Source organism: Solea solea, chromosome 16 (genome assembly GCF_958295425.1).
Source record: "Solea solea chromosome 16, fSolSol10.1, whole genome shotgun sequence".
NCBI lineage: Eukaryota > Metazoa > Chordata > Actinopteri > Pleuronectiformes > Soleidae > Solea > Solea solea.
In genome coordinates, this window is record NC_081149.1 from 8,627,662 (window position 1) to 8,766,516 (window position 138,855).

The 138,855-nt window shown below is 40.7% G+C and overlaps 5 protein-coding genes and 2 non-coding genes across 10 annotated transcripts; 4 read left to right on the plus strand and 3 right to left on the minus strand.

The window, feature by feature from the left end:
* Positions 1-47,391: 47,391 nt before the first annotated feature.
* On the minus strand, positions 47,392-49,710 carry mrm2 (mitochondrial rRNA methyltransferase 2). Its single transcript, XM_058654259.1, is given in 2 exon segments — positions 47,392-48,553; positions 49,343-49,710. Coding segments are annotated over 2 exon segments (726 nt in total). The 5' UTR covers positions 49,632-49,710; the 3' UTR covers positions 47,392-48,116.
* Positions 49,711-50,112: 402 nt separating this feature from the next.
* On the plus strand, positions 50,113-54,368 carry nudt1 (nudix (nucleoside diphosphate linked moiety X)-type motif 1). 2 transcript variants are annotated; one of them, XM_058654261.1, is made up of 4 exons: positions 50,113-50,229; positions 50,357-50,513; positions 52,002-52,147; positions 54,045-54,368. In XM_058654261.1, exons 2-4 carry the CDS (start codon positions 50,362-50,364, stop codon positions 54,215-54,217), a joined length of 471 nt encoding a protein of 156 aa, XP_058510244.1. In that variant the 5' UTR covers positions 50,113-50,229; positions 50,357-50,361; the 3' UTR covers positions 54,218-54,368. The 2 variants fall into 2 exon arrangements, with proteins under 2 accessions (XP_058510244.1, XP_058510243.1); XM_058654260.1 differs by lacking the exon at positions 50,113-50,229 and having other exon boundaries at positions 50,244-50,513.
* Positions 54,369-54,393: 25 nt separating this feature from the next.
* On the minus strand, positions 54,394-68,711 carry snx8a (sorting nexin 8a). Of its 2 annotated transcripts, XM_058654257.1 has the most exons (14): positions 68,628-68,711; positions 68,459-68,528; positions 65,701-65,828; positions 65,075-65,204; positions 62,889-63,079; positions 61,594-61,714; positions 60,432-60,568; positions 60,261-60,341; positions 60,021-60,181; positions 59,090-59,219; positions 58,912-58,980; positions 57,501-57,650; positions 56,205-56,354; positions 54,394-55,544 (listed from the first exon to the last, which is right to left on the minus strand). In XM_058654257.1, exons 2-14 carry the CDS (start codon positions 68,496-68,498, stop codon positions 55,467-55,469), a joined length of 1,566 nt encoding a protein of 521 aa, XP_058510240.1. In that variant the 5' UTR covers positions 68,499-68,528; positions 68,628-68,711; the 3' UTR covers positions 54,394-55,466. The 2 variants fall into 2 exon arrangements, with proteins under 2 accessions (XP_058510240.1, XP_058510239.1); XM_058654256.1 differs by lacking the exon at positions 68,628-68,711 and having other exon boundaries at positions 68,459-68,594.
* An 842-nt stretch (positions 68,712-69,553) lies between these two features.
* On the plus strand, positions 69,554-93,457 carry ttyh3a (tweety family member 3a). 2 transcript variants are annotated; one of them, XM_058653705.1, is made up of 16 exons: positions 69,554-69,882; positions 70,941-71,138; positions 74,101-74,270; positions 76,009-76,120; positions 76,269-76,489; positions 77,226-77,321; positions 78,237-78,309; positions 79,055-79,130; positions 81,946-82,001; positions 82,651-82,743; positions 83,908-84,000; positions 85,141-85,277; positions 87,028-87,201; positions 87,635-87,710; positions 89,266-89,367; positions 90,763-90,849. In XM_058653705.1, exons 2-15 carry the CDS (start codon positions 71,013-71,015, stop codon positions 89,344-89,346), a joined length of 1,584 nt encoding a protein of 527 aa, XP_058509688.1. In that variant the 5' UTR covers positions 69,554-69,882; positions 70,941-71,012; the 3' UTR covers positions 89,347-89,367; positions 90,763-90,849. The 2 variants fall into 2 exon arrangements, with proteins under 2 accessions (XP_058509688.1, XP_058509687.1); XM_058653704.1 differs by lacking the exon at positions 89,266-89,367 and having other exon boundaries at positions 69,555-69,882; positions 90,763-93,457.
* Positions 93,458-103,047: 9,590 nt separating this feature from the next.
* lfng (LFNG O-fucosylpeptide 3-beta-N-acetylglucosaminyltransferase) lies at positions 103,048-111,034 on the minus strand. Its single transcript, XM_058654306.1, has 8 exons — positions 110,482-111,034; positions 106,466-106,514; positions 106,187-106,289; positions 105,938-106,091; positions 105,736-105,821; positions 105,090-105,255; positions 104,908-104,993; positions 103,048-104,741 (listed from the first exon to the last, which is right to left on the minus strand). The coding sequence occupies exons 1-8, from the start codon at positions 110,896-110,898 to the stop codon at positions 104,675-104,677; spliced, it is 1,128 nt and encodes a 375-aa protein (XP_058510289.1). The 5' UTR covers positions 110,899-111,034; the 3' UTR covers positions 103,048-104,674.
* Positions 111,035-118,981: 7,947 nt separating this feature from the next.
* trnac-gca (transfer RNA cysteine (anticodon GCA)) lies at positions 118,982-119,053 on the plus strand. The gene has a single exon. It is a non-coding gene; the product is annotated as a tRNA-Cys (tRNA).
* A 2,020-nt stretch (positions 119,054-121,073) lies between these two features.
* trnac-gca (transfer RNA cysteine (anticodon GCA)) lies at positions 121,074-121,145 on the plus strand. Its single transcript has one exon. It is a non-coding gene; the product is annotated as a tRNA-Cys (tRNA).
* Positions 121,146-138,855: the final 17,710 nt, after the last annotated feature.

The window sequence follows — 138,855 nt, forward strand, 5'->3', positions numbered from 1 at the left end:
CGTAATAACCACGTGTTGGTTTTGATGTGCAACTTCTCAGCTTTCACAAACCGCTGGAATTTTTCAGATAGTGTTGTTGCATAATTGCAGTAATGCAAAGTGCACTAACTGCGATACGCTTGGTGTTTAGGGTTAATCAAAGTCCGACTGTCGGTGTCGTGAGGGCGGAATCAACTTGTCTTGTACAGGTTATGGTTCTAAACAAAAGTACACAACACCCGTTTCCCTGTCACTTAGCTCTCATTGGTTATGGTGGGGTTCTGCTCACACCCCCACAATTGCTGCTCCGTTGTACATATCCCACGTTTAATACTTCGGGAATCGGGAAGACTCTGATGTATCCGATGACGTTAAAATCAAGTCTGTTAATCCCTCACACTACAGGATAATTTGGCTAGATAATCTGCTCAAATCAGCCTAAAATCAGAAGGCACCCACGATTGTCGGAAGGGCCAGATCGGGACCGAAATCTGGCCAATTACCCTCTATCGTGGGGGCAAACTTTCCTCTTAGTTGTTTTATCCCAATTCTTTTTTGTGTTGTGTTGTTGAGTTTTTCAAAGCGCCTGCTACACACATGCAGCTCAGAGACTCCGAGATTTCCTTGTCGAACTGTACATACACATACCTGACTTCAGCCTCCGGTGCTTCGTGTCATGAACAATGAAAGATGTTTGGGGAAAAAAAACCCTGACAGCTACAACAAAGCAATAAATGCCAACCACAAACAATAGTTTTTATTGAAATGTTGTCAAATCGCACAGCGGGAGATGTTGATCTGGAACGTCGTTCTAAGCCATCGCTCTTTTCTCTTTTCTTTTTCTTTTTTTTTCATCGTCATATTGGTCGCATAATGAGATTACAATCCAGCGAGAAGAATCTGCTTTCATACAGTGAAATATGATACGGTGGTAAAAGCAATTAGCCTCGTGTCATGTTACTCACCGAGTTTTATTGTTGCCTCTCAGCATTCATCGCCAATATTGATATCTCCATCCACCTTTATCCTAATTATGCTCAGAATAAGAGCTTGCTGACATGTGAAAAGCGTGGCCTTATGGGAGCACAACACTTAACATGGTCATCAGGAGCTTCCATTATAATCTACTGAGGCATGTAATTTATAACCCAAGATTTGTATTGCTGTTGGAGAAGATAGTTCATTAATAAAACAGCATGGGCCTTTTCTTCTTTTACACCACTGGCAGCAATTTGCTCTTGTATTTGTTCATTGCATCGGCAACAAATTTCAAAGAGGAGAGCCTGAAAAGGATACTAATTCTGTCAAGGTGCCTTTGTGTACCACGCACACACACTGACACACACACTGATAGAGATAGAGAGAGATTTTGAGCTGTTCCATGGCCGGAAGGAGCACAACTGGGACACAGGAGTATAGAAACATTAATAATATGAACTAAACCACCACTGTAAACACCGCTGTTCTGACTGTTTCATCGCCACATTACTGATTGCATCAGTAAACCACGGGTTTACCATGTAAAGGAGTCATTTCCTTTGTTAGATTGGGGGGGGGGGGGGGGGGGGGGGGGGGAGCTCTCTGACTCATGAAGTATAGCAATCTCTTAATATTGTTCCGCCACACTCGAGCCCTGCCAGCAGTATAGCGAGTGAAATGAAAAGGAGTCTCAGCCCTGGACTTTACCAGCTGCCTGTGCTTCCTGGCACAGAGAGAGAGAGACGTGTGCTTTATTGCAGCTTATGAGGAAGACTGCAGACGCCAGGGCAATAACATGTGTCCTGCATGTGTCTCCTGTGGACACGTGTGATATTTAAATACACACTGACCTCATTGTCATATCCAGTCATGGCTCTGAGGTCCAGTTTTGATTTTATTGCATGTTTTCAATTTGATCTTTTCAACCCTGTTTCATTTTGACGCTGTTTCAGGTCACTTTACGAGTCTCCGGTCTCTTTCTTCTCTGCCTGCACCTGTGTGATTACCTGCTCCGCCCTAATGTGCATCACCTGTGTCTCGTTGTCTTCCCCGCCCCAGAGTGTGCATATATACTCACCTCTATGTCTTTGTTCTCGGCCAGATCATCCGGCATCAGTGTGGCATTCCAGTGTATTTAGTGGTGTTCTCCCAGTGTTGGTTTTGACCTTTATCTTCCCTTTACCTTAAGTATCTTTGCCTGATTCTTCTTTATACCTTAAAAAAAATAAATACTTTTGACTCGTCGTGCATTTTGGAGTGCTCAACTTTGAGCCAAACAAGAAGTGAGGAAGCACAAAAGCAAACGGAGACCGTTCCAAAATGTATTGCTTCTGCAACTGAATCCATGCCTGTGTCGCCATGGATACAGGTGTCAAGCTTTGAGCGCTGGAGTAAACCCAAGCAACAGCAGGCTACTGACACAACAGGAGTTACCGTATCTTGTGTCACAGATCTAGGTTGAGTCAGATTCTGAATCAACATCAAGCCGAATCATCCGTGTCTGTAAACCACCTCGAATCAGCACTATGGGCATCAACATGTATGTGTCCCCTTTTTATGAATTGTGCTTATCTAAATATAGCTCCATCAGAAAAAGCAGCGATTTGCATAACTGTTTCCCTTCGCTTAAGTAGCTTATTTTAATCAGATGCACCTGCAGCTGACACAAAGGGTACGGCCTCCATGACGCACAGTTAGTCTGCTCATCATGCTTTGAAGATTCATATCAAAGTGTTAATTGCCAGATTTCAGCGCTGATGAATGTTGGTAATTGCTTTTCAACATTTCCATGCCCACGTCTGTCAAAGCATTTGTGATTTGGAGTTAAAAAAAAAAGGTGTTTTCAAGTGAAAGTGTTTCTTTATGTTTGAAGCAGATTAGCTTCAATGCTTGAACTGAAACAACAAGACGGTGGTTGGAAGAAAATGGAACATCCATCACTCCAGTGTTTGTGGCAAAGATATTAGGCTCTCAAATATTTTTAAAGTTAACTGCTCTGTGACCTCCAAGTTATGTCCAAATTAATGACACCGCCGCCCTGTAATCTGCATGTGCAAACCCGGTCCACAGTGGAGCAGTAAAGCGGCGAGTGTTTGCTTCCGTGACACTAAACACCGGGGAGCAAAATGTGATCAATTAGCTTTACAAGCCACTGATAAACTGCCTGCAGTTACCGTGACCACATAAACATTGCCCATAAATGTTTTGAACACGGATTTGAATACAGTTAGTTTAACAATTGGAAACTGTTGTTGCTGCTGATTTTCTTATATAATGCTTTATGTTTTCTGCATCTGCAGTGGAAACTGAAGCAAAACTTATCGAAATCTAATGTTGTGTTGCAAGTTTATTTCTCTCGAGAACTCTTACAGTCCAAAAACATTTAGGTGATACTTGAGTTCATTATAGATTATATCAGGATTATGGTGTTGGGGGTTGGTTGACACATTTTCGTTTCCACCACAGAGTATCTGTAACTTAATAACGCTACTAAGAACTAAAGGGTTCCTGGTGACCATTGGGCCAGTTTTTCCATCAGTTTACACAAATTAGTTAGTTAGCAGTTAGCAAACGGTGGAGTCAACGGAGATTCCTAAATGACCCTTAGCGCTCTCGTGGCACGGATCTGTACCACAGGCGCACCCTTGGTAAATTGCTGTGGGAATAATACACAACTCCTTATATGAACATCCTGGGGGGATGTTTATAGGTCACATCTTCAGTCTTTTTGTGTTATTCTTTATCACATATTTTAAAAAAGGAGTGATGATACTTGTACAGAAAATAGACTTCTTCTCTTTTCCTAAAAACAAGCCAAGTGAACTTTGAAATGAGACTGATTTATGATTTAAAGGTGACATAGACCGGAAGCTCCAGTTAACGCTGCGTTTGTGTGTGTATCTGCGTCATTACCTCGTTTATGAAACCCTAAAGTTTCAGAACAAACAGTTCAGCCACTGCTGAGAAAATAGTGTTGTATTGTTTTCCTGGGCTCTGCGAAGCGGATCGACACTTCCTTAATTTGATGTCGTCATCAGAAATCCTCACCACCGTAGCGCCTCCCGGTGCGGGCACTAGTCCGGGCACATCCGGTTGCGTACATTCAACCGCAGAAGAAGAAGAAGAACTAGTCTCGTTGTAGCTGCTGAGACGCAGAGCATCCACCGTGCCAGAGGGGGAGCTGTGTATCTGAGAGCTGGCCTATCTATTACGTCAATTCCAGGTACCTGGCCAATCACAGGACAGTAGGAAAGCTCTCGTTGGCTGGCCAATTCACAGCAACTGTTTGGTCTGAAACAGCGCGGCTGACGAGAGCGTCAGTGAGGAGATATTTTGATCGGCTCGTTTGCAGCGATTAGGAGGTTTTTAATCATGAAAACAAGTTAATATATGTAAGTAGACCTCCATAACTAACATATATGTGTGATACAAGCATTCTATGTCGCCTTTAAAAAAAAAATGTTGCTTAGTTGTGTTTATATAGTTGGTGAAAATGGAAAAAAGAAATTGCCTACTGGTTGTGCTTATAAAACGCTATATATTGCACATTCTTATAGTCTCTGTATATACGTTGTTAATATAGTAATGTGGGATAACTAATGAAACTCACTCACTCGTGGTCTACTGCCTGATCCTCCACATGAGGGTCATGGAGCCATTCCCAGCTGATGTAAGGCAAAAGTTGGGGGGGAACACCCTGGACACAGGGGCACCAGTCCATCACAGGGCAATGATCACTCCTATGATCAATTTAGTGTCGTACCCAGAGAGAACCTACGTACACTAGGGGAGATCACGCAAACTCCACACAGAAGGGTCGTCACAGCTCCTAACAACACACAACAAAAACTTCATTGTAAGAATTAATGAAAAATCAAAGCAAACCTTTCCACATAAGTCATGCTTGCTTTGATAACACATGATCACCTATTCATAAAAGACAAAGCATGTTCCGCCTCGATCGGCGCGTTCCCGCGAGGCTTCCATTCAATGGCGACTACATTTTTAGTTGAATTCCCCTGAGCAACACTTGATTGAAAATGGCATGTCAGGCTTCAGATATGGAGCTGACTGATAAGCAGTTTGCAGAACTAATAAGAGCAGAACAGCTTTGTTCATGGCTGTCTTGGGAGGAGAAACATTCAGCTCTTATTTCATCAGAACTCTGATTGCAGGGATTAATTAACTCTGCAGCCCTGGCATGTGTCTCAGAAGAGTGCTTTGATTTTAATGTGGGAATTCTTGATGCAGATTTACTGTATCCTAATTGGTTTTGGCAAGATTTTGGCACGCTCAGATTATTTTTTTTTTTCTTTTTACTGACATTAAGAAGCACGTTTTTTGAAAGGCTAAAAGTGCTGATACTGCACTCGGCTACAACAATGCACAGCATGGGCTATGAACCTGCCACTCACTGTGTGCATTTAACTAATCAGAAAATGTTCAACTTTGTGTCTGGACAAAAGTCAGCGGCCTCTTTGGCTGGAAAGACAGCATTTGAATAGATTTTCTGTATCCTTTTCAAGCTGAATGGTGTTTTAGGTATATTACCCATCAGCCTGTATCAGCTTACATGAGCCATATCTTCATTTTATAGGACAAACTCTGCATAGCTTATGAAGGCAGGTGCCCGTCGCTGGATGCGTAGACTTAATAGGCTGAACCACAATGAGACAGTCTGGTCTATAGGGGATTTTCCTAACTGGTTAACACAGTCGCTAGGCAACCGAACAGCAACTAGATGTGGTACAGACTTAGACGTTATATTAAAAATTGACATTGTTCTCCATTCTGTTGATTAAAGCTATGCATGAAGTAACAATATAGTGAGTTGCCACCACGGGGCAACTCCACTGGTTACAAAAAGTTGTAGCTGAATGAATCAAAGATACTAATGACGTGTTTCCATCATGGTTCTCTTTGGTGCAGTACGGAACAGCAAAGCCCAGAGTCAGGCTTACGTGAGGCTTGACTGAGAACAGTATCTTGGAAGGAGGATTGTAGCAGTGTGTTCGAAGGCCGCGATACGTAGCCTGATAGTGTACCGGTGTACCAACAACGACATCAACCGCAACACAACACACAGCGGAGCAGCTTGTCTAGTTGTTTTTCTGTCTTGTTTTTCTGTTGTTTGTGGCCGTTTGTCTCAATAGACAACCAGTCGTGAGGGAATGACGCTTTTCTGTCGCCCTTTCAGCTGACTGTCATCGGTCTAGCTCCATTACCATTACTCTGGTATCCCAAGGAAAGGGTGCCAAAAAATGGAATGGTTGGGCCTGTTATTTTGGTACTATTCCTAATGAAAATGCAAAAAAATACATACCGAACCCCGGCACTCCGTGGGAACAGTGGATAGAGGTCGGATAGTTTCAAAGTGGTACGACTCAAAAACAAGCAGCTGCAGGTAAAAACCTTTTAGCTGCTGTCTCATTTAAGTGGCGTTAGTTGTGACTTAAAATGCGTCAACGATAGTAACGGCAGGCGACACAAAAACAAATGTTACAAACCTTGTTTTCTTTTTAAAGGTTACACACTACAGCTTTTAAAGGATGCACAGTGTCGTTAGTAATGAGTGCCATGAGAAGGTATAAATGTAGTGGCTGTGTGGGACACTTGAATTAAACGCTGAGCCTCCTGGAGGCTTTTGGGTCCATGTCAGTGCAACACTTAGCCTCCTCAGGCCGTTGGCCTACTTTTGCAGCACTTAAAACAGTCACATCAGGTCTCATGTACTATTTTTACCTGACAGTGGAGCAGTTCAATCAACCAGAGTAACATTAGTGAAATGCAAGGCATAGCAGAGATGTTCAGCCTCAACTGTCCAGGGCAGTGGCCCAAAATCCAAAGCCACGGGGGAGGCAGATGGTAGACGCCAACTCGCAACCAGGTTGTAACCTACCTAGCAGACTCATCCGTCCCTGAAGACCGATGAGTCTGCCAGGTAACTTATTGCCCTTTATTAATGCATATCTCCTGATAAGTGAGTGTCTGATAATAAAAAAATAATAATGTCAACTGCTCAAAGTTTGTCCCACGCACAGACAAATATATACTTTATTTTCAAATGTGAGGATATCACACTCTGTCAGAAAAAAACGCCGGGTCTACAGTATGTGTTTGTTTTTAATTAAAACCAGCTAATGTAGCTGCAGTGTGAACCGCCTGATCTCTGGGTGACTTTCGGGAGTTTTGAAAATTCATCTCCTACTTTTAGAAACCTTTTATTTATTTATTTTCTTGGCAGTATTTGAAGTCTGACAAGCCTTCAAACTAAATTGAGGATAAATGGATGAATTACTCTTACCTGGCTTTTCTTTTCACTCTTCACTCTTCACTCCCCCATCTTCTTATACTCTTATCTACCTGTAGCGAAACACCCACACCATTTATTTATTTAACAGTGCTATTTCTGGTTTGAACACCCACTAACTAAAGACAGTTTCTGTCTTTGCAGAGGAGAGGAGGACACTGTCATTGTCTTCCTATTATTTTATTTTTTTTATATATCTTAACCTGTGTGAGAGTATTCTGTCGGAGCATGAACCAGATGGTACCATGTCCAAACTGGCCAAAGACGAGACATAAAATAGGTCATGTAGTTTCAGGCAAGCACAGAAGTTTGGCTACCCAGTGGAAGGACATATCCTACAGAACATGTCTGTGCTTTAGCCGGGGAGCAGACAGGGATGAGTGGCCCTCCCTCGGGGCTGCCACTCTCTGCTGTCTGCTGAGAGGATGAGGCACCATCGCGAAGCCTCTCTGCTCTGCTCTGCTCCGCTCTGCTCAGTTCTCCCCCGGGACGAGTGCCTGTGAACATTCAGTCACAAACAACCACATCAGGCATGGTCTGCTCTGCTACTGATACCCCGGCGCAGGCTTTAATGACTCCATATCTTTAACTTTTATCAAGCATAAATTAATTACATTTTGCTTCCTGTTTTCAGATATCTCCCTCGGGCTATTTCCACGATAACATGGAAATAAATCCTTTGGACCAATTATATGGTCGATTCCTTATTAGGCTTTCCTGCAAGGATCGTTTGATTATGACCTCTTTTTAAATGCCACATTATATACTACAATACAATCATTTGTGTTCCTTCAAATGTGGTCAAAGACTCAGACTTGTTGATATATATAATTGAGAAGAAGTCAGCTGGATGCAGGTGAGTGACAGAAAATTGGCTGTATCATTGTTGTCAGTGAAGCCAGTATTTCAATTTAACCTTTCCTCAATAAAATAAATTTCTTGCATACAGCTCCTTTTTAAATCATTCTCCATTGGAGTAACATCCCATCATGAAGTCACAAGATTAACATTTTAATATATTTCTCTTCCCATGTGTTACCTGAAAACAACAACCCCCAAATGATGATCTCAAATGTCTTGTTTTGTCTGAAACCCCCCAAAATAATTCAGTTTTAATGGTTTCTTTCTTTTATGGAGCAAAGAAACCAGAAAATATTCACATTTAAGAAGCAGAAAAATCAGAGAGCTTGTTTTAATGATTACCAAAACACCCAAACCAATTAATTGATCATATAAAAATAAAATCACTTAACTATCATTGCAGCCCTACCATTAAGCCTAAAGGCAGACATCTGGTTCTGGATCACCAATTTGTGTTTTAGTTCTCAGTGAGCATCTTTCTCAAAAGCAAAATTTATATTTTTCACTAAAATATCACTAACTGAACCCGTAATGACAAACCAAATTGAATCCTTGTGAATTAGAATTTTATCGTTTTTGGGAGATTGGTGATGATGCAGCACTGTGGGTGCATAATTATATATATATACTGTATATTCAAGAGGTTTTTAATGCCGTCTAATGGCTTTTTTTCCTGAATTAAACATTAACACTTCAAGACACCCCCCGTCATCTCATACAGAACAAATTTGCGGAGACCCCGGTTAATAGTCCTTTTTATTTGAGAGCAAAGACATTCACATTCTAAAGCACAACTGCTTTACAAGAATAGATCTGAAAAATAAAGCTAGACAGTCCCTAAAGCCCAATCCTGTCTTCAACCAGGGCCCAATTAGAGGAGTTACAGTGACAAGTCAAGCATAGCTGGCATCCTGAAGCCAAAGAGATCTGGGCTCTTGTTTATCTCTCATTTCAATTGTAGAATCCACATTAGAATTCTCCTTCAGTGTCTGATTAATAAGTGCCAAAACAGTGTAAGCTGCATGGCCAATACATGTTCAATTAGGATTACCCAGAGACACAATTCACAGCGAGTGTGGAGTTCAAGTCTTCACGAGGCTTGTCACACGGCACAAACTTCCACCCGGCTGTAAAGGGTTCAGTTTTGCAATTAACTATGGCAGCAGCGAGGAGAACAATGCACCTCCCTAACCCCCCCCAGCCCAAAGCTTTTCCATTATTTTAACAAGCGCAGCAACATATTGTATGTTAATAGATTTCCTCCCCGTCCTCTGGAGCTCACCCGGCCTGTTGTCAGTCTTGTTGATTAACAGGAGCACAATTAGAATTTCCAGGCACTGTTAAGCATTAGCATTCCAGAGTTATACGGCTTAATGCACCTACATGGACTTCCAGGTGTCACTAGCTTCCCTGACCTGTCAATTTTCATCCTGAGGGAGTGTTTCTCCATTTGACCGTTGGTAAACATCAATCGAAGACCTTTTTGTTTTACTAATTTGAGACATGATTACGTCTCAAATGAGCTCCTCGCCTCGCCAACTGCTTAACAAATACCAATAAGTCATACTGCGAGTGTTTTATAATGAAAAAAGTAATGTTTTTATGACTGATCTTATCATTATATAACGCTTATTAAAAAGCCACGATATGGCTAAGACGTTTAAACATACATAAGGTAAACTCCGAGTAAAACATAATTAAATAAAGGTGCAGAGTGCCAAACACAGACAGAATGGGAAAATATGTGACCATAACACTGGTCGAGTCAGTAATCCATATTCATGGCATGTTAAATAAAAAGGCCCAAGGAGCGCTGGTCAATTTTTTATGCGTTTAAAATCAGCTCAGGACCAATTAAGTGGTCGATCTTCACTTTCTTTACTTTAGTCCAGACTGGGGAAAAAAAGTCAACAGTGTCTGTATGAATATCTGTGCAATTATGATACTGATACATCTCTCCAGGTTAAGTGAGTCTCTGGGTTTGTTTGTTTTTCTCTCACACTGAAAGCAGGCTTCATCTATGAAGTATCTGACTTAGATGAACACATGAACACCGCCAATATTCAACTGTTAAAGATGTGCATTCCACTGGATTGAGAAGCAAACAGGAACTTCCTCATGAGATGGTTGATTTTTGGTTCACATGCATTTTACCTATAGGACAGTTCTACAGCATGTTTACAATAGAAGCCTGGAGGCCAGTCCTGGATAAGGCTTGTTGAAGAAACACAGATAGTTTCTGTATTGGACTAATGGCGGGTTTCCACCAGCTTGATTCAACGTGCCTCGGCACGGACTGCTGTCACAGAAAGTGACGTCCGACACAAGAATCAAGCCGAACAATCCCAAACTGTAGATCAGTTAAAAACATTTAACAATCCTAAAAATTTGGGTTAATCTGCAACAATTACTAGGGAAATGTCTAAAATCTCAATATTTAACAGAGGAGTCTAGTGTATTTAGTGACAGCACTGCTGATCGCGACCGGCATCACAAACCCTGCCGCTGTATTTCAGTCCAGTGACTGTGTCAGATGGAGTCTGTGCTCCGGTCATGGAGGAAATAAAATAAATAAGCTAAATAAGCTACTTCAGTTAAATGATCTAAATATGTTCTAATATTAGATGAAGTGAAAGTGTTTAAGGGTTCACACATCTGTGTCTTCTGACTGGAAATGAAATCAAATGATTCATTGATTCAATTAAAAAGCAAGGGAGGTGTTACTTACAGGCCAATATACTGTCGGGGGGGGGGGGGGGGGCATACAGAGGAAGGTTCTTGCTGCATTACTTTACACACACACTTGCTTCAGTTTTGTCAGAGAGATGAGGGGCTATCAAGAGAGAGAGAAGAATGATTTCCAAACCACTCATTTTACCCCGAGGACAAAAGAGGAGCTCCGTAACATTCCTCCCATTAAACTATAGTGCTGTTGTAAATTCTGTAGGTGCCGCCTAAATGTGCGCTTGTTCAGATAAAAGCCTGTCGTAAGTGTGATGAAGACATCAGCTGTTGGTTGATCGCAGAGGTAATTCAGTGGCTCCATGCTTCTATCCCCCACTCCTACGCAGACATCCCACACAGTTATCAGGCAATATGAATAATCTATTCAGAGTATTTCACCAGTGTGATAATATGTTAATGATAGACTTGTGATTTGTGACACAAAAAAAACTGCTTGTTACCAGTTTCGGTCGCCTCAAATTTCCCTCCACTCAGTTTAAACTGATTATGTTCTCTTGATTTTGTCATTCAAAGTTGATATTGTCAATGTCCCTCAAACACAAGCTTTAAGATACAACAGCAAACAGACCCAACTGTCGACTGCATCAGATGTTGTTTGTTTCATACGCCCGTGGAGCGGCAGAGGGAACAAACATGGCCGCAGGTTACGCGTTTCTTTTTGAAGGTTGTCTACAGGGATGTGTTTTCATGTTATTCAGGGGGGAGAATCATTTTGCACATCACTGACTTTGTCCAGAATCCAGTTAGACAAATATCACAGTTCCTTTTTTATTATCATTATTATTATTATTATTATTATCATCATTATTATTATTATTATTATTATTATTATCATTATTATTATTATTATGTTATGATTGTGCGCATTGAAAGCACACTATTTTATATCGTTTTTGCTCTGGTGTGCAAGCGCTTGTGCAAGAGCGTGACTCCCAAGAGGAACTTTGGTGTATAAGTATTGTCTAACCTAATACAGGGTTCCCACAGGTCCTTGCAAGTTTGTGAATTTGTACATTTTCCAGAAAGTTGAAACATTTTAATTGCCCTATATCAGGGGTGTGAAACATATGACCCAACATATGGTCATGAATTTCTGAAAAAGTCAAACACTATATATTTCAGCTCCACATACCTGTGACTTAAAGTTTTGTGTCGATACTTTACATATACATTAAATGTAAAACAAAGGGAAACATTTGTTTATAGGTTGTTATTATGCAATCATTTTATTGGTCCGGCCCACTTTGAGTTCAAATTGCGCTCAATGTGGTCCTTGAACTCTAATGAGTTTGACACCCCTGACCTAAATAGACATGATTCATTGAAAGAGCTTGAATTTTGTGCAAGAAAGAAGTTGATATTTAGGTAAATTTTTTTCCTTGTCTGTTCCAACGCCACCTACTGTGTCATCATGCCCTGCATTGCTTGATGTACGTAGACGAGGCCCACGCAGAACAAACGCTGAGTCTTAATACCTAGCGTTGTCCTGGACACTGTCCGCTGTCTCTCTCAGAACAGTGAGCATTAAGCAACAGAGAGCAAATGCTGGGGAAATGCAAACTCCAAGATCTGTGTCTCACCAAAGAAAATGACAAAGACTGACTTTGACCAAGATCCCAAGGACAATCACTTGTCCAGATGCAGAACGTGCTGCAAAATCAATAAAAAGCCCAGCGAAGTACGTTGCCCATCACATCTTCAGCTGTGTCAGCACATTCGTGTTCCTCACTGAGATTGGATTTCAGAGCTGGCATAAGGCGTATATCATAGTCACAATATCATAATAGTCATCCAAAAGTGAGATAAGAACCCACAACGATATCAAAAATAAAGCATCAAATGTATCCGTGCAGGGATAAAAACACGAACAAAGTGATTCGGCTGAAACATCTCCAGCCACATTAAAGTGACTCCAAGTTATTCAAAGTTAATTTGAAATATTCTCCATTCTTTTTTTTAAGTTGTTCCAAGCTGATGGAGCAGCAAGAGCTGAACGCCTTTTTCCCCCCAGTTCTTTACAGACCTTTGGGACATTTAATAAGAATAAGTCCTGTGAGCAGCGATCATTATTTCCACCACTTTTGGAAATAATGTAAGACTTTAAGTACGAAGGTAATGAGCCGAGGATTGAATTTACAGATTAAAAAAAATAAAAAATATGCCAGTGATTTGATCTGCAGACAGATGAGGCCGTCATCTAACGTTGGCATACAATACTGATAAGTGTTGAGCTGTGTCCAGCTGATGTGGACACTGACTGCACACCGGCAACAGAATTTCAATTTTCAGTGCTTCTTATCCAGTACTCCTTGTTGTAATCTGTTTGGTGTTTTGTTTTTTTTTTCGGATTTCTTTGCTTCTCTGGACTCATCCTTCCAGTTTTAAGCCTTCGCCTTCCTCGCCAACCCGTCTGCCTTTTTGTTATTCTTCTGTCATCAGATAAATCACTGAACTATTTACTTGTTTTTCTCCTTTTTTCGCCGTGTTCCTGGCATCAGTTGTGACAGTAAATGATGGGCCAACACTCACTACAGTACACGTAACTCCATGAAAACCAAAGAGAGCTGCAGATGTTATGTTAAAGTTCAGTGTGGCAAGTCCCCTCTTTTCCGCTGCCACGTCCTTTTCCCTGTCATTTGATCAAATTAGTATTATTATTATTATTAGTATTATTATTTTAAATTCTCAATATCACTTCAGTACGCAGTCTTTTTCAAACAATAAAGCTCTGACAAACTACTGTACAGTACAAATTTGACCAGGAACACCTGGGGAGCTTTACGGGCTAAATGAAAATGTTACTTTAATGAAGATATACGAGCAGAATTATGCAGCTTGTGAGCGTAGCTTGGGTTATTTCCTATTGCTACACATTTTCAGGTGTGTATATTATATATATATATATATATATATATATATATATATATATATAAATTGTTGTTGTTTAAATAAACACATTTCCAATTTAAATACAGGACATCAGCAGATGCCGATGTTTCTGAAACATCTGACATGTAGGCAGAAATTCACTAGCCTCTAAAATACATTTCACCGAAATATTCACACCAACTGACCCGAAAATAATCTGTTTGACAAAGACAAAAATCCTCTTACTTTGAAGCTTTAGGAAAACATTTCCATCCTTCATTGAAACTGTGGATCTCTAATTGCGTTTGTTCTACTTGCAGCGTTTCCTCCCTTTGCTAATTTTACAGCTTCAGATTGCAACCTTGTTAAGTTTTCTCTCTTTTTTTAAACCCAGCTAAGCACCACTTAATCATCAAGCTTAAAGCGTCTTTAATGATGGGAGTTTTGTAAGCATGAGGAAAAAGAGACCAAACTACTTAAGTAGAAAATGTAGCTTTGAAAAGTTTCTATCCCCTGTATCTGTCTCAAGTTTTCTTAAGTTGATGATGTGTCTGAAGTACTGAGGCTTTCCCCTTTGTGTCTGTAATCTTGGTGTTTTCCTTTTTCTACAGGAGGAATTACTCTTCATCACACCTAACACTAAAGGGAGATGGAGTGCATTTTTGCAGTCTGACAAATTGCTTCTCCGTTTCATGTCTAAGAATCTAGAAATAACAAGAAGATTATGCAAATGTTATACCATCTATACCTGCTTTAAAAAAAAAAAGTGGAAACAAGTTCATGTTGATGTTTGGGTCAAATTTAAAAGTTTTATGACTTTCTCTTTATGTTAAGTTTGAACCAAAACGTCTCGAAATCCAAGCGGCATCTACATTCATGCACATATCTCCAGACTAATTGCCCGTGAGCAAGTTCCTCGAGGACATTCTCACCTCCTTGTATTAACGCCAATTCAATCAATACTTTCCATTTAGAAAATGAATGGCTACAGGTAATTGAAGCTCCAGGGGCCACACAGTATGACTCTATCTCTTACCTCCAATGATTTAACAGCTCACTGATACCTGTGAGCTGGAAACATTAGAGGCTACAAAATAAAACACTTGCAATTATGTTTCGAGGGAAGAGGAAAAAATAACGAGGCTCTGCTTTGTGTGTTTGTCGCTGTAACGCTGCTCAAAGTGGATGTTAATATTCAGCCCGGTCGCCGCCGCGCTTTTCTGCAAACCCACAGATACGTGATGCAAACGTCTGCATCAACCTGATAGTGTCTTAATGGTTTGTGTTGTCTTTGGCTGCAATTAGTGAAATGAGGGTGATAATAACCATTTCCTGGTTATGAATGTGTAGGTTTAGGCACAAGAGCACCTGGTTAGGGAAAAGAAAAATGCCGTGTTTCTTCCTTCATACCGCCAACATCTTAAAAAATCTATCTACCGCACACAATCGATATGTTTTAATCGAGCTAAGGCCATAGTCTGACTAAGACAGGCAATCGGACAACTTGCAGAGTATAAATGAGGAGGAGAAAATCGATTTTAATTCGCCGTGTACGTCTGACTCCGCCTCTGTAGGTGGCGCCGCTTCTCTCTATAAGCTTGCGCGTATTCAATCAGTTTCCTGTTGACCTTTTACATCACATTACAGTGTAATGTGACGGCTCTTATGGTTGTTGACGCCGCCGCCAACAGTACTGCATTTTATACGCCGTCTTCTTCTACTTTCAGGTAGAACACCAATCCAACTTGAGTCTGACTAAGTGTATACATGCAGGAGTAATCAGACTATGAAGCATTATCCAAGTATGTTAGTCCGACTAAGACTTACTGGAATGTAACCTCAAAATGTTCGCCTGGACTTTTTTGCTTATTTTAACCATAAAAGGGCCAGAAAATGTCCCGTCACTAAGTGCTTTTGCCCATTTTTCCCGAATAACTTTCAATATCTGGCAGTTATTTACAATTAACTGCATGTTAAAATAGTGTGTTAGCAATTTAAAATGAAGAAAAACAAAACTTTTTATTTAAATTTGAAAGTTGAACAGTATAAAACACATTTAAGACAACATATTTAAGTATATCTGTACCGTGATGATGTAAGATGTTGTTGTTTTGTGTTAACACACCACATTGTATGAACAGAAAACAGCAGTTTGTTCAAAATTCTCTGTTTATGAAGCATCCGTGTCATTCTGCGCAAACATGTCAAGTAGGCTGAGAGAATTTTCTTTGATGTGCACACCGTTCTTCGACAAACACAAGACAGAGATTTCCAACGTCAGACTCTCGGATCATGTGGAATTTCACTAACAAGATGACACATGTGCTTTGTTTCTGCTTCATTTAAACGGGAATAGCACGGGCGTTCAGGATGAGTAACTGCAGGTGTAGCTGTACTAGCAGCTGGAGTGTTGATGTCAAAATCACGATACAGACGTTTGATCTATTTCTTAGGGGGGGGGGAGACGTCACACGTTGCACCTGCATGCCTTCTGTCCAATTGCTCCTCGCTTCTCAGCCACATTGTGCCTCTAAATGAAGCAATTAGCCATTCAAGTCATTTACAATCCAGGTCTCTTTAAAAGGCAAGTCTTTTCTCATCCGATCACTTTTGTGTTTTTGAAACAGATTCTAAGGGGAGAGATCCTGTTGAATGTCCATGATTTGTTTTCAGTGCCAATTAAGGGCTTTTGTCACCCTCACTGTTTTAAGTGGTTAAAGCACATACACCACAAGAGCATTAATCAGAGATTATTGTATAAATTATGGACATAGTCTCTGTGTTCATGATGTGAAGGCAATGTGGAAGTGCCTGAAAGCTGTACGTCAGTCTATGATACAATGGTCCTGTTTCTCACTTGATTTTTGATGAACAGTAAGAAGAGTTCATGATCTCAGTCAGTGAATTATGGCCCCATTAAAAGATATGTTACATTTCTGCATTAAACTGTCTAAATGGTGAGGCTCATGTCATGTATTGTGATGAGTAGAGTACATACATTAGACAAAATATTTTAAACACTCCTTAAATCAGGTGTCAAACTCATTTTAGGGTTAGGGTTAGGCCACATCCTGGGCAGGACCAGTCAAATAATAACATAATAACCTAATCACAACAAGCGCTCAAAAATGTTTCCTTTTATTTTTACATTAAATTAAGTATCTTTTCACAGAACACATTATTAATAGCCTGAAATTTCGTGAGAAAAATAAATGCTATTTCAAGTTTTTACAGGTATCTGTAACATTAAAAAAATTTAATATTTCACATTATGATTAGATTCTACTGATCCTGCGAGCCTGGGCCGGTCCTTGCCCGCGGGTCGTACATTTGACACCCCTGCCCTAAATCCATAAAAATGTGTTTTCAACATAACAGACACGACATGTGTTACATTCTCTGCTATATGAACCGGTTTCTCACCAGGTATCACCTCCAGATGTTCTTGCACTCTTCAGTTAGACCATCCATTGCTTCCTCTCTAGCTCCACCCTCTCATCCAAATATGGCCTCTCCTGTTTTCGAAAAACCAAGATGGTGCTGTTCAAACTGCAAAACTCAAGGCCTCAAACTGGAGGTTAATAAACCAGATGGTGACATCACGGTGGTTTCCTTACTTAGCATCAATGCCCTGAGAGCAGTGAGTCCATCCAGCCACAATATGTGTTGCATGTTATTTGCCTGTACTTACTTTCCTCACATTGCCTGTCTCTCTCCACTTAAAGGTGTAGAAAGAAAGCCCCCAAAAATAAAGATATTGTCAAAAGTAAGGACATGAGTTACTGCTCAGATTATGTTCCAAATCTCAGAGGGATTGAAAAAAACAAACTCAGACACTTTGAAAGCCGAGGCAACCAGAAGTTTTACCAGTTTTTCAGAAGTAACAATGCTCAAACTGAATAGTTTAAAACACACAAATCCCATCAAGACCTGCTGAGATCACTGCATAGCACCGCAGTCGAATGCCCACAAGATGTTTATCCAGTTGGAGAATGTGATGCTTAACTCGACTCAACTTTGTAGTGAGAAAAGAAAAAATAATAATAATAATAATCCTCTCAAAACAATGTCAAATTAATATTAAACGCTAAATGTCACACAACAGGTGGTGCCTTTTTCATCCACCTCCACCTGTGTTTGTCATTGATCCAGAGGGGAACAATGATGTTGCATGTTGATGACATTTTACTAACAGTTTAAAAAGAAAGGCAACACTATAAACTCACATCAACATAAGATGCAACATCATTCCATCTACATCACTGCATGGAATATTAACAGAGATCTGTATCATGTTTTTAAAGGAGCTTTGTTTTAGGGTTTTGACCAGATACTGAATCCAGATTAAACATGTGTTGTCCTTCACAGGTAGTTTAAGTAGATGTGATTGGATGTGTGGATAACCTTTCGGCGCCCATGTTAACAAATAGGAGTGTTCACACTGCGACCGCTGGTGTGGAGCTCAGGTGTCTGGCCTATTTTTCCCCACACGACGTGTGCAGGTTCAGAAATAGACATGAATAACACATTTTTCATATTCCAGCAGCTGTGCAGGCTCTCTTTCACATGTGTGAAACTAGACGCAGCGCAGCCGCGACACGTGACACAGGAACCATAAGACAAATCTACGAGGAAAAAACAAAAACATTAATCTCTACATTATGAATAAACTCGCTGTACCGTTGCTGTCAGTGAAGCCAGTATTTTTGATTTAACATGTTTCCTTCATCGGCACAGCAACTCCCCGCGACCCTCATGTGGAGGATATTGCGGTAAAAAATGGATGGATGGATGGATGTTTCCTTAATCTCTATTGATTTTTGTCTCAGAGCTGCTTTTAATGCTCCTACAGAACAACTTGAGTTGCATATCGTGTCGTTCGTGAGGTCTACAGAGAGATTGTTTTTTTTTCCTGCAGTGTAGCACACTGTGAAAATGATTATCCTCTCAAGAACGACATGCTACACATATAGACTACATCAAGACAACAACAAAAAATCTATAATATTGTCCTGTGACCTTGTTTCACTGTTTGAAATCTGCACTCTCATTGAAAAACAAAAACAACATAATTTGTACAACCGTGGTATTGCTGTGTTTTGTGTGTCTTCCCTCTGTCATTGCCTTGAGGGGTCAGCCTACTATTTCGTCTCCGCTCCGTCCCACAAACACAGCGGAGAGACAGGTTGACAACACATTACATTAAGTGCGACAAGAAAAGTGTTCCATTAAACTGTCTTAAATTTAATCAAAATGTCCAAATTTAATCAGTGCAGAAGGAGAAGAAAAAGATTCAGAAACGGTGAGAGGCCAACCGCAAAGATCTTAAATGAAAAACATTTTCTGAAAGTAGACCAAACAAAACATGAAAATAACATTTGAATTCTTGGAGATTCTGGCACGTTTTATCAGCCCTGACATAGTTAACCGAGCCTTACTACCATTCAGCTTTAAGGAGACTACCTTGACAACAATCTTGAATAGAAAAGCCAGAACAAACTTCAGGCAGCCGCTTATGTCGTGGGATTTTATTTTATGTGTTCATGCACTGTGTGTATCGCACTTGATCAGTCAGGAAACAGCGAGCATCCATCATTTTCAGTCTGTCACAAAACTTTCAAAAGACTCCAAGAACTGCGGGTGCTGAAATCACTGCAAAATACATTTTCTACTGCAGGTATGGCTATTTACACATGAATCAAGGCAGCTGTGCAATAACGCACCAATGCACAGGCTATCTGAGGTTAAATCAACAATTATGGGCCAGAGAAAATTGGGGTTTTTTTCCCAAGTTACGGCTCTATTTTCTAATGCGACACAAGTAGCAGGTTATGCCAAACGTATTATTGTGTAGGTTTCAGTAAACATCAGTTTGGGTTTCCTCATCTTTGCTCATATCATAGTTATGACAACTGCTCGAGGGCTTTGTGCTTGAACATAAGCTGCCACTCTTCATGACCGGGTAGAGACCTGGTATTAACATCCATTCTAAATGCTCCCACACTGTCTTGAATGCATTCTTACATCCGATCACAAAAATCACTTTCAGAGATGGTTTGAAGCTGACGTATCTGCATGGACCTAATCCATCCTCAGAGACCACCTCCACAGAAGACATCCTGATCGGCACCTTGTGACCTTGATTTATTTGTAGCCAGGGCCACAATACTTACACTGATTGCCAAACTTTTAGTTTTTCTAATGGTTGTCATCTTATTTCATGTTATAGCAACTTCTCAAACACACTGACAGCAATCAGAATTCAGTCATGACCTCATCCACCACATCCGCATTTGGGATATGGCAGAGACGCCATATCTGTGGCTCGAGGAATGACGCGCAGGACACATTTTAATATCAGGTATGAGGAGTCGTACTTAGGGCTGTCTCTGCTCACTGTGGGATCACTGAAGATGGATGTTAATACAGCTAATATGGCAGTATCTCCCAGTCACCTCAGGTCAGTGCTTAAATAATGAGGGAGTAGGTTTTTTCACATCCCTCTCAGATCCAGATCTTATTAACCATATTTCAGAATTCAACATGCATGCCCACCCCGACCCCCAACAGTGGAGCTTTTATGAATAAGAAAGAAAACTTGCTAATAAGTCACGATAAATTTCTATTATTTTTATTTCTTTTTTCAAAGTGTGAAAATGGTTGCTGTGCGGTGCGTCTAGATTGTTTCAAGCCACAAGAAGGATTCGGCAAAAACACTAATAATATTATGAGGGGATATTTATCTTCCCAAGACATGTGTCGTTCCACTATATGGACGTGAATTTTAAGCACAAAGTAGAGGGAACTGCTGCAGGACACACTGTTTTACTTTGCTCATTAATTAATTGGGCCGCAATTATGAAAACCAGTCAGTTCTCTCGTGTGCAGCGGTGCTGAATAATATATGTATTGATCTTGGATCAATCAGTGCTTGTCTCTTCACTCCAGGTTTTTTTAAAATGCCAAAAAAAATCAAGAAGTCTCCTAAGTTCAGTCACCCAAAGGCCTGCTATGATATATGGCTTGGAGACGGTGGCACTGCCTAAAAGACAGGAGGTGGAGCTGGAGGCAGCAGAGCTGAAGATGTTGAGAGCTTCCATAGGAGGGACCAAGATTATAAATGAGTGACAGCTAAGGTTGAAGGAAATAAAGTAAAGTACGAGAGGCAGTTTGGTCACGTGCAGAGGATGGATAGTTAAAGTATTGGACAAAGGATGTCGGATGATGGAGCTGCCGGGCAGGAGGAAAAGAGGGAGGCCACAGATTAAGGTTCATGGATGTTGTGAAGGACAGTTGGTGTGACAGAGGACGACACAAGGGAGAGGACAAGATGGAGGCAGATGATCCGCTGTGGCGACCCCTAAAGGGAGAAGCCGACAGAAGAAGAAGAGGAGTTGCTGGCAAGAAAACTAGAAAGTGCACAGGAAGTAATTCTATAATTATGTCTCATGTCTCTCCAATTTCTAACAAGGCTCTGTTTTCAGTGGCATTTTGTTTCTTCCTTTTTCAACTCAAAACCTGAACCAACTTCAGTTCAATTTATTGGAGGGGTGGAGCATGACCCATTTAATTTTGTAGCAGATCAGGCAAAATCTGGGATAGGTGCAGTTAATGATCTGGATTTTGTGAATGAAGTATGTTAGGGCATATCTTAACTGTTGGGGGTGTCCTGTGGAGAAAATAACATGCTGTGTTTCCATCACGGTACGGTTTGGAAGAGTAAAACCCTGGGTAAGGCTTGAGTAAGACTGATCGTCATTGAAAGCGACAACAAAGGAGGAATTTCCAGTAGCTCTTTTTTCCTCCTCGGTTTGTGGCCGTTTGTCTCAACAAGACATCGAGCTTTGCGCGATGGTAGACTACGGTCGTTTGGGTGCGACAGAAAAGTGTCACTTTCTCGCGATCAGTGTAAATATCCCATGGAAGTCGAGGCTCTCAAATGTCGTACTGTACAATGAATCTTCCTCACAATCTCAGTACCGTACCATTTTACTCTGGTAACCCAAAGGAAGGGTGCCAAAGAATGGAACGGCTGGGCTGTTTATTTTGGTGTTATTCCTAATGGAAACATTAAGCTCTCTGCAGTGGCCACAGGATTTGTTTCCAGCTCGTAACTTACCTTTTTTCCCGAGAATATCTGTCCACTACACTCTTAACCTCTAATTATATATTGAGGACTACATGTTGACAGAATTAGGGTTTCATTTCATAAAGGGTCTCTTTAGTTATAGCACAAATTACCAAGCAACAAAATGTTTCACAACAGAGGCACAAATAAGGCCAGGCATTTTGTTATTGTTAAAATAAATCTCTAACACTATTGGATTTCCTGTGAAACATGAAAGTCATTATGTGACTACCAACCAAAGGAACAAGGGCATCCTTGCAATAACAGGAATTTAAAAAAGAAACAACACAACTTTAAAATGCCGAATACTTTTCACGCTAATGAGTGTACGTGACAGTTAGTCAAATCTATTTTAAACCTGCTCCACTCATAAACCTAATATAAGATCGATTAATGAAAGTGTTGCCCTGCAGATGAGTTTTTATCAAACCTCATTGCATCATAGGGAAAGGGCTAAAGTTGTTACGTGAGGGAACCTGGAACTCCTAAGTAAACACTTCCAAATTCAGAGGTGCAGCTGATTTTAGATGGATGTTTGTAAAGCACAACATTCAGTTTGGGGGTTCAGTTTAATAGCAGAAGAAATCTCCATGCAAGAAATGTTGTTGTGATCAATCCCAGTAAAATATGTGTTTTCTGCACCAAAAGGTAAGAAGAAAAATATTCACTTAACATTGATGGAATAAATTACCATGAGTTTGAGACTGAGGAAAAACAGTAAAGGTTATGCTTAGAAAAGGAGAAGGAGTCACCAATTCATTGAACTTCTTTTAAATAAAGCTGTTTTGATACATTGGGTTTTTTTATTTTTTTTTTTAAATGACCTTTAAATTGAACATTGAGATTCTAAGGAAATGTGGACAAAATGTCAAATATAGTCAACACATGTATGCACGGGTTTAATTCCACCACACGCCACTGCATTACAGTCAGTAAAGGTCACTCCGCAGACGTAAGTGTAAAAGTGAAGATGTGTGTGTGTGTATATACTGTATATATAGAGCTCCAGACACGACGTGACTCAGTTTGTTTACACCACAAATGTTGGCAGGGAAGGATTCTGCAAGAGAAATGACTGGTGCCAGAGTCAGTTTCAAGTCGCCGTAGTCCACCGTGCACTTTAAATCCACAGAGATTAAGCAATATATCGCAGAACTTGACAAGACTGAACATAACTGACCCTTATAATCTGCCCGGGTGTGCTTTTCACCAGTGTAGAAACACCCAGTGTAGATGCTATTCCAGATATATGCAGACATCCGTCAACTTTCTGATAAACTTTCCATGATCCGACTACAGCCAGTAAGTGTTAGCTTCTGTAGGAGAAGCAGAATCTGTTCTCATCACTCCTCCTAATCCACCACCACCAGCTCCCTTTTGGGAATAGGGTCAAATGCTCTTCCCTTGGCTTGTTTTCTGACTGTTTTGTGTCCTAAGTCACAACAACTATCCAACAACTTTGCTGCAATTTAGTTGCAGTGAAAAGAACATGAACTGACCTGAGTTACAGTCGCTGTGTGATGTCTGAGGCTATACAACAGGAAAGGGAGGGTCTAAACTTTGAAGAGTGACCGCCGGTCAGTTACTTTGGAAAATAGAGCCTTTTAAAAAAGACTGAAGCAGCAGAATTGATGGATACAGGCTGAGACTAATTATGTGCAAGCCCATCGTACACTGCTGCAAACCACTTCGGCCACGTTCCTGAACTTATTTACGAGTCTGCAGATGTGCATAGTGTTTTAACAGCTTGTGGTCATTGTAGCTGAAATAAGAGTGATGACTGTGGGGGGATATTAATAACCCTCAGTCAGTCTTTAGTGTTAGTAGATATTATTTATTATAAACATTGAGCCATTGCTATAATTGAATGTCCAGTTGTTGTTATCGTGCAGAGTTTCAAGGTTGGCTCCAAGAGAAATCTATTGTGTTCATTACTTGGCAGTAGGCTGGTGCAACTCAAAACATAGATAAAGATGGAGCCAGGAGCAGATTCTTCCATAGAGAGAAAGGGTTTGTGTCTTCTTGATTGTAATAAAATAAAGTTAAAGGTCATTGGACTGATGATTACATGCGTCATCTTCAGGACTGATCTTCAGAATTGGAGGTAGCATCAGGCTGTGTCCATGCCTGTTTTGACGTTGCTTCTGTTCTCCTTGTCCAAGTATATTCAAATAACATTAAGCTGTTAGTTTTGTTCACTGACATGTTTCTACCACTTCCAGTGGTCTTCCTCAGAAGGGTCACGTGACGTGTCTTGCTTTTATACAGGTTTGTAGAAGACAATATGAAACTTCTTTCACTCAAATTCACTGTTCTCCAAAACCTTACTCGCAGAAACTCCCCAACAATGGTAACCAGTTCCTGGTTGTAGTATCAGTATCAGACTAAATACAAACAGAGGTTTGGTCTCAGCCTCGTCTTGAACTATTGTCTGTTACTGTATGTTAGAACCTTTAGAGTTTTTATACACTATCTTAGAAGTATTTGGCCACACCTGTTCAGGCTTTGGACTCTAGGCCCCCTTATCTCCACTGAAGGACAATCTATGAGGCTATGCTTCCAAATTTGTGGCAACAGTTTGAGGAAGACCCTTTTTTAATCCAACATAATTGTGCCCCAGTGCAAGGACTATAAAGACATGGTTTGATGAGTTTGGTGTGGAAGAACTTGACTCACCCGCACAGAGTCCTGACCTCAACTCCATCAAGCACCTTTGGGATGAACTGGAACCGAGATTGCGAGCCAGGCCTTCTCGTCCGACATCAATGCTCTACAGCAGGGGTCACCAACCTTTTTGAGACCGAGAGCTACCTGAAGGTTAGAGAATAATATGGAGGGCTACCATATTAACATTTTATGCAGTTTACCATTTAAATGATAAATATTATGCATTCAATTGCATACACATTAATTCCAGTGCTTACTCCTCATGATTATCACAGTTTTTATAAACAATATCAAGGACATTTTACTCAGTGATCATATGGATACATACAAGTGAGGTGAAGTGAAATGAGGCCGCGGGCACCTCGTTGGCTGCTCGCGGGCTACCAGGTGCCCGTGGGCACCACGTTGGTGACCACTGCTCTACAGAATGAAAAGACACAAATTCCCATAGAAACACTTCAAAATCTTGAGGAAAGTCTTCCAAGAAGTGTGGAAGTTGTTATAGCTGCAAAAGAGGGACCAACTCCATAATAAAGTTCTGTATATGTATTTGAATACACCTTTACAGTACGGTCAGGCGTCTCAATACTTACTAAACAGAATGTACATAACCAAAATCTCCACCAAAAAATCAACATTTTCCTGGCTGGTGAAGACCATGAAAATTAAACATTGTCCCTTTCTTCTCGTCGCTGTTGCTGCCCTCAATCTCTAAAACACAATTTTAAATCTATTTAAACATTTATCTCATGATTCTGTTAATGTCTTTTTCTATATCGTCTTTTATTAAATTTTTATCTGTTCATTTTTCAATACTTCAATACTTTTTTTTTCTCCCTTGGCTCAACTCAACTGTTGATTCCCGTGTGCTGTATGACAAAATGTAAATGGAACAGCAGTGACAAGTCACCACGCACTGAATTACAGTAATAATGTCCCAGCATTCAAAGAGCAGATCATGTATGTGTCACATTCATGTGCCCGGGAAATCTGTCAAAACCATTTCTGACACTGTGAAAAGTGTGATAGTTCCATATATAAAATGATTGCACCCAAATATTAACGACTGTGTTGAATAAAATATGACCATTAATGTTCAGACGTCAGCCTCCTTGCAGCGTTCAGAAAAGCAATTAAGTTAGCACACAAAATTGGTCAACCAGAGTAGATTTGTTTTGTTTTTGCCATTTTTTGGAGACCTGCATCTCAATGATAGGTTGCTCATCCACTGTGATGATGGAGAATCAGCCAATTTCATTTTTGTCATGGATAACGCTGCCTGATTTTCTGGTGCTGGATCTCAATGAAAAAGACATCTATCAAAAGTGCCAACATAAATCATCGCTGACAGAGTATTTAAAAACAAATACACACAGAACATCAGGAATGCCAAAATCGCAATGTGACTTTGCCACGCAACTGACTCCACCCTCGCGCCTGCCGATCCACACAGATGGAACCAAATAATCGGATGGATCTTTATTCTTCCACTTTTATCAGTGTCCAGAACTACTCAGACGAATACCGACAGTTAGTTGCATTTTTTGCTGTGTGTGTGTTACAGCGCTGTATTTGTGTGTGGAGGTAACTACTTAGGCGGGCCATTGTGGTCAACTTCCAGCTCCATGACTCGCATATTTGAATGAAAACACAGACTCTGGTTAACAGTAAACACCGATGCGCCACTGACTTCGAGATTGTGCTCCCTGTTTCATGAAAGCACAGACTTTGACCCAGGATAATCAATGAATCTATGCTGCCATTTTTTCCGTCTCGAAAGCACGCTGGCATCCGACGGAGCAAGAAGCAATTGTCGTGGTACTTATTTTCTTTTCACTTTGCCGTTTCCAACAGATAACCAGTCATTTGTACCCGTTCTCCCACTGAGCAGCTGCAGCTATTTTCCAGTGGTTCCTCCCTGTGGTCAATTTGACTGTCATACCAGGATGTGCCGAGATTGTGAGGAAGATTAATGAACACTTTTCAACAATGAGAACTTGCTTGTCTTGACTGTGCCTCGCTGAGTAAATAAAGTATGAAACAATTCTCGGCAGAGTCACGACAATACACAGATTTTTACATTTATTACATCATCGTATTACAATAATCATTTAGTGGCTCCGACATTATGGCACAGTCTCCATTGTGTTACACAATCGAGAACATGATCTCTCTTCAACATGCTTGCTATCACCTACACCTGCTGTAGTCTGTTTATCACGCCTGTGTCTGTTCGCCTTAATTAATTTCAAGTTTATTTACGGTTTTATTGCCTTCTTTGTAATTTCCTCGTTTTATTCTTGTGAAGTCCTTTGTGAATTTGATTCCTGTAAAATATATGCTATACTAAATAAAAGTATTATTGTTGTTGTTGTTACTATGGAGGAAACAAATGTTGCAGATCAACCAGTGCGATAGATAGATAGATAGATAGATAGATAGATAGATAGATAGATAGATAGATAGATCATCATCATCTGCATAAAAATGCTTTTTAAAGCTGCGGTAGGCAACAGATTGTGGCATAATTTATCAGCGATTACATAACAGCCATTCAGCATGTCGTGAATCAAGAGGAACATCTGAGAAAAATCTTCTTCTGCACCTCCTCTTCACTGAGTTTCAATTCCATCATAGCGAATTCCTCCGTAAGCTGCAAAGAAACCTAAATATGGGATTTATCTTGGTCATTTGTGACATATGATGATTTGACTTGATTGATTTTTATTTTTGTGTCTTATAAGACACCATTATTCAAGAGCATGAATTACAAATAATCCTCTTGTTATGCATCTGTGCATACTAATCTGGTGGGTTGTGCTCAGGACAGAGACTCTCCATTCCAAAACTTTAGTCGATAAAAATGTCGGGGTTGAGACTCAACAATATATTTACAAGCAATGCTGCCTACCACAGCTTTAAGGATAAAGGATATTTATGTTAACATTACCATAACAAATGCAACATTTATATTAAACATTCATCGATGAATGAAACAGAAAGTTTAAATGTAGTTTTTAACTATAATGTCAAGACCACTACAAGGCTGTGTCACTTAGAAGTACAAGCACAGTTTCTGTGTTGTGTTTTTTTAACCCCAAAAGGCCAATGCTGCCGTTCAAGATTGCAAGATGTCATTTAACAATAAAATATAATGACAGGTTGCAATAAGCCGCCTCGACAGATGAAACATTGGACTGTTTTGTTTGTTTCATAGTGGAAATGGAAAGTGTAGAAGTCGAGGTTGGTGAACGGGCAGATGTCATGTTTGATATTAATACCATGGGACTGTGTAGTCTGCGCACTGTCACTTTATGTTGCGTTTTGATATTTCAAAAATGAGATCAGTGTACAGCTGTAACCTTTATGTAGCTGTTTCACTTTTGGTTGACAGCATATCAGCGAGTCACCAGACATCCACTGAAAGGATTGTCATAAACGTCTGTGCAGGTTTTTGTTGCCAACAAAAAAACAATAAAGCTGAACCAGAATTAACTTTTCTTGGTTTTCTGTCAAATTCTTCATCAAATATGTGCATTTTGTCATAGACTTCTTCATAATTTGAACATTACTCAAGCACAATGGCCTCTATCCAATGTACTGCTGAGGTACAGACCTCCAGCTTTGGAAACTTCAACTTCACAGATGTCACCTGCAACCTGGACGACACCAGCTGTCAGCCACACTAGTGTCCACTCCTATGTGCCATGCTTTATCAACTCTTCTTCTCTAAATGATTCACAAAGTTGACATTATGTTCTATTAAAGACGACTTAAATCTAGTGAAGTAAACCTTTGACTAAACAAATAGCGTGAGAAAATAGACTCATTTTTCCCATTGACTTCCACTCCAAACGAATACTTGGTGTCTAACTGCTGCTTCCACTCTCATTCCTTGGTTTCACTTTTCAAACTGGAAGACTACTTCCATTTTTATATACAGTGCGTGTGTAGTGTTTGTCATTTCATTCGTCAGAGGTGAGACTCATGCTGGCACCTGTGACACATGGAGACATGTGTGTGTGTGTGTGTGTGTGTGCAGCTCAGTGGACATGTATGTAAAAGCCTTTTTTTTACTATAGGTACACTGCAGCCTACGCTGTGGCGTGATGTAACCCTCTCACCCTCAGGAAAAAAAATGTTATTTCTTCCAGTGATTATGTTTGTGTTTTCTGAAGTATCATTGTGACAGAGCTCTCAACTACTCGAGGCGAGAATCTCACCAGAGTGATGAGGGGTCGGTGGTGGCATGATACAAATCCAAAAACATCTGCTGACATGTCCACCAAGCACCAGATATTCCTGTGTGGGTTGTTTTCTTTAATGAAAGAATGTTGCAGGACTGTAAGGACAAATTGTTTCCTTAGTTCTAATCATTTATGGTCTTAAGTAAAAAAGTATTCAACATCCAACTTGTTTAAAAGACAGGTGGTGATGGAAGTTAGAACAAAATATACTGCAAACTGCCATCAGTATTTATTAACGCAACATATTTTTAATGAAGACACAGATCTGTGGACATTAAACTGCTTGATGCAGGGAGATGAGCAACGATGGGAGAAAGTCACACATATGCAAGTCTCAAATATTTCAAGTCTCAAGCAAATTCAAAGTCATTCTTGCAAGAATCAGGCAAATCAAGTCGCGTCCCTAAATCAAGCAAGTTTCCTTCTATTTATTACACTGTGACTTGTGCACTGTCAGAAGCTGGTGAGGAACATTGAAGAATCTTGATCTTGATCTTGAAGTTATAAGTCAAGTCGTAGGAATATAGAAGATGAAGATGATTTCCCAGATTATCCACATTTAAATATGCCAAAAAAGACTGCTTGAGCTGCTAGAGTTTTATCAGTAACAAAAACACTGTATTACTGCTTCACTGTCCCATACAAATGAATTGTAAAATGAAAATTAAACCTATAAGGGCCCTAAAATATAAATAATAGTGACATTGGGTCTACATTAAACCATGGAAATGCATGTTAAATATTAAGCTAAAGAAAAACAGCACGTTTTGAGCACTTTTCATCACTAGCTGTTGACCCACCAAGACGTTAATTAGCGTTAGCTTTAGATAGCGACCATAGGTATTATATAAATACCATCATATAAAGATCATATAATTCTGACTGTATAGGGGTGGCGTGCTCACTGCTTCTGAACATCTGATTTTACAAAGAATTTCTTTGTTTTCTAATTCATGCTATATAGCCTATTTTGATGGTGCTGTTCTATTCCGGCGGGTCAGAGGGAGAGAGAAGGTCCTGGGTCGGGAAGGAGCCGCCGTCCGTCTCTCTCTCTCCTCACTTCACGTCGTTTACGTCAATACAGGGAAAATTTAATTTGGGCCAAAAGTTATTTACAAGGTTAAACTGAGTGACACGGTCTCTGAATGTCGATCGTGCTGCACCTGAACACACACACACACACACACACACACACACACAAACAGCGCTGTCCATGGTGCTGTGACACTGAACCGGCTATACAAGCACTGATGCGCAAATCATGCCCACACAACGATGGGACTTACACGTTTTTATTCACCATACACACTTATTAATTCAAGGCTATCCCCCGGTGGGTGCTCAGCTTTTTCAGTGGGAGCACCCACAGGATCGGTGCCTATGATAGCGACCAACTGACTTCCTGTTGTACCTTCTTTTGTGGGATTTGCATGGGATTCACGTAGTGGTGTTGGTGTCACTCGGGTTGCCAGTTTTGTACACACGGCCTCAAAAGAAGGCACCCAACGTTTCCCGTGTTTCATAAACAAATTGTGATGGTAACTCCTCAATATTTAAGCAAATGTAAATGGTAAAGTCTTTTACTAAACGCAAGTCAAGCAAGTCTCATGTCCTCAAAATTTGAGAGATTTTGGGTTGTCTTCACTCCCCCTACTGTCTGTTAGTGGAAAACTAGCCTTGCAAGATCAGGGCCACTGATCCGGAGTCCTCAGAATCAGGAGCTCTCGCAAGAAACACAAATTGCTTCACAGCACTACACACACATTCTAGCCAGGTACCAGCTTTAAGATCAAGGCAGCGATAGCGTTAATTTAGACATTCATCATAACAAAGCCGGTGAAAAAGCAACAAAGAAAACTGTTGTCGGAGGAAGCGAGCCAGGAAATGACCCAGCGAGGGGCCACACATGAGCAGTCACGTCTTTAATGTCGTAGCAACTTAACTCAGTGTCTCTTCTCTTCTTTCTCTGAAGTCATTTATGTAAAATTCCATTTTTATGTAACATTAATTAGCTTCAACACCTACACACGAGCCACAGACGTGTGGATTAAAAGGCCGACCTGCCGGCTGACATTTCCTGCAGAACGTTTTCACTCCTTTACTTTTTGTTTCTCATTTGTATTTTACTGCCGCTATCAACTGTGGCTTCCTGAAGTAAATGTGATGAAAGTGTGGCATTCCAGACTGAAATGTCCCATTTCTGCACACAGCAGAGGAGCATTTGGTGTTATCACCATGACTGCAAGCTCCATATACTTTCTTTCTCCAGTAATAAAGCTTCGAATTAATCAAGCAAATCTTTTTTGTTATGTTTACTATCAGTGGTCCAGGCTGCAGTGTTTCATCAACACACACAGCGAGCCAGTGCTCGCAGCTTTCCAAGAAAGCACAGCCGCTGCTTGGAAACAGTTTCTTCACGTCTTGAATGAGGGATTGAGCCGGGGTTTTGCCCACTTTTCAACAATGTAACATAAATTGAGGCTGTGGGTCTCATAGGACTCTGGCTTCCTCATTCCAGCCACAATTGCTCACATCAGATGAAAAGAAAAGAAACCATTCCTTAAACAGGGTGAAAGTGTCCACAAACCTCTTGCTGAAGAGAATTGAAATACACAACTCTGTGATACCTGGAAAAACCAGGACTGCTGTGCCTTTATTTCAGAATTTGTGGGATTATTTCCCTCCTAAATTGTCTCCATTTAAATATAACAGTAATACAACAAATAAATTACTGAAAAACACAAAATGAAGAAACACTGTGTATGTAAGGTCTCAGATTTGGTCCCTCGGTATACTGTACATCAGGGGTCTCAACCTCAAATGACCTGGGGGCCACTAAGGGTCAACTTTGGTCAGTAGGGGGCCGGCCTCTAAGTTTTTGAGAAAAAGATGTGAAAATAAAATGTATGATGCCATTTCACAGAATTTCAAAATAAAAGTGTTTGTTTTGAAAGGAAATGATGCAAAATTAATTTATTAATTAAAAGACATACAGAAATAACTCAAAACTTGATATTAATCCAGTTGCTGTACATTCAAAGGTGATGTGGGACAAGAATATTTTTCACACATCTCAATATTTCCCATATATTGATTTACTTGTGTCCAACCTTTTGCATTATTGATTGTATTATTTACATTTGTCACTATTGCACATGAATAAAATCTAATTTAAAGGCCCGCCTGTGGTGTGCATTGATCTGTTCAGCCTCAGAGAGGTCAGAGCCAATAGCAAGTGGTCACTCGAGACGCTCATGTGAAGACGCATTTTAATGCCATGTGAGAAACGACAGACGGGCTCCGAGCTGTCAATTTGCGACCAGCGCACCCGAGAGGCGCAGTCTCATAATGAGGCACATGAAACAACAATACTCATTATCCCTTTTTACATTTTAACCGCTATAAAAACAAATAGCGATTCTCAAAAGTGCGGGCCTTGCCTCCCTGGTGGATCATGCAGGTACTGCAAGCAGTTACATTTTTGCAAATGTTTCCATTTATGTGGATTATTGTGGGAAATCCAAGGCTGTAAACTGTCTGTGTAAATGGAGAACTTGCTCATGATTTTATCCGACCCTATCCTTTTGTGCGTGTGATTTAAGGCGTTGTTGGGCCTCAGACGGCTGAAGTTTTTAAAACAACTGACGCAGAATAAAAAACTATACTGTTCTGATTTGAAATTGTTCAGTAACTAGGAAGCTTGTCGAAAGATAAAATATATGCCTCTTGTTTATGGAACGTCAATATTATGGACGACCTGCCTGCAACTTGTTCCTTTGATTAACTCACTTCATTCGGATCTACTCTCATGGGCTTGTTGCAGTCCCGACTTCAATCGATGCCCCCTCTGTTTGCTAAACAGCCACGTGATCTCCAGTTGTATTTTTAGCACCGGCAACATAATCATTTATTGGATTCACATGCCGATTCCAGATTATGGAGCAAATTCTGAAATACAAGATGTAAAAACGATGACAGTCATCATGTTTTTTTCCTTACAGTCACACAACCTTTAAAACTGCACCAACCTCTTGCAAATGTGGAAATGATGAAAAGCCTCCGTTGCATTTAAGTACCCATATATTTCTGTTATCAACATTTATTGGAGAAGTTGAATGTTGCAGCGGAATATCTCTCAAAGGGTTTGTCCATTGTGCACCAGATATAAATATTAAAGGCTCATTCTGGGGTAATGGAAAAACAACATCTTCATCTTCCAAAACCAGCTGAATCCCAGTCCATCACAGGGTCAACATAGAGACAAACAACCACCTACAGTCAATTCAGAGTTTCCAATTTGCCTAATCCCCAAATCTGCATGTTATTGGACTGTGGGAGGAAACTGGAGACCCCGGAGAAAACCCACGCACACACAACTCCATGCACAAAGACCCTTGTTCAGACCGGGTCACAGGCCCGAAGAGTCGAAATATGATCATTATTTTACACTTCACCTAATTCTTTTTGCACACTGAACCTTTCAGATCTAAAGTTTTTGGTCAGTGTCGTCAGCTCAGGAACGGCGTGTTATCGCAGCAGCGGAGGGACAGAGCGGGACAATTACTTTGACAAGTGCTTTTCACTGAAAAAGAAAAATCCAGGCCCATTCAGAGGGGAGATGTGTTCGTGCCGTGACTTCATTAATGATCCGGTGCTTCTGCGTCAAAGTGGACAGCTTCTCTTTCCACATGGAGCTGAAACAACGGCGTCACAAATCATCCAGGGATTGTTAAGCTCCCGCACTGACAGTGATTGTCAGTTACAGTGATAGATGGAAGCCGATGAAGAGCAGCATAATAGGTTGTGGCTCAGAAATAAAAATGACTTCTCTCCAACTGTGTCCATCCATGACGCAGCACCAGCAGCAGCAGTGGAATCGGATCAGACATTTGGAGCTGTCGTGAAACACATCGATGTTCCGAAGTCCAGCAGTGTGTCATCAACTCAGCTGGAGCAAACTGACAATAGTCATTGAACATTTATCCAGTCAGACAAACAAACAGAGGGCCTCTCGCAGCATCATATTTCCCCTGAGTCATTGTGTGTTTACATTAAAATACACAATCTCAGTACAGATAAATCACAATTATGGTTGAAAAATGGCCATGACTGTGTATTGGAAGTCTAAATTTAAATGTTCCATTATTTTATTCCATTGCTGACTAATGTAGTATGTATTATTAATAATACTACTAATAACAACAACATTTTTTGGACAATGACCCAAATTATCGCAAATACTGCTGCCATCTTGACCAATCACATTCATTCTCAGCTGTAAATCAGGACATTTTATGTTAAGTTAAGTACATTAAGTATTTACAGCATCCAATAACAAATCAAAACATAAAAGATCAGAAATATTAATACTAAGTGTGAAACTGACAGAATTAATCATGTAATAAAAATAACAATAATAATAATAAGAAGAAGAAGAAGAAGAAACTTTATTTGTATAGCACCTTGCATACAAGGATTGCAGTTCAAAGTGCTTAACAATAAAGTAAAAGAAAACTTTAAATGAAAATAGATGCAAATACAACAGTTAACACCTGGTGGAATGAAATGGAAAAAATCTAAAGTCAAAAAGTCAAAAAACCCTGTTGTAACTTTGAAATATAGTATCGCCTCAGCTCACTTGGACCCTCACCAGAGCAGGTACTAAAAACAGGACCTGGTTACAGGTACTATGTTAGTGGAAACGCAACTTAACTGTGCCGTGGAGAGGCGAGGCGGTGGAAACACGCCATAAGGGTAGTGTGTTCCAAAGTAACAAAGGCGGCATCCCCAATTTTCTTTTGACTGTTGTGGGGAACCTCCAATAAACCAGCAGCGGACGAGCACAGTGTTCTTTGAACTGCTGACAAGGGAGTTGGCAATGTAGCTTGGTCCGTGTACCCCTTGCCTTAAGGAGTCATAATTCTTGTTGAAGTAGAGGAGAGGACGGAAGTGTGAGAGCTTTTTTTTTTCTGGTGAACACCATTTTCAAGAATATCAGAATCCAAACAAACTAATGTTACTGTTAGCGGTGATGTGTCTCGTTCTTGAAGGGTTGACACATTCTGTGGGAGTCAGATTTCAACCACTAACCCTTATAACTTAGTTCCTTAGTTCCATTTTTCTGGAGTTAAAATGAGAAATGGCATCAGGCCTTTTACCTGTTACGTTTGGTTTATGGCCTGTACTGTAGTCGACCACCAGGGGACGATCGCCTCCCTCCGTTAACCAGGATCCTCTCTGATGACAGGGCTCCTGGTAAGTGCAGCCAAATAAAAAAAATGGTTTTGATGTGATAATGGTGTCTCATGTGGACAGGATCACTTACATGTCATGAAAATCCATCAGTACTGATTATTTTCACTGAAATTATGGGGAAATATGATATGGCAAGGTATGGCACAAATCAACAGGATGAAGCGAATGTGAGATATTTCACTGGATAAATGAAAACCTTGACCTGTTGCCAAGTTCTCAAACTTTTTTTTAATTTAATTCGAACTTTTGATTAAAAAGGATGTTCACAGCAGGTGACATTGATAACTGGGGGGGGGGGGGGGGGTTTGTCCAGGTGACATCACTCGCTTCAAAGTACTAATATTCATTGTATATGCATGACATCCTAACCACACAATACGGATTAATTATGAATATAATGCATGTACTCGGATGCATCACATACAATGGCCACAGTGTCACAGAGGAAGCTTTTGTATGAATAATAAATCAGGCCTTTCATAATAAGCAGGATGTACACTGAGCCTTGGGAGCAGACTGAGACCTCGGGACCTCGGGACCTCGGGACCCCGCGACTGCCGCATAGAACATTTAAATAAAGAACAGGAAGTATTGTCATACAGGGAGAACTTCTTGATCGTGCCTCAAGTGAGTCCAAACCTGATCATTTTCCACCAGGAACTACGAGGAATACTTGTCTTGGACAATTCCTGCTCCTGCAATTCCTGCTTATTGTTTAAGTGGAAAGAATAATGAGCAGCCACACATCATGTTTGAAATGATTGCTCTGATTAGGATGGAGTGCCGGCTGAAAACAGAACTCTTCCTGTGCCTGTGGTGTTAAACTACGACGGCGGCACAACTTTATTTCAACCAAGACTGTTTTTTTCTGTTATTGAGAAAGTCCTTTGGCAAAAATTGTAAACACAAAAATAAACCAGAAGAGACCAAAACTATTACAACCTGTACATAAAACACACTTAAAATGTACAGAAATGAAACGAGAGCTGTTATTGCCCGCAGCATACAAAATCCTAAAACTCCTTCCCTGTGAAGAGCCTTCAGAAAATATAGGTTTGGATAATTTCACTTGATTTGTCATTTCTTTCTAATGGAAATACGCGAGGTGGTGTGGAGGTGAATGGAAAGAAGACGAGTCTCCAGGTCGTGTGTACGTGAGAGTCTCACATCGTCTGTGAATGCAACAAAAGACAAGGACGGACTGACCTGCGAAATTAATATTATCATCATTTCATCCTGGCAGCCTCGGCGGAGGTCATTTTTCACTGTTAGGTTCCATCAGCCTTAGTTTTAAGACTTTGTGGAGGAAAAAAATCCAGTCTAATTCTCCGTCAGCGCACGTAAATACATGGGGTTACACAAGAGTAATAACAGAGGTTGCGGCAGATTTGGCGCGCGGGGTAATCAAATAGTCACTCAGAGCTGAGCAGGCTTTTATAAGAGAAGAAAAAAAACTGCTCATTACACAATCATTGAAAATGTTTGAATAAAACAAGAATACAGCGACTCAGAAATGCAAAATATAATCACAACATTAGCATATAAGCTTTTCTAGTGTTTTAATTACAATTGTCTACATGCTATTTTGATTTAATTAAGCACGAATAGCGGTAGTCGAAAACGGCTCCTGGCACGAGGAACTTTTGTTATCCTTTAGATGATTATTATTTTTATTATTATGATTATTATTTGAGGGGCTTAACGTGCATGAAAACTCTTGAAACTTCTAGCAAAAAAATGTGATATTAGCATAGTGTCCGGACCCGTGCTTTATAGCGCCCCCTAAGGTGAAAACAGAGTTAAAATTGAGTTCCACCAAATTTCCCAAAACTTGGGAAATATATAGTTTATTTTTGTTGTGAACTATATATAAAAACGAACACTTTTACTTTGAAATGGTGTGCAATATCAAAAAAAATATGTTTAATTGCAACATCATGATGGATTATCAAGATATCATTTTAATTTCTAATTACTAAACAGTTAATTTTTGTACTTTTTTCACTTTTTCCCCTCCTGACCAGACTAGAAGTTCACTTGCCCCCTGGTCATTTTCAGTTTGAGGCCCCTGTCTCAAAATGAAACCGATGAAACTACATTGAAAGACAGAATATTGATCATTTTGTTCCATAATTGTGGAATTGGAGCTGGAATATCATCCATATTTACTCATTTATGGGCTGTTCACATTCAGTGTCTTTTGCGCACATGCGCACATACAAACAACAGTGGGGGGGGGGGATCTCAACCTTTTTTGATGCATTGAGGGCTTTCAGTGCATTTTTTGATACCCGGAACAAAGAAGTAGGTCAAACTGGTCTTTGTCCACCTTGAAATAAGCTTTAGACCTTCCATCATCCAGATAAATCTCCTCAGTCACTTCATGAAGGACAGGATTTGCCGAGGAAATGGGAAGGTTTTTTTTTTGTTTGCGTTCCACACACACACACAGAGTGTATGGGGAGAGAATGCAGTGCTGATAATTTCTTTGTCTTTGTTTTGATTCTTTTTCACAGTTGAGTGCATTCGTTCATTGAGGCTGCAGCAACTTGAGTCATCCCAGCAGCTTTCAGGTTTCGGGTGCTTAGTAACGACGGGTGCAACTGAAGTGCAACCCTGTATAAGCATCTTGGTTAAAAAGCATCTCTGGCATCTTCCAGGCATTCTTCACACATTCTCAAGACATTGCATGTGAACAAGTGCCTGAAAAACTGAAGAACAACACTAAAGAGTTGAGTCTCCAACTTGAGGCCCATGAGCCACATGCATCTTAATATCATATATTAATCATATATATATATATTCTATAATTCTGTGAATTATTGTCACAAATATCGTTATTATCCATAGTAGCGATATCCTGATGGGATTTCATGATATCCTTTTTAACTCATTTCTCCCACCCCCTTACCAAGCAGTGGATTTTTTCAAGTTGAACATTTTTTCCACTTGACCAGGCCCCTTACTGTCCAAATTTGATGCTCATGTCATTTGAGTTTGAGAAGCAGTGGAAGAACCGCTTCTCGATCGACAACTACTTCTGTAACTACTGCTTCAGCTTGTACTCGGAAGTTAAAAGGAGGAAAAGGAAAGGAAACAGTCTGGCCATTGAGTAGAAACCAGTCTTTTGATGGATGCGTCAATAACGTCACCTTGACTTGTTGTCAAGATAGATTGGTATTTTACCGTTAAGTAAAATACCAATAAAAAGTATCAAAATTACATGACAATATTGACTATTAAGACATCTATTACACAGCACGTGTTACCTGTGACCACTTTTAAGCGCTGTTACGTGAATGTGTTCAGTGCGAGGGTTAGGGTTCGTGTAGAAGATGAAGAAATCAAGTGTTTTTGAAAGGATTATCACTGCTCCATCACTGCTGATAACACAACCTATACATTCACTCCTTGTTGATGTAATTCATTCACCAATAAGGAAATGCCCATCAATCACACACTTAGGTTGAGCAATAGCTTGATACTGTTGTTTCTATAAAACAGAAGAGCTGTGAACACAAATAAACTGTGTAACAAGAGTTTGAACCAGAATGTAATGCTTTAATTTATATATTAATTTATTACAACTGCAAGTGGTAACATTGATATGAGTAAGTATGTGTAATTATTATCATGTATTTAAGTTACTCTTACACTCTAGTAACACCTGTAAAGTAAGTTATAACGTGAGTAAAAATACTTAATAGTTAAGTTTGACTGTTTAATCAACTTAAGCACTCTAATCAACATTTTATGCGAAAATAAAAGGCTGTCTTTCCTTTAAATCCATGGTTCTCAAACTGTGGTACGTGTACCACCAGTGGTATGTGAGCTTCTTCCAGTGGAAAATCACAAATACTGTTCTACTGTAAGAGTGGAGCTGAGGAATTTTAAATAATAATAATATCTCTCGCTCCATCTTCATCTAATTTCACTATACCAGTGTGTGAGGTATATGTGAGGAAGAGGAGGATGATGAGACAGCAAATGATCTTATTGGGAATAAATCTGTGTCCTATGAAAAGTCCGTAGCTGACTTTGTTCGACCTATTTACACCTTAACGTTGGTGATAATGGTGTTACTTTGAAAGCTCAATATTTTCCCACGTGCTACTTGGTATGAAAAAGTTTGGAAACCCCAACAGCTGTTAAAGTTGAACTAACTCATCAGGTTTCGCACAGATTCACAGTCATAATTGGTCCCGGACAGAAAATAGGCCGATCAGTGCCATTTACAGCTCAATTATTCACCCGGTATTTTCTGGTTGAGATCTTTGCTGGTTGGCTATGGCAACCTCACTGTAATTACATAAGTATGTGAGTCACACCATCTCGGTGTTCATTAAAACTGTGTGTGGCGGAGACTGTCGACACAAAGTGTGTGTGTGTGTGTGTGTGCGCACAGTCAAATATGACACAGGCTTTAAATGCAGCAGTTTTCGACTCCAGGCGTCATCGCATACCGGCACAGGTGAAAGGAGCAGGAGAAGTGATGCAGATTTAATTAGCCCACAAGTCTATAAATTAACACTTCATTACGTTGACTCGGTCGCAATTTTAAAAAATGACCTTAATTTAATTATGTCCTACACATGCTCTGATAGTGAGCTGCCCAGACATTAAGCACCTCATGTCTGGCTTTCCCTTCTCCTCCCTTTGGCAAACCATCTCAGCAACACTCACACTCAGCCCAATGATGTCCATGGGAAAAGGTGCACTGCAACACCTCTGCAGTTGTTTCCTTGCTTCTTTCTTTTTTTTCTTCCCCCAAACTGAACTACTATGGCAACAGCAGGCTTGAAGGAAATCAGGGATGCAAAATAATAATAATCGTAAACACACACATACATACAACCTGAGAAACACAGAGAAACAAAATAATAACAGCAGAGATAAGACATTATACAGGGAATTAATTGAATATGAATTTAAACCTCTTGGAGTTTACAAATGAGTTTAATGTAAAATATTACTACAACCCAAGGATGCACACTGTTGTATAGAAAACAGCTGCAAGCAGTGTTGGAAGATCCATTTTCTAACAAAAAAAAAAGGGAGGAAAGGTATTTTAAGCTGCAGTGTGTAACCTATTTGTTGTTGTTGTTGTGGTTTCGCCCATGTTTTGTTTGTGCACCACAGTAGGGATGTGCTTATGCTTTTACGCTTTTTTCACTCATCTTCTACCGCTATATCCTTCACATGAGAAGGTTCGGGGGGGTGGGGCATTGGTGCCAATCCCAGCTGACACATATAACCCTGGACAGATCGCCCAACCAATCACTCTCACATTTACGGTCAATTTAGAGTGTCCAATTTGCCTAATCCCCAAATCTGCATGTTTCTGAATGTGAGAGGAAACTGGAGAACATGAAGACTCCAGCGCTAGACTCCAGACTAAGGCCCTTGTTCCAACCGGTGTAACCCAGTCCAGAATAAAGCCGATGTTAAAGCGGCCTATGCTAGATTATACCCCGGGTATATTACAGCCTCGGCCAGACTATACCCCTCTTGTGTAAAGAGAATTTGATTGTATTTACACAATAATTACTGAATTGCTCAACATGTTATTGGGGTTTCTGTTGTGTCAAGTAAGTTAAGTGAGAAAGATGATGGACTTCAATCTTGAAATAAGACCACAACCCTGAACACATAGACTTTTATTACTTAAAATAAAAAAAATTAAATAAAAAAGACTCCACAAAGATCAAATAATACTGCCACAGTTCTCAGTAGTGTTTACACATTAGAATAATAGCACAGACTCAAAACCACATAATGCAATTGTAACATCATTTTCAATCAACTTGACTGTTCATAATGTGATAAAAAATTAAAACATCCTGAAACTTCCTCAAAATGTCCTCACTACAATATAAATGTACAATATACAGTGTAAATACAATCAAAATCTTTTTACACAAGAGGGGTATTCTCTGGCCAAGAGAGGTATACCTAGTTTATTCAGTTACAGTTTATTCCCCCAGTATACTCTGGCCTGGGCCAAACTATACCCAGGTTTATTCTGGGCAGGGGTTAATCTTAATCTGTTACACCGGGTCGAGAACCTGGGTCTCCTTGCTCCTTGCAGTTTGCAGCCGTCTCACTTTACTTGCGTAATGATGCTGTTGTCTTTCTCTCCGCCTTGACGTAAACACTGATTAATACAGAGAGATTCATGTGGAGCTGATACGCCCAATCGCATTGTTTGAACCTGCACAGTTTTCATTTAAAGGTGAGGGCTTGGTTTTCTTCCAAAAAAATTCACAAATTCAGAGTGAAACTTGTAATTCAAAGCGGGAACAAAGCGCCTGCTCATCCCGGCTGACATGCTGCCACAATGGGGAAATTTGCCGAAGAAAAATGGCAGTTCCAGTGCACCTGAAAAAGAAATGATAAGGGAGACTACAGCAGCTGACGACTATTTTCATAAAATAAATGGATGTGTAGCAGGAGATGAAGCCACCATATGGTGAGGCAGCGGGGAATAGGTTGAGACTGCGCACAAGGCTGGGGACAGATATAGAGAGGTAATGGGACTCAGGTGCTGTGCGTTGTCTCATCAGGCCGCCTCTCACCTCTCGCCGCTGCCTGTCCAACAACCCCACGCGGCCCCGTTCTCCACACACATCCATCTCCTTTTCTTTTCTCGTTTCCCTTCCTTTCACACTGACGTGTGTGAATATTGTGAATTTATTTTATTTCAAATATAGGTATGAACTCAGGCGGGGGGCCCCGTTCCCTCATAGTTTGGCTGTAGATTACTTTATTCTGATGAGGGCCTCGTAAACAGGTTCTTATATAGTTCACTTCAAAGCCTTTCTACAGGATCCTGTGGCAGCGAAGCGAAACAAGAAACATCCCAGAGCAACAACTGTACACACACAGAACACTTCCTTAAATCCCAGTTGACTATTTTCCCCGGAGACAAACACTGCATTGATTTCCACAAATCCTGCCGAGAGATAAACACGGGTTGAAGCGTTGAAATCAGAGTGTGAGTGAGATGTTTTGTCGACCGCGCGTTGTGTGTGCCAACACTTACACTGCTAATCCACACAATTTTGAAATTGAGAAGTCCTTCAAGTTAACACACCGTCTCTGCAAATTATATGAATATTTAAAATCACAGCGTGAATCGACAAAAGCTCAAAACCGGTAACGAGCATAATTCAGTCCTCTTGCATAACAATCAGGACGTGTTTTTCCCTCTGCATTCATCAGCCTCATGCTGATCTCCTCTCTCAGAGAATGTTAGATGCTTCCTTGCCAAAAGTGTTATCTTCCTCTCCTGCTGGTAGAATGACGACTCCCCCAATAGGTGAAGTTTTGCACCTTCCAGGAACAAGACAAGTCAACCGTAACCACCGGATGCTCCGTGTGAGCCCGCAGAATGCTCATCTTATCTGTCTCCCATTGTTTTTTTGCGAAAAAAAAAAAAAGCCTAACACTGTGCCTCTGGTCGTACAACCAGCCCTCTCTCTACAGTGCCAACATGAACCCAGGGGGCGCCCGCCGTAAAACCATGTCAAGTCTTGCCTACAGCAACTTAAGCAAGATTAAAGAGCCAGCACAATCCAAAAGACTCCCCAGCTTCCTCCCTGACTTTTCAAAGTAATCTAGGAAGGGCTGCTGTCATTACCTGAGACGCTAAGTGGGGGGAAATTTTCTTCAAAGCCTTTCATTTATATAATTACAGCCCATCGCACTTCTTCCATAAGATGCAAATAACTGGCAAAGCACGTGTTAATTATGTGGAAAACGTTCCTTGTCATTAAATACAACCGAAAATGCTACGTGAGATTAATTGTGCACGTGTATGTAAACAGTTGCGTGAAGTGAGATGTCACGCAATTAGCCCTCGTAACATCTGTCATCTGCCCAGCCTTCATTCCCAGTTGCATCCCCTCATTTTCCCTTCCAACGGCAAGCAGATTGGTCCGGCGATTCCCCCGGAGAACGCCCCACACCTGTCCGGCGACAAGTTAATCAAACGGAAACGAAAATAAAAATCCAATTAAAATGTAGAATCCTTATCTCTGTGTTACCTTTTAGCAGGCAACAAAGCAGTAAACATAGTGTTCCAACACTGTCAAGTCAACTTTATGTGTGTATGGCCAAATATCACAAGTGATGCGAGAAGCTCCTGGGATTCAGAACATTTGTAATGTAATGTTATAAAAATGCCTATGTCTGGAATTGGTCTGGACTTATTCCAACACTTCCTGTCACCACTCCATCAAAATAATGGCGAAAATAACAATAGATAACTGCTCACAAAACACAGGAAGTTGCTGACTGAAGTGGAACAAGACATTTTGGCGACAATGTCTCTGTCATTTTTCTGTAATTCACTCCCTAACTTCTCTGTTTTACCCAAGGATGTCTCTTCCAGCTCGTTGTGAAGAATAGACAAGGTCTGCACAGGCAGGCAGGTAGGCCAATTGGTGACAGACAAATGCACCATATGGTCATTCAACACTCATAGGACACCTGATAAACTAGCACCTGGTGTGGTTGTCTTCTGCTGCTGCAGCATGATCTGCTTCAAAGTTGGATGTGTTGTGCCTTCAGAGATGGTCTTGGTTGTAACAAGTGGTTCTTTGATTTAGTGTTGTGAGCTGCAACTGTTTCCTTTCTATCATTTTTGAACCAGTCTGTCCATTCTCCTCTGGCCTCTGGCATCAATAAGGCATTTTCCCCCAGAGAAGTGCTGCTCGCTTGATATTTTCCTCTTTTCTGGAGCATTCTCTGTCATGTGAAATATTTAGACCAGCTATTCTGACACATGCAACCATGTTCAAAGTCACTTAAATCAACCTCCTTCAGCAGGTCGTCTTTAGCACGTCTCCATGTCTAAATGCATTTAGTTGGTGATTGGCCGATTAGATATTTGCATTTACGAGGGTGTACGCATTGAGGTGGCCCATGAGGCCTGGATGATGTAATTGGTCATGTTTGTTACAGTACTGTGAGGTCTAGACCAGTGGTTTTCACACGTTGTATGCCAAGTACCACCTGTCTGTTGATGTCACAGTTTAGTATCGGCTCAACTCGCTTGGAACCTCGACAGAGCAGCTACCAAAAAAGCACCAGGTACCAGATATCAGGTGTCATCCCTAATGGAAAAGCACAAAAATAAACAGTCAAGTCGAGTCAAGTAGTGCCAGAACTATATAATGGAAAAGTGCCAATTGGGTTTTATGACCTCAGGCCTGCATTAGAAGTAAAAACAGTTTGGGTGCAGTTCAAAGAGGACATGAGTAAAGATGTGAGAGGACGCAATGAGTGCAAAACTTTTATTTTCTGCTTTACGAGCGCAAACCCTTTGTCCAAAGTGTGGCAGAAGATTTTGCTTCACTGGAGTGAAAATCTGATGAATGTATCTCACCCAGAGGAAATCCACATTAGCAATAAGAACGCAAACATGGAGTTATGAGCTCTGAGTTTCCATCTGCACTCATTTTCCATTCTCCCCAGTAAATGTCAGTCGATATGGGGATGCAAAGCACTTTGTTTGTTCTCTGTAGTCTGTGTTTTGTTTCTCCCTTGTCTCTTTAACCCTCCTCCCACAACCATACTTCACCCTTTCTGCAATAATGTTGCTGACATTTTTCTGCAGGATTGACGCAACCTCCAAAAAGCAAAGATCAAGAGGGAGTTGTTTGTTTATTCAGTCAGATGGATCCTGTTGTTCAGAAGAAAATAAGCACCTGGAAGCTACTTTGTCAGACTTGAACACATCATATAATGAGACGGACTTGACCTCCGTGGCTGTCATGTCACGTTGGAGCAGTGTCACCGCATGCTTGCTTTTAAACCTCATACATTTTCTCGAGAACTCCCTGTTGTTTCCAGGCAAATGTCCCACGTCCTGATGACAAATGACTTGTCAAAACATCAACATCATTACGCGAAAGTGGCTCACGTTAAAAAAAGCCACACAAATGTGAGATTTCAGCTTCGGTAATCTGTGAAGACAATATGAAATTACCCTCATTATAGCCCTCATTACTATGAGGTGTGTTACTATGGTGCCAGTGGATGTCCGTTTGGCTCGATCTGCTTACGTTCAGGATCATGATGAATGTTGTCAGACGCGCAATTCCTTTTGGCAACCTGGGCTCGGCACAATGGTTAGAAATGATATTGCAGCGTCTTTTAATTTCCTGTCAGTTTGAGAAGTCCACCGTGGGTAATATGAGAGAGACTTTGTTTCTCCTGCACAGTTTTTCATTTGGTGTTTGCACTTTTCTGCCACTTTTATGACATGCACGGGGCGTAATCAAGTCAGATTTCAAACCTTTCGGTGGCTTTTTCGTGTTTGTTTGTTTTCTGTACACAGGAAGTTACACCAGAGTCCACAGGAAGAGGGAAATGTAAGACGTCAACAATTGAATTAAGTCATGAACACCATCCACTTACTTTGAAAATGTCTGCATGATAGGGTCTGTGTAGTTTTTTTCCTGTTTTATTTTGAAATGTCTGTGTCTATCCCCGCTTCCTGTCAAGTTCCCCGCCCTTGTCGTTATTATGTCTCCGCCCTAATTGATTACACCTGTCTCGTCGTCCTCCTCATGTATTTATAGCTGTGCTCCTCCGGCCTTCTGTGTCAGGTTGTCAGTGTTCCAGCATGTTTTCTTCCCGTGTTAGAGTGTCTGCATAAATTCCTGGTTTCTGACTTTTTTGTAGAGCGGTTTTGTACCTCTGCCTGGAGTGTTTGATTTTCTCGTTGTGACCTTTGGTCTGAATAAACGGTTTTGAGAACTCTTTCCCCCCCCCAAGCGTCCGACTCTGCATTTCTGAGTCCATTCTGTCAGAACGTGGTATTTTCATAATCGCCGACTTAGTTTTGTAGAGGAGCACAGAAACCAGAACACATTCACACTTGAGATGAGAAGCTGTAATCAGAGCGTTTTTTTTTATATAATTAAACTCACTTTTACCAATTAGTCAGTTATCAAAATAATGGTTGATTAGTTATCTGATTAATTATCAGCTAATAGTGTTCATCTCATTTACATTTATTTATAATAATGTTTATGGTTAAACTCTAAAATAACAAATAAAAGAATTGCCATTTAATAAATACAAATATTCAGATAATAAAAATATATGTATTTTGAGTTATTACTACATGATATTGTTGCTGGTCCCCAAAACATTGTCAGACTGTTATAAATGCTTCGTAAATGCATAAAACATGTTTTAAAAAGCACCTCAAAGAGGTTCATGTGCCAAGTTTATTTTCAAAATTCAAATGCTTATAAGTGATTACACAGGACTGAGCATCATTTGAATTTCAAACCTGGTCCTCTCTACAGACTGTTTTCTCTCTCTTAATTTACGAAAATATTTACATGTGAACCTGCAGCTGGTCAGAGAAGAACAAATTAACCTGTGAATGAATCATCATTCATCACGAGCCCCGAGTGCTCTGCTCCGACGGAATTAACATAATTCCCAGCATAATTTTAATATAATTTAAATCCAAATAGAAAAGGGGGCGAATAATAAACAAGTAATGAGAAGTAAAATTGGTCATCTGTTCACATCTTTGGCTATCAGCTTCATCAACAGGCATGGCTGCTCCCATTCATTTCCAAACAATCACCTTTAGAGGTCAGTCCCCCGTCTCCGCAGTTAATTTCCAGTTCACACTGGATGCTTCAGTTCATACTGTATTACTCATCACTCCTGAGACACGGGGGGGGGGGGCAAATAGCAGCCTTAATAATTTATTCATGTGAGCCGCCGTGTTTCCTTTGCTGGCGTAAATGTAAATTCAGAATTGATTGTGGTGCTCGTTGGGTTTGTTTGGGGGTTTTTTTGCCAAAGGAATCCTAGTGCTGATAGAGCTGTGATTCAGTCGTTTACTTTCATACTGTAAGTGATTGAGATTGTGGAGCTGCTTTTTAAGCGACATGCATTCAACAGGAAAAGCGGAAGCAAATAACAATAGTGAAAATGGAACTCTAACCCTTAGTCCTCATTTGTATCTTTATGTGTTGTTGAGTTAGAGTTAAACGTGAGTAGTGATAATTGTGCGGAAGTCAGATAATAGACCATTTTCATTTCACTAACTTTGTGCTGAAAATAAGGATATAAGACACAGGTGGTTTAGTCCACTAGCAATTACACAACATAACTCCTACTAAATAAAAAAGTGAGACAGAAAGAAAAGACTTATTTCAGAGATGTAGCAAAATGGTAAGGGGCCCCAAACCTGAACAAAGGCCTCATATTTTTGTGCTACGGCCCAGGTAACTGGACATTCTTGTCAAGAATGACACTTGAGGCCTACTCTTCTAAATCACTAGAGGCATTTCTGAATCAAGTCTCCAATAACACAGCTCTGATGTCTATTCATTTTATTATCAGTTGTATCAGAAAAACAAACAAAAATAAATAAATATTTTTGGTTGAGGACATAGATTTAAAAAACAATCTTTGAACAGAGACACATCTTAAAGCTTGAAAACATAGCCCTATCTCCCCTGTCAGAGCCGAACAACACCTGCAGCAGCGTGCCAAGCTGCAGTATCACTCCTCCTCCCATTAATCACTCTGTATGTGACTCTTATGTATTCGTTTTTTCCCTTCATAAAGTCTCGCAGAGAACGATTACACTTTTCTACATGGCTGGCAGTGCAAATTATCAGCATAAGCTGCTCTGCTAAATTACTTTTCAGCAGCAACGCAAATACAAAACTCAGAGTGTAGAACAAACACTGTGGGGCAAACAAAAACTTCAGGGAGAGAGAGAGAGGGAGAGAAAAACAGCATTGGGCTCTTGAGGAATATCAAACTGATGGTTCTTGTATAGATCTACATATTATTAATTCACTGATGCTAGTGCATTTTAGTTTACTGAGATTAAAAAAGGAGGAATCAGCAGCATCAGCAGCAGCATTGGATTCAGCTGTGAGTCTCACTTATGCCTCAACACTGCCACCTTTTGATCAAAACTATGAAGTGAGCCTCTTCCTCATGTTCAGTCTCATCAACAACACAGTGGACGCTGGAAAAAAAACTAAAAATGTACCCATCTTTGTAAAAACAGCAGAAAAGGAAAGGACAGCTACTTTCTCTTCACTGGCTTCTTGTACATTCTAGCCAGGAAGTATCTCTCCGCTGAATCCTTTCTACTGGCGTGTGGCTTTAAAGTCCGAACGCTGCCAAATACACTTGAGAGATTGTCCTGGAGTTTCTGGACGAAGAACCCGTCCCAGTATTTGCACAGTAGAGAGCCTCCCGGCTGTAAGATCTTCTCAGCCAAGTCTATCAGAGACAAACACATCGTGGTGAGTCTCTCGTGGTCCATCTCTCGGAAACCACTGGCGTTTGGCGCCATGTCGCTCAGGATGATGTGAGCCTGGCCCTTAGGAAGCAGCTCCAGCAGCTTGGCGTGTGTTGGGGGCGCCGTGACGTCGTGGCTGGACAGGAAGTGGGCACCATCCAGAGCAGGGATGTTCAGCAGATCAATGCCAACAACGGTTCCACGTGGTAGCTCTGGATCTTTGAAGAAAAGATAAATAGATTAAAAATATGATTTTTGTATATATATTTTAACATGTTAATTTCTCTGATATCAGAAGAACACTGAAAAGTGTCTGTTAAAGATTGATTAATTCACATTTTATACCTTAATGTGCAACATGTGAAACAGGACGCAGTCACCAACTTATATCTCTTTTTAGTGGCCTTGATTTTAATGAGAGCTTAAACAATAATCGCCAACTATTTTTGAGTTGACGATTATTAAAGAATTACAACAAGTTTTAAGATTTTTCAGCCTCTTAAATGTGAATATTTTCTGGTAACTTTGCTCTGTATAACAAAAACATCATTGAGACAAAACGAAACATTTGAGAACGTCATCATTTCCAGGTTTGAGAAACACTGATCAACAGTTTTCAACATTTTATGGACTAAACAGTTTCTTGATTAATCAAGAAAATAATCTACATATTCATTGATTATGAAAATATTTATTATCCGCAGCCCTAATTGGGTTAATATCAATATAAAATTGACTACTTTGTTCTGTCCATAATCCATTTGTGTCTGCCCATGCAGTGTGCTACTAACAGGATAACAATCAACCAGAATAATCGACCAAAGGAATAATATATCTGCCTTATATAACCATGTCTATTTCAAATGCATGATGGTAGTGTGGGTATGACCATTCTATGCACTATATATACACACTATATGGACAAAAGTATTTGTCCACATCAAAAGTTTACTCTCCTCTACTCTGACAGCCATGACTGATGTTCTCCTCGCCGCCTTCCCTCTCACCTGTCCCGGTTGAGTTGACCCTGTGCACAGCCACCTGGCTCCAGGCTCCGGGCGCAGCCCCGCAGTCCACCACGCTGTGTCCGGGCTGTAACAGCCTGAACTTGTCGTCAATCTCCAGCAGCTTGAAGGCGCTTCGGCACCGGAAGTTAAGCGCGTGTCAAGCTTTGACGTACGGGTCCTTGCGCTGCCGCGTGAGCCAGCGCTGCTCCGCCGCGGTTTTACCACCGACATTCTTCATTAAACACAGACACGAGTGGAAACGTCTCCTCTGCAGCGACACGCACCACATTGTTTACACGGCACAGTGGGGTCATGTGCAAGGACTTCATGATCCATTGCGCGTGCGCTGAAATACGTCTTACCATTGGTCTGGTCGAGTACTTTGGATAAGTCACTGTAACGCAACACACTGACTATATAGTTCCTACCTGGTGCTATTTAGAGAATTATGGCACGTAAATGAATAATTATTGCAATAAAAAAGAATAATAAATTAATTTAAAAAAATATGGCCTGAATATGTGTCAACCTCTGCTTCATATTTTGTTTTATCCACTTCTATCCTCCACATTTAATACTTCCGGTCTGTAATTGCTTTCAATGCCATTAAACGCCATAGAAATATTATTGTTGTTGTTGTTGTTGTTCATATTCACTGTCTAAGTTGAATAAATATCAGTGGTGGTGTGACTGCATTTACGGGTCGGTAGTTTACCAGTCGAACTAGTCGAACACATTTCAGGGTGACATTAAAATCTGATCTGTAAAAGTAATGATGGGACTCGTTCCGACGGTCTGGCGCTGATGAGTCAAATCCGTGTTCTTACATATCAGCGCGCTAGCGTTACTCAGCTCCACGCGAGAGTTTACTTACTGGGTAGAAGTCGGTAAGTTAGCGATGTTAACGCGGGGTTAGCTCAGTTAAATGATTAGGGCAGTGGCTTATGTTTAGTTTGGGGAGTATTTTTACGTTGTGTTTGGTGTTTCCTTCTGCTAACGTCCTTTCTCACGCAGGTGAGATGTTGAGTCCCAAGCTGCTGACGCTGGTGCTGGTGGTCCAGCCGGGCAAAGTGCTGCTGGGCATGAAGAAGAGGGGGTTCGGGGCTAGCAGGTGGAACGGTTTTGGTGGCAAAGTCGAAGCTGGAGAAACAATTGAATGTGCTGCTAGGAGGTAAATCCAGATTTAAAGTGGAAAAATAAAGTTTTTATTCACCTGTTTGTGTTCTACTAAAAAGTCCATGGTTCCCAAACTGTGGTACACTTACCATCAGTGGCACACAAGCTTCCTCTGGTGGTACTTGGAGGAAAATCAGAAATAGTATAGCTGACTTTGCTTGGCCTGTTTACAACAATGTATTTCAACGTTGGTGATAATGGTGTTACTTAGAGAACGCAGTATTTTCTCAGGTGGTAGTTGATTAAAAAAGTTTGAGAACCACTGTTACAAGTATTTAAACACGACTAGAAAGCTGTGGAGCTGTCCTATGGCATTGAATCAAAGTCAATATTTATTGCACTTTTGCATTTGAAAAAGTCAGTTGACAAAAAACCAAACCCTGTGAATTGATGAGTAATTAAAATAACTTACAGTAAGGAAAACATTTGAAAGGTAGGTACACCATATCACCCTTTAAAAGCCTTATTGAGATTCAAAAATCTAATTTCCAAGAGCCAAGAAGGCAGCACAACAGTCACAGATTACAACTCAAACAGATTTATACAACTATTATACACAACATCGATACCATTGTCTGTTTTATCAGCTCATCCAGTGTAAAACCCGGGCTTGATTTCTGAACCATCATTTCAGGTGATTTAAATCCAAATGTTATTGTTCACTGGTTCTCTGTGGCTTCTCGTCGTCTCCACATCAACAAGTACACTCATCTGTAACAACATTAATACCCGTTACCTGTTTTTTGAAGCAAAACACTTCGACTAAGGAGCGAACTGAATACAGTGCATGTGTTTTAATTGAAGCACTGTTTTGGGACTTTGTGTTGTGTGTTAGATAAAATGAATGAATGTTGAGTCTGAGCAATGTGTGGTCAATCATGCGCAGGAAATTTGTTTTGAAGCCGAAGGAAGGAAGTGCTGAAGGCAAAGAGGCTCATTCCTGAGCTTGTTTCTCTCAAATGTGGAAAAGAAAAAAAACAGAGCTGCTTTGTGAGGAACAATAAAGAAGGCTACATAAATCAGAAATACCTCAAGATAATTTGAGTTACCCTTTGCAGTAAATGAACCTTGGATAATCTGGAGTGTTCAGGATAATCCTGATCTGTGTTTCATTGCAAATTCCTTCTGTCGTGACTGCTGCGTTGTTAATTTAGCAAAATAATTAAAAGAAAGTATAATGAATTAAAAGACTGTGACAGAATCCATTTGCTCCACTGGCGCTGCTCTACAGCTTCACATGGATTTAAATAGGTCTGTCAAAATCGTAAATGTGATTTTTAACTTGTGTGCAAAAATCAAGACATTCATCTCTTTATTTATTTTAAAAATGACTTTAAAGAGGGGAAACTAAAAGATCAACTGAGCTCGAGCTTGTGGTGCTGGGATATTTCTGTCTTTGTGAGGAAACCATAGAAATAAAACCGACGAGCAAAAGTTTGTAGCGTGACCTTAGTTTAATTTCTTTGATCTTTTCATTTTTAAGAGAATTGCTTGAAGAGAGCGGCCTCACGGTCGATGCTCTCGAGAAGATCGGAAACATCAAGTTCGAGTTTGTCGGAGAAACGCAGCTACTCGACGTCCACGTTTTCAGAGCGGACGCCTACAATGGAGAACCAACAGAGTCGGATGGTATGTTTTTTTTTTGTCTGCAGCACATTAAACATGTTTCCATGCACAGTTCTGTCAAGCTATGGTTGTAGCTTTACGACACTTTACAGTTAAGCAGGGAAATCCATTTATTGAATGAAGTAGCAGAGGGGAGAATTGTGATTCTCTTTTTATGACCATTTTTTATCATATTTCTACATGCTTGATGAACTGAAAGTTTACCTCAGCAAGTATTAGAAGTTGTATTTTCCAGTCTTTTGAAAAAACATTTTTAATTTGAAGGCCCTCGTCCTGTTTTATTTTGTTTTTTCATACATCACTCGCTCAGTGAACACTGAATCGATAAAGCTTGTTTTTTTTTATACTTTATTTTCTACTTGTCCTGATTTCTGTTATTAGCAGGGGCAGTTAAATGAAGCAGTTAACTTTGCATGTTATGCGCCTGTCCCTTTCGATTTAGATAAATATGCATTGGAAATGCATTTAGGAAATATGACTCGTGGGTTCTAAATTGTCATCTATTTTAATAATTGATGATTCTTTTTAGAGTTTTTTTTTTATTAATTAAACAAGCTCTCGCAGGATTTCAGCTTCTTCAATGTGAATATTTTCCAGTTTGACAAAGAAATCATTAAAACTGAAAAAGAAATTTGGTTTGTGGACAAAACATTTGACAACGTCATTATTTCGAGGTTTGGGAAACACCAATCAACATTTTTGACATTTTATGGACCAAAGAAATACTAGATTAATCAAGAAAATAATCGCTCTTCATTCAATTTTGATTTGAGGAGAAAAAAGAAAATGACCCAGCCCTAGTAAGAAGTGTTTCAGGTGGTTGACCCATTACATCACAGACAATAACAGCTTACACTGGCAGCGAGTTGGTCGCCATTTTGTGTCTTTGTGCATCGTCAACCCTTCTTTCCGGGTCAAAGCCTGGGGGCAGCAATTTTGGAGCTTAAACTTTTAAAAGTCCACTTTAAGTCAAACTTAACTGAATAATATTTGTTTTACTTTTATGTTATGTAAACACGCTCACTGAATTATGGGCAGCAACCGTGCAGTAATCAGTGTTTGGAGTTGAACTGGGTGGACGTTTGTGGACCGAACCACAGCTCAGAAAAATCCGCAGTGAAGAGTCTGGAGGGAAAGACAAGTCAGGAAGGCAGACGGTGAACAGATAAGAGGAGGAAATGAAGTCAAAGGTTTGTAGGTCGTGATTAAGCTCTGAATCATTTGTTATCCCGTCCCCTGGACAAAGAGATAAAATTGCAAGTGCAAGAAAAGCCCAGGAAAATAAGTTGTTTTATTTGAAGTTGTTGATGCCAAAGTTGAACTGAGTGAAGAAAACAGTTTTGAGTTTACAGCTGCTGTCAGTGTGTCACATTGGTTAAACTGTGTTCTAAATAGCTCTTTATTCCTTTCCTGAGACAAAAGACGACATTGCTGGGAGTACGTTTAATTTAAGTGAGACTTTAAAGTCTGATTTTTGGTGATTTTAAATGATTTTCCTCTCCCTTCACTGTAGCTCAGCAGGGAAACAAAGAGGATTTATTTACTCATTTGTACTTTAACGACTATAACTTTAAAAGACATGGATTGTCTGCTACAGGAGTCCATTGCACAGAATGACAGTAGTATATTGTCTTTCCTCCCGTCTCTCGCATTATTGTTGAGCTTTAAAAAAGAAAACAGGATTTCATCAATTAACATGTGAACATGTGACTGTTGTAGGACAACACACTTCCTTGAGCGGAACTTTCCATTCAAAAGCACACTTTTTCCTTGTAGAGAAGTGTGTCCGTTATAAAATGTTTAAGTTATAATGTTATAAATCTTTAGTTAAGAAGTTTTAAAGAGAAAGCTCAGACTGGTGACCTTTCAAAGATTAATTTTGCCTCTCCTCATTTCCCAGAAATGAGGCCTCAGTGGTTTGAATGTGACAAAATCCCCTTCAGCCAAATGTGGCCCGATGACATCCTGTGGTTCCCCTTGATGCTCCAGAGGAAGAAATTTGTGGGTTATTTCAAGTTCCAGGGTCACGACACGATTCTCAGCCACACGCTGAAAGAGGTGGAGGAGCTCTGAGATTACCTGGGTGGTGCCGACGACGTGGGACCAAGCCAACCTTTCTGACATTTAATCCTGAATGTTCTTGTTCCAGCTGTGGGAGGAAATAGATCTTGCACGTTTAAGAACCATGTAACTGTACATTGTCCATACAGTCTGTGTCTTTAAGTAGCCACGGTACAACAAATCAAATGTCTTTTTTCAATTCTGCCATTTTATTTTTTAATTATATATAGGATTTAACATCATTGAGCAAGGATCTTTATTCTTCTGTGATAAAATATTTACAATATCTACAGTTTTAAATTTGACCGGGTTTCATGTTCTGTGTAAGTTACACATAAATTGAATTTTGTCCCTTCTTGTTTACATTTAATGTTCAAATAAATGTGTGTGCATTATTGTTTTAATGCCAAATAGATTAAAAAAAACAATCAAATAATTTCAGGTTGTGTCATAATGTGCACAATATCACACATTTAACGTGATATCGGCATCGGTGAAGACTCGTGTATGGATTGATGTACGGTGTTTAAAACTGTGTGGGGTGATTCCGTCCACTTGTGTGTGTTTAAGTGAATTCACACCATTCATCTTTGGTAGTGAATGTGTTATTTTATAGTGTTATTACTGACACACTGATTCAATAACAGTCAAATATCTGCCCTTTGCCAGGTTCTACAGTCTGATCTAAAAAAAAAACATCTTATCATACAAAATAAAAGGGGGTCCTGCAAACAAAGCAAAGAGCGTTATGATGTTAACAAGTAAACAGTAGGAAAAAGCATGTGTGTCCTTATAATATAAAGAATGCTGCTTTCTCATCCTTATAATCCAACGTCGGTATCAAAAACACGTCGGCCTGAAGTTATTCAGTAACTGAAACCAGAAACTTTGTGACGAGATTAAAAATAATCCCATCTTCATTAAAGTAAAACCTTTCTGTCCCTCTCTGTTAAACTATCTCAGTGTGTAAAATGTTAGAACCCGAGGATTTTTTAGTTGTCGATTTGGATAAAAAAAAGTGACACATCTTGATAAAAAAAAAGACTCCTGAGCGACAAAGTTCCAGTTCATGTTTCGATATTGTTACGATGATGAAACCGCAGCGTTAGAATCTCACTGAATGGAATGTATATTGTGTCATGAAATACTACACAGCTGTGCGTTTATAATTGTTTGCTTAAGCTCACAGAGCAGAAGGTTATTCTCCAGTTTGGAATCAGCAGCAGCAGCAGCAGAGTTTTCCAGCTCTTAGGTGGGTTTTTTAGGAGGTTTTCAGTCCGTTCTTTCCACCAAAGAGACATCCAAGCTTTGGCTGGAGTTCATTCCAAACCTCGCCCATCTGGAATAAACGGGAAGAATATTATCCTTTTTATTATAAAGTTTAGTATTAATCACAAAACAAAACCCTCAACAGCCGCTCGGTTTAAAAAATCCTGAATCCATATTTGCATCACCACAAAAATCGGATTATTTCTTCCTTGGGTCGTAACCTACATTCCCAGGAAATGTAATTAAAAAAATCTGTTCTTTATGCATTTTAAGAAGAGACGGAGAAACGAACGCAGCCAAAAAAAACATCATCATCCATGACGGAGATGATAATCAAATCCTGAACAACCTCCTCACACAAAAATAATACACTTAAAATTCAATACTTCAGATGCTTTGGCTTTGTTAAGAGTCGTAATCGTAGGTGATTTATAACAAACATACTCTGTGGCAACCATCATTCACCTATACATCGCCATACGGCTGTTTTTTTGTAAATTGCATCTGTCCGACCCTGGTCTTCACCTTACAAACCCCGACTGTGACTCCTACGACACTACATCTGAATATTCCCAGGTTTACGTTACTATTGAAATGAGGAAAATATCAGATCGAGTTCCTTTGTCAGTTTTTTGGGGGGTTTTTTAAAGGCCATTTTAAACCCTCGCGCTGCACAAATACAGACGAGCGTCTGAGGGTTTTGCGATTATCTGCAGACGTGCACACTCACCTCTCTGTGTCCTTGCACCTGAGAGTTAACAAAAGCCCCCAGAATGTGGGATGTGATTGGAAGGTAGGTGAAGATAAGCTGTGTCTCTTGGTGAAGGCAGAACAGGGAGAAGTAGTTACGCAGCTCCATGGTCTGAATGGCGTTCTCTTGCTATTTTTTTGTGCAAAAGGAGGGAAAAAAAATACAAATAGTAAGAGCTTTTAAAAAAAGATAATTAATACATTTTAAAGGGGACATTCATGGTCTCAGATGACAAATCCTACTGAATGGCAAACCCATTGCCCTTTAAAATTCTGTTTTTATGGTAAAATGTCAGTAATTGCTTCAAACGTTCACATTATACAATTGTTTTGGTGAAATTTTGAAGGCTCAGCATAGAAATGCATCTAAGTGCTAGGGATAGCCGATATGATACTCAGTATCGGTCGGATACTGGTCAAAATCACTATATTAGATATCGGAGAGAAACATTTTAAATCCGATACCAACCAAAAATCCTATATATCTCAGTCTTCACTATGCACAGACTGTAAAACATTAACTTAATTGTTTCTTTTTCTTACAATAAAGGCATTTTAATAGTTTATTAGACATTATATACAATACATGACACCCTATAAGCTTTCAACTGTATAATTTATCTAAAATCTGGTAACATCGGGAACTCCAAACTGTCTAAACCCAGGTAGCGGTTGATTCTGGGCTCAGATATATCCCAAGATTTTAAAAATGACTGCAAAGTTTTTTATGTTATGTATTATTAGATGCAATGGCTTTGATTTAATATATATTAAAAGAGTCTATGTTATAGCTTAAACCCATAAATTTCCAAGAAAACAAGTCAAAGCCAGGGTTAATCTGAACTTCCATTTTATCATTATTTCAATGAAACTACTCTAAGTAAAGGTTTAACCTTGTCAGATATTCATTGATTGGTTGGAAACATGCATGTTAGCGCTGATATTTTATATTTTAAAAATGAGAAAACCTTATTTATTGTTAATATCACACCTCAAAACTAGAAAAACAGCAAATGTGTGCTTATTTCGGTCTCTCTTTTCTTTTTCACCTCAGTGTCATTTGTATGCATGCACTGTAATATGCGTGATGTGTTAAAAGGCAATTGGAGAGATACAAGTTATGCGATGACACAGTGTTGAACAAAGTGTGTGTATCAGTAAGAGAACACACTAGAAAAATTAATGCAATCAGTGCAGCCGCAGCATGAGGGCCTTAGAGTGTCTGTGTGTGTGTGTGGGGGGGGGGGGGGGGGGGGACCTGAAAGAGACTGATCACCTGAACAATCCGTGACTCCAGCTGCTCCACTGTCGCCTGCTCTTTTGGCTGAACCGTGGCGCTCATCATCTGCCTCTTCATTACGCCGTACTTGTGCAGAGCTCTCTGGTGCTCGTGGAGCACGCCCTTCTCGTGGCGCTCACACAGATCCTAGAGAAAAAGTGGTCACAGTGACATAACTGCGATTATTTTCACTGAGGAGATCTGACAAATTCCTCTTCATCTGCCCACCAGTTTATTCCACCCACCACTAAATATGAAACATCCAAGTCTGCTAGACTTATTGAAACTGTTACATAATGTGCTGAATTTTAGACACTAAGTGGATGTGGATTATATAAGAAAATACACACTTCCTCTTTTTGCTGTTTCTACAGAAACATTCACTGGTCTGGAAACTCCGAAAATACTCACACAGTGCTGCGAGAGCATATTGGAATTCCTGGAATTCGTTTCTTCTACCAAAAAGATCACATTTTTGACGAACTAAACTGCGAAGCGGCTCAAAAAGTCAAACCGTCTAGGACAGAGGCGAAACTAAGTTGCACCAAATTTCACGAAACTTGGTGGAAACATGTAACAGCCCAAGACAAACTAAAAAGGATATTGGGACCATGGCCTTAACTCAACAGGAAGTCAACCATTTTGTAATTTGGCGTCCATTCTCTCGAATTGCACGTTTCATAAATTAACTTTGAGCACGATAATCTTATCAACATAAAAAAAAAAACATGTCAACTTGTACTGAACACATCAAAGATGAAAAGTTACCAAAAGAAAATTGGCATGCAAATTTTATAAAATTGGATGTTATAGGTATAGGTAATAGGTACAAGTGTTACAAAATGGCTCAGTAACACCCCCCCAAAAATCAATCCTGCTAGGACATTTGGCGTCCATCTTGGCGAATTGCACGTTTCGTAAATTAACCTGTGTTAAATTAAGCCTGAGGAGGTTAATCTCACCAACATGAAAAAATATATTATACAGGACACATCGAAGATGAAAAGTTACTAAAAGGTCTCACAGATTCAAAAGAACGTGGTTACAGCATCAACCATCCGAATTTTGACCATTCGCCACAAAACAGGAAGTGGCCAGTAACTTTTCTGTACATTGACTGATCTGCTCAAAACTTCACATGTGAAATAAGAGTCCCGGCCATGAAAACTGAGTCAAGGGCATAGCGCCACCTGCTGGCAGGGTGGTGGCTGCGAGTAAAACTGCATCTTTAGTTCGTGGACAAAACAAGACATTGTCATTTGAAGTTTGGGAAAAACCATCATTATCATTTGAACCACTTTTTGACATTATAGGCCAAATGACTATAATTATTGTTGTTATTTGCAGCCCAAGAAACAAACTGAGATCAAATGAGCGAGGCAGAAACCCGAAGGGGAAATGTACTCACTCTGTACGACTGCAACAGATCCAGGAAAAGATTCAGTTTTTCCACAACATCATCCTCTTCCCGGCTGCCCTGAGGAAATGGGCAAAACAACATTTATTACCCAGTAGTGCCATGTTTGGACAAGCACAGCACGGTGGAGCAGGTGATGATGATGATGATGCGAGAGAGGGATGTTTACCTGCTGAGCGGCTTTTTCTGACAACACGGCAAACTCCACCGACAGACTCTTCAGCGACTGACGCAGCTTCCCCCAGGAGTTCAGTGAAGAGGCCAAGGAGGGAAGAGTGGAAGTGTCTGAGCCCAGAGTGCTGCAGAAAACAGCACCAGCACACGGACATACTGTCATACTGTACTGTCTTAAATCTGGAACTAAGGATTCATGGATTCATTTTGTGAGTGCAGTGGTTCAATATGGAGGACTTCAATCAATTTGAATCCATTAATTTGTGTTTCATTAATGTTTTACAGTGAGATATCCATGGATTTAGATTATTTTATTTAAACCTCACGTGTAATCAAAGTTAAAACTTAACGTAGTACATATTTTTGTTTCCCCACACTCGTATAGGGTCCCGACTCCTTCAAGATGGAAAACATGAAAAGAGCTGTAGCAACTAATATCATTTTGAATTGGTAAATGAATCCTTTCCAATATTTTAATTAAAACCTCATATTATTCATGTTATTTCAAACATACTGTACACACATAACTAAACTAAAAGGATTGGGGAAATTCTGCAAACTTGTTTAGGGACCAAAAAAGACCCAGTCTTTGAGAATCACTGGTGTAGATAGAATATAAAAAAAACCCCAGCAGCAATTGCAAAGAATAAATTAAATCAGCATGAAACCAACGGAGTGAAAAATAAGCCTCTGACGTGAAAGGGCTTGTTTTTTCTTCTAGAGTGTTTTTGTTTGTTTGTCTTACACAAGGTTGACTCTGCACTGAAGTCACTGAAGATAAAGTCGTGGAGATTTAATTCACATGTGAGTTATGCACTTTTCCTTTTAGAGAGAGTGTTTTAAATGCAACAACATCATATAATAACATTTGTGTCCTCGGGATAGAATTTGGACTTGTGCTACACATCATCGATGTCACGACATACCTGAGCTCTTTGCCAAACATGAGGAGATCCGTCGCGTTCTCCTTCGAGCGCTCTGCCATTTTCTCCGCTCTGTCCCGCAGCTTGTGGAAACTGTTGTGGATATTTCTGATCATCTCTCTGCTTGTTGAGAACTGAGCCTGAATGTCAGGGGGGAGAAAGTCCTACAGCAGGGGAAACATACAACACAGTCAATGCCAGGTTTGTTCTTTTGAGGGAAATGATGTTGATGATGAGACAAACCTTTGCCTGAGTTGCAACTCTGTTGGTCATGAACTCATCGCCGGTTTTCTTGTACGCGTCGCGCAGCTTAGTCTGAACATCCTGTTTGGGACAAAAAGAGTGGCTGTGAAAAGTGCCGGTCGCCATGACGGCGGCTGACGCCACAGCAGGAGAGACGAGTAGAGTACATACGGAGCCACTGAAGGTGAGGAAGGTTTTCACCAGCTCGTCCTCGGAGAAGACAGGATGCCGCGCCACCAGGTTAAGGAATCTGCCGAGTGCGCGTCTCCGGCCCTCGATGAACTCCCGCTCGGAGACGGATGTCAGCACTGTGGACACACACACAAACACCGGAGGACACAAACATTGTTATGGTAGTGAAAGGCATGCAGCGTAAGGACACATCAATACTTGTCGTTACGGTAGCCCCTCAGGACTTCCACGGAGCGACCGTCCAATCACAGACAAGATTCACAAGGGACAGAAGCACTCTCTCATTGAAAATTCTCTACAGCTATAAAATCTTAAATAATTCCAGACGGCCTCATTATCATGACGGTCATAAGAGGGTTAATCGAGGAAAATAATCAACAGATTAATCGATTATGAAAATAGTCGCTCTCTTTCCTTGCCCATCGGGAACTACGGTAGCCTACATATTCCAGATTTGTCTTTATTTGCGTAGTGAGTTTCCATTTCAAAACATGAAGCCATAACTTTGTCTATAGAAACATAATTTTCTTACAGGAAAAATGTATTAATTTTAATCGCCAGATGTCTGTATGTTATTTACATACAAAAATACTGGAGTATTATATTCAATTTCCAGTGATAAAATCCCCCTAAATGTTGCACACTGCACCTTTAAGATGTCCATTATGAGTTAATGTTATAGGAGCACATTCGTGAAATCACTCCTCCTTGAAAAGTGAAAAAAATCCATCTGTGTTACTGGAACCATGGTGATCATTGTATACAAAAAGGAAAGCTGAACATATCAATCAGTAAAATTTGAGGCAAAAGAGAACAAATAGTCAGACGGGATATTTAGATTCATGAAGTGAAACAGGCTCATTTAATGCACTGCTGCTTTCCTCATTTTTTGTTTTGTTTTGTTTTTTTCCTTCAGGCAATAACTCTGAAGAATGACAATGTCTGGTTGAAACATAGAACCAGCAGCAGCAGCCGTTTGTATTCAAACTGGCAATGACAAACATTTATTCCTTATCAACACAAACACACTCAGCTAACAGAACCCCCCAGATATGATGTATAACTGACACTTATATGAATCAAACAAATGACTAAAGTCAATGACGGAGTAAACAAACATTTCAGTGACAATGCGACGTACCTCCCTTTAACATCCTCTTTGGTGGCAGCGCTGGCACCACTCTGTAGGAAAATCTCTGCAGCAGAACCTCATGGAACACGTCGAAATCGCTGTATCGCCGGTAAACGGATATTTTGTAACGCTGCAAACAAAAGAATGAAAAGAAAATTATTAGAAAAAAAAGGGAAAGCAGGCAAAAACCTACTTCATAACCTCCATAACTTCTTTGTAAGGCTGTCTATTGACGCAATGCCTCTTTGACAGCACATGCCTCCACCAACACTGAAATCTACATCATCGGCCAAGATTTGGATCATACATATGCCTGAAAACAGCAGGAAAACAACCTTCACCCTCAGTATTGTCCAGCTCCTCAACGCTGTGACCGAGTATAAGCTCTGATGCTGCTCCACAAACTTACAAATTTAAAAACAGGCACTTTATGAATTATTCATGTGTTTTTTTACCAGTGAATGGTGTCTGTTGTACTTTTAAATTGCCCCTTGGCGACACATTAAGTGATTTGAATTGAATTGATATTTCTTTCTGGAGAAACCACACAAATGTCCAAAAAAAGCCCATCTTGCAATGTTTCCAGTATCTGCCCTTAATGGGTTCTTTGTCGTCTTCGGGTCCAGGTCACGGGCCCAGCAGCCTTAGCAAGGAAGCCCAGGCCACTCTCTCCCCAGCCACTTCTGCCAGCTTTTCCAGGGGAATCCCAAGGCGTTCCTAGACCAGCTGAGAGATATAATACCTCCAGCATGTCCTGGCTCGGCCCCAATGTCTCCTCACAGAAGGAGGTGTCCAGGAGACATCCTAACCAAATGTCCAGATAATTGGCTCCTCTGGACGTAAGAGGAGCAGCAGTTCTACTCCTCACCCTATCTCTAAGGCTGAGCCATGTGGAGGAAACTTATTCCGGCCGCCTGTATTCACGATCTTGTTCTTACGATCATTACCCAAAGCTCATGACCACCACCTCCCCACCACACCACTGCTTTATCCTCCACATGAGGGTCACAGGGGTCACTGGTGCAAAAGGCGGGGAAGTCCCTGTACAGGACACAGGGCCACATAGTGTCAAACAATCCAAAAGACAAACAACAATCCACTCACACAGTCAGGTTGGACTGTGGGAGGAAACCAGAGAACCCAGGTCTTCTGACTGCAGAGGCACTACACCAACCATGTAGCCCAGCTTTTCACCAAGTTCTGCCAGCAAAATCTGTCCATAATGGCATCCAAAACTAATTAACACTAGTGGGAACACAGTCATGGAAAAGTTTAAAATGTTCGAACATTATAGCATGCCATACCTGGCTGGTGACCTGGTACTCCACGTGTTTGAGGAACAGGCCCTTCTTCTCAGGTATGAGCTCCACCTGGACTGTGTCTAAGGCCAGCAGCTTGTCCAGCGTGTGGGACATCATCAGCGCGTCCTCCTGGGTCGGCTGCATCCTCAGTGCGCTCAGGTCCTTCGGCTCCCCGAGCTGAGGTTTCGGTAATTCTGTCCAACGGTGCAACCAGAGCCAACATTTACTTTCCATGATTAAATCAATACATAGAGGGTGAAACCTATTTCCCAACTGGGAGGAATGCTGCTGTGAAAGCCACTTCCCACTTCAACAGATTACTACGTGCCTGACTTATATTTGTCTCGAGCACAGCGCAGTATTGTGTTAATTATCCCCGCACATGTACGTTCCAAGAGGCTCGTGAGGTGAAAGTAATGTGCTGTGACAAATGCAGAAAACTTGTTGGAGCGCAGACGAGGAAATGGCATGCAGTACGCTGCCATCCTCGCCACACCTGAAATAACAGACGGAGAGCTTTGAATAATCACAGAAGGTTGGGAATGGATGTAAGTGAAGCCAGCATAATGGCTGACTCCATGAAAACCATGAAAACCTCCCCCATCATCTTCCCACTCTTGGTGAAGTGAATGAATGTGAGATTTAAACACAACAAAGGCTTCCCTGGCAAAATTAAAACAAAACAAATGAGGTTGGATTTAACCAAAATTGCAAGCTTCTATTCAATTGTGAAAGAGGCTAAAACTATGGGGTTGAAAACTACATTGAAATTCAATCTAAATTTGACTCTGTTTTATTTGTGACTCTTACCATATGACGAGTAATGTGTTTTTTTAGGTGTTGTGATTGATGACAGAGTCTCTTAAAGAGTAAAGGTTGGTTTTATGCACAAAACCCTCAGGACTCTGAGGGTAAACTGTGAGATTAAGTTGACAACAAAACATACGGGCAAAGACTTTTCCAAAGTCATCATTACAAACTGTTCTTGCTTCGTTGGATCAAATCTGTTTCTTTGTAAAAAAAAAAAATCGAGGGAAATACGAGAGTTCAGTTTAACCAAATGCTTTTTAAACATTCTCTTGGCACTGATGTACATTTCCATAATTTTTTCAACTTGAAAAAGCCAAGAACATTCATTATATAAGACATCTCAAGGTCAGTATTCTATCAAATACTGTGGAGTGGTTTTGTGGAATCAAAACTCGCCTTTAATAAATTCTTTGGTGACACTGAAACTATGTGGTCTAAAAACTTTGACTGTTCAATATTAATCACTATCTTATATTATATTGCTGCTTTTTATATTCCCTGGTTATTCTATTGTGTAGTTTATTCATGTGGGTGGTGTGGCCCATCTCGTAACATGAAGTTATTTGTGTGTGTTTTTTTGAGTAGTTTAGTATCATAAATACATTATTATTGTGAACTATACCAACCATACCAACAGAGATACTTTTATTTTGAAATTTTAATAAATATCAATCATCATAGTCATTTCATTGGCATATCATTATATCATTTGAATAGTTGCTTTTTTCTTTCTTGACTGGTCCCCTACTGGCCAGATTAGATGATCTGTGGCCCCCAATTAATATGTAATTTGAGTTTGAGACCCCTGTCCTAGAGCAGGGGTCACGAGTAAATGTGGCTGACGGCAATTGAATATTGTATTGTAAAACATTGTATCTTCATCAGGCAAAGTGCCTTAAAACGTCTTCAGTCAGAAACAAAATCCCGCGTTTGCTGCCTTAAGCTAACAATAATGTGGACGCTGTCTTTAATCAGCAGCTTGTTACGAAGACAAACGTGTGAGAGATACGCACTCTTACTGTTCATATATGCTGTGCATCATTTTAATTTTATAAATGACATATGCAGGTAGTTATTTTACGGACATTTACTCAACCAAACCTGGGTGTTAATACGACAACAGTAGTGTTTTTAATTTTCAAACTAAACAGAATCTATTTGAATCAGTTCCTATTTTTTTTTAGAATAAAAGCTCTGAACTCGATTTTTTTGTGAAGATAAGCAAATAATTTAAGATTAGATTTTTTAAATCATCTGCCGCATCAGATATTGATGCTGGCGGGCCAGTTTTGGCCCACAAGCCACCAATTGCCGACCTCTCTCCTAGAGGTTTCAACCACACGCTCACTTATAGTTTGTTTACTCAACTTTACACTAACCTTGTATGCAGTTCTCCAGGAGTTTAGTACTGGGCTGCTTTCCTTGCTGCGCGAGAGCGATCAAAGCGAGCGCTTTATAGAAGGACAACTTGCTGAGGAATCCGTCTGTGGAGTCAACATGCTCGGCAATCTGAGAAAGACAAAGACAATGTGACCTGAAGGTCAACACAAGGCTGCGATCTGAATTGAACTGTGGTTTGCATTCCTTGACACAAAAAAGTGCTCACTAGACACAAACGCAAGGATTCGCTGCAAGGACAGGAAACGGGAAATTCCAGGGAATAACTGTCTCTGAGGTAATCGACAGGCACTTTATCCTCATAACATTAACCTACAGTATATCTCAGCATTCAAGCAAAAACACCTTTGTCACACCTTCCACCTTCCTACACCTGTGTGCACCTTAGAAACCTGTCTTGTCAGAAGAAACCGCAGCGATGCCAGTGTTTTGTTTATCTAGTTATTGAGAGTGCAGCTATCTCATTCACCCGTGATCAGTAATTGTATCAGACTCATTCATGAATAAAAATGGAATCACTGTGTGGCTCTAAAACAGGACAGTGTCAGGATTCCCTTGCATGATCTAAATTCAGTGTGGATGATTTTATTGAACGTGAACACCTCACCTGGGCTAAAACAGCTTTGGAGAGATCGGTCCTCTGGAGCAGCCGCTGGAAGACTTCCACCTGCACTCTCTCGTCCGTCCTACAGTGGACGGCCTCGTGGATTTCTCTGTAATAAGACGGAACGGCTCCTGGAAGAGGAACAGCATCCACATCATGTGGTATCACAGCCACAATGAAAAACACATGTGTTACCAAAATCATCATAAGTTAGAGAGGGAGGGAGGGAGGGCACAAACATTTCCCCAAAAGTATTTTCTCTGTGAGATGGCAAATCCTTTCTAAAGTGGAGATCACTTATTGTTTATTCATTTATTTCTTTATTTATTTATTTATTCAACCTTTATTTGTACAGGTTATCCCATTGAGACACAGGGTCTCATTTTCAAGACAGAACCTGTTGGACCTGTTTTGACATTTATTGTTGCTGTTTGGTTTATTCTTCACAACTGGGAGAATCCAAAAAACACACACCAGAGTTTGCTCTGTGGCTCAAACTCGTGACAGAAACCGAAGCTTTTAAAATTTGATTGCCAATATATATATATATATATATATATTAATGCCCAAGCCTGATTAATAGAGTGAATATATATATATATATATATATATATTAATGCCCATGCCTAATGGCTACATTAATGCTTGAGCACGTATATAATTTGTACATGTTTAGCTGCCTTTTTTGTATTTTGTACATATGTTGTTGTTTTTAATTTAATAAACTATTATTACATATTACTGTTTCATTGATTTGTTAACATGGATGAATTGCTTCACCAATTAATCACTTTTTCATCATTCTGCTTTCCTGTTATATGTGAAAATGAATAAAACTAAAATGATGACTTTAGGAAAGAGGGCATACGATAATTAATCACTTTTATTGGACGTGATCAAAATCACTGTATCAGCAAAAGAAAAAAGGACAAATCCTTTACGATCCATAAACCCTAACCATCATGTTAATGCTTGAAGAGAGACGTGTGACCAGAACGTGACCGAGGGCTGCACATGTTTACCACGCTGCAGTAATCATGTCCACTGTGTGTTTCATGTTTTAAGATAAAAAGAATATTTGTAACTCATGTTGTTTTTAAACAGCTGGAAATGTCCATGCAACTATATCAAGAGCTCATTTGAGCCTGTATCACACTGATAAAAGTCTGTAATATCAATATCAGTATCAGTATCAGACATGAAATAGTGCTATTGTGCAACTTCTAGGCCACCAGTATACATATTTTTTTTCTCTGCTATTTTGATATGTGATCATAGATACTGTTTGTGGCTGTGGTTGAGGCTGTAAACACCATCTTGTCACAAGGTCTATGGTCCAACTCTTGACAGTCACTAGTGAGATGCCAGAGGAATTGACACGGTGACGATTGTGGGAAACAACCTCCAAAAGAACAAGAACAAAGAAAACCATTCAAACTACAGTGTACTACCAATTTATGGATAAAGTTGGACGTTGCAGCTGACCATCACTCACCTCACTTTTCCCTTCCACTACTGCTACTTTACTAGGTGCTCTGTGTACCTAATAAAGTGACCAGTGAGTGTAAGAGAAGTATAAAATCAACCATTTGCAGGTTTACACTGTGCTACGTACATGGTCCGACTGTTTTAGGACACATATTGGTTGAATTTGAATTCCTTTACCAACACGTAATAAATACAGCACTGTCATTAAAGGTACAATATGTCAATTTTGAAATTACTTTGATTAATCGAGTAATTGTTTGGTCTGTAAAATGTTCTCGTTATGTACACAAACTAAAATTATTATGCATTTTTAATGTTTTCTTATGGATATTTAGCAAAGAAACTAGAAAATATTCATGTCTAACAAGTTGATATGGGTTAATCAATCATCAAAATATTTGACATTTAATCTAGCAATCGATTAATGGAATAATCGCAGCAGCCCTGTCAAATATCGGCAAAACAAATCCACTATCGGGCATCCCTAATCTTTAGTTTCTGCCAAATTAAAATAATGTTACTTAACTTTTATTTTTAGGTTATAAAATTTGTTCAGGTATTAAACGTTATATTTTTTAAGAATGTGGGGGGACAAGTCCCTCTCATACAACCCTGCATTGTGCTCATGTATCCCTGGTGCCCACAGCTGACTTGATGGCAGTTGCCTAATCTTTTATTGTATCAATAATCTTGTTTCCTATCATATGATTTACTGCCATCCCAGCACAGATTACACGGATTTCGAACCAGTGCCACAAAATGTTCCAAAACAAAGATAAAATCATTCAGTAAATTGAATAATACAAAAAGATCAGAGTCTTACCGTAATTGTGTTGCAAATGTTATGAAGACAATAAATCTGAGGTCATTCACTAAAACTGTGTGGAAATGTGCTGCCTGAGAAGTGAAGTGACCAGCTGACAGTTTTCACGTGGCAGGAAAGAAAACATCAAGACCCATTAACCCAGTGCAACACGTATAGAGTAAAACCCACTGTTTTTCTTTAAATTCTTTAAACACACATTAAGAGAAGAGTAAAATAGCAGTTTACCACTCCTGGTCGCACTCACTTCATTCCGATCTTAATGTACCCAGAAGTTCCCATTCGTTAGTCCACAAATCGACTAGAGCGAAAGAAATATCCGCACTTCCACACAAATAACCCCCCAAAAAATACCCAAATCTCCCGACACTGCAGTGACACAAAACACCGTTAAAGTGGAAACCGCACATTTGCGTAAGAGGAAGCGAGTGACAAGTTTGCGCACTGTACCTTCATGGATCTCTGCTGCCATGGTCTCCCACTGTGTCATGTGAGCGCGAGAGCACCTCCATGTGATTTCCTGCAGAAAAGAGAGAGAAAAAACAAGTCACTTATTTCTTAAAGTTGTAGCGAGCGCTGGTGAAAGTCCAAGTGTGCGGCAATAAAGACTGACACTGACGTGCTCTTTAATGATGGTAACAGTGTAACAGCAGCTCTCACACACACACACACACACAGTGTGGATGGATGAAGAAGGAGGAGGAGGAGGAGGTGTGAAGCTGGTGTTTATGCAGCTTCAGGTGATCTGACAGGACAAATGAACAAATCATGGGAGAAATGTGATCTTTTGTCTTTGTTTCCTGGTTCCACTTGAACAACTTGATTTGTTTTTTTGTTTTTTTTAATTTCTGTTCCTCATTCTAACAATGCTGCTGCCTTCACGTGCTCCTCAGACGTTTTTAGTCTCTCCTTGAAATGGAATGCTGTGAGGAAAAGGTGTTCTTTTTCCCTCTTCTCTCCTGGGCAAAACCGAATCAGAAACCATTTTTAACCAAGTAGACTATAAAAATATTATCCAATAATAATCTTAAGGGAAAAACGTATTGTGCAGAGTGCAGTGTTGTAATGTAACAAATCATTACTTAAGTGTGTGTATATATAAATATTTATAAATAAATATATATATATATATACATATATATGTAGCCTGATTAAATCGATAATAAACATGTAGACAAGTGCACTAGACGAGCTTATATATTATTAAATGTTGAATAATAATATAATAATATATTATTCACAGGGCCAGTTTTCTAAAGTGTGGGGCCACAGGATGTCGCCTGGGGGCCACATGTGGTCCTTGGGAGCCCTTGAGAGCTCATTCTCAAACATCTCCCATTTTAGCTTGATTAACTTATTTGTGTGCACATAACACATGATTAAGAAATGTTATGTATGTTTGCCGTCGTTTACGTTTAAGTCACTAATAATTCCGTTTACAAGCGGTTGTCCCATAATACTTCCCCATCAGTTGTAGATAACTGGGGCGCCTCTAGATGTCGCTGTTGTAATGTTTTTGTGCCGGCGCAGTGAGCCTTGTGCGGGCCGGGCCGGGCGTCACGCCAGTTGGGTTAACGTCGTGAGCAGCAGTCGCTGTTGGCTTCAGTGTCTCTCTCTCTGGGCTTCAGTAGTAACTGGATGGAGATTTAACTCGGAGGAGCTTAAAGTGTTGGAGTAAAAGATTACTGGACGTGGTCTGAGGAACTAGTACCGACACAGACAAACAAGCAAACAGGATGTGATGTTTACGACCCGCGGAGCAAAATGTCAAGAGGAACAAAAGAGACTTTTTTTTTTACGAGGCTCAGCGGACTGAACTAACCAGCAGCTACACCGGCTAACGTTAGCCGGGTTAACGCTAGCTAACACCACAGGTACGTTTAACCATAGCGAGTTTTAACAGCGGGTTGAAATTGCACGGGTGTTTTAAATGGACTGCAGCACTTAAGTGGTTAAATCTAACATTGCAAGTGGAATTCAGACAGTGACACAACTCTCGGCGCATCGTTAAGTTGACTAGTTAACTAGCTAACTAGCTAAGATTTAAGTCAGCTAACTGCTCGTTATGGTCGTGTTAGCCATTCAGTATTCAGTGTGTATTTGGTTGCCATTTAGATACTTATTCGTGTTAATGTTGTGGCTGGTCAGTGTATTTTATTTATTTATTTGTCAGTTTATTTATTTTGTATTTAATTTACAATAGTTACATGCTGTTAAACTTCATGATCCGTTGTAATTGTGTATTTAGTTTACATTCATTCTATATTAGTGTTAATGTTGTGGCTGGTCAGTGTATGTATTTATATATTAATTATTGAGTATTTAATTTTCCATTTAATTTATAAGCAAGTAATTAAACCTCCTTAAATTATTTTTCCCCATTTTCTACTTGGAAATATTTTAAGTAGACAATGAGACAAAACATACATTTAATAACAGTGATAGCTCAAGACTATATCATTGCGTGTTTGTATCCTGAAGTTGCTGAACTAATATGAATGAGATTATTTCAAATTGCCTTAATGCGTCTGTGTGATAGTGATGGAACAATTTATGATATTATGTGTTACCATCAAATGTCCCCACAACAAATAAATGGTGAATTTCAACCATCGTACTAATCATAGCTGATGTAATTGTTACTTATGGAATTAAATGAAGATAAATTGTTGACAGAAGGCTCTGTCTGTTGACATTTAAAGGGTTTTTTATTGTCATTGCAATAATATCATCAATTGTAATTATTATGGTCAGAATTATCATGATTGGAAAATTTGCTACCATCCCATGTTCGATATGAGAAACTGATGAGTTACTGCTAAGTTAAGGAAGATAATTAGCCTTAATGTTTTGGCTGATGAGTAGTGTATGTGTTAGACAAGATAGCATCATTAATAATGCGTTTGTTTTTCTGATCTCTTCCTGGATACAGACAGACTTTATGACTGCTTCCACTTTCAAGCATCCTCACTTGTTCAGCGGATCTCACTGATACGCACTCACCATGGCAGCAGTGGTTAGCTACTCTCCACCATGGTGGGTGAACCTGATACACAAACTCCCACATTTCAACCTCAAGTTTGAGCAAATTAGCAGCGATTTCCGACCAGAGGACTGGACGTATCAACAGGTAAGGCCCACCTCACTCTCTATCAAAAAGTGTTAGTGATTGTGAAGTTTGACTTGATTGTCCACCTTTAGGAGGAGGTTATGATGCTGATGGCATTTTTGAATCAGTCTCCTCAGGGAGGAGTGACCTGTAACCTGTCTCCACCTGTTCTCTGCCTTCACCTTTATATCTATGTCACCATCTGTTGTAGCTGTCATATCCAACTCTTGACCTATTCCTGACACCGGTCAGCTGGCATTGCAAAGTGTAATCCAAGCTACCTAAATTGACCTCAGTAACCTTAAACATTATTTTCAGATTATAGCGGTAAACCGGTTGTATGGTGGCTGCAGCTTAGACCGGGGGAGGAGCGATCAGCATAACGTTTGTTCATATGGTATATTTGTAAGAGACTAACAAAATTTAGATCAACCAAACTTGGTTTTAGTCTTGCAAGGGTAATTTTGTAGTGAGAAGTTTGTAACACTTATTTTATCTTGATACCGTTTGTTTCATTTCATTCAGCTGGTGTGGATATTATGCATCTCAGTACAGACATTGTTCATAAAACTGTTCAATGTGGGAAATCCGATAAATTGAATCAAAAACATGTGTGAAAGCTTTATATTCAGAAAAATGGTTAATATGTCAATAATCTGAAAACAGTTGATTCAACTGTTCAGTTAACTCAGTCCCTTGTCTGATAAGATGGGCAGTTTTGTGTTTTTTATTATTCCTATGAATAGCTAAACTGTTTGTTCTAAATTGTCTTTATTTATTGATTTAGAAGATTACCAAATCTCTGTTTTTGTGGTTTTCTAAAAGCTCTAAGAGCCAGGGTTAATAAGTATGTAGGACGCTAATGACTTACAATAGGATGTGGGTCAAATTTAACAGTTGGAAAACTGCCAGAAATGGGCACATTTTTAGTCATGAGATAGAACACCTCCCCTTTTAACATGGAAGTGTGAGTCAGAAAATCCAGAAGTGAAACGCTGTCCCTGAGAAGTGGGGAAACATCCCAGACATGTTAATCATCAGCTGATTTGTGTCTTTCAAAGATTGTATCTTCATGTACACATGAAAATGAAAGCAGTTCAAGTGATTTAAGATGGAACACCCTTGTTTAACTAAAGGTTATACTGTATAACTAACTCTGTTTATGTCACACATTTGATCCAGTGTTGTACTCTTTGTTTTTCTTTTGAAGGCATCAACATTTCATCTATGATTTAGAGCACTCTGTTTCAGATAAAATAAGAGTTTTAAAGAAACATCATTAAAGTGGCCCAAGAATCCATTTACCATAACATTGTTGTAGCCCTTTATTGTTACTATGTGGCTCTCTGGGGTGTGATTTGGAGCATTTTCTTGGCAAAATACAGGAAAGGTTCAAGAACTGGACAATAGTTGGATGTGTGCATGCTTGACACCTGGCATGAACAGGGAAAGGTTCAAAATAAACAACATTGCTGTTAAATGAGGGTATTCGGGGGAACTGAATTTGCTGGATTCAACTATAAAACAACATTTGTTTTGAAACGTTCAGCTTATTCCGCTATTAAAGCACATTATCTCACTTTCCTCGCACATCTAGTTCAACAAGAGCAACATAAAAGAGGTAATCATTGGGCTGGCCCGTTAAACTGTAATTATTAGCCTACTGTGATGACAAGCTGTTAATTATTGTCAGTGACCTGACTGCTCTCATTCAGGCTTCAGGGGAAGTCTTGACATGCCCAGATGGCTGGGCTGCGAGTGGTGCTGCTCGCTATTTCACCACGTCACCATGAGGCACAGATAATATAGAAGAATGGACACTTTAGCTGAACTAAGCTGAGAAACATTTAGGAGCTGAGTCATTCACTTGCATCTGTGCTTCTGGTTTGTATCTCTGTCTGGGATACATGGGTTTGGTCCAAGTGGCAACTGTTAATGACATCACCAATAAGAAATGAACTCCCATTTTAAATCCACAAGATTTGCAATTTGCCCAGCACTCCATTCAAATGGAATTTAGCCATGTCTTTTTACACTGTATTCTTACTTCTGTCTTGTCCTCAGCCAGCACACTAGAGGACTATGTCCACATTTTATGTACAGTCTATGGTATGGTCTCACAATACTTTTGCACACTGACATTTTTTGAATTCACTGACTCACATGAACATCAACCAACCACTGCATCAGGGTGTGTCTGTTACTGTAATGCTGTGTTGGAGAAAAAAACAGAACACATAGAACAACACTGGATTTTCCAAAAAACAAAAGTGTCAGGATGTAAATCTGCACCGGCCATGAATCCTGTACAGTGAACAACCGTGTGACCTAAATAGGAAGAGCTACTGACGGCAGAGAGGTTTAACTGTCACTGTATATTTCTCTACAGCTAGGTTTAAAAGTTTGCCAGCACTGAGTAATGGTGACAGTGAGATGGTGGATATGACCATGGCTCTTCTGTTAGAGTTGTTCTGGGTAGTATTTGTCTCTCCAATTCTGTCACTCAGCATTTTGTAATTATCTCTCATCTGAAAGAACCCTTTCATTGTGGCTTTTTTTTCCAATTGTCTCTGGTACAGAAAGTCTACCATTGTATGTGTATTTATTTTTGCTTAAATAAACAGACTGTTCTCTACTTCAAGATCTAAATCCACTCTTTCTTTTGTTTTCATATCATAGGGAAAGGTAATGTCTACATTTATAGATGTTTTCTTCTAAGTGTGTTCGAGCCTGCACACAACTACTTACCTTGAGTTTTACTTTGGACAGAGGGTGAAAACTAACTTCCCCTGATAGTAAAAACACAAAAATCAAAGTCTCTCATTGCAAAGCAGACAAAATAAAGCTGCTGAGGCACTCAGGTCTTAAATCATACTGTGCATACTGTGTCTGTGGAAAACTGAAGTCCATTAAGCTCACTGATATTGACATGAAAGTGGTTTTGACAATGAAATTTCCATAATCCCCTTCTGTTGTCCATCAGTCCATCCTGTTATTTGGAGGTGTGGCGCTCGCCTGTCTGGCCCTGGATCTGCTGTTTTTGCTCTTCTACTCCATTTGCCTGTGCTGCCGGCGAAGCAAAAATGTGGAGCAGCCCAACGCGGACTGCTGCTGCACGGCCTGGTGTGTCATCATAGCAACACTTGTCTGCAGGTGAGTCAAACTGTCAGTGGATGGTTCTGGATGCCCAAGAACAGTGTTTTTTGGTTCACACAAAGGGTTCTTTATCCTAAATGAGCTCACTGTAGCAAAGAAGGCAAGAAGGCATGCAATCAAATCTCAGTAAATAGTCATTAAGAGGCATACTGTCTGCATTTTCTGCAAGTGGCATTCGCTCTTGTTGGTGCTTGCTATGTATCCACACACCCACAGACAAAGAAACAGGAAGCAGCAGGATGCTAGTCAACAATTCTAGTCATAGCTGAAGGCTGTGCAAAAGCGTTAAGCTTCATTGAGAGGCAGGAAACAGCCTTAAAGAGTCTGCTTATCTATTTCCCCAGGGCATAAATAAACCTTACTGAATGCTATATTTTCTGTCTCCTTATTTGGTTGGAAAATAACCCAAGTTTCACAAGACAAAGTGATCATATGAAATCACATCACAGTGAAATGACGTCTTAACAAACACATTTATGACCAACAAGTGTAGCATCTAAGGCCAAACGTGTTTAAAAATATCTCACAGTCTCATAAAACCTCCTGTTGAATTTGTGCAGTAATTAAGGATGCACTGTACATCTGAAATTGTAAAACCAAGGAACAATAGGAGTGTTGCGTTGGCTGTGATCTTATGTTTTGTTATTTTAATTCTTCCAAAACGGTAGTGTGAGAACTGTACCAGCTGGCCATGCTCTCTTTCCCTGAACACTCCATTTGTTTCCTGTTTCCCTGCTCCTGTTGATGGGCCACTGGAGAGCCATCATAGGAGATTCAGGGAAGCACAAAGAGCTCGGGGACCTGATGAGTACAAGAACTGCATCACAATCACTGTATCTGTGCATGCGTGTGCATGTACACCCACGCACAAATGTGTTTTAGTGAGAGCAAAGTAGGATGGATCAGACATCTCTGATCATCATCTCATTTTACACATAGTTGTTTTCTACAGCATACTTTCCGCAGAACCACATTAAAGCAAAGTGACCAATTTAATATTTCCTGCGCCTCACAGGACAACCACCTGACAGCTAGCTGAGTGCTGTTAAACTTTGCTTGTAGCGATTCACTTATCACCCCACTTGACAATATCTGCTCTAGCGTTGGATGGATATTTGCAAAAAAGGCCCACACAGCAGCAGCAACACCTGAAGATGTGTCGCAACCAAACCCTCTGTATTGACATTGCTACTCATAGAACAGAAAACTGAGTTCCTTTTTTGACACACAGGACATTTCTGTGAATCACTTATCCTATCCGCTACACACTACATAGTACACTTTTGGCATTAATGCAGGCAATTAAACTGTCGTTTAAACTGACATTTTATATTATTGTGCAATTATTTTTCCTGTTGATGTACCTGTAGAAAGTGTTGCTTGTTCAGTTGCCAGAACTGTTTTGCTGCAACCTGGGCCTGTCTGTGCAAATGAGAGCCCGTTTCCTGCCTCAGTACAGCCTTTGTCAGCCGTAGTGAGGGGTTTGGGGCATAGCTGGTCCATTCCTCTGTGTTTCCATGGTTCTCTATGGAGTCTTTCTGCTGCAGCTCAAAGGAGCCCGTTGACCACGGTCTGAGCCGACAGGGTTAATGTGGAGTTCACACGCCTCTCCCACTGCCTCGCTGTCCCCCTCGCTCGCTCGCTCTCATCTCTGTCTCCTGTCTGTGTCCTTTTTAGCTAATCCCTCCTTCTCACCACCCTGTCTCCCCTCCCTTCTTTTTTGTCTCCCCCTCAGTGCTGGCATTGCTGTTGGTTTCTATGGGAACGGTGAGACTTGTGATGGAGTGAGTCGGCTGACATATTCCCTACGCCACGCTAACCACACAATCATAGGAGTGCAGAAGCTGGTAAGACTGAGAGCGTAAACCAACATGTTAAATAATTAATATCACTGCCGCCATGAGCTGTCCTGGTTTCCTCTCCCATTAAAGCTGCGTGGTGAATCCTCCATTTCAAGGTCAAGAATGACGTGTTTTGTCACTGTGACGATTTTAGGTATACGAGAGTACATCCTCATTGAACCAGACGGTAGACGGCAATCTACAACAGCTTGAGGGACAGTATGCACAGCATGCGGACTACCTGTCTATCATCCAAAAGCTGCAAGACCAACTGGACGAGCTGGTCAGACAGATGGTCAAGATTCCCTTCTGGGACAACAGCAACATCTCCCTGGAGGAGCTGGCTGTCCAGATTGAGCTGTATGACTGGTACAGGTAAGTCTGTAGTCATCAGTCAAGCAAAAGAGTCCCATGCAGAACAAAACAACAATACAGCTCGGAAGGATGACCATCCCCGACTTTGCAAAGGCTCCAACATCGTTACACTTTAATTCGCAAAGTAATCTCAGGCAAGCTGAAGCAGCTGCAGCAGCTGCAACAGTATAAAGAATCATATGAACATTACACACAATAGATTTTATGTCTAGGCAGATACACATTAATAATTTACATCCCCACAAACACTCAGCTATTGCTCATCTCTGAGTCCACATATTGTTGAAAGGTGGAAAGTTAGTCCCTGGTTGGGAGATGTCTCTGAATTATAATGTCAGAGAAGTGCAGCTGACTTACTTGGCATCTAAAATCTGCACCGAGAGTTGTAGAAAATGTGGAAGACAGTGCTGTGGCAAGCCTTTTTGACTTCCCTTAAATCTATAAATAATCAAGTAGATCACTGTTTGTTTAATAGTGTCACAGATGGCCATTGATTTAAAGCTGGCTGAAATAAAATAACTGAATTTTCTTTTGTCCAGATTCATGTGTCGATTGGGACCAACAAAGTCTTATCCTTAATTTAGTTCTGTACAGTTTTACACAGCAAAAAAACATCATGTGTCATTAATACAGTAAAAGGAAATCATTGTGCGTGTTTTTAATATAGAGCTCTGTTGTGAGATTGTTTGTTGTGCTGCTCTCGTACATGTGTCGTTGATGGCATTTGTCCTCACAGGTGGCTGGGCTACATAAGCCTGCTACTGTTCGATGTCCTCATCTGCCTTCTGGTGCTGTTTGGCCTCATTCGCAACTCCAAGGGAACACTTATAGGGTGAGTCTCATCACAAGATCATGGCCGCAAGAGTACTTAGGGGAGAAATGCCTCTGCCCTGGGAAATTATTTTAGTTCTTGTCACTAAGTGAATATGCAATTGCTGTACAAGTACAACCCACACACTCATCAGAGCCACCTCATCATTATAACGTAGTCGGGATGAATTCGTGCTCTATAAAATATCAGCCCAGTCACGATTTATTAAACACCAGCATCATGTCCTGACATTTTCAGGCACTTTTGATGATAATTGATTGTAACAACTGTTAAATTCCACAAGTTGTTTTTTTTTTACGTTTGTTTTACACTAAGCAAAACAAACGTATAAATATAAATCCACTTAAACTTAAACATTTACCCATCTCAAAAGCATCTTTGTCAAATATGATAAAAGCTTCTTTTTATAACCGCACTTTTCTCAATGGGTTTCAAGCATCAATTTAAAAATGTAAGGAGTTTATGGATAACTTTACGGATGGTTAGTTCGTTGGTCAGTACACTATCAGTGGAAAATGTCCAGTTTCTCAATGTCTCATTTTAGCCAAAGCCTAAAGATAATACATGAAGACACAGAGATTCACATTGGAACAACAATTTCCTTTTTACTTTACTGTGTCTTAAAATAATTAAACAGTTGTCAGAATTGTTGCCTATAATTTTCTGTCAGTTTAATTATCAGTTCATATTAATTGCTAGACAATTTTGAACACAGTAATTGGAGATTAATGTCGTGATGAAGCTTGTTACAAAAATCTGGTCTAATTGGAAAACACCACTAGGCTTAACACATGCTGAAATCACCTGAATTGGCTTAAACAAATCTCCTTCAGTGGATTTAATTGTTGATATTTGTGTGACAAACACTGCACACTAAAGACGCTTAATCTTCACACCTCCTCTCCGTGTCCCCAGGGTGTGCTTGTTCGGTGTAGTGGCTCTGGTCGTCAGCTGGGTCTCCCTAGGGCTGGAATTGTCCGTCTCCCTGGTAAGTGTCTCCATCAGAGCCTGATGTTGTTTTCCAGGTAGAGCTGCCACAGTTTGCTGCGTGTGATTGGATAACACAGCCACTGATTACAGAGTGGGGATTTTGTCTCCCATAATTAGTGTAAGATTTATAAAAAAATTAGCTCTGTTGCGACGAGTGATCATTAAAAACATGAAACACTTTGGTTTCACACAATGTATTGTGGGGAGTGTTTATGTTTCTGGTCACTCAGTGAAATCCTCATGTCTAATGCCAGTGATTTAAAAAATTTGATCACTAGCAAAACGACTGGAATTAGCTCTGTAGCCACAGGGGGCTGAATCAATTAATTTGGCTGCCACACACAAAACGACTTAAATCCAGTCAGTGACAGCACAAATCCAGGATTGCATAATGTTTGTTTATCACTTAATTCAGACAGACATTTTCAGGCTCATTCTCCATGAGGATGAAATGATGTTGACAAATCTGAATCTTGATTAATGCAAATTAAACATTCATGCGGATGATTTTCTGCCTCCGTAGATGAATCAGACTTTCACATTTAAATGAGCTTAACTTAATTTGTATGATTGCTCTGTGGCGGAGACACACTCAGCCTGTCACACTGTAAAACTGATCTATTACTCAAGTTACATGGGAGACGGCAGTAAATTAAAAGCCGCATCTGTGATGCCGTTTCACTTCATTGTTGTTAAAAATGTCTCTTTTAACTGGCTTCTTCCCCCTGTCTTTGTTTTCCTAGACCTCGAGTGACTTCTGTGTTTCCCCTGATACTTACATCACAAAAGTGGCAGACCAGTATGGAGTCATCAATCAAGGTACGAATAAAATAGAAAGTGCCTTTCGCGTGCATGTTGTTAAAGGGATGGGTTTGTATTTATTCAGTCAGAAGGCCTGTGTATTGTGCAAGTCTAGTCTCATCCAATGGCCCATTTAATAAAAGCCCGTAAATTTACTGTGGCAGGGGTGAGAGGGCAATGGGCTGCCTTTTTAACCTGTGCAGGAGCCTCTCTGTGGCGTCTCATTTTAGTAATTGCCCAATCTGTCCCATGATGGGATGAGAACGTGTGTGCGCAACGAGTGAGGAAAAAAATGTTGTGCCTCGGGTTTGTGTGTGAAGTGGAGTGTGAAAGCGAGATAAGAGAAGCACAGAAGAGGATCAGAGACATTACATTTCCTGCATCCGTCCTTCAGTTCATGGAAAATCCAAATAAGTTGCTGCTGTGGAATAAAAAAATAAATAATAAATGCCTAAATAATTTGTCCTGCCACTCCTCTCCTATGTTGAAATATGGTGACTGCTGAATACACAGGGCATTAGCTGTATATATATTGTACCGTATGGATATCTGTGAGTACCAACTTATTCTCTGCACTGTATCATTCAGCAGCATATGAAGCTGTATTTTTGCCCTGAGGTGGATTCATGCAGGATGGGGATTTTCAGTTCTATTTTTCCCCCTCTCTTTTATGCATGTTAACTATGTAGAATGAATGGATTAAGACTGTAATACAGATTTGTACCAGTTGATTAAAATCTGTCAGCCCTCTCATTACTTATTACATATTTTTACCTTTTTTTTTTTAGCTCTTGCCTGTGTGAAGTTGCACCAAATTTCTTAAAAGAACAAAGTGTGCAATTGTTTCACTATTTAGTTTTTCATTCTTCTCCTTTCTCCTCTCTGTGTAGTACTGTAAGACACATGATCTTAATCCGAACAGAGAGTGAAAGCTTGGCTTTTGTATTTCTGCTGCTCTCTTTTGTGAAACATGAGCTGCTTCTCTTTTTCTGAGACGAGAACTTTTTAAATCAAAAAAAGATGTACATACGTTTTTTTTTTTTCAGAGGCCAGTCGCTCTGTTGAGCATTTTCTTCTGCAGTGTCAACTGCTCCTCGTGCTGAAAAGAAATCTATGATGACAAAATGCTTTTTGCGTTTTGTGGTGAAGCTCCAGGAATTGGAACAAATTTAGTTTGGACTCTGTAACCCTGCCAAGACTTTTTTTTAACCAGTTGGTATAATTAGCTGCAAGATCTCTGTCCAACAATGAAGCAAGTGTATTAGAAGAATTGGATCACTGATGATGAATCTGATCACCAAGCAGAATAATGCCTCTATCTTGTTTGCTGCATACTTGCAGAGGTTTTATCATGAATCAATTTGTTTTGCCATATGGGCAGTGGCAAAAAAACAAGTATTAGGAGTGACACAAAACTAACTCGGGCCTTTTGATTAGGCATCAGACACCAGGAAATCTGTTCTTCCTGACATGAGTGTGTGTGTGTGTGGTGTGGGCGTGTGTATGAGAAGTGGATTGACAGAAGCTCACTTAAAAGTACTTCTCTGCACCGGAAATCCTCCTCTCATGCTCAGCTGTGTGGGAAAGAAGCTCCTGACACAGCAGTTGTGTGGATGCGTGTGTGCGTGGACGTCACTTGTTAGGTCTGAGTAGGTGTTCGCGCAGTTTGTATTTGTGGATATCGCTGTAGCCTTTTAGTCACGAAGGATTTCTCATCGACCCTTAACCCACTGCTGTAGTGTGGAAGAAATTATTGAAGTGGGCAGTAAAAGCATGTGAAAGTCCCAAAACCTTGCTTTGGTTTATAGTGTAGTATGAACAAAGCACACGTTTGGTCATGTTGTAATTTAACAATACGTCTACAGATGCTTCTTGTAATTGCTGTGTGCGAGTGCCATCAGAGGGGTTCCATGTAAACCGCTCACTGACTGCATGTTTTGTTGTAGCTGAAAAATATGTTTAATTCATATGTACTGTACCAGCGTCTTTTGAAGTTGTCTTAGTGGTCTTGGAACATTTCTCCTCGGAGCTCAGGATTAGCTCAGCATGTGCACAGTTACAGCTGTAGGCAGGCTTTGCCACGAGAACAGCAAACGTGACGAGGCAGAGGTAGAAAATGAAAAGACATTTTCTCTTGGACACTTTCTGAGAGCAAAGCAGAGGGAGATGAAGCAGTTACTCGGGGTAGTGACAAGCACAGTACAGTGTGATACCAGAATCACTAAACTGTAAACTCAAACCGCAGAGGATTATCACTTGAATCTGCAGTTCCCCATAGCTTTACAGAGCTTTATAGTTAGTTTGTTTTGGTGTTTAGGTGGAGACTAAAAACAGAGCTAATATAGACTGAATATAATCAGCTTTCTCAGGTGCACAGAAGCACTGAGAGCTTAACTCATGACTACTAACTCACGACAAGTCTCACTGGTGTGCTTGTTCTGATATTGCTCCATAAAGCCTTGACTGGCGTTCCTGGGTAGTCAAGCATCTGAATTTTAGACAATAGTTCAAATTCAAAAACACCAATAATATAGATTTCACAAACAAGACAATTTTTGGGTGGATGTGGTAGTGTGAACAGAGCTAAAACTATAATAGCTTGGTTATTTAAATTTTTTAATGAATCATTCTACAATCCCCAGTTGTTTGTGACACTAATGTAAGAATTTTATGCTAATCTGTTGGTGGATTTTTTTTCCATATGTCAGGCACACAGCATTTGACACACAATTGTGCAGATGATGATGAGTTTGAGATAATGAATTTAATTGTTGGTTACTGTTGCCTGTACATGTTCTAATCTTTTCTGTTCTGTTCCACCTTGAACTTACAGAAATCCTGCAGCACTACCTTAGTTGCAGTTTGGAAAAAACCAACCCCTTCCAACAGGTTGGTTGCCCATTTTATCAAAACCTTTTCTAATTGTGTGAGTTTTCAAAATGTTTGACTATTTGAGTCACATTCTACACATCACTTTCATGTGTTGAATTCTAACATCTCAGAGAGCACAATATTCTACGCATTTTAACTGCACGCTGCATCAAGTTCTATATGTAGGAATTCAAGTGGGCACATTGAGCCACTCCCATTGCCTCGATAACAGCCTTTTTCTCATGCAATTGCACAATACTTCCCATTCTGCAGGGCAGCGTTTCCTGTGTGTCTCTGCAGATAGCACACGCCTGCTTCTCAGTCTGTGTGCTAGATGTTCATGTACGTAGTAAAGTAGAATGACACTTTAACTGTGAATCTATAGTTTACTTTAATGGAATGCCTGCATTTTTTTCTTTCAAGCCACATGAATAAATCATAGAGTCAATTGTCGTTGAGCGCTGCTAAATTCCAGGTGTCTATTGTTAGTACAGAAAAGAAAGCTATATGTGTACATACTGTAAGGCTTTGAGCTCATATCTGTGATCTGCCAGCTTGCTTTCACAGGTTCTCACGTTGACCACAAAGCAGCACAATGTTCTTTGTTATAAATAAACCTGAAACGACAGTTGAGATTTGCTGCTACACTTCTCATTCCTCATTTCAGAAACTTTCGGGCAGTCACAAGGCGTTGGTGGAGATGCAAGATGATGTGTCCGAACTGCTGCGTTCTGCCACCAGAGAGTATAAACAAACTAAGGTATGTTTCCAGTCCCCTAATTAATACACTATGTACTGGCAATGGCACATTACATGTTTTCTTTTACTAAGCATGGGTATAATTAGGATTTCATAAATTCTGATACTGATACCGGTACTGCTTATCATATTTTTAGTTTGCCTTCACTTGTAGCAAAAAGCCTCAGTCGTGTGATTGTCCTTAAACTAAACCTAACTTTGTATAATATGGTGCCGAAAATGAAGACGTTACTCAAATAGATGTGATAAGATATTCAACAGTTAGTTTATTGCCTTTTGTTAAGAATGTAAAATTGGAGAAAAGAGATGACATCAGCAGCATTTGTCGATTGATGGATGCTGCAGCATCAAAATCCTCAAACCTGCTACACTTTTAAAGCAAAGTGAGCCCAAACCTTAGAGCGCTTAAACACAATCATGAGTGGAGAGTAAACAAATTCATTACAAATGTAATCACCTGCCGCTGGCTACTTCACCATCATTACATATACATTAATATTGATGGCAGCACGGTTTGTCCATATGTTCCTTGATACTTTGGCGAAGGTGCTAGTTATTCTCCAGATACTGCAAATTGCCCTTTACTATTGTACATTTGGTGACAACAGAATAGTCAATGGGACCAAAGGACTGACGAGCAGAAAATTGAAGCACACCTGTCCACATAAAGATCTGCTGACAGCCCACGAGGGACATGCATTATGTCAATTTAGCTACATTAGGCTTTCACTGGGCCTGCCAGTGCAACACTGAGGTGATGTCCAATGCTGGTTCTTAAACTGTGATGACAGAAGCACAAATGAGAGCTGACTTTGGGACCAGACAGAGGCACAAAATGTGCTGAGCTCGTAGAAACTCCCCTATCAGATAATCAGCCTATTTTCTCCTGGAAGTGTGATGTGAACAGGAGGAAGAGGAGCGACAGCGTGTTAAAATGTATCAGACATGGAAATCTGTTTTTTCAGCTGGAGCTGCCCGGTCCTGTTGTATATTAATGAAAAATAGGTGTAGAATGGAAAATAAGTGCATTGTCCACCTGCTTCCTTTGTGCAGTTTATGATTGATTTTGTCACAAATCCATTTTGTTTTGCACTGTTGTCTAAATGTACAAAAAGTTTGTTTCAACTCTTGGTCAGCAGTTTTTGTTTTCGTCATTTGTTTTCAGGGAAGTTTGGAGGAGATTCAGGGGATCCTGAACACCACAGAGATCAACCTGCATCAGCTCACTGCACTGGTGGACTGTCGCAGTCTGCACATGGTGAGCATGGAGGAGAAAATGTCTCTATGTCTGCTGGAGAAAGTGCCCTAGGGAGTTGTTATGACACTTTTGTAGTGTACAGTGTACTTCTATAGGGCTGTTTTTTTAATGCCTGTGCAGCTGAATACACCTGTCACTGTAAATAACATTTGCCTTCCTGTATGCGAGTTCCTGTTCCAACCAATACTGGCAGTGTATCAGTTATGAAGCTAGCTGAATGATAAATTCTTGGCTGTTGCTTTGCTTTGGAGGGTTGTCCCTCGGGGCTCTCCAACTTTTAAGTGCACATGTGCAAGCTCTTGTACCAGCACTCTTGTGTGGATCTCTTTCTTGTCGCTCCCTCCTCTGCTCTTTCATCCCACCAAAGCGTGTTATTTCTTGAAAATTAGAGTAACTTCAGTAGAATATAGAATGTGTTTCTCCTGTGCAGGGCATAAAAAATTGAGTTTCTCAGTCATGGTGGTGATAGCATAGTGTCTCTTTTCAAACCCAGGTAGAAATGCTCTGTCTTCCAACTGTGAGCTCATTGGTTTGACCTACTTTAAATCACAGCAGGGTGATTTTCAAAGATCCAACAATCCTCATGCTGAAATATAAAAATGGCAACTCTTGCCTTTTCCCACTTTTTTTTGCTCTTTCTTACTTAAAACTGCAGGGCGTACCTTTTAATATAAACAAATGTCTGTTACGCTCAAACTATTGTCAGATGTGTTCATGTAATGTGGATTAAGCCCATCAGCTCCACATTACTTTCTGGGTTTCTCAGTTGAGCAGTGTTTAGTTTTGAATGTTGCCCTGCGACATTCCCACAATGCACACAGTTGGTGTTTGAGTATGACAGTAGACAAAAAGAACTGCACGTGAAAAGTTTCAGAAGGGAATTTTACTGCTCAAAAAACCTAGTCATACTGCAGTTTGATGGAATAAATGGGTATTTCTCCCGCCCTGTTTCATACAACACACAAACGCTCCCTCAGTGTCTGACAGAGCCCGTATTCAGATGGAAGACACGGCATAGCATCATTTCTGTTTATGATATCAAGAAAAACATCACAGCAGCTTTAAATGTTCAGATATTTCTATGCAAGCACTGATTTTCTGTACATGCCACTATAATATATATCCCTCCTCTTGTTGCAGGACTTCGTGCAGGGCGTGACGGGGCTGTGTTATGACGGACTCGAAGGCCTCATCTACCTCGTGTTCTTCTCCTTCGTCACGGCTCTCATGTTCAGCTCGATTGTTTGCAGTGTGCCTCACACCTGGCGGGGCAAGAGGTAAGGCGTCCACTGCTGTCCTGCACTAAACCTCTGTCAACCCACAGCCACGCAGGAACCTGCGGAAAAAGCTTTTAAGGTTCACGTTCTGTGCAGGACTGTGTATACAGTGAGAAATAATTGAGTAGGATAAGCTTATCAATTAAATATGGTTTCAGAGCATTTCTTTTAACCCTTTTGTTTTTTTTACGCAGTGTGAGTTTGACACGGACAAAGAATTTCAGATTAAAACAAACCCCTACACAGATGAGGAAACAAGAATATTTTGTATAAGCCTTGTTTGTTTGCCGTTAAAGACAAGGCTGTGTTTACCACTGGAAAGAGTCCAGGAGGCTCCAGCTGCTTGTTCAAATAAATGACTTCCGTTTACCCCCCCCCCCCCCCCCCCCCCTCCAATTGTGCTGTGTTGGTCTAATCTATCTTAACCACCTTCTGAAGGGTGAAATCAGAATGATTTCTTTCTCTTATAAGCAGCAGATAAGGTTTTCAGAATGGCTTTGAGGAAAGCACAGATGTCAGCTCAGCTGCAGCACATAATTAACTGATCCCTTTGCAATTGGGGAGATGAGTGGGGGGGTTTGATCAGTTTGATCTCAGCTGGAGCTTCCTGTTAAAAAGCAAAGGCTTTCACGCTGTCACTCTGTTCTTCGAGGTGGTTCCCGCTGAGCTTGTTTGCTTGTAATGATGCGTTCAGGCTCATTCTCTTTATAACATCTGGAGCTGCATCTTGAAATGAAGGGTTTTATTAATTCATTTATTTATAGATTTATATTGTTTTTATTCAACACTTAAAATGTGTATCTATTTTTATCAGCACTATCAATCAATAATTCTGAATGTGCTGATTTGTAAATGTGCTGTAATCTGTACTTAATGTCATGCCTCGAGCGATGACCTCATATGTTAGACATGCAGGAAATGCTCCGTGTGTTCCTTCAACACTAGGGGGAGACAAGCTCCATGATGCCAGTGTCATTGTTTTGTCTGTCAGTGTTTGAAGAGAATCCTGTGTGATCTATCTGACGGTAAGTCAGTTATTCTGCTAATGCTAAAGAACGGCACTGTGTATAAGTCTTAGGCCACAATTAGATTTGTTGTTTTAGCAATGATATAACCATAAAGCCAATTATTTCTCAATCCCTTGATTGGAACACTTCCTGAAAATACAGATAACATGATTACAGTTTTAAAATAACACATTTTTCAGAACAAAAACAGCTTCTATGTGTTTAAGTGTTTTTTTATAGACCTGGCTTTCTTAAAACTGCGGTGGAACACTAAATTAATGTTATTGATAAAACCTGTGTTTGTCCTGCTTAGAAGTATCTGCTGAGAAAAAGGTCCATTACTCCAGGTTTTTTCAAGACACACTTGAGTATTACATGCACACGCTGAATGACTTTAACTCTAAGATTTTAACTAAGACCGACTTTCAGTCACATCATTCCAATCCAAACGCCAATCATCACAGAATTTGACTGACATAAAAACAACAAAGCTGGTGTTGACCTAAGACTTAGTACAGTGCTGTTGGTCTTTGTTCAGCCCCATTAAGGTTAGTCAGTCAAAAAACATTTTCTTTGCTTTTAACAACAGAGAAATCATCTTGTTTTCTGTCACTCAGGCAGTCATGAAATTGAATCAAACCCTGACAGACCTTGTGGAGTATTTCCATGCTCCTTTTGTCAGTGAATTAGGACAGGGGTTCCCTCTGGTGGCGGTGGTAAAGCATTGTTTGTGTTTTTTGCAGGAATGAGGAGGAGAGTGAGGACGAGTCTCTGAGCCATGGAGGAAGGCAAAACAATGATAATCTTTACCGGGTCCACATGCCCAGCCTGTACAGCTGCGGCAGCAGCTATGGCAGCGAGACCTCCATCCCCGCTGCCGCCCACACTGTCAGCAATGCTCCTGTTACAGAATACATGTAAGTCACCACTGGTTTGAGCTTCTGTGAATTTGAAATAAAAGCAGCAGATGAAAGGTAGACATGGCAGATGAATTATTTTCTCAACATAGGCTGATATTAGATGCGCAGTGTACTCAGAAGTTGGCTCATATTTCCCCAGAGAGAGGCTCAATTCTCTTGTACAAAGTCACAAAGTGGGCAGCAGATCCAGCTGTTGCTGTCCTGCTGTGATCCACGTGAAAGCCAAAACCTTCCACCATATAACTGAAGTCTGCGAGGAAAAATGATTGAGCGCAGTCCCCCAGTTTCTGACTCTGTAAATCTGGAATCATGAACGCTGATTTGGAAACTTTTCAAGCATTCAGTATAACACCCAGAAAGCAATATGCAGGGTTTTAACACTGTACATGTGTTTGTTGTGTTTCATCTCACTATGCGTTTAATTCAACAGGGCTCAGAATGCCAGCTTCCAGAATTCTCGCTGCGAGAACACGCCCCTGATCGGACGAGAGTCTCCTCCCCCCTCGGTAAGTGTCATGTTCCCTGTATGAACTTGAGAGCTGTAGCAGCACCTCTGGGTCGTTAGGCAGCGGCTGTCTGTCTGTCGGACCTATTTTTTAATAAACTAAACATTCGAGGAACTATAAAACAAAAGTAGAAACTTGGCAAATCTCTCTTTACTTTTCCACCACATACATAGAATGAAGGATTAGATATATTCGGGAAAAAAAACATGTTATGCAACTTTTGCATTACTCTGTTTTTATAATAAAATCGAATACTTGAATACTTGATTGAGAACAGTTTTCTGGGGACTGTGAAGCTCCCTGGAGAACTATGTCTGGTCCAGTTTCCACACTCTTGCATCATTCAAAGTTCGTCCTGTGCTGGTACAGTAGTTACTACTTAAAAATGCCACAATACAAGCCTTGTAGGGACTTGGATTGTTTTTGCAGTTTGCAAATAGATAAATGGGAAACTGGTCCTCTAGTCGCAGAGTCTTTTCCTACAGCAGATTATCCTATTTCAGCACTAGAACAAAACCACTACTAACAGCATATTATTGTTAAATCAAGTTTGAAAGCTAAGCCCACTTTACTTTATCCTGCAGTGTACAATGTATGGCATATCAGCAATGTTCAGCCGATACTGAATCTGAAACTTAAAATTGAATCTCTGCCTATCGAAAGACATGTTCAGTTCTCCAGTTTCTCTCAGGGATCATAGTTCTCTGTGAAGTCACATCTGTACAGTTTGTCTTTTGGAAAATCTTCATAGATACACCGATACACAACCTTTGAAACACTCACTAACTTTAAAAGGTGCTCAATTAATTAATGAAACCCTAAAAACACTGATTATTTGATAAAGATGTGAATATAACAGCCCAAATAAACTTGCTGTACAGTTGTAAAAATGTGTTTTGTTTGTTGACCCCAAACAAAAGTCAAATCTATGATTTTGACATGTTCTAAGATGGAAATTACAACTGAGATAATCAGATTATAATAATAATAATAATAATCAGTCATGCAGTTTACCATATCGTGCAGCTCGAGTAAACATAGAGCTAATTTCTCATACATTTTCTGAGTGATCCACACACTCAGCTGACGGAAATGTATTTCCCTACATGGATATTTGATACGGCACTTTTGTTTATATGTAAACAAAAAACAATCCTGCACATTGTCCATCACTTGTGCTCATATTTTCATCAAACCCTCTACAGGTAAAGTTAACTTACTATAAATGGAAAATCCATACATACATTTACAGGCGAGATGCTCTCAGCACAGGAGAGTTGCAGGCTTCCTGTGATTGCTGGTTTTTTGTCTCCATGAACTTTGTCCAGTTTGCAGAAGGCGAAATAATAAATAACATTAGAATTCCAGTGTGTATTACGAGCCATACTCGGTTATTCCCTACTGCCCCAACTCTGGCCTGAATCTCTACCAGACCTCCTGTCCTCCCTGGTGTCTGTGTGTGTCTACTTGGACCTCGACGCTGCTTTGTGTCACTTTTCTATACTCTCTTCTTGTCGTTGTTTTTTTTCCCTTTTGTTTGGGCGAATCCATACAGTTGTATTTGACTGCCGGGGACAGTAACAGCGATCAGTGCTGGCAGTTAAAGCCCTCGGAGAGTTCAAGATCGTTTTGGTAACTTCACCTGCTATGCTAACAGGTACAGAACATGCCCGTCTCCTCCACCTGTTGGCCTGTCCCTCCTCTGTACCACCTCCCAAAACTCCCAGCTCTTCTCCTCCCTTTGCTCAGATCTCACAGGAACTGCTGGACCCCTCTAACCCTCACTCCCTCCCCTCCCCTCCCCTCCCCTCCCCTGTCCTGAATCCTGTACCACCTGGTGTCTCACCTGATGTTTTGTTTTCCGTGGCCCCCAGGCTGCATGTTTCCCTATTGCACCACAGACGTAATGAGGGGGAACACGTGATGCTGTAATTTTGTCTCCAGGCCCACTGTGATCTATGAGTCAGTGATGTGTCACCATCAAATTATGAAGCAGTTAAAGCAGTTTCACTGATGTGAAGACTGCCGTGTCTTTAGGCTTCAGTTAATGGCTGTGCAAATGGCACAGTACCACTTCTGTTGTGTGACCTCTCACAAGGTTTTAGTTGCCATGTCATGCTCCTGTTTTTGGTGGAATAACCACTAAAAGAAACAAAGACATGAAGAGGACAAGGACATCGAGATGTCTTAACAGTGATTTCTTTCCCGATTTGGCACAAGTACAGTCTAAACAATAAGGCTCAGGTTTTATCATGATGAAGCTGACTGATTGAATCCATGGCCTTGTTTTACTTCCTGCTTACATTTGCCAAAGCATTATAATTAGAAATGATTTATATTTCTGTACATGATGTCTGGGGGGAAGGCTTCAGTATGTAGTTCAGTTTGAACCATTTTCTTACCATTTAGGATTATTCTCGGTCCAAAAAGGATGTTGTTTTACAGAGGAGACATCGACATACTGATTTCCCCATGAGTTTGAAATGCAGCCTTTGTGTTTATGTCGCCTGTTTTTCCACAAATGCATGGTTGCATCCTAAATGTATATGAAAGAACACGAAGGTTAACAGCAGCCAAAAAATAGATAAAAAAAAAAAAAAATTCATCTGGAAAATGTGTTCATTTATTCAACTCTTCTTCTTGTACTCTGCTATCCTTGTCCTCTTTAGCTGCTGCTGTGATGTTCTTTGTGAATCATTTATGCTCCCTTTAGATTCCTGCGTTGTGGAGTTTTTTAGTTTGAAAGGTGATCTGTGTAGGATTTTGTCTGATCTGTGGAGCGATTCGTGTTTGGTACTGCTTTTTAAATGCATGTCCAGTCTGTTTATCTGTATGTTTCGTCACCCAAAGGATTTTTCTTCTTACTCTGCAACGTTTTGAGCCTTTTTTTTTAAAATCTATTTGCCTTTTGCGTTTTTAGAAACCTTTATCTTTGAGTTTCAGTTCAAATCCTACACAGAACTTGTGTTGTGGTCTCCTTCACATTTTAAACTAGAGAGAAATTGTGATTCACATTTTCCTCCATGTGTCATTTTGTGTTTCTTTCACACAGTACACCTCCAGCATGCGGGCGAAGTACCTGGCCAACAGCCGACCAGAACCCAACAACCCTCCTCCAGCAGCAGCAGCAGCAGCAGCAGCAGCAGCAGCAGCAGTAGTAGTGGAGGAACTCCAACACTGAACTCATCCTGCCTACAGCAGTGACGTCTCTACAGTCACAGTCACTCACTCATCCTGTCAGTCAGTCTTTTTGGGGTTTGTTTGTTTGTTTGTTTTTACCCACACATAGTTTTCTCCTCCACCTCCTGCTTCCCTCAACTATTAACTCACTTCAGATCAGAAAAGCAAATAAGCTTTTGGTTGAAGTAAAGGTGAAGAAGAGGACAGAAATCTATGAAGGAGTGTTAGAGCCACTGATGAGTTTTTAATACATATTTTTTCCTTTGTGCAGTTTGAGAATTGAATGTTTGTGCAGGTTGGCAATTTTGTTTTCTTTTTACATGGAGAAATCGCTCCTCACAAATCTCTGTATGGTACAATGACATCTCTGTGAGCTCTGAGCTCCACATCCTCGCGACTTGATCAAATGTTTTATTATGTCTTGTGACAAAAACCTATCTCTTTAAATTATAAACAGTGCTCAGGTGTAACCAAAGAAATTCTCAATCTGCATTAGGGAAAATAATTCTCCGACAGCGTGAAGGAAAAAATAGGAAAGCAAAATCTAATACGCCTGAAAAAAGTATTTTCTCTCTCATCCATGGTCTTAATTCTCCTCCTTCTCTGAACTCTGACTGACTGACCTTTCTTACACTCTTCTATTTAATTTCTCTTTTATTTCCCAAACGCTCCGTGACTTTTTGTACAGCGTCGCGTCTAAAGAAAGCACTGCAGTGCCGAGGACTCTGGAAGTGCTCATAGACACTTGATAACGCTGATTACTGCTGGTTGTTTTGTTTCGAGTACTGTAACGCAGCCCTTGTCTTTACTATGTGTGTGCGGGGACACGTGAACGACGGGGGGGGAAACTTCTCACGTTGAACGCGTAGGTCAGTTTCATAAGGTAACGTCCGTGTTGCTCATGTTTTCCTTCTGCTTGTGGAACACGATATTTGCGTTGCATTATTCTCCTGTGAATATTGACATACTGTACAGTATATCGCACGTGCACATAGATATGTTTTGAGTGTGTTGCATTTCGTCTTAAATCTGACGCCTGGGACCAGTTTTCCTGCAGCGTTGCACGTGGTACAGGTTTTTGGACACTGTTATTTCCTGTGGCATTTCTTTGGGGGCCGAAAACAAAAGAAAAAACACAAATGAGCCACTTTTCCACAGCAGTGACTGTAAACTTGTGAAGCTGTGAACTTCGTTGACACTCAGAGGATTCTATGAGGACAAAGACGAGCTGCGTAACGGAAATGCAGCTGGGAAGAAGTTTTTATACCACTGGAAGCTTTGTTTTTTTTGTTTTTTTTAACGACGATGGTGAAGCACTGGAATATAGAAAAGTGTGTGATGTCCTCAACAATATTGCGTTCGATCATTTGCAGTGCCCTTTCTTCACCAGACTGCTTGTGGTCCTCTTTTAAGTTGTAAAGCTTAATTTTCTTTAACGAAACTGGGAATTGTGTACTGTACATACATACACACGCACACATACGTATACATACACACAGCCTGGCAACGCTCTATTCTACCAAATGTAGAAGTTCAGAGTTGGAAAATCCACTCACATTTTTCTCCAGCGGAGGTTTTAACGCACATCGATGGGGGAAAATATTGCACATTGCAGTTTCCTCGGAAGAGGAGCCTCGATCATCTGCCGTCCTGCGTCTCCCCCAAATGTGTTTCAGCGTTTCTAACATCAGCGGTAGGAGAATGTGAGTGGATGCAGTGAAGGAATGGTGAAAAGCTCTGCTCTGTGTATGAACTGGAACTTGTTCCTGTTGAAGCATGATGACTCTTTAACTGCTCTGTGACCAATACAGGACGATGTTTTACTGTGGTGTTTTTTTTATTTTATTTTTGAGTCTGTGCCAACAAGAGAAGAAAAAAAAGAAAAAGCAGCACAAATCTTTTACTCTGAATATCTTTTTAAATGTCTTTATTTTAGGCGTTTCTGCTCTGTAAGACTTAATTACGCTGATGCGTTCTTTCAGATTCATGTTTTCCATAGTTGATTTTGTTGGTTGCGCAAAACTCTTGTACAGATTGTGAACAATTCCTCAAAAGACTCATTTTAAAAATTCCTTATTTGATTTGCTCTTAGATGTTTTTCTGTTTAAGAATCTGTAGCGGACATAATGTTGCTTCATTAATGTGAATACGGTCAATAGATTCCAAGTTTTTCTTTCGTTGTGTTTTTTTAATCACTGTAGATGTAATCACTTTTTTTTTATTATTGTTATTTTTATTTTATACATTGTTTTTTTGCAGTTTCTAAAAATATGTACATGTAAAAAAAACCTGTGGTTAAATTGAGGTTGAATGCTGTGTTTTAAAATTAAACACCTTAACTGTATAATTCTGTAGACACTGCCGTGTCCCTATGTCTTCTACAGGAGCAGACACTAGGTGGCAGCAAAGCTTCACTGTCGTCTCCACCATTTATTTCAGCTGAACTGGTAACACCACCTCTTTTGTGCAGGGCTTCAAGTTATAGTTTAAGTTGTGAACTTTTTTTGTTTATTTTAATGTAGATACTCATTTTAATTCATAATTCTCTTCAGGTATTGGACAAAGATGTTTTGTATAGTATTAAAATGAGTAAAAAAAGGTTCAGATACTCCTCTAGCTGTCATTTAAGTCAATTACTCGATGTTCAATTTGTTCCATTGTAGTTTTACAACTCAGCCAACCATCGTCTACTTCTCAAGGCCATGTAAGAATATAAGATAATTATATAATTTGAAATACTTATTCGACGCAGCTCAGATATACTGACAAAACCTGTATAATGATGGAGATGTTGAACGTTTTCATTATATTTTAGGCCTTACCGTGACTTACATTACTGATATATCCAGTAAATATTGTATAATATGCACAGGGTATGAAGTTACCTCGGGTAACATGAAGTCTAATGAAAATGTTGCTCCATGATTTTAGACACGTTAGCACTTTATTTTTTAAGGTTTGTTAAAAAGTTAAAGTTAAAAAAAAAAAGTACAATTGAACCTTTCTCTGCATCAATTGTAGAAGAACATCTGGTGTTTGGCATGTATTACTGACTGTAACATGTTTGTAAGTGACGGCATTCATGTGTTGCTATTTCTCCCTGATTGCAGACTGCAGGCCAGCATGCAGATCATTCTGAGCGGAGCAGAAAGGCACTTTGTGTGTGTGAGTGACCTCTCCGGGGTCTGACAGCAGACGAGAGGTCAGTGTCAGCGCCGGGGCCACCAGTCTGGTTTTGTCAACTTCCTTCATACCGCTGGCCAGCTGCCGTCGCCCCAAACACACACACACACACACACACACACACAGAGTGGCTCCTCATGTGGAAAACTGGTGGCTGGGTATGAAAAAAAAAAGAAACCACACAGACAGAAGAGTCATCTGTTTTTATCATTTCTGTCTTTGCATATTTAGATCATGCTTTACTGAGGTTTTTTTTTTTCTTATTTGACCTTTAATTGTTTTGCCATGTCATTTTAAGCACATTAACATTAAAATACACCGGTTTTATAGTAATAATAATTGTATTTATGCGTTTTTAAACACAAGTGCACAAAGTGCTTTTTGACAGACAAAGCGGAGAATAATAAAAATAGTATATACACACACAGAAATGGGACAAAACAAAGTCAAAGATTTTGAAAAAGCAAAGGGAAAGGATAAAGTAAAAGGGTAATGATAAATATAAAAAGCAATAAGACACGAGATAAAGATGACGTCACTGTAAAAAACGGGTCGTAGAACTCGTGACTTAAAAGATTCCACAGAATCTGCAAGCTGCATCTCTTCAGGTTCATTATTCTGTGTAATATTAAGGGTGGATATTCTGTCTTTAAGGTTGTAAACCAAGACTTTATAATGTCCTCGGCTCCCTGCTGTTTATTGGGGGGCGTTAAAGAGGGGTGACCTAAACAAATAAAGCATGACAGAGGCTTACATGCACCCTGCCTTACACACAGGCCACTCATTAATTACTGCTTTTTAAACTATATATTAATTGTACTTTAGGGATATAAGTATATGACATTCATCTATTATATAAAATCCCTGAACATGAGTTATAATAACTTATTAATATCACCTTTAAGAACACCACTGTATGAAGTGCTTTTACCGAAAAAGAGGATACTCTGGGAACAATCACAAAATTCAGACCATCAAACAAGCAAATGTGAATACAAATTTTAAGGATTAATATAAAAGATTAAAAGATAAAACCACCACATCATGGCAAATCAGTAAATCTCTTCAGGTTTGTCGAGAAAATACTGTCCTGAGAATTCACTGTAATATGAAATATTCAGGAGAATTTTCTGTCTTTGCAAACAAATATAGAGACTTTATCATCTTCTCAGCTCCCTGCTGTTTATTGGGGTGTGTGTGTGTGTGTGTGTGTGACCTAAACAAAGCAGTAAACAAACAAAGCATGACGGAGGTTGAAGTTTTTACAACCCGTCTTACACACGGGCCCCAGAGATGCAAATGAAATTTCACACGGCCTCACTGTCGAGGAAATTGAATTACCCCTGCTTGTTGCTGCACTGGAGGAATGCATTACTAATGCTTTGAGGTAAGGAGCTGAATGGTGAGGGAGGAGAGAGCAGGGCTGAGGGAGGAGGAGACGGGGATGGAGTGACCCCTCTCGCCACCCTCCCCCCTAACTCCCCAAGGACACTTCCTGAGTCTGGCTGGGCGTTCAGCCAGGTGGTCAGACCACAGCTCAGTGCCAGGCAGCTGCGCGGCAGCCAGGACACACACGAGGGAGTTCAAGCTGCACAAGGCAAAGACTTGCATTTAAAAAAAATAATAATAATAATGCACCTGTTCTGTCAGCCCTAAACCACAAACTCCCACAGGAACTGACAGCAGAACATAAATGAGTGGTGTGTTTTTGCCACAACAAATCCACACCACACCACAGGGTAATGATGGCCATTTTTGGAACTTTGAGACTGTTCTCCTGTCTTTCTGGTTCAAGTGCAGTGCTGAACAACTCCAACCGGTAGATTTAAAGGGTCATGAGATGGTTAATGATAAATTCATAGTTTGTGAGTCTTCTGAGTGTTCTATGCTACAAATCTACGAATCCTGCCTTTTTTTTGTTGCTCATGAGTTAAAGGGAGTCAGGGAAACTTGGAGTCTGGTTTGTCTCTTTTGTGGCCCGCAGGCGCAGAGAGAGGCAGCCGTGTCCTGGAACTCAGTGCCCGCGTTATTCACACCTCGCCTCCTCCTTTGAGCACATGCACCCGGAGCACGTAGCCTGTGAAGGATTTACGGAGCTGTCTGGTTATCCTTTCTCCTCACCTTCTACTCACCGAGATGCTCCATGACTCTCTGTAAGCACTTTTCCCTGCTCTTTTAAACGTATCTCAGGTCTGTTTTGGACGATTCACTGCCACTTCTGAGTCTTTTTTGAAGAAATGTATGGGGCTTTTTTTGCCTTTACACTAGACCGGACAGACACATGAAAGGGGGTAGAGAGAGAAGCAGCAAAGGACCATGGGTAAAATTGAACCTGAGTTGCTGCCACAGGCCCTTTGCTCCATGAGGTGCCAGCTCTACCAACTGAGCCATCCAGTGCAGATGATATCAACCCTCAACATGGGATTTTGTTAACATACTTGTTTACTTTACAGTACTAGGTAATAAATTGGGGTTAAAGGTAAAGAGTTAATAACAAATATTTGGCCACACCTGTTAATTATTGAATTCAGGTGTTTTAATCTGGCTTTGGTCTCTTGGTCCCTTATCTCCAATGCAGGACAATCTTAACGCTTTCAGCACACCAAGACGTTTTGGACAATATGCTTTGCTTCCAACTATTATTGAAATATGACTGTGTCCCAGTGCACAAAGTTAGGACTGTAAAGGCATGGTTTGACTAGTGTAGTGTGGGAGAACTGATTGACTGACTGATCTTACCTCAACCCCACCGAGCATCTTTGGGGTGAACTTTTGAGATTGTGAGCCAGACTGGGAGTGAAAATTCTAATCTTCAAGTTTAACTATATTTAACATATTCTCATAACCAGACCTGGTGTTCAATATAAACAGCCATAGCGTACGATAGGACACAAACTAGACGCCTTTCAAGGTTCCCTCCCTAGATACCAAGGCGTCAGGCATCCGGACCGGATACTCAATCTCAAGGCTAACTAAATGTATGTAGATGCCGGAATCTGCAATGATGCCTTACTGTTCAGGTGTCAGTTCTCCTCGGATCTAAGATGTCTACAATAAAATCTTTCAACTTAACTCATCACTGACTCCAGAGGTTCAATCGTTGGTCATCTCACCTGATAATCAAACATCTCAGTAACACAGACTTTCTCCTCCAACATCAGCGGCCTGATTTAATAAATGCTCTGCAGCAGGGTTTCTCAATCCTGGTCCTGGGAACCCACTGCCTTCCATGTTTTACATGTTTCCCTGCTCCAACACACCTGATTGGAATAAATGGATCGTTATCAGGCTTCTGCAGTGCTCGCTGATTAGCTGACTATTTGAATCGGGTGTGTTAGAACAGGTGGGTCTAGAAAACACTTCCAAATCTTGAGGAAAGTCTTCTAAGAATTCAAGTCAACTTTATTTCTAGAGCATGTTTACAAAAAAAACAACCAAGGTTGACCAAAGTGCTTTACAGATTTAAAGACACAGCAACTTAAAAGGTATAAAACGTAAAGTAAAACAGTGACAAAATAGAATAGTAAAATGGTAAAAACCACATTGACTATTTTTATCCTGAAATGAAGGCCGAGGACAAGAGGTGGGTCTTTAAATGTGATTTAAAATGAAAAAAAAATAGAAAATGAAAATGTGGAAGCTGTTAAAGCTGCAAAAGTTGGACCAACTCCATATTACCTAAGTACTGTATATGTATTTGAATTTAAGATTACAGTCCCCTGTCCCCAATACTTCTGTCCATACAGTGTATGTCACTGAAGAAAATTAGATGTGAATGTATGGATTAAACCAAGACATTCAATTAAAATCTCGAAAGGAAAAATGAAACGTTGCTGTTCTGCATTTTGGTAGAATGTATTATATCTTGAATGTGTCTAATGTGGACATCACTGTGTTTCTTCCTGCACAGAGAGGGACACAAAAATGGCTCCTTGTTGTTTGGCAGCAGAAAAGCTGGTCCTCCTCCAAGTTCCTCCACTCGTCCACTCAAGTGCTGCTCGCTGTGATGTTCAAGTCCCTCTGAAGTGGCGATATGTGATACCTGGATTATGGTAACTCCCACTTGCTCTGCCTTTAGCGCGCCACACTGAGCAGGATTAAAGCCTGTGCCAGTTGCTGTGAGATTTCTCTCTGTGTCTGTGGGCCAGTGGGACGTGTCTTAATCCTGCACACAATGCCATGCGGTTAATTAGAGAGTGACAGATATAGCAAAGGGAAGTCACAAAGACAATGAGTGAGTGGACAGCGTCTGTGTTAAATCCCCCTGTCCTCTGAGGAATGTCCCCCTGCTCTCTGAAAAAAAAAAAATCCTCCCCTCACACACTCTGAGGTTTTCCATGTTCTGAGTGGTTTTAAGTGTTGTGAAATTTCACACGTTGGTCTTAGTTCTCTTGATGGCAGGTGTGAGAAAACACACCCAGGTGTTTGTGTTGGAATCAGCAGAGCGTAAACGGATAACAGCATGTCGTCCCGCCCCGAAAAACAGTGATAGTTTAGTCTCATGAATGCAGACATAAATCATAAAACCCAGAGAGGTCAAATTAGGGGAAGAGATAAAAGTAACACAGACTCTGTTTATGTGTATCAGCGTCTTTACACAGTTTGGTCTTTACACAAATGAAAATGCACCAACGACATGATTTATTGGACAAATTTCAAATTCTAAATGTTATCGTCTGCAATCTTAACTCACTGACGTAGAGTCGCACAAAGTCGCCCGTGTTTGTGTGTTTGGTTTCTCCCCTGCGGCGTCTGAAATGTCAGAGACGCTGGATCAGACTTGAGTCCTGCAGGCGTTTCGTGTTGTGTCAACAGAACATGTGGACATTTTGGACGCTGGGTGTTTAATCGGTGGTTGATAATCATCATCGTCATCATCGTCGTCGTCGTCAGCTCCAGCCTGCAGTCATGTTTCTCCACAGTGCGCTGACAGGCTGCAGTTGGATGTTTGTTTTTCCATCTGAAATCGTTCACCTGTTGCCAAAACTGCGTATGCAAATCTGCGCTGACACTCAAATCACTCAAGAGGAGTTCAAACCCCGAGACACTAACGTCTTATTTTAGGACATGTCTTATCTTGTCGTGATGCCGAAATGTTGCTGCTGGGTTAGCATAGCACACAGATTAGAAAGGGGGGGGGGGACTGTCAGCACGTCTTTGTTCCAAACTATTTTGTCTTCTGTCCAAACTGCTTCATTTTTGTGTCCAAATTTCCTTGTCATCTGTCTAAACTACTTCATCCTCTGTCCAACTGCATCCTGCCCTCTGTCCTCTTTCCAAACTACTTCGTCTTCTGCCCAAACTGCTTTTTCATGTGTCCAGACTCGTTTGCCTTCTGTCCAAACTACCTCAACGGATTTTTTTCCCGTTTCCTAACTGTTTTGTCCTCTCTCCAAACTGCTTCTTCTGTCCAAATAGCTTTTACCTGTGTCCAAACTGTTTTGGGTTCTGTCCAAACTACTTCAATTGTGTCCAAACTGCTTTTTCTCTGTCCAAACAGTTTTGTCTTCTGTCTAAACTGCTTCATCCTCTGTCCAACTGTGTCCTGCCCGCAGTCCTCTTTCCAAACTCTTTTGTCCTCTGTCCAAACTGCTTTTTCGTGTGTCCAGCCTTGTTTGCCTTCTGTCTAAACTACTTCATCTTCTTTCCAAACGGCCTTTTTCCTGTTTCCTAACTGTTTTGACTTCTGTCCAAATTGTTTTCCCTGTGTCCAAACGTATTTGTCCCCTCTCCAAACTGCTTCTTCTATCTTGGATAGAAGAAGCCTCTGTCTTCATCCTCTGTCCAACTGCATCCTGTCCTCTGTCCAAACTACTTCATCTTCTGTCCAAACGGCTTGTTCCTGTGTTGTTACGACCTCAGGGTGTCTGTCTGTCTGTCTGTCTGTCTGTCATGAGTTGCAGGTGTGCTTGATTGAATGGCAGGTGTGTGTGAGTGTCTGGATGCTGGGAGCTGATTGGTCCTGCACAGGAGGTTCTAGTATAAGAGGCCTGGTCATCACAACTGTGGTGGACGTCCCTTGACTCACTCACTCACTTACTGTGCTTGTTCTTATTAAACCTTTAACACTGTACTGTTTTATGTGTAATTGGTGGTTTCATGGGAGTTGGGAAGAGGACGTCTCCTTTCCTCAGGACTGGTCGTAACATGTGTCCAAAATGTGTTTGTCCTCTATCCACACGGAGGACAAACATCTTCTGTCCAAACTGCTTTGTCTTATGTCCAAATTGCTTTGTCTTCTGTCCAAACTGCTTTGTCTTCTGTCCAAACTGCTTCATCCTCCAGCCAAACTGCTTCTCCCTGTGTCCAAACTTTTTTCGTCTTTTGCCAAAATTACTTCGTCCTCTATCCAAAGTACTTTGTCTTCTCTCCAAACTGCTTCATCCCCTGTCCAAATTGCGTTTTCCTGTGTCCAAAGTTGTATGTCTTATATTCAAACTGCCTTTTTCCTGTGTCTGAATTGTTTTGTCCTTTGTCCAAATTGCTTTGTCCTCTGGCCAAACTGCTTTATCCTGTGTCCAAACTGGTTTTGTCCTGTGTCCAAACTGGTTTTGTGCCGTGTCCAAACTGCTTTGTGCTCTACACAAACTGCTTCATCCTCTGTCTTCTGTCATTTGTCCAAAGTGATCCATCCCCTGTCCACAGTTCTTGATCCTCAGTCCAAACCGCATCATCTTCTGTCTAAAATTCTTCCCGCAGTTTATTTTTTATTTTTTTGTCAACTCAACGCTGCCTCTGTCCAAACTATATCTCTGTCATTGGTCCAAACAGCTTTGTCCTCTGTCCAAACTGCTTCTCTGTCCTCGTTCCAAACTGTTTCCTTCCCACCATCCTCTGTCTAAACTGCTTCCTGCCTTGTGTAATTCATCAAAAAACACTTTGTCTTCTGTCCCAATAGCCCCCCCCCCCCATTCCATCTGTCCTCTGTCCAAACTGCTTTTCTGTCCTCTGTCCAAGCTGTCCCTCTGTGTGTCTCCGGGCCTTTCTCGGGGCTGCGAACACCGACTTCAGACCCGCTGCATTTGTTGTTGCCGCGTCTAGGAGCAAACATCAGAACGGCAGCAAATGTTTAAGGGAACATAAACAGTGGGAAACCGCTCTCATGTAAGAAATGCCATTCATCCATTCATGTGCTCACAGATGTCACACAGTGGTATGTTTGAGGCTGAAAAACTGAGCTGGAGGAGACGCTTTGGCTCTCAGACTTGTCACTGAATTAAAGGCGATAGCGTACAGTTACTTGTGTCTTCACTTAACTTTAGTTGCAGTTTTTTAGAGTCTGAGCGTTAAAGGATCAGAGTCAGATTAGAGCAACACTCGTATGATTTGTTGTTATTCCTTTCTTCGTAGGTAGAGATCAAACTCCCGCTGAGCCGATTACTGTTTGCGCGTTCACGGCTTAATGCACAAAGTTTTATACTTAAGCCCCCTGCCCTCTTTTTCCCATGGGTGCAGTCAGTGCCAGAGGAAGGATCCGTCTCTTCGAGAGAGAAAAACCCCGATCGCCACTGACACAAAACCACCGAAGCTGCCAATCAAACGGCTTTGACTTGTTTATTTTACAACGAGGGATGATGTGAAACTCCCGCACTCGTTTAGTGGAAACATTTCTATGAGTCAACAGAGAGAAGAAAAGCACCCGCTCACACACTCATAAAAGCCTGCAGTTTTTTCCCACTATACTTTACTGGAAGACAAAGCTGTGATTATGGTCTGTGGTGAGGATGTCACTCGGAGTAATTTGTCTCCCATGTGAGGCTGACGATGGATCTGCATGGATTCAGCCAGCATGTGCTCATGGGGCCTGGAGACATCCAGTATTTCTTACTTAATTAATGTTTTATACCATTGGATTGATTCATAATTACAAAGGCAGCATTTTAATGTTCTCTCAATGTCATAAAGGCTTGGTTATGATTATGATTTAAAGATCCAGTGTGTAAATATTAGGTCATATTGTTTTCATAACTGCAGACTGTCTCCAACACACTTTAAAGGGAAGGGTGCGGTGATAGATCTGCAACTTCAATAAATGTACATACTATACCTTTAATGACATATTTATATGCTACATTTTATTATAAGTTGGTAAAGGAATAAAAAATTTGCCCCGAAATAATCGGTTACATAGCACAATATAACCCTGCAATTGGATTATGTTAAACTTGTATTATAGAGTATTAAACAATATACAATCTGGTCACTTTATTAGGTACAAAGAACACCATAAGTAGCAGTGGCACCTTTAAGATTCTCATTAATGCATTAACTATTCATGCATTAATGAATTAATGGACATTAGGTGTACCTAATAAAGTGAGTACACAGTATATATTATATGATTATAAAGGGCTTTTGAAGTTAATAATGCTTGTGAGAGCCCAGTTCTATTGCACCATCTACAGATTATCAGACAATATGATACCATAATAATTATTCTGGTAGATTCTGTTAATTTAGAAAGAACTAGTTACATTTCTTTTTGTCTTTATGCTGAAATTACAGTGGCTGTGCTGCTGTTGCTTCAGCTTTGTATTGCACAGACACAACAGCAAGGATATTAACCTTTAAATAAGCACATTTTCCAAACGTCAAACATTACTAAACTATTAGATACCATGCATTTAATAGACAACTGTAAAAAGTTAAAATACTCAACCCTGGAAGTAATATTATATAATATAGTATTGTGTTATAACCTATAGATTTTATGTTTGAAGTGGATAATTAAACTGTATAACTTTATTGGAATAGGCAATGAGGTTATATGAATTGAAAATTCAATAACTCTATAATGTAAAGCTGTGTTACATTATACAGCATCATCATCATCAGCGTATGCCGCATGTACAGGTTAAAGTCTGTACGTTTTTGTATGGATTTGCAATCTATAACAGTAGAAAGTAACAAAAGCAATAGATAAGTGTTTTGCAATCTTGAAGGAAAAAACAAATGAAATGGACAAACAGGTGGGTAAAGTTTCTCAGTGGTTATGCACTTTTATTTAAAGTTTTAGGTCCCACTGTGGGTCCCAAAGGCTGCAGATACCACGACCAAAGCTCATAATCCCTGAGAAGCCAGTATTGGGAACGAACTGTGCGAACCCTCCAGATACTGGAGAATAAACACTGTGGCTGTTCAGTCGACACAGTTCAAAAAGCAGTACAACAATCATGTCCAGGTCATCGAAAGCGTCGCATAGACCACACAAAAGCGGAGGAAATTACATTCTAAACATGTACAGTCACTACTCATCGAAACACAAAGCCACAGTACACAATACTGTCATCAAGATGTACAGCGACACCCAATATGGGTGAAAAGACGACACAGAGGAAGCAGAAAAAAAAAAAAAAAAAAAGCCTCCATGTAAAATAAACAAAACACACTGATGTTGCTCCTGGTAGAGTTTTCACCTCACAGGCCTCGACAGTAACCAGCCAATATTATGTGTAAATAAAGAACATTCACGGCAATAATAAGAAAATAACAACAACAACAGAGAGGCTCATCAGTCTTTTGTGCAGAAGTATAACAAGACTGTGGCTCGGATTACGCATGTGCTTATTATTCAGACGCAGCTTTTTCTCATTGCTGTTTTGGGTTTCCTCTGTGTGTTGTCGAGCTTAGAGATTCTGCCGAAGCGTGAGAGGGTGAGAAGTTCTTTCTCAGGAGCAAAAAACCTCAGCTCGCATTTGAAAAATCCAGCTGTGCAATATTAATAATAACAATAACAACAATAATAATAATAAAATTTCAGAGCAATTCAAAAGCTGATTGTAACCCCGAGTCAAAATCTCATCCACTCATTATTCTTCCCTGATTGTAACAAATGCAAGGAGTGTTATTAAATACAACAGAGTGAATAGATTTTGAGGGGTTATTAATATTTCTTTTTTTGTCAGCTAGGAGACAAATCTGAGGAATGTCACGGATGTAAATAATTTCACCCCAAATAGGGAGAAAAACATTTTTAAAAAGTGCTTTTTTTTTCGTCCTGATAAACCTCAGATTAAGTCACCAAATGAAGCTTTTGGACGTCGACCTCCTGCCAGCTCAAATATGTGTGGGAGAAAAAAATCATATAACACTGATAACTAAAAAAAATAAACATCTTCATACTTGAGTGTTTGTCCGGAGTCATCTGGTTTAAAAGATTAAAGTTAACAATAATGGATGGAATAAGATTTTAAAAAAGAAAAGAAGAGAAAATGTTAATGTAGAGCTGGCAAAAAAAAAGGCTTGAATATTTGACGACACATTCTATGAGAATTGCAGATACATTTACAAGCAACATATACATCACAAAGCTCAAATGATTGCCTGCAAAAGCTCGACGCTGAAAGCTTCTTCCTGTCCGAGAGCCTGGAGTCCTTCCACCCCGAGCACCACAGAGCTGGGGGTGGAGGGGGTTCCTTCAGAGCAGGAAGAAGAAATAGTCCCGATGCGGGCCGCACAGCAGCCCAGTTAAACTATCGAAGACCGCGCGCCGCTGCAGCAACAGTGGACCGCGCGGTCTTACTCGAAAAAACACTGGTCCCTTCGCGCCTCTCAGATACCGAGACGCGGACGGGGACGAGGATGAGAAAGGAGCAGTCGCCCTAGAAGGCAACCTGAGGCGGACACCACGGGGTGTCTGGGTACAGGAGACAGTGCACAGACTTGAACCTGCGGCAAACAAAGACAAAAAAAAGGGAGTTAGAGTTGTGTGATTTAACATGACTTCAGAATATATAAACAGACAAGGAGTCTGTTGTGTATACAATCCAGTTTTGTGTTCCTGTTGTTTTTTTCTAGTGGGACTGTGAGGAAAGTGTGATTATATCCCGCTCACCTGGATGGATCCTCCTCCACAGAAAAAGCCCCTTTCAAATTGATGATATTGCTCTTGTTTTCAAACATCCCATAACTGAGGGTGATCTGGAGGAAGACATGAAAAGACATGAGTGACATAGAAACAAACAAACAAGTATCCAGTGATGTGTCATTAAGGGATAACGACGGGATGTTTCTCACCTGTTTGTGGATCTCAGACTTGGACACCTGCTGCAGGTTCTCCAGGTGAGAGTGGAACAGGTTGCTGCGGGTCAGCGGGACGCCGAGGACGGACTCGATGATGTAGCCCACGGTGCAGTCGTCGGGCAGACGGATCTTCTCCGCCGTGTTCATGAAGTGGCCGCCGCTGTGGAAACGGACGCAGAGAAAAGGTCAGTGCCGGTGTCACACAGACGCAAGCACGACACACGTGGCTCTTCTCAAACATCTCATGGTGATGTTCGAGGTCCAGTGTGTGACATTTAGGAGGGTTCATTAACAAATGAAGAAGAATTACACTCTTTTTGGTATGCGAAGGCCACCGTACGTGCACTTGTGAAAGGGAGGGGAATTTTAACGGAATAATTCTTACAAATAGGACCTTTAAACATGTGGCTATGACAGCTTTATTCTGAAAAATAAGCAAATTTACCAACATATGGTGTATACTTGTTGAGACAGTAGCACAATTAGAGCTACTGCAATCGATAAATATTAATATTTATTTAGCTTCTTATAATTCAATATCTTCTGGTTTCTTTGCTCATTTGTGCAGATAATTTATGTGCAGATAATTTATTGTGGACAAAATGTGGCATTTGAATACGTAATATAATCTGAGTCTTACCTGGCCCACGGGCTCATCTTCAGTGCCAGACCCCGACTCACGCAGAAACCGGCTCCTCCGGTGGCAAACCAGAAGTTGACGGGTTTCTTTGAGAGGAAACAGAACGACGTTGTGTTAAATACAGAGAATCATCTGACAAACAAACCTGGAGGCATGACCTTAAAATATGATTATTAATTTTTTTTATACATAAAGAACATACCATCTTATTGTCCCCCAGCCTCTCTGTGGCCTCGATGGGCCGGTCCAGGCTGGGTTTGCCGATGTACATGTCCTGCGTGTGAGGATACTGGGACAGAAGCTTCACCAGAGTCCGGGCGTTCACGTAGTTGTCATCGTCCACGTGACAGAACCACCTGAGACCACCAGGGGGAAACAGATAGCGTCAGACCACCGACATCCTTCCAGACAAACGCGACAAATCATACGCGCAGCATGGAGTCATACTCACTTTTTGCCCGACTCGATGAACTTGTCATATTCCACTGCCATCTTACAAGACAGAGCTTGTCGACTATGAGCCGCAGAGCAGTTGGTGTTGATGGCATGACTCCCTGTAGCAACAAGGGACACAAATATCATCAATGGAGGCTCTATGCATTTGAGGACCACAGGCAAAAAGGCTCACGTCCAAATGTTTATGACCTTTGAGAAAATGATTTTCCTAACAAATCCAGAATGGACAGAAACAATGTGCATCTCTGTTCCCAAGATAAAAAATGACACATACCCATTTTCTTCTTCAGCTCCTCGTCTTCTCCGTCGGTGAAGATGTACGTCTGCAAACACACAGAGGGGACATCACAGATAAGTCAACTCACGCTCTTTGCCTCACGTGACTCGGCCACACGATCACAATTTGACAGGGTGTCCAGGGTCGCCGGGCGAGATCAGCATCAATCAACATGTCCTTTATGCAGCGGCGAGTTAAACAACCCCCGTGCTCCAATAAAGAGCCTTTGTGCCGCGCTTCACTCTCACCATGGCAACTATGCAGCCTCCCCGAAGCATCCCAGACATAGAACAAAGGACGAGGCAGACTGTCCGCCCCCACACACACCCCATTCATGTATCCCATCCCCCGACCGAGCCCCGCTCCACTGGACCTGCTGCCTCACTTCAAACGTGTTGATCGCAGCTAAAACAGAAAAGTTACAGTGGACAGAAATTCCTACTTTAAAGTTTGTCTTTAAAGAACTTATTGGTTTAACTTAAGCTCCCAGGTCCCTGCCACCTGTCTCCTGTATCTAATCCAATGTTTACTATGATTGTGTGCTGCTGACCTTTTGGCCAGGTCACCCTTGGAAAAGAAATTTCAATCTCTGACTTTTTACCTGGTTGAATAATCAATCTGTTTCCTCTCTCTGGAACAATCTCACATCATTTCTTTGTTTTAAAATCAAATTTAAAGTCTCGTCTTTTCAATCTCTGACAGAATGCTGCTGTTTTAAAACTGCAGTATGTAACTTTTGAAATGTTTGTCCTTTAATCAACTCCATACAAATCTCAAGTGTTCAGATCTTTTGTGAAGGAATGAAGGAACTTTTTTATGGTTTTGTGTCTTTTTACTGTAGTTTTGAAGAGTCAGATTAACTGATTGACTCTTAATAATTGAATATTCATACTTTTCCCTGTTATTTTAACATCAAGACAGAAAGAAGCAACAGAAACATTGCAGTAGTAAAGTGAGACGACGGCTGCAAACACTTTTCTCTTATCCTATTTGCTGTCTTGTTTTGTCTGATTTGGCTTGTCTAAATATTTTTGCTTTTCCTTGGCTCCAATCCAGTCGTGTCAATGCGCGACACAAGTAAACATGACTCCACTTGACTCGGCTGCTGTTTGACCCACACGTTGAGCCGTTTTAAAAAAGAATCTAAACCCTTGTTGCTTGTTAAATGTAGCAGTCAGTCAGTCCGTCATAAAAGCAGGTGACAACAAAGAGTTCCAGGAGCTCACTTTTAAAGACCTAGATGAAGATTAGACTCCTGACACTGTGCAGGTGCACGCCGGTGAATGGGGATGATGAAAAGGCCGCCTACTTTTTCTTTGTAACCGCCAGTGGCCTTGTTTACTCTTCACCTGAGGTGAGGCAGCACCTGCCGAACATGACGCCGCCTTATCAGCGCCACGTGTCTCTGCACGTCAGGTCGTGGTGCTCGGCGGTGACGGGGCGTCCCTGCGTCTGCCCTCGGGGGCGCCCGGGCGACACAATGAAAGCGACGGCACGTCTTTCTACACATGCGTTTTTTTCCTTGCACAAAAACAGTTCATGGAAAAAACTGTGCACAGATGCTGCCCAGTGCAAAGGCCCTGATCCTGTATTTGTTTAAGGAAGGGTGGAGGTTTCAGTGGTAACGGGATCAGAGGCTGGCACTGTTTGCTTTAAAGCCCATTGAATAGAGAGACTAATCACTGAGGCAGCTGCCCTGGCTGCCAGGCCACTGACAGAAAGGAGGAGGAGGAGGAGGAGGAGTGGGGTGGAATCTCGCTGCTGATTAGTAAATCGAAAACCGTGTGTGGCCATTCACCCCCCCACTCTTCACCCCTTATCCTGCCTCCTCCCTCTCACCCCTCTGGGCCACATACACGGCCAGAGCCTCTTGAATAGAACAATGCTGTGAGTTTTCATGCTGGGTAAAGTCTCCACTGGGTAAATTCTAAATATGTTTGGCTGCATTTGCATACAGCTGCAGGAGTTAACTCAAGAAGAAGAAGAAAAAAATCCCCTGTGGGGGGAGAGTTTTTCATTCTCTCTTTGTTTCTTAACTGAAACAGTTACTTTCACGGAATACTGATTCATACGACAATCAGAAAAAATAAATAACTGGCTGTGTGGAGCTGAGATAAGAGGCGAGAGGGTGAGGAGAGCAGAGGGGGGAGGGGGATTGCACTCTTGACCACAGGAAGGCCTGGCACAGATCTGAGCGCGGTGCCTGGCTGGCTGTCTCCTACTCCAGCGGACGGAAGGGCATCACCCCCCCCCCCCCCGCCCTGACTCCGTCCCAACTTCTGTCCCAGACGTTTTAAAGCCCTTTCAGCACTTTCTCTTCTCACGTCCTCAGCATCTTCCTGACCATTTACTTCACTCGAGTTTTTGCACCATGTGTAGTTTTTTCTCTCTCTCTAAATGCTAAAAGCGTCCATTGTTGGAGTGCTGGCTCATTATCATACTCTTAAGAGAAGAATGCATGGCAGTGGCACACACACACACACACTCCACCATGAAGATGTGGATGCCAGCTGTCCAGACGCTTGCAAAAAGGCAGATGGTGCCACTTGTACACATCAATCCAAGGAAATAAAGACGGTTTTGATTAACTTCCCGATCTACTGTTCGTTGTACTTTACATTTAAACCCTGTATGATGCTCTATGGACCCGGCTAAGTGGAAAGGTTACTGTAATGTAAAAAACAGAGACTTTCTGTCTCAAAAAGACATTTCTGAGTTGGAATTTACTTCGATTCTTAGTGGAAGGAATTAAAAAAAATGTGATTCATGCTCTGAATGGGCTCAAACATTAAGAAGGCCACAGGCACTTTTGTGTCAGCAGTGCTATCACAGAGATAATCTGCCCTCCCTGTTCCTCAAGTAAACAGCTGCAGATAGCAACTGTGTGAAAGTGAAGAAACCTCACTTTGAGCGCATGAATGAAAAAATACTCGCTTTTGGATTAAAAAATTATATATAAAAAAATATGTCTCTTGTGTCCTTGCAACTGGGACAGATGTTCCGTCAGCTGAGCGTGAGAATCAGAACCTGAGCACAGAGGATGGACATATGTACACGGTGGGAACTCGCAGCATCATATGGCTGGCATTAAAGCCCCATCCTTTGTTCTGTGTCTCCCCCACCACCTGGCACCCTTCCTCCAGGAACTCCCTCCAGCATTGTGCTGCCTCGATCTGTCCCTTCTTTTTTTTTTTTTTGCAGGCACAGTCATTCACCAGCTGCCTGCCTCTCTCTCTATAAGCCCTGCTGTTAACTTTGTCAGGATGGGTGAAGTAACAACATCCACGGCAGTGATTACAACCAGTTATCACAATCAGATCCCACTGAAGCAGGTGATTACAATAGGAGAATATTTTTTGCCACTTTCTTCCAACACTGCGAAAGCTTGGTTCCCAGCACAACCCTGACCCTATAGATGCACCCCCCTTTTGTCCCAAAGCATCCCCTAAACGAAGCCCCCAGTTTTCCCATCCCTCCTCCAGTGAGCTTGACCCAGACTCGGCTCCCACGTTCCCATGGAGAGAGAGGGGAGAGACAAGGGGCTGGGGAAAGCTTTTCTCTCCCCCTTCCTTCAGAAGGACGCTTTGTTAGTCCTGGAAGGGGGACAGCGCCGGACTCGGGTGCCTGTGAAGCATCCATTGCACATTCACAGGGACACCCAAAAAAAAAAGGAGAGCAGGGATAATAGAGAGTGGGACGCAAAGGGGGGTCTGTGAAAGAGAGTCCTGAAACTGCTCCCCAGGTTCTCAGGGACATCACTCAGAGGAGAATAAAAAGTGACAGAGCAGAGGAAATTCAGCAGGGTGAGAGTGGCTCTTTTTTGGGGTGTCACTGTGGGACAATACAGCACTGTATGCAGCCTTCACACATTCAGCAGCTCCATGGGTGCACTGGGTCATTGTCCTCAGCCTCAGCAGCAGTGACAAATTGATCATATCCTAATCTTTTTTTTCTTAAGTTATTAAAGCATCGTGAATGACAACCAACAATGGAGTTTTGCATTGCCCCTTTACCTGTTGCATGGTCCTGGAGATCCACGTGTCCAGCAGCAGACTCAGTCTGGAGCGGTGGAACTTCTTGGTGGTCTTCACGGCGATGAAGATGTCATCGGCGCTGATGTCCTCAGCGGGAGGCGGCGGCAGCGAGGACGCGGCGGAGCCCGCGGGTTTCTCCGCGTCTCTGCGCCCGCGGGTCAGTTTGGTGAAGTACGCGGAGAATCCTTTCTTCACTCCCGGACCCTGCGCGGCATCCTGGAGCACAGCGCGGGTCCCGGTGTCCTCTCCTCCGCCTCCTCCAGTGTCCCCCTCCACCTGGACCTGGTGATGCTGCACGGCGACCATCATCATCATCATCATGAGCAGCAGCAGCAGTGAGAGACCGGCTGATGCAGCCACAAACACCGCTGACTTCTTTCCATTATTCTTCAACATGATTAAAACCTAAAGTTAAAAAAGACTAAAGACTATTTCCAAAGCAAAGTCCATGTGGATGTCTTCTATTTAATTAAATAAAACTCAGAAGGAAGAGTTAAAGTCCGTCCTGGTTCATAACTGAGAAGCGAATAAGATTCTTGGCACGGAGGGGAATTTATAAGCTTGCATGCAAGGCCACGCCTTATGGGAGGTTCTTGAATGCAGCACGCCAGTCAGTGACGCAGGAATGGGGCGTGGTTACAGCTGTGTTTGTGTGTTCTTGTATGGGTACCTCTGTGAGGACCATGAAATTTGTGAGGAAATTCTGTCCTTAAGACTTGGTTAGTTTTAGGTTAGGGTTAGGAATGTAGGATGTTTGTGATGGTTTAGGTTAAGGTTAGTGTTTGTCTACCTGTATTTGTTGCCCCTTTAGGACCCTTGCTGACATAAACCCATTAATAAAGAGTACAACAGTTTAACCGAGCTATGGCCGTAGTCCGACTAAGACAGGCAATCGGACATCTTGCCATGTCAAAGTATACAGGGAGAAAATCAATTAATTGGATGTATGTCTGAATCTACCTAACCAAACAGCGAGTGGCGACATGGATCGTGCTGTGGTTCTGTATGTTTCATACCTGCTGAACATTGTGATACAAATTAGATGGCACATGGCTGTTGTGTTGTCCGAAGAAAGACGCAGTCACCATATTTTGGACAACAGTACTGCATTTTAAACGTCGTCTCCTTCTACTTCCATGTCAAAGACTGTGGAGGACATTTTGGTGTATGCACAGAAGTCCGACTCAAGTCCGACTAAGCGTATACATGCAGGAGTAATCAGACTAGCATTATCCAGGTATGTTAGTCCGACTGTAGCTAGCTTGTGTTGATGTTGGAGCTGTTAATTTCCCCGAGGGAACCTCCCAAAGGGATCAATAAAGTCGTTTGTCTGTCTGTCTTGTAACTAACGTTCACATTAAGAAAACCAAGTTATTTTCTTAGTCTGACTAAAATCAAACCTTTAATGTGATCTTGTCAGGACCAGTCGTCCAAATAAGGCAATACTAATGCTAACATTTTAAAAGTGGTTTGGTTCAGTTTAGGATTAGGCATTAACCAGCTATGGTTGTGAAGAACATTTTTGTACCAGTTTTAGACAAAAATCTGCATCTGTCTCAATGGTTTTTGTTTGGATTATCTTCAGATTAGGGTCCATCTATAAGGTTTTGTTTTGTTTCACTTACGTATAAAGTCTGTGTCCTGCATTAAAGCAGATTTAAGGGTCACCAGTTCATGTTGGGTTAGACTGAGGTTTGGGTTAGTCTTGGGGCAGTGATAGGGGTAAGGTCTAACTTTTGGGACAAATTCCAGAATAAAAAATGAGTCAGTTAGAGGTGGCGTGTCCAACTGTGTCCCAAGGATGTTTGCATCTGTGGTTCTTATCCTAGGCTTAGGGAAGGGCTTAAGATTGGCACATTTAAGATGTTTTGGGATGGTCAAAACAGGGACAAAGTGTGTGTGTGTGTGTGTGTGTGTGTCCTGCAGAGTTCAGAGTACAGATAATACGAGTGAAATATTTACCTAAAGAAAACAAAGCTGCAGGTGTTGCACGAGGGAAGGTGTGTTTTAAAGTGCACCTGGAGGAAAACTGATGCACCATTCAAACAATGCCCCATTCACTACAACAATAACTGTTGTATTGTTGTCATCCTGATCAGGTTGCTCTCATGTGTCTCACTCAGGTTGCATGTTTAAATAAAGGTGGAAAAAAAACAACATCAACAACAACAAACTTAAAAATCTTATTTGGTTAAAAAATGCAAATCTTTTCTCCTTTTTTGTGAAGTTATTTGAAGTTATTTGAATTTGGCCAAGTGTGAGCTTGGTGTTCACCAGATAAACATGCCCTATTGTTCTTCTCTGACCTTGTGAGGACTCTAAACAGTTGGTCATTCCTGAACACTTGTTATTCAAATTCTGGCTCTCTCACAACGGAGTGCCGTCTGGCACTGGGACTCTGACCAAGTGACATCAGCCCCATTTAGACCAACATGCAGCTGCTGGAGCCTTGGAAACACCCAACTTCCAGATTTTGCCACACTGAGGCAGTTCAATATCAAACCAAGGTCTGGTTTTCTTTTGTTTGCAACTGAGACACTTGAGACGCTTTATCTTTGCTTTTTCCTTCTTATCCTGGAATTATGAACAACCATTGAGTTCTTTAAGTCGTGCAGAAAAGGCTCATGAATGCAATAAGTGTTGAGTTAACTCAACTGACTTCATACACGCTGCAGCAAACGTGCCTTTTTCAAAGCATTTGAAGGAGAATACATTTCTTTTCCACTGCAGGTGTTGTATTCATTTTGAATCTGGGACAAGTTACGTCTCAGCTTTGTTGCTTGTGACTGGGTCTTTTGTTCACCCTTTTTATAGTGTGCACAGAAAGGCGTTATAAAAGCGAGTGTAGGAAACCAGGCAGAGGAGGGGTGTCTCTGTGGCCTTCATTCTTCTCTGATTAACCGTTGCCTCGTTCTGACGAGCTCGATGTAATGATGTAAACCATTTATTGCTATAATCTGCTTATAAGCAGGGGAACATATGTAGAGTTTAATGTGGTCAGGCTTTATTAATTCAACTGAAAATGTTGACTTGAATGAACGTGCAATCAACTCATCAACAAAATGTCTCTATCTTAAGAAAATGTATTGTGTTTTCAAATTGTAATCATATTCATATTAACCCTTTTAACACCTAAGCTTCAAAATGTCCATCTGGACTTATTTTTTTGCTCATTTGAACCATTAAAGGGCCTGTGAGTGAGTGCTTTTGCCCATTTTTCCACAATAACTTTCAATACCTGGCAGTTATTTACTACACTGTAGTTGTACATGAACACCAGATTGTGCATGTCAAATTTGAACAGTGTAAAACATATTTGGACATTGAGTTTTTGACTCAATGTCCAAAAACAGGCCAAAAAATGTAAACTACGTACAGGCCTTTTTCCCTTTTTGGCAACAAAGACACTGATTCACTGGCTTCCTGCAACAGTGCAAGTGAAATGATCATAATAACCACATGTTGGCTTTGGCGTACAACTTTTTAATTTTTTCCGATAGCACAAACTGTTGCGTTATTACGGTAATGCGAAGTGCGCTTGCGTGAATATGTCCTCTGTGATACGCTTGGTGTAAAACAGGAGCGCATTACTTTCAAATATAAACAAATGTTAAACCATTTTCAATGGTGATAGCCACTCACATGTGTTTCTCTCTGTTCTCTCTCGCGCGAGTAAAGCGAGACAGCTTCATACAGCTGACAACGCCAAGAAGCTGCTAAAGATAAACTTGGATGTTAGGTAGGATTTCATAATCGCCATTTAAATTGTGTTAAAGACAAGAACTTACAGTATCTTAAAGTGGGATAATTAGATTACATTCAGGTCCTATCCACATGGAAATAGGAGGAAACATGTCGTATTGTTTCAGAAAATGTCTTCATCCACAAAAAAACCTTGCAAAATAACTCTAAACGCTGTAGTACACATGCCAGGCCTGTACGTGGCACTGTAGCCACGTCAACAGCGACGTTGAGCATCCGCATAAGGCACACGTTCTGTGTACAGACACTTTTTCTTATTCGAATAAGTGTAGGTTACACTGAGAAACAGAGACAGAATTAAGAAAGCCAGGGCGACTAAGGAAAGACAAATCCAATTTATCATAAAGCAAAAAAGACGAAGTTTCTCAATCCCTGGAACTGTCCTGCTCCAACACACCTGATTCAAATGCCTGGTAACGACCCATTCATTTAAATCTGGTGTGTTAGAGCGGGGCAACATTTAAATTTCCAAGCACTGCATTCGTGTGGATTCACCTCGACTGGTTTTTCTCGTGGACAGCCCCCTCAGAGCTGCCTGTCACCGCCAAACCTGCAAGGCATCAATGTCAGTTTAGAAGCGAATGAGTGGAGTTTTCCACTTGTACACGCTCTAACCTCCCTTGGAGGTCGCAGTTGTGTTTCCTTTCATGCCCCCCTTTGAATTTATCGTCCTGTCCAACATTACCCACCGAATACCAGAGATTAAATCCAGTTTCTTCAGACAAGCCCACTTCCTCTCCATCGTGCCCACAAAACCCACAAGTAAACACCACAGTGTGTTTGATTCCCCCCCCCCCACGCTGGGTGATCCGAGCTGCCAGAGAAGCCTCAGCTGGATGTTTAAAATTAGAAGGTGAACTATTTATAGTGAAGACGTGCAGGTGAAGAGTCTTGATGTTTTGATCTATGGAAATATCTCTGGGAAAATCTGTCATTACAGCCCTAAATATCTCTCTCTCTCTCTTTGTTCCATGATGCACATAACAAAAACACATGTGCACACTCAACTATAACTTGATACTCCACATTGTGTATGTCAAAGGGAGAAAAAAAAAACAAAACCACAACACAGCATGGAAGACATTAAGTCGAAGCCACATCATTCTTTTCAGCTCACGTGTTTCCATTGACTTTGTTTAATATTCCACTGTCGATGTTTCTAATTTTATCAGCGCTTTGAAGCCCTCACATCATGATCACGGGCTCAGAGTTCTTGCACAGTTTATTTTACTTCTATATATTTATATTCCTGTTCATCAGCATGAATATTTCTAAATGTGCATAAACACCACACTGACTCAGAGAGAAACAGGAGGATGGGAGCACATCAGTCTTCACTTCTGTTTATTTAGCGCCCTCATCATGGACACATTAACTCTATTGGGAATTTGAGGTCACACCAGAAGCGAGAGCCAGAATGGAGAGGAGACTCTCCAAGGACGGAGGCTGAGAATTCTCCAGCTGCAGCTCGAAAAAATACAAAAAACAAATAAAACCCGACCTGTTTTTTTATTGATCTCCTGAGAGTACAGAGGTCTGAGTGACCGACTTCTTTCAGGTAAACACAATAAACTGGAGAAATGGGGTGTGTGTGTGGTCAGATTTGGACTTGAGATACAGAACGAAACATCTCCGTAATGCATGAAACAGATAAGGATAACACAAAGAGCTGCTCACTAATTTGTGGAATAAAATGCATTTAAAATGTCACAGTACAAACAATAAAACCTGTCAAAATAAAAGGCCCTTAAAATAAAATACCGTGTGCATATAGTTAGTTACATACAGTGGTAGTGATTGTTTTATTTTTACGTTTCAGTGCATATTTTATCCGCTTATCAGACAATAAAAGAAGGATTTCAAATAAAAAGTGGAGTAAAAAGTACAAAATGTTTTGTCTTTTTTCCTCCATGTTTGACAAGAATTGATTTTGAAGCATCATCTAAAATCTAAAATTACATTTTATTAAGATAAATTAAATGATTCTCATGTGTTGAAAATTGAGCTTAAAATGTATGTTCACCACCGTGGGAACAGCTTTTTCCTTTGAATTGACTCTAACTTGATCCGACTAGCTGACAAGTGTGGACACAACAAACATCATTTCTCCTTTTAAATCCATTTTTCTTCTTCTACAACAACAGCTTCAACCTCTCAAAACTGTACAAATCTAGATATTGTTACGGGAAACTAGATATCCTCTTGAGGCCTCTCCAGGTTTATGTTTCTACTAAGAGTTTGATTAACTCGCGAGACAAACGTCCAAAAAGCCGTAGACAACTCTGACTTATCTCCACATCGTGATGTACATTAAAGTAAAGTGGGAGGAAGGTGGTGATTGTGTGTGTGTGAAAAGATCCCTTGAGGTTAAAAAAAAGCCATTATTTTCTCAAACAGGTCACTTGCTGGGACATCAAATGGCAAATCCAGCAGACAAAGACAAGACAGTGAGGGACATTTAATTGTCCATTGTGTCGTCTCATCAGTTCTCTTTCTTATTGAAATACTTGTGTTTTGTCTTGTGTAAATGTGTGAGCCATCGCAGAGGCGGGGCGCATAATGTGAGTTGTTTTTCCGTTTTCCGTTCAGATTACCAGCCAGTCAGTTTAAATCGGATTAAAATCTGATTCTGTCTAAAGATCAGTAATACAAGAACATAACATGTCTACTTGGTATTTAAATTGGAGATACTGTAAGTAAAGTGACCTCCACACTATTTATTTAGCCAATATACTCAGGATTTTTAAAGAAGTATAGCTAAAATTTGTTGTGTAGTGTTTTATTTTTTTACTCCTGCATTACCTGTGTGTGCATTTTGATGCCTCAGTTATCTGAGGAAGAAAATCTTGTAGTGACATCTTTTTCTTTGACATTTTTCGAAAATTCCCCTGTAAAGACGACATTGTTTCAGGGAAATCTCCTTCCACGCGGAACCCCCTGATGGATCTCACTCGTTTTGGCAAAATTGTGCATTTCCTTCTTGTAAAGTATTTAGGTTTAGGTTTAGTTGTTAGTCGCTTGTTTTTAAGAGAAAAAAAACGTCGCCGGGGGTCTGGAAAGTCGCAGAATGGGCACATGAAAACGTTAACAAACAGATATTATTTCTCTTTCTTTTCTCTGGCTCTGTTCTGTTATTATATCTGTAATGTGTGCAATGTTGTCTTCTCTGTTTTGACTGGTTTCAGGGGGTTCTGTGTGAGGGGGCTGACACACAGGAAAAAAGTGTGTCAATATATGGGCACAATATTCCATCATGATATTGTTTAAACTGATATTCAAGATTTTCATGTCGTTGGGGGGGAGGGGCACACCAGTTTGACCCCTCTGGTTTAGATAATCCGATTGATTGTGTAAAGGATATGGAGCACTTTCCCAAGTTTTAAAAAGTAAGGAATGCTAAAAACACGGTAAAGGCTCCGTTTGTTGTAGTGTTGCGTCAGAAATGGTGGATTTCTGGCAAATGTAGAGCAGACGAAGAAGAAATTATAACTTGTTCCCTCAGATCTTACGTTCCCACGATAACAATCGGAGTCAAGATAAGATAAGACGTAGCTTTATTGATCTCCCAGAGGGGAAATTCAGAGAGAAAAGCTATCACGGCAAATTGCATATCGGGCAATAAGCTGGATCCTGATGTCTCAAAAAAATATTCCCTTCTGCTTAAAAAACTGAAAGCAGTCAACAATTAACTGACATTTGATTATTAGTTTTAATGGAAAGATGAATTAATTCTCAATTTCCTGGCTCAATCAGCAAAATTAAAAACACACGACTCAGCAGATCCAAGGAAAACAGGAAACTCGTGGCATGTGCTTGTGGTTGATTTGTCCTATTTTAACCCCCCCGTCTCCATCGTTATTGTTTCCCCTTTCACTCTTCTCCCCATAACCAGGCAAACGCACGTTATTTGCATAACTGTCCGGTCCTGCTCTTCAGCCCCTCGTCCCTGGCCTACTTCCACTCTGTCAGTCTAATGCTTCCCAGCACTTTCTCTTTGTTGCCAGCTCTCGCTCTGTTGTGGGAAACATCAAATGACTGACATATTAAACTGTGACGACTCGAGTCCCTGTCTGCGCTTCACAGACTGTGTCTCCAAATAGAAGAAGAAGGAGGAGAAAAAGTGACAAAGGATGAGGGGAGTTGGCACGGCTTCTCTATTTGTTGTCTCTTCTCCTGAGCAGTGTCACTGTGAACTGCTGCTGCTGCTGTGTATGAGATATGATCTGTGAGTGTATTAGGGAGGAAGAATAGGGCTGTGGGATCTGATACTGTGAAAATGACAGAGCTCTCTGTGATGTGTCAGACTCTCGTGGGACGACGGGGCCGAGTCGAGCCGCGGCGAGAGGCTGTGGTGGGAAAAGTGCTGAGGTTACACTTCGGGGGGAGCGTATAGTGTGGGCGTCACACTTATTATGTAACTTTTATGTTTTTGTTGCTCTATCTGTGGTCCACACATTTTGGCGAGACAGAATAAATAGAGATTATACTTAAAAACAACAAGGCAAAAATCTATCTATCTCCTTCCATTGACATGTTTGCATATTTTTCATTCAGAAAGTCCAAGTGAAAGACGTATTATCCCAGAATTGACACTTTAAGTTTAACCTTAAATAGTCTTTTTGTGAAAAGTGGAAAGTGAGTCCTAACTTATCACAAAGTACCCAGAATTGTTTCTCTGATGTTTTCCAAATGACTAATATTATGTAAGCTGACATATGGGGGTATAGCTCAGTGGTAGAGCATTTGACTGCAGATCAAGAGGTCTCTGGTTCAAGTCCGGATGCCCCCTTCCATTCTTTACTTCATGAAAAGGGAAACACAGATGAATCCATTAATCTGAAACAGAAACATTGTTGTAAAAAAAAAAAATCCTCCCATTACAACTTAAGTGAATATGATTACTGTGAATCTGTTGATCACACACTGCTTTAAGTGAATGTAACATATACTCACATACTTCATGTGATTGTCTTGGTTTTTGTTACTAACCATTAGTCCATTTGTTCTAAAAGTACTTTAGTGGTGATCATTCATGTTTATTTTGTTTGCAGGAATCAGGTTGAATCATATCAAACCTGTATTTCCCCCACAGTGTAGTCACTATTTTACACATATATGTGTAAAGTGTAGCTTTGACTATATACTGAAATTAAACTTTGAATACCAGACTTTTAAATGTGTTTTGGAGCATTTTCACACAGATACTTTTACTTTTACAGATACTTTGCTGCACCAGTCAAACATTTACAGACCTAAAGGATTTGATAAGCAAGAACGACTGAACAGGGAGAGGTAAACTCAGTCAGACAGAAATAAATATAACAAGACAAACTAGGTCAATGGTAAACTAGTCTTCATTTTAGCATCGCAACTAACATAATTGATTCATCAGTCGATCATTAATACTTGTTTGGTCCTGAAAATGTTGATTGGTGTTCCTTAAACCTGGAAATGATGCTCTCGAATGTCTTGTTTAGTCCACAAACCAAAATTATTCAGTATTAATGATTTCTTTGTTATATGGAGCAAAGAAACATTTTAGGAGGAGCTGAAAAGTTAGAAATCTTTCTATCTTGTTTTAATTATTGAAAAGAGTACGATCAGAAATGAAATATCACAAACAAATACTTGTACGATTCTTCATCACAATGTTCTCCACTGTATTTGATGCTAGTTGAATATAAAATATTGAGTATTGTTTTGCTCAAACAATTACCAGTGAGTCTTCGACAGTTCGCAGCTATTCTACTGTGTCCTCTGTCACCGTTTTCACATGGGAGTAAAGTCATTTAGTGGCAACATCTGCCACAGTCACATCTGCTTTTCATTGTCATGGCTCCTTAATGTGTCTGGCCTCTCGTGTTGCTGCACATCACCACGCTCCCTGCTGAGTTCACCCTCGGTAAACAATACGCCATGACGGAGCTTTGGCCACGACGCATTACGAAAACATGAAGTCAAATCCTCCGGAGTCGTAAAAACAACAAGTGGAAGGTTGAAATGCTGCAGTTCTGCGCAACAGAGGCGGCGTAATTAGCTGGATGGTTGCTAAAAGACGCCCGGACGCTGCACAAACAATAATACAATCGCCCGCTAAATAGCAGCAGATGTGACGGTGAAACGTCTGGAATGTCGACCGAGTGTATTTGTCAAAGGAGAATAAATAGAACCCTCTTAATGACCATCTTAATGACCTCTTAAGTTGATTTTCAACTTATTGTCAAGTTACACTAACAAACAAAACTAAATAAGCTAACTACCTAAGCTAACTCCCACAATAGCTTAGCATGACAGGCTATAAACAGAGGCCAGTTAGCTAAGTTAGCCAAATGCAGTCCCTGTGGCGACTTTGTCTACATTAATTCTAATCTGTTTGAAAATGTTGCTAACTCTATTTTCATCTGAAAACATTGCGGTGGCATTTTAGTCTGAGTGAAGGAAAACAGAGAATTTTGAAAGTGATGAAGCAGTTGAATTTAACAACTGACATTTTAATGCAAATATTTTGTAAAATAAATGTAAAAAATGTAAAAAAAAAAAGAAGAATGAAGTTGGTTGAAATACAAACAAATCTCTGGACAACGTTCTCAGAATGTTTTTTTTTAGTTGTAAAAAAATCGAACCAAAATACAACCAAACTGGAACGTCGTGTATACACCACTGTTAAAGACTTATTATCTTAGAATTGACACTTTAAGTTAAATAGTGTTTTTGTAAAAAATTAAAAGTTACTCCTAACTTTTCACAAAGTACCCATATTTGTTTCTTTCATGTTTCGCAAAGTAACAACATTTTGTTCATACCTAAATGGGGGTGTAGCTCAGTGGTAGAGCATTTGACTGCAGATCAAGAGGTCTCTGGTTCAAGTCCGGATGCCCCCTTCCAACCTTTATTTCAACAAAACACAGAGGAGTCTGTTAATCTATAGCAGTAATGTTGTTGTAAAAAGAAATTCCTCATTTGCAACATAAGTGAATGTGTTGAAACACTACTTCCACAGTGTTTTGCAGCATTTTCCACACAAAAACACAGAGGAGTCTGTTAATCTATGGCAGTAATGTTGTTGTAAAAAGAAATTCCTCATTTGCAACATAAGTGAATGTGTTGAAACACTACTTCCACAGTGTTTTGCAGCATTTTCCACACAAAGGATACTTTTCTGCACCATCAAACATTTACAGAAGTGACCTAAACGATTTTATAAGCACGAAGGAGAACATTGCAGTTAAGGGTACGTTAGGCTCCTACCTAACCCTGAGGGAACGTTCTCTGAATGTTAGTTTTTGGTTTGGTTGTACATTAGTCTGTTATGTGTGTCTGTTAACATTTTATGACAGTTTAAGTCCATATCCACACAGGAACAGAAACTCTTTTCTTTTTCATTCTTTAATTCTTAAAAACAGTTTTCCGTTTCCAGAAGTGTCTTCATCCACACACACAAAAACAACTCTAAACACTGCAGTACATATGCCAGGCCTGTAGTGGTGCTGTAACACTGCTACATGAATACACCAAAAACGGAGAAGAAGACGATGAGCATGGGCTTAAAGAAAACAAAGCTTTATTCAAATAAGAATACATTTCAATACCATCACAGAAACAGAGACAGAAGGAAGAAAAACAGGTTGACAAATAATAGAAAATGAATGTTATCATAAATAAAGCGAATAGACCAAACAATCTCCAAACACCGGATGACAAAGAAGGTGAGATTGTGACTTTATCTTTTACCAGTGTAGTGTATCGTTGTATAATTGGACCCGTTTTCCAACAATAGTGTATTCTCCTGAACTCATTTTCGTGTGTCCAGCCTGTAAGTTCATGGTTTCGTAACAGAATCTCACATTCTTATTTTCACTATTGTTGTGTTTCATAAGCAGCACTTTTCAGAAACTATAGTCAAACATCTGCAGAGAACAGAATCAGCTTCCTGTTTATGATATGTCTTTCCAGATGATGGAATAAACTTCGTATAAACTGGGCTCCAAAGCTGGAACTTCTGAATGTTTTGTTTGTTATCATGATCATATCGTTATCATAATTGCTATCAAAAATCAGGGGAACGTTGTTGTGGCAGACGGACTAAGAATTAATAAATGAGGCCAATCAGGGGTTTGCCACATGGCTCATATTGAAGGTACCACCTGTCAGGAAATCCTGCATCATTACACACGCCACCAAACACGCACACACCTTCTTTTCAGACCGTCCAACCTGGTCAGCTGAGGGAATCCGCCTCTGTTTGTTCCTAGACTTAATTCCTGGCACCGGACTTGGCCCGGCTCCAGCCAAGCAGCTTCCACCCCGCAGAGCCGTGGTTTATCCCGTGTGGCGAGTCTAACTGTGCTGATCCTCTCATATTAAATGGATTAGCCGAGTCCTTGTTCTACTGTCGGGGAGCCCGTGAAAATAATAGGGTTTCTTTTATCCTGCTGGCGTTCAAATTTCAGCGTGTGCATCTGTGAAACCTGCTCTGCACTGGCTTTTCAAAACAAGTCAATCAAATATTACATTTTTAAAGTATTTCTTCAGACGGGTGCCAGAAACAGGATTCTCCGCTGACCTCTCTCTGAGTATCAGCCACTTTTAGCTCTTGTAGTATCCGTGGGAAACTGTAGCATTAGCAGCATTTAGCGGCTCACAAGCCTTTTGATTTCCCACGGGAGGCGTCCGTGATAGGAGCAGGAGAGGTTTTTGGATCTAAATGTTGTGCGCAGTGTAATTGGGTTAGAAGAGATTGTGTTACAGATATCGGTGAAGTGAAGAGTGTGTGCGGCTCACATTATGCCAGACTGCGTTTACTCTCAGACACATCTAAGTGGGACATACCTCATAAGCACGAGTGCAGACTTTATCATGTGATTAAAGGTCTCTTCCACCTCTGGAAAGACTGCACTTTGAACACAGTTATCATCACAGATCTCGTGCTCTGCCAGTCTTTGAATAGACGCATGGCAGGTGCTCGCTCCACCCCGTCGGCTCTCGTCTATTAATCTCCTTCAGAACGCGGGCGACCCTTCATCCTAACAGGCTCCCATACAGGCGCCACGCTAATCACACTGTTAAATAAGTGGCCGTCTGTGGCCGAGCCCTCGCGCCGCACACAGATGTGCAGAGATCAGGGTGGGCACAAACAGTCCTGACCCCGGGTCAGTTCCCTGTCCCTGTTTCAGGACCAGGTCAGGCACAGATTACGCTTGTGCCGCCTGTTACTGACCACAGACTGGATCAGTATTAGCTTTAAAGACTGCAGCCTGAAAGCTTTTCTTAGGCAGCTTGTTTTTTTCATGCTTTAATGAGAGTTATTTTGACACAAATCTTTAAAATATGCCTTCAGGAATTGTTCAATCGCAGCAGAAAGATGTTGTGTTGTGTGTGTGAGAGAGGCAACGTTTATCTGCGCTCAGATTAAATCTCATTTTAAGACGTGTTTGTCTTCACAGCTGGTTTTTGAAGCCAGTATGAAACTTACAGAAATATGAAACTCTAGTGTATGTATACACTGAGAAAAGACACTCTTGGGACTTTTTCAGAGAAGGGATTTGATTGTCATAATCATGTTATTGTATTTATTTTAGCGATAAAATCATACATAAAATATTGTGAAAAGCAGAGGGATTATTAATGTCTTTAAATGTCCAGCTCAGCTCAAAGACTATTATTATTATTAGGGGAATTATTGCAAAAGACAGACATGTGGTAGAAGAAAAGTGAGTCTTAGTTTGTTTCTGCATAAAAATATGTTGGCTCAAACTTATTTAAGATTTAACTAAATCTCCATTTATAATTTTTATGTTGCACGTTGCAGATGATAAAAAAAAACCATGATATTTATAAAGGAAATATTGACTTTAACCTTCTTTTTCCTTGCATGTGAGTGTGAGATGAGTTGCAGGTGTGTGTGCTTGATTGACTCACAGGTGTGTGTGAGTGTGGAGGTGGATCCTGCGAGCTGATTGGTCCGGCACAGGAAGTTCTAGTATAAGAGGCGTGGTCATCAGAGCTGCAGCTGCTGTGAACCTCTCACACAGCCAGACTGTTAGCAGACATTTTGGGGGATTGTTTGTATTTGATGTTTAAAATGTGTTAATAATGTGTTATGGGAAGTTTATTGGGAGTAGGGAAGGGGGGAGGTTTTGGTTGTGACAACTTATAAAGTAGAAGATTCTGCCTGGAAGATCTAATGCATGTGTTCTCTACATCATATGATCATTAAAGTGTGGAGAAACCCTGCTCCCGGCTCTGCTGGACTCTGCAGACGAGGCCTCGGCCAAGCCACGCCCACTCCCTGGCCCTTTCCCACAACCTCCAGGCACCTTGGAGGAAGTCATCCATGCATAACTGTGCTCCTTAATCAAAGCCTGAATGCGGAGGTTGTCCCGGAGGTTGGCTCGCTGCAAGTGCGGCATTAGCAAAGCACATGCTCTCCTTTCACGCAGAAAACAATGCGCGCCATTGTGTCCGGCCACAAGTGTCTATTTTGATGTAAACGGGGGGGGGGAGGGATCTCAAAAGGGCCCGGGAGACAATGAAGAGGGGATTCCAGGAATATCACACAGGATACACTGAGGAGTGCACACCACCGGGGGAGATTATCGAGCCCCGCGGCGTGTCAGCATCGCCCTCAAGATAAAGACAATGCATGTTTTACTGCTGCAGCACAAAGAGCGTCCGCCACTACAGCCTACACATATCAAACAAGTTGAGATAATATCAGCCGTCCGAGCTGAGGGGCATTTCCCTCTGTAGCTGCTCTGACAGGTTATCTGTTTTCTAACTGATGTAAAATGCTCTGCTGGGCCTCTTAGACATGTCAAAATAAAAGCTTAGGATGACATATGGAGGAGACCTCCTGATCTGTGGACTTACTCTGATAACAGCAGTCGACTGGTCGTAACTAAGCAAAAGTCTGACACACCAAAAAGACCTGATGCATAAATCATAACTTCACCTAAAAAAATCGGCATATCCTGAGTCCTCATCCCACCGGTTTATAAATAGGAGTGACTGTCTTTAAATAGGACATTGTTTTGTCTATTGTCTTCCCATCCCTGTGCTGTCCTGATGGCTGATGCTGAAACGGTGCAGTAAACATCCTCTGAGTGACCCCCTCACACTCCACTCCCATGGATGGAACTTAATCCTCTGTTACACTGTCCAGGCCGAAGGGTGTTTTGAACATGTAGCCAAAACCGCTGCGTTAGTCATGAAGTCCAGAGTGGAGCAGTGACGTGTATTATTTCTATGATTTCACAATTTTCTTTGGCAGAGTATGTGTTCTTTTTTTTGCACATTTTAAAATTATTTTTGAGTCATAGCATTATTTATAGTCCAGACTGCAACAAATGGAGGACTCCTCCACTCACTTTGCTCCAACTATGGCAGCCTTTACACACCTAAAAAGTTGTTCTTCATTGTGTTCTAGCTTCTGGTTTGTCCATTTGGGCTGCCGTAGAAACATGGCATCACAATGTTGGAAAGAATGTATAAAAGTCGTATTCTAAATGGTATTTATGCATAGTAGTAGTTCACATTGAACCAATTGTGTAATGTGACATTAAAAATCATCGGACATCTCAAGTTCCATCCTGAAATGGTGAAGTGGTCAAGTTTAATCTACTGAACCAAGCGATCCATTCACTCTTCTTCAGTGTTGGCTGTACACAGCTGTTTCTTCTCTCTTTCTATTTATTCACGAATATGACTGAGCACCAACTCCTTCTACTAAATCACATTCTGCTTGATGTGATTAATGAAGCGGTCTTGAAAATCAACTCCGAAAAGTTCAGTTTTTATGAAAACTAAACTATTTTTACTTCAAGGCGGTTATACACTTATATATTCATGGGTAGTAAATTAAATTTCTGCCAATAAACCTTCATAAATGTAACACACTGGACCTTTTTAATGACGTTACCTTGCCCCCTATTTTTCCTTTCACCCCAACCGGTCGAGGCAGATGGCTGCACATCTTTGAGATTGGTGCTGTCACTCAGTGTTCACATGTATGTTAAAATTCCGATTTTTAGTAGGACAATAATTTTGTTTTCTTAATGTTATGTAAACACGTTGGTCCGACTAAAATCGAGCTAGTCTTAGTCGGACTAACATGCAGTACCTGGATAATGCAATTCATAGTCCGATTACCCCTGCATGCATACGCTTAGTCGGACTGGAGTCGGACTCCCCGGTCTTTGTCTTGGAAGTAGAAGGAAACGACGTATAAACTGAGGCGGCGTCTTTCTTCAGACAACACAGCAACCACAAGAGCCGTGCTCAATCTAATTTGTATCACATTAACATGTAAACAGGTACAAAACATACAGAGCCACAGCACGATCCATCTCGCCTGTCACTGTTTGTTTTTCTGTGACGTGAAGGTCAACAGGAAACTGATTCAATACGCGCTAGCTTATAGAGAGATACAGCGCCACCTACGGAGGCGTAATCAGACGTACACGGCCAATACATCGATTATTCTCCTCCACATGTTCACTCAGACTCGGCAAGTTGTCCGATTGCCTGTCTTAGTCAGACTAAGGCCTTAGTTTGATTAAACGTACTGGGAGTTTTTTTTCTCTCCACTGATGCCTAGTGTTTGGTCATGTTGTGATTTGGCACGATACAAATAAAACTGAATTGAGTGTTTGCTCATTAAAAAATGCCTTGTAAAATAGTTGAGGGCATTAATTAAATCTTTGGTTTGGACATGGTTTTCTAATTCCAACGTGATTAGGCTCAGCATCAGACTGTTTAAGAGGAGCCATTTAAGAGGATGTGTAGGGGCCTGGCTGGAGCAGGGGGTGTGCTGGAGTGGTGGCTCCCCATTCTTCCCATTATGAAGCCTTCCACGTCCATTGGAATGAAGGCCATCTATCAGGAGCCTCTATGAGTCCTTTCAGAGCCGAATAAAAGAATCACTGTGAACAGACCTGTCTGTGGGTTTGCTCAGACACGGGAGACAACAGATGTGTTAAACACAGCCAGCTCCCTCACAACAAAAAAAAAGCCAAGAGAGCCGAGGCCGCATGCTCCCTAATGGACAGGCAGCTTAACGTTAATTGGTGAAAAGGACTCAGAGCTTGTGGTGAGCTCACTCAAGGAATCCCAACATCATAAAGGACACTTCACAGACTTCCCTCCATTTTCAGGAGAGGACGAGAGCAGAGGCCGTAAAACAGTTATGAGACTTTTTTAACCAAACAGCACCTACAGATCACACAGAGACACACACCATGTAACTTTTATGTGTGTGTAAAACTGCAACTGAACACTGAACTGAAGGTTTGCATCAGTGTGACCTTTAAATGAAGTAGGAGTGAGCTGATTGGATCAATACTATTTATACTTGTTCTTAATCGGAGAACTGATACAATAACAATAATCAATACCCACAAACCTGTCAACATTTGGTACCAGACTTGATCATCAAATCAACTTCTTTTTAAAGTATGGTGAAATCATCTCGTTTATTGCAAAGGAATTACAAGAAAATCAGACTTTTAGAAGAACAATAACAAAAACATTACCAAGTGAAATACTTTTACTGTAGTATCAGTGCAGTTGACTTGATTACTCCTACAAAAAAAATGTACACCTTCAAAAAGACTGTAAGACAATTAAACCTCGCTTGAGCTCTAGAAAATAATACAATAATAAATCCTAGAACAGATGTAAAATACATGTAATAGCACATTATTATCAGCAGCACTGACCGCATGAATAATAAGCAAGGCTACTGCCCCAAATATGTGCTATAATTTTAACTTTGGGGAGAAATAATTAGTTATTTTCTACTGAATAACTTGGAAGGAGTAGCTTGTTAGTGAAACATTCAGTTCACTTCTCTACAATGATAACTTTTAAACAATAAATACTGTCTATAGCGGTAATTCTGGCTCTAGTATTGAATTAAAATGTCTGTTCTTTAAAGAAATGCTTTATTTTGTTGCTGACTTTCTTGTTTGCGAACTAAAACATCAAACCTGGCCTCTGCTCTGACAGCAGGCTGTGAGACGCTGTTGCAGTCTGGCTCCCGGGGCCAAGCTTACGTCCTGTATTCCTGTGGGAATCAGGCTAATCCACAGCTCAGAGATCACACCGCATTTTTTTTTTTTTTTTTTCTTTTCTAAGGCACAAATATCTCCCCTTTTTGTTTTTTCCCCATAATGTTCTATATGGAATTAAAAGCTTTTTACAGATTAGACACCAAGCTCTGCAGATTATTTAACAGACAGAAACGTTAGATATTTAGAGCCAGTGAGGCTGAATTCAACTTTTTCACCCTTAGTATCCTCTTGTGACACTGGAGGAGGAGGAGGAGGAGGAGCAAAGGTCCCTTCATCAAACCCCAGAGCCTAAACAATGGGGGCGCTTGGCTTGGACGGCCCTGAGGCGAAGCCATCTGCCGCTCAGAGAGTGCAGTCCCTTTGTCAGCTATTGTGGAATGTGGAAGCAGATTGATGAGGGTCTGGGTGATTCCTTTAGGGCCGTGTGAGGCAGCAGGCAGCACGGCGAGGTCGAGGACACGTCACAGGGAACACGTTTCACGTCCCCGCGTCCAGCTGTCACATGATGCAGCAGCTCAAACCTGAGAGAAGTTTGCTGCCGAACAACAAACACATCCTTAATGAGACTGGTTATTCTCACAATAACAATCCATATTTTGATGATTTGTTTTATTTCAAAAACAATAATCACAGTCACTTCCAGACAAAAGTTCTTCAAAAGAGAGGAAAGAAGATATGATTTCACAGATTAATTGTACAGATTATAGTTGGAGTAGCACAATGGAAGAGTGCAAACCTAAATTTAAGGATGAGAGAATGATTTTCAAACTAAAAGCTTTTATAATGTTCGTACATTTTATATTATTATATAGAATAGTCTGTTACATTTTTGTGCTGCTGTTTTTTGATTTTGTCCTATGGGGTATCAATAAAAGCTTAACTTAACTTAACTTATCTTATCTTATCACCATGTCTTTAACCTTCACCCAAGCCTCAAAATGTCCGTCTAGACATTTTTATGCTTATTTTAACCATAAACTTTCAGTATCTGGCAGTTATTTACAATGTAATCCATGTTAAAATAGTGTATTAACAATTTTTAATGTGTCGTCTGCGTCGTACTGTTAAGGGTTATCTGTAAGGATGTACAAATATCTGAAATACTGATACTGGTAATAGTAACTTTGTCACTGCTGTGTATAATTATTTGGGTTTTTTTTGTTTACATTTGTGTGACGAAATCAATTTCTACTACTGATTTGATTAAAATACAAAAAGAAAAAAGCTTAATACTCAAAACTTTCTCTATTTTCAAATAAACAATGTATGATTCTTTCCATTTAAAAACCTGGAGCAGTGTGAGAGGAATTACTTTTCTTTCTCTGTGTCTTTCTCAAAAAAGTGTAAGCATTTCTATAGCTGGAGGTCACTTGGACGCTGACCTCTGACCCTCTCAGCAGGTGTGTGTGGATGGTCTTTATTGAGAGGAGCCAGTCCAGAAGCTCTCTGGCTTTTGGAGTGGGTGGGTCAGAGGGAGAGAAGGGTGTGTCAGGGGGGTGGAGAGAAGAACAGGGCAGATGTTGTATGAGAAGTCCCCGGGGAAAGTGTGCCGCCACAGAAGGAAGGGGTCAGGGCAAAAGGGCGGATCTCTGACACAACCAACACAACAGACAAACTCTGGTTTCCATGGCAGCTTGCTGCATCACTGAGCCGTCTGTTCTCTGGGACATGAAACAGGAGTTCAGTGCTCTGCGACCGCTTACAAAACCAGGCTTTATTCAGCCTCTGATCGCAAAAGGAAGAACAAAATCTGAGCCAGGATCAGATTTACTTTTGATGAGACAAGATACACAAAATGTCAATAATTTTAGCAACTAAAAATCAATGGACTTAATCTGCTATACCTATGCAGTTTACTTTTTTACTGCTCTACAGTTGTTTTAGAGTCAACAGTTTAATATTTTACCTTAAAAATGCTTGTTTGTTTTACATGCCTGCTCTCAGTTATTAGCATTCACTAAGACATCAGACATGAGGGCGTGATTGAATCAATAAAAACAAGATTAAAGAAAAAGTGGAAAAACTCAGAACATTTAACTGTTCTTGTTCCTCTTTCCTATTCATTTTCTCTCACTCCCTCAGATTTATCTTGTGACCCATTGAAAAGACTCAGGCCCAATGATGAGAATCACCAGACTAAACTACCAAATTGTGTATTCATTTGTTCCTAATTTTAGATTTTACAGCAACCATATAATTATTAGTAAATCATCTGATTCTTCTGGACTTTCAATTGTTGTGTCCAAACGTTATATATAAAACAAAAGTGGCCACTTGTGGATGATGTATTCAGTTAACTGCAATAAAAAAATCCAGTGAATAAAGTAAAATATCAAATGTAAAATTCATTCCTTTCTTGTAGTGTTTTTCACTCAGACAAGACAAACAGAATCCTAAATCTTGACCGGTACACAATGACTATAATAAGAGACTTTAATGTTCTGGGGATGGTTTGGCTGTGGAGCCTCAAAGCCACAGGGTGCAGCATAAAATAAAGACAAAGATAAAAAGCACAGCGTGTTGCCCTGGCTGTTTATACTGTATCTGGACTGTGACTCATTTCCTTTGAGGTGACGGCTGCAGAGGAATGTGTCTCTCTGCCCGAGTCTTTGATCAAACCCCAAAAATTCCTGGGTTCGCCATCTTATCTCAGACGTCTGTGCACTAAACAGGCAATAAAACACTGACCCCAGTTAATTGGAAGAACCTCTGATGAGTTTGTCACATCCTTATGCCAGTAAAAAATGCCATGAGGGGAGTGAGACAGCATTCATGGTTTTATCCAATAAATGTGAATTCTTGCTGGATGGAAATACAGTACACAGTGTGGACATCAGCCAATCACACGGCAGCGACTTAAGAATTAAAGCATGTGGACATGGGCAAGACGACCTGCTGAATTTCAAACTGAGCCAGAACAAGGTAGAAATGTGGCTTTGAATGTGACATATTTGTTAGTGATCTACTGGGATTTTTATGCACAACCATCACTAGTGTTTACAGAGAATGGACCAAAGAAGAGAAACTATCCAGAGAGCAGCAGCAAAATTTGGTACCCATCTTCAGACGGCTACTTCCAGCAGGATAACGACTGTAGAAAATGACTGTACTTGTACTCAAACGGCACTCAATGACACCAATAGAGAACATTTGGGATGAGCAGCCAACAAATCGGCAGCATCTGTGTGATGCTATCGTACAAACACCATGTTGAATCTATGCCATGAAGAATAAATGACATGACACTTCAACACATCGGCTCCTCTAAATTATTTACTTAGTATGAGGCAGCTTAAAAGTAAAAAATAGCTTGAGGAAAACAACAAGAATGATAAAACTCTCTTATTCGCATGCGAAAGCATTATGCATAGTTTTGGTGTGTTTTTTTGTTTTTCTGCCTGACCTTGTCCGTAAAAACACTATTGTTCTTTTTGGCAGGGGTCTCTGTCCATCAACAAAAGGGTCCTCTGACAATGCTCGCAGGCCAAACGCTCGCCTCTTATACACGAGTTGTCAGTCCTGTGACATGACATTTGTATAACTTTACCGGGGTCACAGCCCACGGTCAAGACGACCGCGGGCGGATGAAAGGAAGTGGCTCAGAGCAGTGGACAAATCTTGAACTTCGGCCCAACATGAGAAATGCAAAGGTCAAACTTAGATATGCATCTTCAGTCAGCAACGGGCATTTAAAAAAAAAAAAAAAACCCGCTCGGAAGTTATTCTATGGAGCCATTGTCACAGAAACTGAAGGAGAAGCTCAAGTGGACAAAAAGTGTTTCATATCGTATGAACGTGGGCTATTTATCAAAGGATTCAAGAGACAATGGACATGTTGATTCAAAGTTTGTGTGATCTTGTAGTTGTAGCTTTGTGAGGACCAAAGATGGTCTATTTTTGGTCCTCACAAAGCTACATGAACCGTAAGGAGGACATTTTGGGAAAGTGTGGACATTTTGTCTGGTCCTCACATCTTTAAAGGGCTTCTAAGGGTTAAGACCTGGTTTTAGGGGTTAAGATAAGGTATTTAGTTGTGATAGTTAAGGCGATGCAGTATGTCATTGAGGGTCCTCACTTCGAATGATGTGCATATAATCTTCAAGTTTAAAAAGCAAAGCCCAGGAAGTGGGACAAAAGTAGCAGTTAGCCACCAGGGGGCGACTCCGCTGGTTGTAAAAACAACTTGGTTGAATGGGCCTAGAATGTAATTCTACAAGTTTCAAGTTTCAAATCTTTTTTCAAGACACAATATGTTACATTTTAATGGGTGATTCAAAAACGGTCAAATCACAAATCTTCAGGCTTTCCATGTCTATTTTTATATACAGTCTTTATATACATTACATTCAGAATAGCAATATGTACCGTCCCAAACACCTACTAAACCATTTCTCTTCTGAAACGGTCAGATTCAAAGCTAGCTCAAAACAACTTAAGCTAAAATCTAGCTAGGTAACATTGCTATCTTGTGGAGATTTTGCTAATCAGCTCAAAAGCACAGCTAACACCGATTGCCTCTAATTCTGCTGGTATGAAGACACCAGTCTTAAAATCATAATTTTCCCCTTAAAACTGTCTTAAACTAAGATCCATCCTCTGAGGACCACGAACGACAGCCAGGTCAATCATCCTGTTGTTGTAAAAGATATTTCAGTCTCAGTGAAAGTATCAATCGAGGATGTTGCACACGTTTGACTGATGAATCGCTCCACTTTGTCTTTTCCATCCTGTTTTCTGACACCAAGAATAAAGGCACCTTCGTACCGTCACGAGCCAACACAAACACCGATACGTCACCGCTGCCCGAGCAGAGGTTCAGGGGAGGAGTCCCTTCCTCTCCAAGAATCTCCGTCTGATTAACAGGAAGGGGTCATCGTCCTCTTGACATCTCTTTGTCTCTGTAGTATTGACGGAAGCGATCCTGATTTCCCAGGTCATCCCTGCTGCTGCTGCTGCTGCTGATTCGTCCCGTCGCTGCCAGAGTTCGCTCGAGCCGCTCCTTCAGCGTGACAACACAAGCATAACCATGACTCCAGGAAGAGCCCTGATTGTGAGTTTGCCTTTGTAGAACGCATGCCGTAAATACCGTACTGGAATTTGTCCTATAATATCATCGAAATACCATAAAACGACACAGTCCTGTGTGTCAAGGAGCCACTGCTGAAGATAGTCTTACCCTGGTTAGACCATGAAAAACGCCAGTTTTAACCGCTGATAGACAAATTCAGCAGCGGCCTGAGAATAAAATAATAAAAACACCTACAAATAAGTCACAGAGGGACATCATAGCCTTTACGGAAACAACAAACATCAGTTGTAGGGTCTTCAAAGACTTTGAGGATTTCTTTCTTGACAGTACAATGTCAAATGTCTGATTGTAACACAAATAAATGTCTAACTATTGGTATTATGATGGTGATTTTTGTTATTATTCTGCCTCTGTGCTTTTGTGAACAGAAATGATGTAACATTACATGTTTGCGCCTTTTTTCATTTGAAAACTGCTGTCTGTCTCTCTACTGTTAGGCTACTGACATGAATTCTGCTATTAAAAACATGATAACTGTCAGTTTTTAAAGCTTATTCCGCGTCATTTCCTGCTCTTATATTCATGTTGAGTTGAGCAGCAGAGAGCTTCCTTTTTAGAAGATTCCTCAAACATTAACCCAAATCAATATTCTATCTGTGTATTGGCAGGGATTGAAATAACAGGACAAATGGTGAGTAGGATGTGAGCCACCCAACTCTGACCTCCATCTGCACAGCTTCCTCTCCAGTCTCCCTGGGTGGGAACTCTCCCCAGGCAACGAGAACTCACTCACACACCCATATCTACTGTTCCCCCCAATTTTTCCTCCAATTATACCGCGCCGCGGCTCGGGCTTTAGCGCTGTAGCTCTTGGTGCCGAGCTCGGGGACCCTCACAGTCTAGAGTTTGTTGCAGTTGGGTTGGTGCCACCCGTGATATGAATCTGCAGTCATGGGGCAGGAAATCAAAAATAAGCTGCTGAAATGAGGTGAATTAGAGAGAAAACAGCTCGACTTAATCCACTTTCTACACAAAAAATAAAGTCACAGGCGCGTTTCTCAGACAACATCGTTAATCCTACAAAGTCACACATGCAGTAAGTAAGGGAAATCGTCCCGGAACATAGTGGGGAAGTGAGCTGCGGCTAGCTTGAAGTGAAATTAGGTCAGAATGATGCTTGAATTCGAGTTTAAACACCATGGCCCCAATCACTGATTACACATATGCTCACTGCCATTAGTGCAACAACTTCAAAACTTAAAAGTTGTTCTAACTCTCTCGCAACAGTTTGCACGAGAGTGTGATGTGTTCAACTGGCTTCAGTTAGTCTATGTATCTTTGTTGATAAAGGCAGCAGAAGATCAACAACTCATGTCAGCTGTGTTGTTAAAAATGGACTTTGGTGTGGGAGAGTGAGAGGTTACCAAACTTCAGTCCCCTGTTGGAATAGTCTGTCTGCTGTAACAGTGAGATAAAGTTTGTCTAACAATGCGATAAAGACGTGAACATAATATTCTTAAGATGTGGTAAACTTTAGTAAACTTTTACTCCATAGAGAAAATCAGCAATTTAGGGGCCGTCCACACAGAAACGGATTTAGGTGAATAAGCACTGTTTTTGTCGGAGAGGCAATCTGTCCACACATAGACAGCGTTTTAGGGACCTGAAACGGCACATAAATGTATACAGTCAGTCATCATCTACCGCTTTATCCTCCACCAGAGGGTTGCGGGGGGTGCTGTGCCAATCAAAGCTACATCGGGCGATAGGCGGGGTACACCCTGGACAGTTCGCCAGTCAGTTCTCACACTCAGACCTATGGTCAATTTTAGGGTGTCCAATTTACCTAATCCCCACATTGCATGTTTTTGGACTGTGGGAGGAAGCCGGAGAACCTGGAGAGAACCCACGCACACACGGGGAGAACATGCAAACTCCATGCAGAAATGCCCTTGTTCCAACCGGGGGTCGAACCCAGGTCTTCTCGCTGCAAGGCGAGAGTGCTAACCACTAAACCACCGTATGTCCCTAAATGTATACAAACAGACATTATTTCCCTTTCTTTCCTCTGGCTCGGTTCATTCTGTCTCCGTTTCTGTTATTATATCTGTAATTTTGGTGTAACTTTACAGAGCAACTTACAGTCCTGGCATATGTACTGCAGCGCTTTAGTGTCATTTTGGGGAGTTCCATGTGGACGGAGATATTTCCTGAAACGATGCCTTCTTTACGTAGAACCTTTTGAAAACGGCAAAGGGAAAAAGATTTTCCGTTTGGATGTGGCCTCAAGGTCACAGGGGGACGCAGGAGCCGCTGTCTACTGCTGCCTCGTGTGGACAGGTTGGGTTCGAACTCAGGATTCTAGACACTGAAGTCACAAAATAAAAACAGTCGCTAAGTGTGAAGTCTTTTCAAAATCGGTGAAGACTTTGAAAGTTGTGTAGTGTGTCTCTATCTCTAGAAGAATAATGTCAACAGCAACAATTCATGAATTCTGTGATCGTGATCTTTGTACATGAGATTGCAGTGACATCATAGCCTGTGTTTGATTTAGTTCGATGTAAGGCCCGCCCCCCCCAGGTGCCTCCTGCCTTGGGCCCCCATTCTCCTTTTGAAACATCCCTGAATAAGAGAACATTCTGCTCTCTAAAGGTTCTGTACATAAAGTAGGATCATGAATGAAGGCTTGCATGGTTAAACACACACACACACACACACTGTTTTTTACGAATAACAACTCGAGAACAGGAGAGAGTGGTGGGGGGGGGGAGCATGATAAGCATGTGGCTTGAATTTGCTCGCTTGACCCGTTTGCCTGTCGGGTGAAACGTCTCCAGCCCTCGTGGAGATCGGGGTTCAGCCTGATGCATCGCTCAATCCCCTCAGGAAGTGTGTGCACCAGTGCAAGAGGAGGAAGTTTACTCTGCTGCTCAACAGATCACTGTTTATGTTGGGGCCACTTCGTGAGGATGCAGAGCAGCTTTGATTTTTCCTTTTTTTTTTTTTTTTTGTCATTAAATGAGTCACTTTTTTCCACATGATAAGTGAAAAGCAAACAAATGTGGATTCTGTTGTTACTGGTGCAGAGCAGGATGTTGCTCTTGGATGAGCCACTGAGAAAGGTTGGATGTGTGTAACCCTCCCTTTGTTACTTCAGCAGTGTCACATAGCTGCGCTGAGGCAATTTTTTGTAATTAGTGCGGCGATACGCTGACACTCGGAGACTGTTGTTGCGGCTGAATATCCAGCGTGCATGTTAAAGCATTATTACGCAGCGTGCCATGTAGGATTAGTCTGAGCACTAAAGTGTAACAGAGTGAACCAGTTGTTGTCACAGCTCATTCAGTGTGTCATTCATTCTCTGGTTGCTTTGCCAAGTCCGATGATTTCATACACCCTGTTGCTACCACCACCTGCCCAGTGTTAATCCCAGCCTTTCCCGCCTTTTCAATCACCTGATGCCCCCATGCAAGCTGTTTCCCTTTCCCTTATTAGCTCCCTTTTAATATACTGGACCACTTTGCACTGTGCCAGATTGTCTATTGTACAAGTCCAAGCTGTGGCAAGTCCAGCTTTGTTGAACTCATCAGATGTTGACAAAGGAACATAGGATGATGTTGGAAAAGAAATAGTATTTATGTGCAACTGAAGTAGAAATATGGGGAAAATAAAAGAGGTTAATTAAACTGAATTCTTCTCAAAAATACTGCTTTACAAAACATGACACTAACTCGACCTAACGAGAGGGGAAAACTAAACACACAATGACCACTACCCAATCCAAATAAACACAGATTCCCCCCCGTGCAGTCCTTGAAGTGGGCCAGTACTTCTTAATTTTACTATTTTGGGTCATTTCATTGTTGAGAGTCTAGTGTTTGTTATAAAGTGTCTAGTTTTTATTTTTTTGTTAACAAAAGAACAATATCCATCAGGCAGATGATCCGCAGTGGCGCCTCCTAAAGGGAGAAGCTGGAAGAGGTAGAAGAAGAACATCTATTCAAAGTGTTTAAAATGTTTCACTAAACAAAACTAGTGTAAGTGATCAGTGATTTGACTGATGTTAGCCTACAAAGTGTTCCATGGGTCTGCTCCCACCTTTCCTAAAGGCTTATGTTACCCCTCGACTACTCTGTTCATCAAAGAATTGTCGTCCGGTGGTCCCAATACCCCGCTCAAGACATTCCAGACTCTTTTCATGTGTCGTTCCACGCTGGTGGAATGACCTACCGAGAGCTACCAGAACAAGGGCGTGCCTGTCTATCTTCAAGAAGCTCTTGAGGACCCAACTCTTCCAAGAGCATCTTCTGTCCTATAGCACTTACCTTAACCCCCTCCTTCTGCACTTGGATCCACCTCGGCACTCTCACCCTCTGTCAGTCCACTGTTCCTGTCTCGTGGAGTTTTTTCCAAGACGTCTTCTATGTCGCTTATTCCTCTTTTGTAAGTCGCTTTGGATAAAAGCGTCTGATAAATGCTTAAATGTAAATGTAGTTCTGTTCACTGACACATTTGTGTCCTGGAGGAACAACATAAGAACAGAACACCAAATAAAATGTGTGACTGTGAGCTTGAAATTTGAATCATTGTTAGACATGTTTAAGATAATCTAAATATAGAGGTTGGCCAAATGTGTCACATAAGTCCTGTTTATGGTGTTTTTTAAAAGAAAATATGGAGTAACTATTTAAATAAAAAATGTAAACATCACAAACATCTTCTGGTATTGTTTCTTTACCAAAGGTTTTCATAATTTAGTCTTTAATGATGTACACTAGTAAAACAAAGTACTTTTTAGTTTGGTCCAATGCTCTATATTAAGTAATTCTATATCTAATGGGGTTTTTTTTTTCCCCCCGATATATTTATATTTATTGCGTTTTATCAGTTAATGCAATAGATAAACAGTAAATCCTAAACTGTGTTTAAAAAAAAGTGACACACATACAAAAATAGTAAATTTAAGTGTAAATCGGTAAAGGGCTTGACAATATCAAATATCTTTATATATCACATATTATCTGACAAGTCCGGATAATATACGTTATCACAGAATAGTCTCATATTACCGCGTCTGTGTCTGTGATTTATTGCCCTGTCCTTTATATAACAGATGTCTAAGGATATATATATATATATATATATATATATATATATATATATATATATATATACTGTATTTACAGTACATACTGGTTGAACTACTGGTTCTTATAAGACTAAAAAAGATTCACATTCACTTGAATGTACATGACGAGACTTGTGTAGAGTTTTGGGAAAAATATCTACAGCGACTTTTATTGACATTTGGCTTCTCACATTCATGCAGAGCTCCGGACAATTTCGGGAACATGAACCTCAGACTTCAGAGCACGTGTGAAAGCAACTGCTGTCACGCTGGACACATAAATCATCTTTACGTACTTTACAATGCAGTTAAGAGAAAACAGTTGTTTTTTGTTCCATTTGTGGCATTATTGGAGGACATATTAA

Excerpts from the sequence above, each read along its gene's own strand:
- ttyh3a (XM_058653704.1), top strand. The coding sequence starts at position 71,013 with ATGGCAGCAGTGGTTAGCTACTCTCCACCATGGTGGGTGAACCTGATA. Across the intron at positions 77,322-78,236 it reads TCCAAGGGAACACTTATAGG|GGTGTGCTTGTTCGGTGTAG; the intron begins GTGAGTCTCATC and ends CCGTGTCCCCAG. Across the intron at positions 87,202-87,634 it reads GCTCCTGTTACAGAATACAT|GGCTCAGAATGCCAGCTTCC; the intron begins GTAAGTCACCAC and ends TTAATTCAACAG.
- lfng (XM_058654306.1), bottom strand. The coding sequence starts at position 110,898 with ATGTTGAAGAATAATGGAAAGAAGTCAGCGGTGTTTGTGGCTGCATCA. Across the intron at positions 106,290-106,465 it reads GGAGCTGAAGAAGAAAATGG|GGAGTCATGCCATCAACACC; the intron begins GTATGTGTCATT and ends TTGTTGCTACAG. Across the intron at positions 104,994-105,089 it reads AGTCTGAGATCCACAAACAG|ATCACCCTCAGTTATGGGAT; the intron begins GTGAGAAACATC and ends GTCTTCCTCCAG.
- nudt1 (XM_058654260.1), top strand. The coding sequence starts at position 50,287 with ATGTTTAGTTTGGGGAGTATTTTTACGTTGTGTTTGGTGTTTCCTTCT. Across the intron at positions 50,514-52,001 it reads ATTGAATGTGCTGCTAGGAG|AGAATTGCTTGAAGAGAGCG; the intron begins GTAAATCCAGAT and ends TTCATTTTTAAG. Across the intron at positions 52,148-54,044 it reads AGAACCAACAGAGTCGGATG|AAATGAGGCCTCAGTGGTTT; the intron begins GTATGTTTTTTT and ends CTCATTTCCCAG.
- snx8a (XM_058654257.1), bottom strand. The coding sequence starts at position 68,498 with ATGACACAGTGGGAGACCATGGCAGCAGAGATCCATGAAG. Across the intron at positions 65,829-68,458 it reads GGCAGCAGAGATCCATGAAG|GAGCCGTTCCGTCTTATTAC; the intron begins GTACAGTGCGCA and ends TTCCTCTTCCAG. Across the intron at positions 55,545-56,204 it reads AGGTGCAAGGACACAGAGAG|ATGGGCGAGGTTTGGAATGA; the intron begins GTGAGTGTGCAC and ends CGTTTATTCCAG.